General features: G+C 45.6%; 4 protein-coding genes, 2 long non-coding RNA genes and 7 other non-coding genes across 14 annotated transcripts; 5 read left to right on the top strand and 8 right to left on the bottom strand.

The window, feature by feature from the left end:
• Positions 1–8,755: 8,755 nt before the first annotated feature.
• Positions 8,756–17,116, bottom strand: LOC122483814. Its single transcript, XR_006297472.1, has 2 exons — positions 15,833–17,116; positions 8,756–9,389 (listed from the first exon to the last, which is right to left on the bottom strand). It is a non-coding gene; the product is annotated as an uncharacterized LOC122483814 (long non-coding RNA).
• Positions 17,117–17,433: 317 nt separating this feature from the next.
• LOC122483813 (oxysterol binding protein) lies at positions 17,434–53,455 on the top strand. The gene is made up of 14 exons (XM_043581216.1): positions 17,434–17,919; positions 22,539–22,747; positions 25,452–25,702; positions 30,717–30,915; positions 31,171–31,273; positions 31,596–31,650; positions 31,829–31,960; positions 37,728–37,973; positions 38,252–38,372; positions 46,948–47,051; positions 48,283–48,378; positions 49,139–49,320; positions 50,462–50,682; positions 50,781–53,455. Exons 1-14 carry the CDS (start codon positions 17,555–17,557, stop codon positions 50,921–50,923), a joined length of 2,427 nt encoding a protein of 808 aa, XP_043437151.1. The 5' UTR covers positions 17,434–17,554; the 3' UTR covers positions 50,924–53,455.
• Positions 53,456–56,603: 3,148 nt separating this feature from the next.
• TRNAF-GAA lies at positions 56,604–56,676 on the top strand. Its single transcript has one exon. It is a non-coding gene; the product is annotated as a tRNA-Phe (tRNA).
• A 3,276-nt stretch (positions 56,677–59,952) lies between these two features.
• Positions 59,953–60,025, top strand: TRNAK-UUU. Its single transcript has one exon. It is a non-coding gene; the product is annotated as a tRNA-Lys (tRNA).
• A 2,160-nt stretch (positions 60,026–62,185) lies between these two features.
• TRNAF-GAA lies at positions 62,186–62,258 on the top strand. The gene has a single exon. It is a non-coding gene; the product is annotated as a tRNA-Phe (tRNA).
• Positions 62,259–63,199: 941 nt separating this feature from the next.
• On the bottom strand, positions 63,200–63,272 carry TRNAK-UUU. Its single transcript has one exon. It is a non-coding gene; the product is annotated as a tRNA-Lys (tRNA).
• Positions 63,273–64,443: 1,171 nt separating this feature from the next.
• LOC122483812 lies at positions 64,444–67,543 on the bottom strand. Its single transcript, XR_006297471.1, has 2 exons — positions 66,588–67,543; positions 64,444–65,615 (listed from the first exon to the last, which is right to left on the bottom strand). It is a non-coding gene; the product is annotated as an uncharacterized LOC122483812 (long non-coding RNA).
• On the bottom strand, positions 66,375–66,457 carry TRNAL-UAA. The gene has a single exon. It is a non-coding gene; the product is annotated as a tRNA-Leu (tRNA).
• TRNAR-UCU lies at positions 66,804–66,889 on the bottom strand. Its single transcript is given in 2 exon segments — positions 66,804–66,839; positions 66,853–66,889. It is a non-coding gene; the product is annotated as a tRNA-Arg (tRNA).
• TRNAV-UAC lies at positions 67,171–67,243 on the top strand. Its single transcript has one exon. It is a non-coding gene; the product is annotated as a tRNA-Val (tRNA).
• Positions 67,544–77,159: 9,616 nt separating the features above from the next.
• Positions 77,160–78,095, bottom strand: LOC122482842 (olfactory receptor 4D9-like). Its single transcript, XM_043579136.1, has one exon. It carries the CDS (start codon positions 78,093–78,095, stop codon positions 77,160–77,162), a length of 936 nt encoding a protein of 311 aa, XP_043435071.1.
• Positions 78,096–91,409: 13,314 nt separating this feature from the next.
• On the bottom strand, positions 91,410–92,345 carry LOC122482841 (olfactory receptor 4D9). Its single transcript, XM_043579134.1, has one exon. It carries the CDS (start codon positions 92,343–92,345, stop codon positions 91,410–91,412), a length of 936 nt encoding a protein of 311 aa, XP_043435069.1.
• Positions 92,346–98,795: 6,450 nt separating this feature from the next.
• Positions 98,796–102,854, bottom strand: LOC122482840 (olfactory receptor 4D11). 2 transcript variants are annotated; one of them, XM_043579133.1, is made up of 2 exons: positions 101,955–102,854; positions 98,796–98,813 (listed from the first exon to the last, which is right to left on the bottom strand). In XM_043579133.1, the coding sequence occupies exons 1-2, from the start codon at positions 102,852–102,854 to the stop codon at positions 98,796–98,798; spliced, it is 918 nt and encodes a 305-aa protein (XP_043435068.1). The 2 variants fall into 2 exon arrangements, with proteins under 2 accessions (XP_043435068.1, XP_043435067.1); XM_043579132.1 differs by lacking the exon at positions 98,796–98,813 and having other exon boundaries at positions 101,919–102,854.
• Between the last annotated feature and the right edge of the window lie 1,566 nt (positions 102,855–104,420).

The following is a 104,420-nucleotide window of genomic DNA, read 5'->3' as shown; positions in this document are numbered from 1 at the left end:
TACCATGTGGATTTTTTTTAACTTTTTTTTTTAATATCTATTTATTCTTTGAGAGAGGGGGAGAAAGAGAGCACAAGCAGGGGAGAGGCAGAGAGAGGGAGACACAGAATTCTAAGCAGGCTCCAGGCTCTGAGCTGTCAGCACAGAGCCCGACATGGGGCTCGAACTCATGAACTGCAAGATCACAACCTGAGATGAAGTCAGACGCTTAACTGACTGAGCCACCCAGGCATCCCTACCATGTGGGTTTTTAAGAAGCAAGTTTTTAATCTGAGGAATCAGTATCTTAAAACCACCTTACAGCATTGTTTTGACATTTTTTCTTTGTCCAGCAGGAGGACAGCTGTGAATTGTCTGCTGGTCTTTTAACAGCCTCTGCTTTGCTTTTTATTTTTTTAATTGTTATTTAATTTATTTTTTAAATTTACATCAAGTTAGTTAGCATATAGTGCAACACTGATTTCAGGAGTAGATTCCTTAGTGCCCCTTACCCATTTAGCCCATCCTCCCTCCTACAACCCCTCCAGTAACCCTCAGTTTGTTCTCCATATTTATGAGTCTCTTCTGTTTTGTCCCCCTCCCTGTTTTTAAATTATTTTTATTTCCCTTCCCTTATGTTCATCTGTTTTGTCTCTTGAAGTCCTCATATGAGTGAAGTCATATGATATTTGTCTTCTTTGACTAATTTCACTTAACATAATACCCTCTATCTCGTTCCATCCACGTAGTCACAAATGGCAAGATTTCATTCTTTTTGATTGCTGGGTAATACTCCAGTGTGTGTGTGTGTGTGTGTGTGTGTGTGTGTGTGTGTATACCACATCTTCTTTACCCATTCATCCATCGATGGGCATTTGGGCTCTTTCCATACTTTGGCTATTGTTGATAGTGCTGCTATAAACATGGGGGTGCATGTGCCCCTTCGAAACAGCACACCTGTATCCCTTGGATAAATTCCTAGTAGTGCAATTGCTGGGTCGTAGGGTACTTCTTTTTTATTTTTTTGAGGAACCTCCATACTGTTTTCCAGAGTGGCTGCACCAGTTTGCATTCCCACCAGCAGTGCAAAAGAGATCCTCTTTCTCCACATCCTCAACAACATCTGTTGTTGCCTGGGATGTTAATTTTAGCCATTCTGACAGGTGTGAGGTGGTATTTCACTGTGGTTTTGATTTGTATTTCCCTGATGATGAGTGTTGTTGAGCATTTTTCATGTGTCGGTTGACCATCTGGATGTTTTCTGTGGAGAAGTGGCTATTCATGTCTTTTGCCCATTTCTTCACTGGATTCTTTGTTTTTTTGGGGGTGTTGAGTTTGATACGTTCTTTATAGATTTTGGATACTAACCCTTTACCTGATGTGTTGTTTGCAAATATCTTCTCCCATTCTGTCAGTTGCCTTTTAGTTTTGCTGATTGTTTCCTTCCCTGTGCGGAAGCTTTTTATTTTGATGAGGTCCCAATAGTTCACTTTTGCTTTTGTTTCCCTTGCCTCTGGAGACATGTTGAGTTAGAAGTTGCTGTGGCCAAGGTCAAAGAGGTTTTTGCCTGCTTTCTCCTCAAGGATTTTGATGGCTTCCTGTCTTACACTTAGGACTTTCATCCAATTAGAGTTTATTTTTGTGTCTGGTGTAAGAAAGTGGCCCAGGATCATTTTTCTGCATGTCACTCTCCAGGTTTCCCAGAACCCCTTGCTGAAGATACTGTCTTTATTCCATTGAATATTCTTTCCTGTTTTGTCAAAGATTAGCTGGCCACACGTTTGTAGGTCCATTTCTGGGTTCTCTATTCTGTTCCATTGATCTGAATGTCTGTTCTTGTGCCAGTACCATACTGTCTTGATGATTACAGCTTTGTAATACAGCTTGAAGTCTGTGCTTTGCTTTTTATTTTGCAAATGTTGCACATAAGGCTGTCCTGAGGAGCTTGTCGCCTGTTATTCAGTGTGACTCTGCAGGCTCCCAACTCAGCCAAATTCATTCTCCAAGGTGACGTTACCCTAGATCAGACCTGAGGGCTGGGAAACATCCAGAAGGGAGCGAGGTAGAATCAGTGATGTGTGTACTTGGCTGTGAATATACAATCTTAAATTGCTTAGATGTTAAACCAGTCTAAAGAAGCAGAGAAATCTACATGTAACTCATGCAGGGAAAGTATCTCGAATTCCACGCCCCAGAAAACATACTGCTAACAGTCTAGTGTATTGTCCTCCAAGTGATTTCTCTATCCATATGCTTACACAATTAGAATTATAACTATTTTTACCTTTTCCCCCCCATAATACATCGTGGACATCTTCCTGTCACTGTGTAAGAGCTACCCTGCCTTTTTAATGGTTGTGTATTGTTCCACTGTGTGCTATTGTACCATAATTTATTTAACTGCTCCCCTACTAATAGGATTCCATCTTTTTTTTTTAATTTTTTTAATGTTTATTTATTTTTGAGAGAGACAGAGCATGAGTGGAAGAGGGACGGAGAGAGAGGGAGACACAGAATCCGAAGCATGCTCCAGGCTCTGAGCTGTCAGCACAGAGCCCAATGCAGGGCTTAAACCCGCAAACTGCAAGATCGTGACCAGAGCTGAAGTCGGACACTTAACTGACTGAGCCACCCAGGCGCCCCTAATAGGATTCCATCTTAAGATACTTTATGTCAATCATTGTTCATCCAACAGTGAACAAAGATAAACCCCCAATATCACCTTATAGCTATTTTGTAGTGTACAAAGAACACTCACATTCATTTCCTAATCTGTCCTCTCTGTAACCTTTTGGAGCAGGATGGAGCACTTGGATGGTACAGCACCAAAACCGTATGTAGCCCAGAGGACTGTCGGCTGGTAAGGGCTAACCACACTGGGATTTAAACCTTAGGTTTTAGGGGCATCTAGGTAGCTCAGTCAGTTAAGCATCCGACTTCAGCTCAGGTCATGATCTCACAATTTGTGGGTTCTAGCCCCACGTTGGGCTCTGTGCTGACAGCTCAGAGCCTGGATCCTGGTTCTGATTCTCTCTCTCTCTCTCTCTCTCTCTTTCTCTGCCCCTCTCCCGCTCATACTCTGTCTCTCTCTCAAAAATAAATAAACATTAAACCTTAAGTTTTAAGCTGCACGTGCAGTGTTCTGGCCACAAGAATCCTCCTGCGCCAGGTCCTTGCTTTATGGGGGAGCAGCTGAAAAGCTACAAGCATTCGAGGACACTTCCACAAAGTCTCCCGATGGGATCTTAATGCATTCATTCTCAGTAGGCAAATCAAGCAGTTGCCTCTCAGTCATGTCAAAAAGGGGGTGATTCAGGTTGTAATTATCGGAACCGATTGCATTACGTAAAGATCAAGCATCTATATGGCCCCTTAGTGTAATAAATTCATCTGCCAGTGCAGGACCTGTTTCAAACTACATTGTCACTTGCTGTATCCCAACATCTCTTAGGCCAGGAGCAAGTTGACAACATAAAACAGGCAAGCACTTGTAACGCTGTGTTACTGCAGTGCTGACAGAGACGAACGAAGGCCCAGCTCTGGTGCAGCCTGTGGTCTCAGGAGGACACTTACAGGTATCAAGAATGATGGCAGGATTGGCCCTTCAGGCCGCGGTCCAGAAAGGCCTTGATGAGCAGGTACCCTGTGAGTAGGTGCATGAATAAGGAGAACAGCCCTGCAAAGAGCTCAGAAGAGCATCGCGAGGCAAAAGAAGATCCCCAAGCCCCTGAGAGGAGAATGAGGAGTTTGAGGAACCACGAAGGCTAATGTGTCTGGAACGAAGTGGGGGGTGGAGTGACCACCCAGGGCCTTGAAGGGATTTGCTCTCGTTGTAATGGGAAGCCTCTGAAGAATTTTTCAGGAAAAAGCACAAGACACGATCTGATTTATGCTTTGGAAAATCACTGCCGTGTTGAAATGGAAATAGGCAAGAGAAGGGGACCCTTAGGGGGAGGGCTCACAACACGCTTCCTGGTCTGCAGGAGAAGGCTGGGCCTTGAGGAGGCAAAGTGACTGAGGGACCCTTTTTTTTAACATTAGATTTAGGGCAGCGCTTACCTTTGGGAGTGTTTAGGGGAATGGGATTCAGATAAAGATACAAGAAATGGTTGTTTTGTGTTTATGCTGGGTGGTAGATTGGTGCGCATTAGTTTTACTGTCGTGCTTCATGGCTTTTACGTATCATGCATCTTGTGTCTGTTAGTGGCTGAATGTGTCCCTCAAAACTCACATGTTGGAATCCTAACAGAATGTGACTGTATTTGGAGAGGGGGTCTTTAAAAAGTTTAAGTGAAAATGAATTCATTAGGGTGAGCTCTAACCCAATATGACTGTCCTTTTAAGAGACTAGGAAAGAGCGGGATGCCTGGGTGGCTCAGTCGGTTAAGCATCCTAAGCATCTGACTTCAGCTCAGGTCATGATCTCATGGTTCATGGGTTGGAGCCCCGTGTCAGGCTCTATGGTGACAGCTCAGAGCCTGCAGTCTGCTTTGGATTCTGTCTTCCTCTCTGCCCCTACCCATCTCTCTCTCTCTCTCTCTCAAAAATAAACACTTAAAAATTTTTTAAAAATAAGAGATTAGGATAGGGCACCTGGGTGGCTCAGTTGGTTAAGCGTCTTTGATTTCGGCTCAGGTCATGATCTCAAGGTCATGCGATCGAGCCCCATATCAAGCTCAGATCCTCTGTCCCCTTCTCTTGCTGCCCTTCCCCCATGATCCCTCTCTCTCACCTCTCTCTCAAAAAACAAATAAATAAATAAACTTTAAAAAAAAAAGAATGACTACCTCCATTCTTTCCTCCTCTAACTCCTCCCCAGCCCCCAGATCTCTTTAGAGTTCATCCCTGTTTGAAATGGGTTACACCTGCTACTCTCTTTCATAGCACCTGGGTTGTCTTCCACATTACTGTATGTATGTACATAATTACATATTTTCTCTATGCGAATATGATATATATCCATTTCTGTGTTTCTTGTTTAATACTCATCCCAAGATCCTCTGTGTTCCATGAGGAACTAGAACCTATCTGTACAGTCACTGCTCTGTCCCCAGCACTTGGCTCAAGCCTGGAGATGCTGCTCCCGTAAATGCTCTATAAATATTTGTTACATGGGTGAATAGGCTAGGCTGTGTGAGGGAACCAAAGCTGAACCAGATACAGAGCTACAGATCACACGTTGGGGGAACGCATCCCTTGGTAGCTGTGATATGTCAGGAACATAAATGACTTAAGGAGAGACAACTAATGTCACAGGAAATTCTACGTCCTGAGGAAGGAGCATTCCGTCTAGACAGGAAAATTAGGAGACTCTGTAGGGGGATAATATTGTGCTGGGCAATGAAAGAAGGAAAAGCATATACGAAGCCACCAGTGTGGGAAAGTGCAGGGCAAATGTGGACGAAGACGTGTGGGCCAATTTAATTGGAGCATGGAATACATCAAGACAAAAGAGTAAGAGACTGGCTGGAAAAGAAAAGTGACACCAGATTGTCAAGGACCTGATTTGTGAGGCTAAGAAATCTGGGCTGTAGGAGCGCCTGGCTGGCTCAGTCGGTAGAGCATCTGACTCTCTTTTATTTATTTATTTTTTTATGTTTATTTTTGAGAGAGAGAGAGACAGACAGACAGAGAGACAGAGAGACAGACAGAGTGTGAGCCAGGGAGGGGCGAGAGAGACAGACACACAGAATCCAAAGCAGGCTCCAGGCTCCGAGCTGTCAGCACAGAGCCTGACGCAGAGCTCAAGCCCATGAACCGTGAGTTCATGACCTGAGCTGAAGTTGGACACTTAACCGCCTCAGCCACCCAGGCACCCCAGAGCATCTGACTTTTAATCTGAGGTTCTTGAGTTCAAGCCCCACGTTGGGCATGGAGCCTACTTAAAAAAAAAAAAAAAAAATCTGGGCTGTATTCTGGAGGCAGTGGTGGGAAACAACAATGACTCCGTTGAAAACATTAAAAAAAATTTTTCTTGGGGCGCCTGGGTGGCTCAGTCGGTTGGGCCTCCGACTTCGACTCAGGTCATGATCTCACAGTTTGTGAGTTTGAGCTCTGCATCAGGCTCTGTGCTGACAGCTCAGAACCTGGAGCCTGCTTTGAATTCTGTCTTCCTCTCTCTCTGCCTCTTCCCCACTCACACTCTGTCCCTCTCTGTCTGAAAAATAAATAAATGTTAAAAAAAAATTTCTTGGGGTGCCCAGGGTGGCTCAGTCAGTTCAGTGTTCATGTCATGATCTCTGGGTTTGTGAGTTCGAGCCCCGCATCTGAGCTGTACTGACAGCTCAGAGCCTGGAGCCCGCTTCGGATTCTGTGTCTCCCTCTCTCTCTGCCCCTCTCCTGCTCATGCTCTGTCTCTCTCTCTCAAAAATAAATAAACATTAAAAAAAATTTTTTTAAACTAAAAAAATTCTTTTCAGATATACAAGAAAAGTAGAAGTAATAGTATAAAAAACACCCATATACTTCTCACCAACATTCAACAATTAACATTTTGCCATATTGCTTTTATATATATACAGATACATAAATATATTTCAAAGTATGTATTACTTTTTCTTGGCTTGCTTGCTTTCTTTCCTTTTCTGGATCATTTCAAAGGAAATTATAGACATTAGAACTCTTCCTCCTAATCATTTCTCCAAATATTAAGTGTTTTCCTTCATAGCCATCATACCAGCATCACATTGAATAAATATAACTGCCTGACATCACCTAATACCAGCCATTTTCTAATTTCCCCAGTTACCCCAAAATGTCTAAAAAGCTGGGGTATTTTTTTTTTTCAGAACCAGAATCTGATCAAGCATGTGGTTGTGTCTTCTAAGTTTTTAAAAATTTAAAACAATCACCCCGGACCCTTTTTATTGACATCCATTTCCTTAATCTTTATGTCTTCTATAAAACCTGTTGTTTTGCAGAACGCCTCACATTCCTGATTGATCTGATGGTCTCCTTGGGGGTGTTGTTGAACTTGCTCCCTCAGCCTCTATAAATTGAAGGTTAGACGTAAGGGCTCGATTGCATTCAGGAGTTTTCAGCATGTATGGCAAGAAAACTTCATTAAGGGATGCTGGTCTGCTTCATGCCTCAGCACACCAGGAACCTCATAAAAACACATTTTGTCCCAGGATGAATGATGCTAAGTCAGAGAACTGGGTGAAGGTGGGAACAGCCAGATTTACAGAATGTAATTCTCCTTTGTGATTGGCAAGTAATTTGAGGGACGTGCCTGGCCACCCAGCTCACATTTTCGTAGCTGTTTAATTTAGCAAACAAGTTCAAGTGCATTTCATCACCACAGCATCCCGGTAAGGTTTTATCCCTGTTTAACAGAAGTAAAAACGGAGGCTGGGAGTGCTTACCGGACTTTTCCAAAGTCACAGAGCCAATAAGTAGCAGAGGCAGGACTCAACATAAAGGAGTTCACTTTAACCCAGTTTTTAAAAAAACCACAGCCTACATCTAATTGCAGACTGTTTCAAAGTGTATCCTTTCTCCAGAATTCAATAAATATTTCTCTCCTTTATGTATCACATTTTCTTCTTATTTTTTAATATTTAGTCTTGGGGAGAGACAAGTGGGAGAGGGGCGAGAGAGGGAGACACAGAGGGTTTGAAGGGGGCTGTGTGCTGACAGGCTGACAGCAGTGAGCCCGATGTGGGTCTCGAAGTCACAAACCACGAGATCATGACCTGAGCCAAAGCACGCTCAGTCAACCGATTGAGCTACCCAGGTGCCCCTATATCAACATTTTCTTTAAAAAAAAAAAAAGAAAGAAAGAAAAAGTACTTCTCTTTACTTTCTTGATACCAGAGAGGCTGTGCCAAGCAAAAGCAATTTGTTTTACACTGTCCTAACAACTGTTTCTATTGTGGGTTTAAAATTAGCAAAATGTGGGGCGCCTGGGTGGCTCAGGTCATGATCTCACCATCCGTGAGTTTGAGCCCCGCGTCGGGCTCTGTGTTGACAGCTCGGAGCCTGGAGCCTGTTTCGGATTCTGTGTCTCCCTCTCTCTGACCCTCCCCCCTTCATGCTCTGTCTCTCTCTGTCTCAAAAATAAATGTAAAAAAAAAAAATTTTTTTAATAAAATAAAATTAGCAAAATGTAACAGGTGCAGGATTCCCCAAAGCTTCCTTTGTAACAATAGTTCACAACATCCCATTTTTACATTTTTAAAAAATGTTTTTTATTTACTTTTGAGAGAGAGAGTGTGTGGGAGGTGCAGGGAAAGAGGGAGACACAGAATCCGAAGCAGGCTCCAGGCTGTGAGCTGTCAACACAGACCCCCAACCCGGGGCTCAAACTTGTGAACTGCGAGATCATGACTTGAGCTGAAGTCAGATGCTTCACTGACTGAGCCACGCAGGCACCCCTAATTTTTGTTTTTTTAAGTAGGCTCCACCTCCAACATGGGGCTTGAACGCATGACTCTGAGATCAAGTAAATCTGAGCTGAGATCAAGAGTCGGACGCTCAATTGACTGAGCCATCCAGGCAACCCCGAGACATCTAAATGTTACATGAGTTACTCGATCTGTGACTTTCAGAAATAGGGACACCCACCGGTAGGAGGAACACACACAGTCAGGTCCTCTCAAGTCTATTTGTCTCCCCACAACGTCAGCAACTCGTGGGACGGAAGTAGGAGTGTTGCCGGGTGAACTAGGGAGACCCTGGGCCCTGAGGCCTCTGCCCAGCCCATCCCAAGGATGTCCCTGGAGGCTCTTGGTCCCATTATAAGAAAAGAATACAAGGACGGACCAGACATAGTGGATGAGCAGTTGCAAGCAACAAAGTTTATCACAATGACACTATGCTCTGGGCTCCAGGGAGAGCTGCACACTGTGGGGTTTGGGTGTCTACCTTTTACTGACAGCTGTTAACTTAGGGGGTGGAATATTACTTGAGGTGGGGATTTCTTGGAAGCAGGATTTCATACCTTTTCTTCCTAATTTGGTGAGGGCTTTCCAGCCTTCTTTGTCAGCCGGCTTGGTTTGATCTGGTTTCTTGTGGCTTTGTTTTGGGCCAGGACCCACCTCTGACCTTCCTAGAACGGGCGCTGGCCACAACTTCCCCTTTTTTGGTCTCCAGGTATCCTGTTAGAAACTAACTAGCTGCCTACTCTAACATTCCCCTCCCCCACCATGGACTCTGGGCCCTTAAAATCTTTTCAGGGAAAACGGGCAATGGTACATCTTCTGTAAATACTTTATGCTGGTGTGGGATGTTGACCCTGCCTGAGGGCTTCAGAAGTCCTTGCTATCTGAATTTTAGGAAACCTGATGGGCTGTGGGGAGTAAAAGGAAGTCACAGGCTTGGTCCAGAGGGTGTTGGTAGGTTTCATCTTCAAGGCAGATAGATTGGAATCCCTGGTGCAACCATCACTTATGAATGAAGTTGTTGGGAGTCTGGAAAAGACAAATTAAAAAAAATTTTTTTTTTAAGTTTATTAACTTCTTTTGAGAGAGAGAGCAAGCAGGTGAAGGGCAGAGGAGAGGGAGAGAGAATCCCAAGCAGGCTCCTCAGTGTCAGCGCAGGGCCTGACACGGGGCTCAGACTCACGATGTGAGATCATGACCTGAGCCGAGATCAAGAGTCAGATGCCCAACAACTGAGCCACCCAGGCACCCCTGGGAGATAAATATTTGACAAGAAAATTAAACAAACAAGGTCCAAAAAGCAAAAGTAACAATATAGCCACTAGTGGCCCTAAAAAGGGCAAGAACCAGGTTACAGATGGAAGGGTCTCGTGTACAGCATCCCAAATATTATTAGCAGTATCAGCCCTTTTGCCCATTTGGTGTAGCCGTGTGGCTGGATCATAGAATTTTGGGATGTTTTCCTCCACGGGTCCAGTGGTGTTGATGTAGGTACAACATGCTCTGTTAATGACAGCACATACCCCACCTTAAAGCCAGCCATAACCACATTGGCCAAAGATGGAAAGGACTTTGGAGAGATTGGAGAAATACAATGAGGTGGGAAAGCTAGTTTATCCAATGCTCCCATCAGATTTCTCCAACATGCAAATTTGATATGCAAATCCCCCCCACCCCCACCCTTACCCCCACCCCCAAAGAGCTAATGCACCAATGGTATCTACTCTTCCAGCCAGTATAAATCCTATTGCCCTTCCAGTTCTGGTTGTGGGAGTGGGCAGAATTATATACATGGACTCCTGGGGGAGCCACATATCCTGGGGTACAACTGCCTGATGTTTGAGGTTATCAATGCATTGAAATCCTTGGGCCAATACAGGCTGGGTAAAGACTGGTCCCTGTAGGTTGGGAGAAGGACGTACACAGATAAGGAGACAGTTGGGAGGGGCACAAAAGTTTGTGGGGTAATTCACTATTCCTATCTCCTGGAGCTGTTGGGCCCACCTGGAAGAGTTACTGTGTGTGCAGCTGGGGAATAGAGATTTCCCCATGGCTCTGTATCCTAGGTAACTGGAAAGTAATGGTTGTGAAGGGAGAAATTAAACAGTAATGCTGAGTGGTGTCCAGCTAGGCCATGATCCAAAACATGGGTTTATTGGGTTTTTACTTGAAAGGGTGAGATTAGCACACCAACCCAGTGGGTGGCATTATAATCTGTGTCATTTAGATTTCCTAAGCAGGCATGCCGCATTCCATGCTTGGAGCCCTGAACTGAGACACTGGAAAACTGTCTGCTGGTCCAAGGGTCGTTGGCAAAGTTGTACAGACTGCCCCCAGAGGTGATGCTATTTGGCAGCTGACCCATCTTCTGGATCTGTTTTTATGGGTTGAATTATTGGGAGTTATCTGGAAGCATGGACTTGGAGTTTAGGAATAATTGGGGTCCAAATCCCTGAAATGGGTGGTGGGAGTGGATAGGTCAACACAGGTCCCATTAGGGCAGATGAAAATCCCTTCTTGGGAAGGGGAACGTGGTCCAGTGTAGTTTTTCTGATGGAGAATTGTATTAGGAGAATGAGTGGGATAAAATAGGGAGTAAGAAAGGTCCTTCTGAGAATATAAATGACAAATCTAGCAGTTGAAAAAGTTATTTCCCTGGGAGGTTATGTTGGAACCATTCTGTGGACCTGCATGGGTTAGAACAGTAATGAGAATGAGGGGGAAAAAAAAACAACAAAAACAAGACTTTTGGGGCCATATTGGAGGGTTAGACCCAACAGAAAGATGTCATTGTTTTGTTTTCTTTTGCTTTGTTTGAAGGGAGGTGGTTTAAAGGTAGCAAGAAAAGCAACTCAGAGGTCCAAGTAGACAAAGGTTTGCAAAGAGGAGAAGCAGTATAAGGAAAATCCAGTCAATAGCTAACATTGTAAAGCAAATATTCATAGTAAGATGTCAATCACTTATCTTCTTGGAGATGTAGCGTAGATCTTCCACTGGCTCACAGGAATAGGATGGAATGTCTTCAGTCGTCGATTGTGGGTAGTCTGGAGCCACTAGTTTTATTCTTGACAAATGAATCCACCTAGCTATATACCTTAGAGCTTAGCTGCTGTTGGGGTGCTGAGAAGAACCTGGAAGGGTCACTACCATTCAGGGTCTAATTGAGCTGAACGTAAATCCTCCTTCCAGGTCTTAACCATGTCCCCTGGCTTGATCTGGGTAGGGACAGGTTCTTTCTTGGGTTGGGCACAAGTAAAGATGATCTACTGGACCGGTCCTAACTGATTAAATGTCTTATAAATTCATGGGTTTCTGAATCAAGTAGCAGATCTGCTGTTAAGAAAGGAATTTCAAAGGGGCTGAGTTGGAGGTTCCTTTTTGGGGCCATTCTCAATCTCAAGAGGGCTACGGGCAGGAGTTTTGTCCAGGATTCTAAGGTTTCCTGGAAAGATTTTTGGCCAAGATTTTTTAAAGGGTTTGATTAGCCAAGGATTGGGGTCTCTAGGCAGCATGGAGGTGGTCATGAACTCCCAAGGCAGAAGATACTTGTTGAGTCACTCTTGCAGTAAAGAATGGGCTGTTATCACTCCGCAGAGACTTTAGGAGCCCAAAGCGTGGGGTGATTTCCTTTGGTAGAGCTTTCATTACCTCTTGAGCTTTTTCTGTTCTACCAGGATGAACGTCTACCCAACCAGTGAAGGTGTTCACAAAGACCAAGAGGTATTTATATCCCTGATGGGGGCATCTGAGTGTGGTCTATCTGCTAATCTTCTCCAGGGTATGTGCCTTGTCTTTGGTCTGGAGGAGTGGAGGTGGTCTAAGCCCTCCCCCAGAGGTGTTCTTGTGACCTAGGTTACAGGTCCTGGTGACTTCCTTCATCACCCTTGACAGGCTAATTCCTGAAAAGACTCGATTAACTAAGGAGGTTAATGTGTCTCTTCCCACATGAGAGGAGTCACGTAGTCCCTTGATGATTTTCCATTGGAATGCCTGGGGAAGCATCACCTTTTTGTCTTGTGTCCGCCATCCCTCCAGATGTAGTTGGTGGTCTTTCTGCTGAGCCCAGTTTATTTCCCTCTTTGTATATTGGGGCCTTTGTGGGAGGATTGGCCCATAAAGGAGTAAAGCTACCTCTACTGGGAGTTTGGGGCCCTAAAACCATCTTTTGGAGCTTGTTACACGTATTTGGGGCTGCCTGGCTTATAAAATGAATTCCCAGCACCAACTGTCCCTCTAGGGTATCCAGATCTACATGGGTGCTTCTGTGGCCCTTCTACCAGACGGGACTGAAAAAGAGCAGGATTTTCATCAGGTCCTTGGGTGATCTCCCTCACCTTATCATGGTTTACTAGCTTGATGATACATCTCTTCATGCCTTCCAGGAGGCACAGTACCATGTGGTCTCTGAAGGCTAGTCCCTGCTACCTGGGCTGATAATTCTGATAAGGGCCTATCTGAGGGACAGCTGTCATTCTAATGGGACATCTGTTAGGCTAGGTAGCCTAGATGAAGGACATCTGCCCAGATGTAGAATCGCTCCTCTGTACTGCAGCAATGAGAGAGAATGACCAGAAGGTCCTTCCAGGTTAGATCAAAAGACTAGAGTCAGGCTCCAGAATTCCTCAGTAAATTTGCTAGGATCCTCAGAAAACTGGCCTAAGCACTCATGGCACTGCCTGAGATCGGACATCAAAAAGGGAACATAGAAGGGCACCAGGGTAGCTCAGTCGGTTAAGCATCTGACTCTTGATACTGGCTCAGGTTGTGATCTCCCGGTCATGAGATCAAGCCCACATCAGGCTTCATGCTCAGTGGAGCCTGCTTGGGATTCTCTGTCTGCCCCTTCCTGGCTTGCTCGCATGCGTGCACTCTCTCTCTCTCTCTCTCTCTCTCTCTCTCTCTCTCTGTCTCAAAATAAATAAACAAACTTTAACAAAATAAAGGGGGTGGGGAGCACCTGGTGGCTCAGTTGGTTAAGCGTCGGACTTCTGCTCAAGCCATGATCTCAGGGTTTGTGAGTTCTAGCCCCACATTGGGCTCTCTGCTGTCAACACAGAGCCTGCCTTGGATCCTGTCTCCCTCTCTCTCTGCCCCTCTCCCACTCAAGCATGCACTCTCCCTCTCAAAAATAAACATTGAGGGGCGCCTGGGTGGCGCAGTCAGTTAAGCGTCCGACTTCAGCCAGGTCATGATCTCGCGGTCTGTGAGTTCGAGCCCCGCGTCAGGCTCTGGGCTGATGGCTCAGAGCCTGGAGCCTGTTTCTGATTCTGTGTCTCCCTCTCTCTCTGCCCCTCCCCCGTTCATGCTCTGTCTCTCTCTGTCCCAAAAATAAATAAACGTTGAAAAAAAAAAGTTTAAAAAACAAAAATAAACATTGAAACCAAATAAAAAGAGGAACATACACTCTTGTGGTCCCCTAAGGTCCACCTGCCATCTCCTGGAGGGGGCAAAGAAGCTCTTTCTTTTGGCCTGAGTCTGGTAATGGAGAGTAGATGGATTGATAGGGTGGGAGATTAGTTGCTTAGGCTGAGGAGCCAATGGCTGTTGGGGTGTTAATCTGGTCTTGGGTTGTTTCGAGGGGGAGTTACTGAGGGGAGCTACTGCAGGGAGAATTTCTTTCTTGGGGCCAAACATGTAAATGACCCCTTCCCACTGTGCATGTTTTACATTTCTCAGGGTCATCCCTGAGGGCCATAAAGGCCTGGATGTAAGGGATCCCTACCCACTCTTCTTGTCTCTTACTGGAGAGATCAAGTTGCAATATAGTTTTATAGTTAGGATTATCATTTTCTGACTAGATCTCTACCTTATATGGAGGCCAAGGAATGTTACAAAAGAAAACAAGCATTTTCCTACTTAGGCTGGCTTTCTTTCTTTCTTTCTTTCTAATGTTTATTTTTGAGAAAGAAGAGAGACAAGAGTGTGAGTCGGGGAGGGGCAGAGAGGAAGACACAGAATCCCAAGCAGGCTCCACACTGTGGCACAGAGCCCCATGCAGGGCTCAATCCAAGAATCTCAGCTGAAATTCAGAGCAGGATGCTGGACACTTAACTGCTGAGCCACCCAGGTGCACCTGTTTAGGCTTTCTAATGGGAACTGATCCCAGTGTCTCAAAATATGTCCCAGAAGAAAGTCTTAGGGTATGGAAGTGGAATCTCCCATTGTCTTCAGGGAGAGAATTGACTCCCGTTAACTGAAAAGGAACAACTAAACCAGGCCTCCCAATACTAGAAGCCTGGAGTACTATTTCCCTGAGGAGAGTTAGCTCTCTCTCTCTCTGGAACCTAATAGGATCTCAATTGGGAACTCTTCTAGAGAGTTCCAAAGGCGAGTGGACTGTGGGCATCCCCAGCCTGCTGTCCATTCACCCGGTCATCATGGCTGTGGCCAGCATGCCATGTGATGACCCAACAACAGCCCTGGTGTCCCAGGGCCCACGTCTCTTCCTGGCGTCTGCCATCCGGAGAGTGACAGCCTTCCGGACGACCCTAAATGAAATGATGCCTGATAATTAACCCTGATGTCCCGGGATGGATCCCTTGGAACCGAGATCATCATGATTTCAAGATCACTGAATATCCCACTCTCCTTCTGTTGATAGGCCTCTTAACAGTTGGTAGCAAACAACAGCCACCAGAGACAGGGGTCCCTTTGAGCGTCTAAATATTTCTTGCCTGACCTGTTGAAGTCTCCTACTTGGTGGTTAGCTCTGGGGAAACTAACCTCTATTTTCCAGTTCTCTTTGCATCCCTGAATTATTTGGGTGGAGCCACATTTAATTAAGTGGTGGATAAGGCCTACCCACAGATCCACAGGGAGAGCTTTCTATAAGTGGGGTCCCTTGCCAGGGAGCAAAAGGGTTATAGCTTATTTTACAGTGATCTTCGCAGTCTGAGTTGGCAATCACGCAGCACCTGTGCAATGGGTGACAGAATATCTCCCAGGTCCCTGTGCCCCGCCACCAAAAGAAAGTGCCTATGTAGGTATAAGAGGAAGCGGCTGAAGCCACACAAGGAGGGGTCAGAGTGTCCCTGACCAAGAAGCAGATTCCTGCAGAGACAGCCTGGGAATATCAGTCACCTAGGGACCGGTGCAGAGGATCGCTGGTGTCGCTTGCACGAGAGCCCATGAAGCACTCTCTTACATGTCTGGGAGCACTAAGGAACAGTCCTATGTGTGCATACCCAGAGGAGCCAAAGTTTTAATTACCAGTGAGATGGAAAGCCCTATGGGATTGCTGTGCGTCCTGAGAAATAATCTCGGACACTTCCATACAACTTTTAGTCACTTAAGAGTGCCTTTCGGCTGGAAGGAGCAAGTGTCCCTTTATTCTTCGGAGCTGAACATTAGTTTCTCATAAATGCTACCAGACCATCCGGTTCCCAGGTAGATCAGAAAGAGAGAGAGAGAACAACGGAATGGTGACTTGACTAAGCAACACTCCAGCCCGAGTGGAGGAAGTTGAGACTCACCGATGAAGAGGGTCCCTCAACACGCAGGTTACCTCCTTCTGACTGGTTCCCCAAAAAGATGTTGCCAGGTGGACTGGCGAGACCCGTCCGTCCGCTGAGGCCTCCACCCAGTGCATTCCAAGGATGTCCCTGGAGGCTCTGGGTCTCATCACAAGAAAGAATTCAAGGACGGACCAGACATAGTGGATGAACAGTTGCAAGCAGGAAAGTTTATTAAAGTGAAAGTATGCTCTGGAGAGGTGAGAGCGGGCCGGCTCCAGGGAGAACTGCACACTGGGGGTTTGGATGTCTACTTTCTATCGACAGCTGTTAACTAGGGGTGGGATATTTATTACCCGAGGCGGGGATGTGTTGAAAGCAGCGTTTCGCGCCTTTCCTTCCTTATTTGGTCAGGGGTTTCCAGCCTTCTTTGTCAGACACTTTGGGCCAGTCCAGTTTGATCCGGCTTCCTGTGGCTTTGCTGCCAGGACGGGCCTCTGACTTTCTTACAGCTGCGCTGTCCACGACTTCCCCTTTCCTGGCCTCCAGGTATCCTGTTAAAAGCTAACTAGCTTCCTACTCTAACCGGAGCACAGGACAACCTAGAATCACGAGATAAGGGGTGTGGTGCGATGATGAACAAACCAGGGAAGGGACTTAGGAGGATCTTGGATCCAGGAAGGAACTGGGGAAGCTATTACTGGACTTCCCAGGAATCCCGGTCTCCAGCTCAGATCCAGCTGCTAGCAGGAGGCCCTACAAGGTAGCTTTCTCGGGCAGTGGCTAACTGCTGAGAGTCACTCTGCCCAGCGGGAAACTACGATGGTCTTAACTCTGGAAGAGGGAATGCAACACTGCACCTAAGTGGAAAAAAAAAAACAACAACAACAAAAAAACGCGTTTGGGGAGGAGAACTCGCTCTTCGTCCACTCCGAAAAGCTAGAAGCAGACGAACACGCCTCCAAGCTCTTTCCCGGATTTTAGTGGTTGCCTCCAGCCAGCCCCTCTCTCAGTACGTCTCTGTTATTGGTCAGTATTGCCAAGCATCAGCAGTCACAGACAATATCCGGAACCAATCGTCTCCAATCCCCACCCCGTCTCTCCGCCAACCTGTGAGTGACATACACGCGAACCAATGAGAAATGAAAGTGGGGATAAGAAAACGAGACTCCTTCCCCTTTTCCTCAGCTTGTTCAGCAAATGGTAGAAAAGGCTGAGCAGCTGATACCAACCACCAATCCGTAAGGATGGAACGGGGACGAAGAGAAGAGTGATGGGAGGGGGTGACGTGGCAGTGACGGGGACATACACTGAAATGAGTGGCGGAAACCCCGGCCAATCGGTGGTCGAATTGGCCGGGCACGCTGCATTCTCGGGTCCTCCCCGAGCGCCGGAGACTTCGGGAAAGCACCAATGAGCTTGAACATGAGTCTGATTGGCCTTCATTCGAACCAATCATCGGCGTGCCTGGAGGACGCGTCCCACCCCGGGCTCTCACTGGGCGGTGTGGGATGACAGGCCCGAGAGAAATGCCAATGTCCTAGGGGTCCTCCGCAAGTGACGCTCGGCGGCACCAATCGACTGCCTCCTTCCCGGCGGCCGAGCCCTCCTCCCGCGGCGGGCCTGGCGGGGCGGGGACGCTGCGCGGCCGCGGCTGATGCGCTAGCCGTGTGGGGCGCTCCGGGCGGCGACGGCGGCTCTCGTAGGCGGTTCCGGTCCTGTATCTCGGGGCGGCGGCGGCTCATGGCGGCGACGGAGCTGAGAGGGGTGGTGGGGCCGGGCCCGGCGGCCATTGCAGCTCCGGGCGGCGGCGGCACCGGTCCCCCCGTGGTGGGAGGCGGCGGCGGCGGCCGCGGAGACTCGGGGCCGGGCTCCGGGGCCGCGCTGGGCACGGTGGCCGCGGCGGCGGCGGGCGGCCCGGGCTCCGGCGCCGGGGGAGTGGCGGCTGCGGGCCCGGCCCCTGCGCCGCCGGCGGGGGGCTCCGGCGGCTCGGGCGCCGGGGGTTCGGGCTCGGCTCGAGAGGGCTGGCTCTTCAAATGGACCAATTATATCAAAGGCTACCAGCGGCGGTGGTTCGTGCTGAGCAACGGGCTCCTGAGCTACTACAGGTAACTGCTTCCGGGGCGCCGTCCCCCACCGCAGCCCACAGTCCCCGCGCCGTCACCCTCTGGAGCCGGCCCCGCAGCCAAGGTCGCCCCAGGCCCCTTTTCGTCACCTGCGCGCACTGACAGCCCGCGACGCGAGCCCACCTGCGCGAAAGTGAACGCCCCGGGGCTTCCCTCTCCACCTGGGTTACCCGCTCTTGGTGCAATACCTTCCCCTCCGTCCCTGGCCTTTCCAGTTGTTCGGAGAGCATCTACTCTTCCATTGTGTTTGCACCAGCACGGCGGTGCAATGATGAATTCTGCGAGGAAGGCGCTGTCGTAGGTGCTAAGGGGCACATGTAGGAGAGCAAAGCCCCGGCATGGTTCGCAAGGAACTTACTGTGAAAGTCCCAGATCTTAGCTGTCTGTGCTGTCTTAGCTGTCTCCAGAATTCAAGGTTATTAGCTGCCTTTGATGTACCCGCCGTTGCTCTCTCCACGTTCAGGCACAAGGACACCAGGCACAGGGTGGCCTCCGTATCTCTCCCCTGTCTTTATGTCTCCCAGACTTGGCATATGCTTTCGCCTTCTGAACAGCCCATAACGGAGATGTGCCCTCCAGTGCTGCTTTTATTGACGCTGACCCCACCTCCCACCATGGGAATGATTCCAGTGGTCTCTCCGGTATTTCCGGGGTCTCTTTGGTTGGTTCGCTTTAAGTTTTATTAAAAGAAGAATCCATGTCTTTGGTACGATTACTTCTGTTCAACAGTGTTTGTTTTGGAATGTTTAATATATATATTCGTGGCAGCTCACAAGCTTGCCATAACTGTAGCATGCTTTTGGCTACTCCGGTTACGCCGGATAGAGGGGTTACGATGCTGGATGTGGAGACAGGACATAAACATTTCCTGAGTACTGGACAGTTTGGGTAGTTTCATTGACTCCCAACAATAACCCTGGAGATCAGGAGATGTTCCCATCTTACTGATGAGGAAACTGAGACTTAGTCTGGGCAACTATTCCAAGGTCTTGAGGAGTCAGGATTTGAAACCGGTTGTCTTCACACCATCATAACCTAAAACCCAAGTTAGTGTTACTTGAATCAATCAAATAACAGATAATTGCTTGCCTATAGCAAGTAAGTTTCTAGATTTCTGTTGCTATATACAAAATGTGTATAGTTTCTAGATCACAGTACTTTATACAAAATGTACAAAAGTTTCCACTGTTACTATATACGAAATGTATATAGTTTCTATATCACAGTACTTTATACAAAATGTATAAAAGTTTCCTTTAAGGGAGGGGCGCCTGGGTGGTTCAGTTGGTTGGGCGTCTGACCTGACTTTGGCTCATGATCAGGTCATGATCTCGCAGTTTGTGAGTTCGAGCCCCTCGTCGGGCTCCGTGCTGACAACTCGGGGCCTGGAGCCAGCTTCGGATTCTGTGTCTCCTTCTCTCTCTGCCCCTCCCCTGCTCATGCTCTGTCTCTTTCTCTCAAAAATAAACATTAAAAAAAAAAATTTGTTTTTAAAGTTTCCTTTAAGGGAGACTTTGCTTAATATAATGGCACTTCTAATTGAAATCTTTTTTGTAAAAAAGTCCTATTTGAGATCCAAAATGCTGTTAAGAGCAGCTCACTGTATTTCTTTTCCTCTGCGCGTAGTCACTCTGCTACCAGGAGAGGTAGGGTGAATGAATCTCTTCCTCAACCCCACCGTATCAGCACTTAGAGGATTTTGAGGGGAAATTGAAGGTGGGAGTTGGAGGTTGTTGAGGGTGAAAAATGCCTTAGCACATCCTCACTGTTCCTGCCACATTGTGAACAGTTGTGTGGGTCATTTGCATTATTATATTCAGAATTGATTTTAATTTTAACCCTCTCTCAGTACGCACCCAGGATGATCGGTTTAAGGTTCGATCACACATCTAAAGTTTTAGTGTGTGTTCCAAAGTTTTTCTCCTATTCAAGTTCCTGTTTTCCTGTTATACTGACCATCATCCTAAAGTTCGGTTGATTTGTATCCTAACTTGGCTTGTAAGTCACTATTAACACTGCTCATTTTCGTAAGTTGTGTATCAGCTGAGGACTTTACTGTGTGGTCTTTTTTCTCCAAATTCTTATCAGATCATCTTTCCAGGCCATTTGATTCTTTGATCAGTACCAGTCTTAATACTGATCTTGGTTGGACATTAATAACTTCTCTGTTGCTATCTCTTCAAGTACTTGTAACCACCTTTAACTTCTGTCTTACAAGAGTTAGGAGCACCTATCTGACTACAGATCAAACTGCTTCCAAAGCATACTGAATCACATATTGGGAAATATGCCATAGGCCTGTCTTTGCCAACTAAGATGGTCCCACCCACAAACCAACCAAGCAACAGGAACCAGGGTTATCAAATCTATGCACTACCTTCAAAATCACAGTGAAGTTCTTCCTCCCAACTATACTGGTGGTTTATTCTTCTTGACAGGGTTCTCTGTGTCCCCGTCTCCCTACAGTTATTTAGCTAAATTGTCATTTCTCCTGCTTTTCATGCCTCCAAAACCAGTCGTCTCCTCTATATGCCTTTTACAAAATACTGCTTTCTTTTTAACTGAGACCATATACTTCCTAGACCCATCCTGTGATGAACTGTCCTCATAGGCTTTGACGGGCCACTTCCCTCTTTTTACCCATCCTTGCATACACAGATACATGGATGTCCCATTACTTAAAGCCGTATGTAGAATCCCGGCTTTCCCAGACACATGGTGACAGGGCCATAGCATTAGTCTTCCTGAGTAGCTTCCAGAGATTGAGTTACTATTTCTGCTGGCCTTAAAGGGAACTTTCTGGTCAGAAGGCACCACCTAATTAATACTGTGGTGCCTAAATAACTTATCTTGCACTCTCAAAACCATGTCTTTCCAGCCTCTGCACTAATCATTTATAAACAGAGGTGTATCGGCCTGAACCCAAGAGCTCCTGAGTCAAGCCTGCCTTACTCCTAGGGTTCCTTGGTATTTCTGCAACTGCTACTTTAGTTTATGAAGATGACCCAGGCAGAAGAGATTCCTAGGAAGTGGCTTGTGAAAAGTTCCAGCACGTTGTGAGGAACGCAGTACAGGGTCCGAGCAGCACCTTTGGAGTAGAAAGCCAGGGTGAGCTGGCCTGTCAGCTGCGGGTCTGAAATTCAGCCTGCATTATTCATAATGTAACTGAAGCCAGGGGGCGGGGGAGGGGAGGTAAGGATAGAAAAAACAGGGATTCACATTACATCGTGGCAGGTGCAGGGGTGAAAAATGGCCCAGTCCAGTGAGACCCCCCCTGGCCATCCCCTACTGCTCATTTGTGCCTTTGAGGAAGAAAAACCAGTTTCATGTGACACACTGAACAATAGCAAATCTGTCTTCCTAAGCACAGTAAACAGACTTTCTCAAACATACCAAGTCTTCGTTTCTGGAGATGGGGTGTGTGTCATTTCTGGCACGCAGGAGCTCTGGACGTGCCAGGTGTGTTGGGCCGCTTGGCTCCAGTGCAAAGGAAATGGCTCTGCTCTGCCCTGTGGCAGTTGGCCAAGGACTTTGACCTCTTTATGTTCCAAGTTGGTCAGGGAAAACTGTGGTCTCACCATGCAGGTCTCTGGGCAGAAGCAGCGGGGTGGGCGGAGGGGAAATTCACTCGGTTTGCAAGGTATACTGAGTCGTGCCAGTAGCTTGGTATTTTACATGAAGTAGCTCGTAGCCTGTTGTCACCAAGCAGTGATGTAAAGTTCAAAAGTTAGTCTATTAATAGAGCCGTCAGTCAGAGATGGGGAAAATTTTTACACCCAGTCCTCCGAGAACAGATTTGCTGAATCTTTCTTAGCTATTAATAGGATGGCTTAGGAGTTCCCGCCAAGCGAGGCCAGCGGACCTTTGGCAAGAACATATTCCAGAGAGAGTATACTACCTGGTGATTCTTTTAGGATTATTCTTTACCCCCACAGAAAGCTAGTCCTTTCTCTTTCCTGTCATTTGAGCTGTGGTCGATATTTAATACCCTAAGCATCTCGGCATTCCTTACACTTACGCAATATAATTCTAAGCGTAGTGTGACAGTTCTCATTAGGGCTGAGTTACAGTTGGGGGGGGGGTGCAGTATATGTAAAATGGAGCTATTCTTTAAGGCGATGAGATTGTTACAAGAAATTTTGTTGCGTGAGTTTATAAACCACTCTTTTATAACTATACCCCGCTAAATAAAAAGGAATTCCTGCCTACAGAAGGGCACAAGGGAACTTGTTGGGGTGATGGACATGTTCTACAATTTGTGGAGGCGGCTACACAATTGTATACATTTGTCAAAACTCACTGCCTTACACACTTAGCATGGCCGGATTACCGTTGTATGTCGTGAATGCTCCCACGAAGGCTATTTCCAAAAGGCTGAGGGAGAGAGCTCAGAACTCCGAAACCACACTTACTGGCCGTGAAAGGAGAGCCCTACTGACGGTTTCTGGAATTTGAGGGAGCCATCTGAGGGAAAGAGTAGAACTTGCTGTTGCCTAGGACTACCGTATTTTTGAAAAGGGTCATGAGAAGACAAGGAACGTGGTGAAGGATACTCCATCCGTCAACTTTCTCCTTAGCTTGTCTTCATCTCATTATTGTAGGTCAAAGGCCGAAATGAGACACACCTGCCGTGGTACCATCAACCTCGCCACGGCCAACATCACCGTGGAGGACTCCTGTAACTTCATCATTTCCAACGGGGGTGCTCAGACCTACCACCTGAAGGCGAGCTCAGAAGTGGAGCGACAGCGCTGGGTGACAGCCCTGGAGCTGGCCAAGGCGAAGGCCGTGAAGATGCTGGCGGAGTCGGGTAGGGAGCGAGGCACGCCGCGTCGGGGACGCGTCCTGTTTGCCCCTGCTAGGCACGAATCTTACCTTCTCCCTCGCTGTCGTTCAGTTATCAACCGTCCCCTAGTGTGTCCGGCTTCTCTTCGTCACGCGGTGTCTCTCCCTGCAGCGGTGGCTTGCAACGGGGGGGCAGTGCTGCCCTGCAGGGGACACTAGGCAGTGTCTGGAGACATTTTTGTTGTCACAGCTGAGGCCTGGTGGTACTGCGGGCATCCAGTGAGTAGAGGCCAGGGATGCCGCTAAGCCTCCTGCAGTGCGCAGGACAGCGCTCACAACAGAGATGGATCCGGGCCCAGATGCCAGTAGTGCCGAGGTTGAGAAACTATCCTGGAGGCGTGACAGGTGTCTTTTGGCTTTTAATGCCATTTGACCACCTTAACATTTTGAGAAATAATTATTTTATGGCTAGGGCAGTGTGAAGATGATTACAACTCACAATTTGGTTCTGTCTTTACTTTTTTCTTTCTCCCCTGACAGTTTCTTACTTATTTTTTACCTTTTTTTTTTTTTTTTTTTTTTTTTTTTTTTTTTTAAGTAGGCTCCATGCCCAGTGTGGGGCTTGAACTCACAACCCTGAGATCAAGAGTCACATGCTCTACCGACTAAGCCAGCCAGGGGCCCCTTTCTTATTTTTTGTTTAAAAAAAATTTTTTTTAATGTTTATTCCTTTTTTGAGAGAGAGAGACACATAGATCATGAATGAGGAAGGGGCAGAGAGAGAGGGAGACACAAAATCTGAAGCAGGCTCCAAGCTCTGAGCTGTCAGCACACAGCCTGATGTGGGTTTGAAACTTACAAACTGTGAGATCATGACCTGAGCCAAAGTTGGACGCCCAACCGACTGAGCCACCCAGGCCCCTCTCTCATTTATTTCTTAATTGAGTTGAAACAAACCATCTTTATAGATTACCAAAATCATTACATGTGATACTTTTTTTTTTTTTTTTAATGTTTATTTACTTTGAGAGAGGGAGAGATCTCTGTGCAAATGGCAGAGAGAGAAAGGGATTGAGAGAAAGAATCCCCAGCAGGCTCTGCACTGCCAGGACGTGGGGCTCGATCTCACGAACTGTGAGATCATGACCTGAGCCGAAATCAAGAGTTGGACGCTCCACCGACTGAGCCAGCCAGGTGCCCGTACATGGGATACTTTCTGTGAAAAATCTTCATTTTGCTACCTTAGTTTCACTAAAAAGAGCAGTCTCAACATTTTTTCTTCAAGGAAAATGCTAGGATTTCCCCTGTCCCAGCTGTTGATAGTTTAATCACACTGAGCTTATTCACTCAGACCTTGACCAAGATGGTCACCTGCTGGCTGTTGTTCATCTCCTGTTTTTCTTATCCCTTGTCACCTCCCACACTGGATTTTATATCTGTTGGTCAGTGAAAGGAAAATTCTCTGCTTGTAAGTTTTCTTGTAACGGGTTATATTTTGACTTTGGTCCTGCCTCTCGGTCTAGCAGACAGGGCAGGCTTTCCTTATTTCTTTTGTTTTGATGTTAGTGCTGATGTTAGCTCCCCCAAAGAAAGTGACACTGCTGGAAAAGCGTTTTGCTGTTGCAGAGTGTTAGGTATAAAACTGCTAGCGAAGGGTACGACATAGCTCTCTGTTGGATGTTTTGTTGGAGGGTCATTTAACACAAGACCTTGCGTCGCTTTCAGTGCTATGATGGCTGTCGTGTCAAATGAGTTCATCACAAAGTTCCCGAGCTCTCCTTTGGAGAAGATAAATCAATGGGTCTTTTGGTGATGTGGACATTGTTTACCAAGAGCCAGACTGCAACTCTCAACCCATTTCATACAGGGTTCTCCCATCACCCAACATATGGTCGCTTAGACTGGGTTGGAACCCTCAAGCTTGAGTTCAGAGGCTCAACAATTCATTCCCAAGGCCAGGGGCCATTTAATTTCTCCCTCCTGTCCTCCGGGTCATCGGTTCTCAAAGTTCAGCGTGCATTGGAATGGCCTGGGCAACTTACTCAAAATGCAGGTCCTGGGCCTTGCCTCAGACCAGTGTAATCAGTTTCTGGGGGTGAGGCCAGAGCTTCCTTGGCACCTTTTAGAAGAATCCCAGGGGTGGAGGGATTGAATGTAGGGGTCAGAAGGTATAGACTTTAAGTTATAAAATAATTAAATACTGAGGAAGTAACATACCGCATGATGACTATAATTAGCACTGTGTAGTATATTTGATAATTGCTAAGAGAGTAGATCCTAAAAGTTCTCATCACAAGGCAAATAAACATTTTTTCCTTTTTTTTTTTTTTGTATCTATATGAGATGATGGATACTAACTAAATTTATTGTGGTAATCATTTGGAAATATATGTAAGTTGAATCAGTATGCCTATATAGTGCCATGTCAATTATAACCCAATAAAACTGGAAGAAAAAAGAAAAGCAAAATAAATGCTTGTTGTGTGGCCCAGGGCAGGGGGGGTGAAAGGAAGAACCACCCCAGGTGTCCGTGGCACCACACTGCAGTCAGATCGGTGGGGGGCTGTGAACCGCACTGTAGTCGAATCATCTGGTAAGGGCGAACACCTGGTGGGTCAGATCGCCCGGCGTGAGAGCCGGTTTAGTTGTAGACAGTTGGTAGGGTTCCGACCCTCAGCCCTAGCATCCCGTAACTGGAGTCCTCTAACTCACCCTCGGGCCCCCTGCAGATGAGTCGGGAGATGAAGAGTCTGTGTCACAAACCGACAAGACCGAGCTGCAGAACACCCTCCGGACGCTGTCCAGCAAGGTGGAGGACCTGAGCACGTGCAACGACCTGATCGCCAAGCACGGCACTGCGCTGCAGCGCTCCCTCAGCGAGCTGGAGTCCCTGCGGCTGCCCGCCGAGAGCAATGAGAAGATCAAGCAGGTCAATGAACGGGCCACACTCTTCAGGATAACGTCCAACGCCATGATCAACGTAAGTGCAGCTGGCACCTGTGTAGCTTTTTTTTTTTTTTAATGTTTTTAAATCATTTTTTTAAGGTTATTTATTTATTTTGAGAAGGAGAGAGAGAGAGAGAGCGAGCAAGTGCGCGTTAGCGGGGGTGGGGAAAGGAGAAGTGGGGAGAGGGAGAGAGAATTTCTGTCTCAAGCTGGCTCCGCACTGCCAGCGTAGAGCCTGGTGTGGGGCTCGAACTCCTGAACCGTGAGATCATGACCTGAACCAAGAGACCAAGAGTGGGACACACAACTAACCAAGCCACCCAGGCGTCCCCTGTGTTGCTTTTTGATTCTTCCGCTCTGGAAAAGTCATTCTCCCCAAGTGCCAGAAAATTGTAATTGATAAAGCACAGAACATTAGGTCCTGCTTCACTGCTCAGGGGACTTAAGTTACATTGTTTGTTGCATGAAATAGAACAGGCCGCACAGATGGAATGACTTTCATGCTCTGCTCCAGCCATGGGTCAGCCCACCGTCCCAGCGTGGGAATTAACTAGGAGTCCAGAGGTCCAGCCTTGCTTCTGCAGCTGGCAGGATATCTGCCGGTGATGTTAGTTGAGTCCCTTAACCTCTCCCGTTGTGGTTTTGTCTATTTGTTTTTAATCTAGCTTTATCTGTTGGATCTGAGAGGTCTCCATGGGTCCTTTTTACAGTTGTGTTTGAGCTTCAGGTCTTACCATACTTTGCTAGTGCATTCTGGCCTACAGTGTGGTAAGTGGGGGCTGGCCATGTGCTAGGGAGAGAGAGCTTTATAATATGAGTTAGTCCCATTTTTAGTCCTTGATTTCAGGGGTAACTCCAGGTGATAGAACAAAATACTCCAGTTTGGGTACTTTGCTTTCAAAAAGAAGGGACCAATCCTTCTGCCTCCTTACGGCTCCAGCCTCGGGTGGCTGTTGGTTTGTGGGCATTAGTGATGTATTTCAGATAGGAGGTGATAGTTCTGAAGTGAATACACGGTTTGAACAGTACTGTTTCTCTGCTGGTGACCGATTCTCACCTGGCTGCTTGTTTCACTTAGCTTGCACATGAGAACACCAGAGTATGTGTCCTAAGGCAAGTGAAAAGAGTATTCTGAGAAAGGGCTTATGCTGGCTTTTCCTCTAATTAAATGGGATGAAATTACTTCACTAGGGCCAGGTTTTCGCTTGTTCAGAGAGCGATACTAAGACGTCTGCTTAGAACTAGTTTAGTTCACATGGCTTCTAGAGATCAAAGGTCTTCTCCTGTGACCAAGGGAAAATTTAGTTTTTCTCACTTAAAACCCCTTTGTTACTTACTAGAAAGTTGTTCTAACCTATCATTTTCTGAAGTGTTGAACATTTTCTTCAGTGCTCTGATTCATACCGGGTAGAAGAGACTAATTATTTTTGTCCACTTAAGGACTTCAGGAAGATCACCTGTCTCCCAGGACCATTCTACCAATCAGCATGGATGCTTGTGTTTCTAATGTCTAGTCGTGTGCTCTTTTCCAAAATGTCCTACTTCTTAGTGACTGTATGCCTGTTTTTCAGGTCCTTTTATGATCAGGAAAATCTCAAATCATTCAGGTCAATTAACTTTGTTTATTTATTTGTTTATTTTGAGAGAAAGACCAGAGAGAGAGCAAAGAGAGAATCCCAAGCAGGCTCTGAGCTGACAATCTGGGGCTTGAACTCATGAACTGTGAAATCATGACCTGAGCTATAGTCAAGAGTCAGACGTTCAACTGACTGAGCTCCCCAATAAATACACTTTTAATTTATTTAAGTGTTTATTTTTGAGAGAAAGAGAGTACAAGCGGGGGAGGGGTAGGGAGAGAGAGAGGGAGACGCAGAATCTGAAGCAGGCTCCAGGCTCCAAGCTATCATCGCAAAGCCCCATTCAGGGCTCTGTCCCACGAATCGTGAGATCATGACCTGAGCCAAAGTTGGACACTTAACCGACTGAGCCACCCAGATGCCCCTAGATATATTTTTTAAATAGAATAGCTCAGGACACAACAGTCTCCTGACAGTGAGTATTGCCTTTTATCCATGTCATGTGAGCACCCTGCTCCAAGTTTTCTTCTTCTCTGATGTGAAAATTTTGCTAAATCAAACACCTCTTGATTAAAAGATTTCCCATAAAACTGAAACTTAGTTTGGATTTTTTTTTTTTTTTTTCAAAAATGCTTATCTTTGTTCCTTGGGGGCAATTCTTCCCAGGTTGTAAATGTTCAGAGTTTGTGTTGAAGGGAATGATCCCTTGAAAGCGAGAGGGAAGTTTTGTTTTGTCATTCTGTTCTCCCCAGTACCTCCTGTGCCCCCTTTACAGCTGGTTGTTGCTTGCGGTGCATTTTTTTTTTTTTTTTTTTTTATCATTGTGTTGCTTCCTTTGTATTTTTTAGGTGATGATGGCAAGGCCTTAAAATTAACATGCTAACTTCACATCTCAAAATAGGCCAGGTTTTATCAAAGGAAGAGTACATTGCACTCAATTTCTTGTTTGCTTAGGACATAGCTTTTCTTATTACCAAAGTGAATCTGACCAAGGAAGTAAATTTGACACTGTTAGCGTATCCATTTGCTTATTTGGCAAGCATTTACTGAGCACCCTCTGTGCTCTAGGCCCTGTGCTAGGGAATATAAAACAGTTGTGGATGTGGTGCCTGCTCTCCGGGAGATGATTCTCTAGTGAGGGGACAGAGAAGTAACCAGATCTTCATAGAGTGGTGCTAAGTGCTGTGATGGAAAGGAACACAGGCTGCTATGGTGTAGTACATTCAAGGTGTTTAGCTTAGAGTGGGAAGATTAGAGAAGGTAACTCCTCAACTAAATTCTGAAAGACCACAGAGAATCTTCCTGTGAAAAAAGACAGTTAAGAGCTTGGGGCCCTGAAGTCCCAACTGCCATGGTTAACCACCTCCATAATCTGCTTCCTCTGTGGACTCCTGTCCTTTTCTATAAAACGGTGACGATGCTAGTAGCCACTCAGAGGGTTGTTGAAAGGCGTTTAGTAGCTAATTGACAGAAAGTGTTCAGCAAAGTGCCTGATGTATAATTGTCTCACTAAATTTTAGTTATGATCAGTATGGAGGGAAGTGAGGAAGAAGAATAGATCTAGGCACAGCTCTGGCTGTGTGGATCCCTCCCTCTCTCCCAAAGTCTGGGAACTACTAATTGACTATTAGAACAAGGAAGTAGCTGAGATAAAGCTGGCCAGGGATTAAGTGTGGGGGAGGGGAGGGGTGCAGATCCTACTCAATGGGCTTGGTAGAGTGGATTAGAAGCGGATAAGACCGATTTTGATGGAGGCTTAACTATGATAGCTAACACCTTATTGAATGCTTACTGTGATCCCAAGATTTCTGAGTGCTTTACATGTGAGGCAACTACTCTTTGAGACAGTTGCTGTGGTTATCCTCTGTTTACAGATGAGGCACAAAAAGGTTAAATAACTTGCCCCAAATTCCATAGCTAGTTAGTAGGATGGAGCCGTGATTTGAACCCTGACTGTGGACCTCTACAGTAGGTACTCTGTACTGCCTCTGAGGGTGGAGGACGGAAAGAAATGTCCACAGCTCCCAGAAATAGTAAAGAAGAATCAATAGCACTTGATAATCGGAAATGGGAAGGGAAGAAAAATTAAGAATCAAGGATGCCTCCTGGTTTCCTGGCTTGGGCAGGGAGTACTGTTCTTGGTACGGAGAACAAACACCAAAGGGAGAGGCAAAGTCGGAAAGGGAATGTGGTGAGTTCACGCTGGGCCCCAGTGATTTTGAGATTACTTTGAGCCGTTGGATGGACAATTGGATATTCTGTGTCCATGAACACAGAGCTGGAATAGTCATTAGCCTATAAGCAGAGGTTGAAACCATGAAAGTAGATATTCTGTTTACCTTTTAGTTTCTCCATAACAGGGCATAGACTTTTAAGCTTACATTGCTTCCTTCCTTCATTATTCATGAAGCAAACTTTATCAGGCTCCTACTATATGCAAAGCCAACTAAGTTAGGAGCTGGAGATCTATATATAATTAAGGTATAAACGGTGTCTTCAAGTTGCTCATAATCCATCTGGAGGACAGAACATCAGTCACGATACCGCTGTGGATGGCATAAAACAGATGTGCAAAGTGCTATGAAATGCAGAGGAGAGATTGGCCGCTTAGGAGATCGTCACAGAAGAAGTAACATTTGCCATAGACCTCAGAGAATGAACAAGACTTGGCCAAACAGAGGAAGCGGGCAGGAAAGGGCATTCCTGGCAAAGCAAACAGCATGTGTGTGTGGTGGGCAGGCCTGAAAGAAACAAGTGTCCAAGAAATGGTGAGCAGTTCAGTGTGGCTCCACCCTTGGGAGGTGCCTGGGGAGGAGGATACAGGGCAGGTGGTGGCCACACCTGAAGGGTCATTTGCTTTCAAGCCAATAGTTGGGGGAGCCCATGAAGGGCCTAATATGATCAGATCTGTGTTTTGTCTCTAGATCCCTTCTTGGATGCCTCAGGTAGCTTCTAGTTGTTAAGGTTAGTTGTTTCTCTTAGCGACCAAAATAAAAATCAGTCACATTGCCCCATATTTGATCTAATTCAGGGCAGATTCCCTATTCTCAGCATCTGAATTCCTCAGCTTGAGGTGACCTGAGCTTGGTCCCAAATGTATTGAAAGCAGTTTTCCTCTGCTTGTCCTCATTTTTCTTTTAGTCAATAGATTTCTTCTTTTGGTTCAGTTCACGTAGCTGCCCTTTGTGATGTTGCCACAAATACTTCGTCTAGGTTTACTGCTCACTTGGCATTTGTGTAGGCCTCATGACCAGGAATATATAAAAGAACCGTGATGACCATGTTGAGCTTTTCTCCTGGGGCTGACCTTGATTGCTTCACGGTCCTGGCCGTGGAATGACAGGGATTCTTTGGCCATAATATGCTAAAGTTCCTAGAATAAAGTGACTTAATGGGCTTGCAGAGGCCTGCGGGGGGAATCTCTTGACTGGCTGAGTTGAGCTGACCCCTCTCCACTTTTTCCCCATACAGGCCTGCAGAGACTTCCTCATGTTAGCCCAGACCCACAGTAAAAAATGGCAGAAGTCCCTCCAGTATGAAAGAGACCAGCGTATCCGCCTGGAAGAGACCCTAGAGCAGCTGGCGAAGCAACATAATCACCTGGAGAGGGCCTTCCGGGGCGCCACCGTGCTGCCTGCCAACACTCCCGGCAGCACTGGTTCTGGAAAAGGTAAGACGCTTGGTCCTCGGGGTCGCCTGTTCACACGTGAGCCAGGGCCGTCTTCTGCCCTTGATAGAACAGCTGCAGACTCTCGAGAACCAGTGACTCCTGTGACAGGGAACTGGAGCCGTTTACTTCTCCTGGCTTTTCCACTGCTTTCTATCATGCGTGGCCATGTTTGTGGTTTGCGCAGTAAAGATCCTGCCATGCCTGGTTTGGGTAAAGCCGAGCCACGGTGAGCGACAGGGCTGCTTCTCCCTGCAGATCAGTGCTGCTCTGGCAAAGGAGACATGAGCGATGAGGATGATGAGAATGAGTTTTTTGATGCTCCTGAGATCATCACCATGCCTGAAAATTTGGGCCACAAGTAAGTTGTCCTTGCCTCCCCCGAAAAATGAGCACATCTGACCTTCGATGTTGAGAGATATTTAGGTGGGAGTATCGTAGTTGTCAGGGTTAACTAAGATCCGAACTCTTTTCCTTAAGCGAGTGGAACACCGTCAACTTTTTTACATGAGCAAGTTCTCCAGAGATGTTTAAATTCACGCACTTTGAATCTGAGTGTTGTCGCTCGGTCACCCGTTACGTTACCGAGTTGTGCTTAACATTCCGCTCTGCAAAGACGTGGTGAGGAGCGGAGTCTAGTTGTGATCTGTGTTCTGACTCTCGTGTGTCTCCCGCCTGTGTAGACGTACTGGCAGCAACATCAGTGGAGCCAGCAGTGACATCAGCCTGGATGAGCAGGTAACTCTCATCTGGGAGCCATCGGGTGAGGGACTCGGGTGTGATTCCCAAGGATTGGCGTGTAAAGGGCTAAGAAAAACAGAAAATGCTGATTCTTTAGTATGGGGGAAGGGGAGCTTATAAATACCGGGTTTTCTGTTCTTTGCGGGTAATTGAATGGCTTTGTTTTTGCCCTCAGTACAAGCATCAGCTGGAAGAGACCAAGAAGGAAAAGAGAACTAGGATACCATACAAGCCAAACTATAGCCTCAATTTATGGAGCATCATGAAGAACTGCATTGGGAAAGAACTCTCAAAGATCCCCATGCCGGTGAGGTTCTTACACACCCAGGCTTGCCCCGTGACTGCCCCACCCACTTGAGAGGCAGCTCGTGACATGGTCTTCGTTACCCTTATAGTCATAAACTGCCCCTTCAAATTAGCTGCCTTAGTGTAGTCTATGGATCTGGTGTGTTTCCAGAGCATTTAGAATCAGATGCATTGGTTTATAAGGTTTATGAGCAGATTCCTAAGCTAGATGTGCCTAGGGGCATGCACAGATAAATATGGCATAGTTTCTGTTTTTCAAAAAGCACATAGTTTAAAAGAGATGGACATGAAAACAGGTAGACAGTTTTACTCTCTGTGGTAGTGTTACGGGAAGCACTGTCCATACAGAGGCTTGGGGAGCACAGAAGCATCATTCCATCTGGGAAGATGAGGACCATCTCCATGGTGAAGTCGGTGTTTGGGCTAACCTCCCTGCCTCCTGTCCTGCCCTCCCCCAGTCTGTCCACACCGTTATGAAAATGGCTTTTCTTTAAAAAAATTTTTTGTTTAATGTTTATTTAGTTTTGAGAGACAGAGCGTGAGTAAGGAAGGGGCAGAGAGAGAGGGAGACACAGAATCCAAAGCCGACTCCAGGCTCCAAGCTGTCAGCACAGAGCCCGACACGGGGCTCAAACCCACGAACCGTGAGATCATGACCTGGGCCCAAGTCGGACGCCCAACCAACTAAGCCACCCAGGCACCCCTGAAAATGGCTTTTCTCAAATTACAAAAGTAGTCATGTCACTCCTTAGCCTAAAATCCTTAGCTGGATTCTTTTTGCTTTGAGCATAGTCCAGATTCCTCAGTGGGCTTGATACTTCCTCTCTTGGACCAGTTTCCACCCACACTGGCCGTCTAGTCACTCAGTTACCTTCAGACATGCAGAGGCATCTTGGTTTTTTCCCCCGCAGGGCATTTGCACAGACTGCTCTTTCTGCCGGGATTTACATCTGCTCTCCACCCACCCGTGCCGCTTTTCTTTTCCCAGGGCTAATACTCTTTTCTTCAGGATTCAGCTATGGCATCATCTTTTTTAGCAAGCTTTCACCGTGTGTCCGGTCAGGGTGGCAGGGCTGTCCTTTGTGTTCCAACAGGTTCCGTTGCTCGTTCATTACATAAGCATTTACTGAGTGCCTACGATCTGCCTGGTGTTGGGCCGGTGTGTCAGTTAGGTATAGGGTCAGTGTAAAGAAACATCTCAAATCTGTTTGCGTAAACCCCGGGGTCAGCCAACTGTGGGCCTCAAGGGCGAATCTGTCTGCGACCTGTGCAGCCTGCAAGCTAAGAGTAGTTTTTATATTTTTAAATATTTCCAAAGAATCAAAGGGAGGATAAGATTTCATGATGTGAAAATTGCGTAAAATTTCGATGTTCGTGACCCTCCAGCTTTATTGGAGCGCGGTGATGCTCATTCATGCGTCATGTGTTGTCTGTGGCTGCTTCCATCCTGCACCAGCCGTGTTGGGTCAGTGTAACAGGCCACATGGCAGTGTCATATGGGATAGTAAATATTTAGGCTTTGAGGGCCATGTAAATATTTACTATCTAGCCTTTCACAGAAAAAGCTGGCCAACCCCTGCCTTAAACAAATATTAGCTTAACTCATTCTCATGTTAAAGTCCAGAAGTAGGTGATCCAGGGCCCGTGCCATACTCCACACTCTCAGGACCAGGCTTCTTTCTGTCCTGTTGCCCTGCTAGGGCCTCAGTTCCTAGGTCTGAAGTGGCCGCTCCTGCTGGGACCCTCAGCGTCTCTCATTCCAGCCAGAAGGAAGAAGGAAAGAGAAGAGCATGTCCTGTCTTTTCAGGGTGCTTCCTGGAAATTACATAAACTATCTTCACTTTAGTCTCTTTGGCCAGAATTTAGTTCTATGGCCACAGCTAGCTGGAAAAGAGGCTGGAAGTGAAGACTCCTACCTTCAGTGGCAGGACCTCGTTAAAAATTGGGGGGTTCTATTTCTTGCAGAAGAAGGGCAGAATGGAGAGTGGGGAAAATGCAGAAAGTATTCCCTCCCCTCTTGGGTCCTATGGACCAGAGCGTGGTTTCTGCCTTTCCACAGACGGTGTTCCTCATGGTCTATAGAGACTGTGTCTTGTTGGTTTTCGTATCTTTGATGCTTAGCCGGTGCCTGGCACATACATACATACCATTCAGTAGATGTCGAAGTGACTCATTAACTGGTCTTAGAAGACAAAGATTTAGGGGCACCTCGGTGGCTCTGTCAGTTGAGTGTCCGACTCTTGATTTCAGCTGAGGTCATGATCCCAGGGTCGTGGGATCGAGCCCCACATCAGGCTCAGCACAGAGCATGGAGCCTGCTTGGGATTCTCTCTCTCTCTCTGCCCCTCTGCCCAGCTCATGCACTTTCTCTCTCTCTCTCTCTCTCTCTCTGACTCTCTCTCTCTCTCTCTCTCTCTAAAAAAAAAAAAAAAGAAAACAAATAGATTTATAGGTAGGTGTGTAAGAAAATGTCAATCTCCAGACAAGAAAAGGCCATGAGTTAGCATGTTAGAGACACATAAAACAATTGGTTCACTGGGGGCCTAAAAAGAACCCCACCTGCCCTGGAGCCTTGCAGAAAGTAGTGGGAAGGTGGGCTGGAAAGGCAGGCCATTGCAGCCTTAGAAATAAAGTTCCTGGGGTGCCTGGGTGGCTCAGTCAGTTGAGCATCTGACTTCGACCCAAGTCGTGATCTCACGTTTCATGAGTTCGAGCCTTTGGATTCGGTGTCTCCCTCTCTCTCTCTGCCCCTCCCCTCTCGCTCTCTCTCTCTCTTTCTCTCAAAATAAATAAACATTGAAAAAAAACCTTTTTTTAAAAGAAAGAAAGAAAGAAGTGCAGTTTCTGCTTAGAAATAACTTCTGAGTCTCGGTGACCTCTCTCTCCTTTACCAGTAGTTCCTTGTTGACATTGCCACTAGGGCTGCGCAGTCTTGGACCTGTTTGCCTGAAACTCTAGTCCTCACCCTTCCCTGCTTTATGCTGTGTCACAGGAGAGTCGATTCCTCCAGGCGGTTTCTCAGGCTTCTGTGCCTTGGCGTCCAGTTGGGCTCCACCAGTGCAAGGCACGAGCGCGAGTTTGGAGCGAGAGAGGCGGAGGGACCCCAGGGTACTGCCCCATCCCCCCCCCCCCAGGTTCAGCTTCTGCGGGTACCCCTGGCCTCTGAGCCCTGGTCCTCCCACCGCTTCCCTTTGTTCCTCCAGCCCAGAGCCCGTGGCTTCCTGCTGTTGGAATCTCTAGGGTTGTCTTTGTTGGCTGCCTGAGCCTCCATCAGCCTAGTACCAAATTCCCTCCTTCCTTCTGCTTTAAATCCGCAGGTTCGTTTGTTTCCCTGTTGGTCTTCTGGGTGATAAAGTGACCAATATGAAAAGTTTGGCGCTTTTAGAGAAACTCTGGTTCCTGGAACAGTTGCTGGGGGCCTGGGCTGTGCGAGTGAGAACGGCGAGGGCTTAAGGCTGCACCGATTCCAGCCCCAGGCTGTGTGCCGTGTGTCTTGTAGCCATCGGTGGAACACATTGCCCGTCTCGTTTTCCTCAACACGCACGGAAGTGTTACTTCGTGTGGCCTGAAATTCTGCCGATGAGAGATTTTGTTGGCCTAGTTTCTAAGGACCTTCTGTAAAAAAGGCTCTTGAGGATTTGAGCTGTGTTAGTCCATTACCCCCTCAGTGTCCGTTTTTCTTCCACTGGTTTTCTCGAAGTGTCTCTCAGTGTTGAGAAGATGGTTTTGGAGTGTGGCGCCCTTTTTAGTTGAGGCAGGGGTAGATCCTGCTTCCCAAAAGAGGAGCGTTTTGGGGCGCCTGGGTGGCTCACTCGGTTAAGCGTCCGACTTCAGCTCAGGTCACGATCTCGCGGTCCGTGAGTTCGAGCCCCGCGTCGGGCTCTGGGCTGATGACTCAGAGCCTGGAGCCTGTTTCCGATTCTGTGTCTCCCTCTCTCTCTGCCCCTCCCCCGTTCATGCTCTGTCTCTCTCTGTCTCAAAAATAAATAAATGTTAAAAAAAATTAAAAAAAAAAAAGAAAAGAGGAGCGTTTTTTTTTTTACTTTTTTTTTTTTTTTTGAGAGAGAGAGAGAGAGGGGCAACATGAGTGGGGGCGTGGGGGAGGGGCAGAGAGAGAAGGAGACATAGAATCTGAAGCAGGTTACAGGTTCTGAGCTGTCAGCACAGAGCCCAGTGCAGGGCTGAACCCATGAACGATGAGATCGTGACCTGAGCCGAAGTTGGACGCTTAACTGACTGAGCCACCCAAGTGCCCCAGGAGGAGTGTTCTAATGTTGGTCCAGTGGCTCTGCATTCGTGAGGAATTTTCCCAGATAAATGCTGGGTATATTTCTCAGAGAAAAAGTAGGCTCTAAGCTTGCTTGCTTATTTATTTATTTATTTATTTATTTATTTTTTAATGTATAGATACATAGAAACAAACATGATAATATTAATACTGGTTCTCTTTGAGTGACGATATCTCAGGTAAATGTTTTCCTTTATACTTTGTTTTTAAAGTTGGTTATAGTAAAAATATAAGACATTTCACAATTGAGAGGACAGTCAAATATTATCGTAGTATGTGGCTCAGGGGTTGGTGGGTAGAAGGTTGTACAAAAATACAGAATACAAAAAGAGAGAAAAAGAGCATAGGAAAGAGAAGTGTTTTTGTTTTAACTGAAATATTGCTCTAGGCCGGCTCCCAGTGAAAAGGGAGTTGCTTTCTTCCTTCCTGTCTTCTCTGGATTCAGAACTCAGGCTAATGTCACTTGTTCAGTGATATTGCTGTATTGTAAAGCTAAATCAGCTTTATGGGGTAGCCTGGGAACCTAACCTGTTTTTACAGTAATTTTTTAAGTAGTAAAGTCATCTTAAATTCCAAACGGTTAGTTTAGAAGTTAACTCCTGCGGGGATGGAGAGACAGTGTCTCTTTTGTTCACTTCTCTCCGTACCTAGTGGGTAGTACAGGGTCTGGAACACATGAGGGCCCAGTAAATATTTGTGGAATGCATAAGTGAATGAATGAATATCTTCCTCCTGACTGAAACGCGCGCGCACACGCACACACACACACACACACACACACACACACACACACTTGATCCTGTAGTTGAAAGTCCTAAGTTGGCTCTAAAACTTGAAAGGCAGAAACACTCAGTCCCCTGTCAGCCTCCATCATGAGCACTCCGGTCCACAACACGACTGTCCGGCCTCAGGGAAGAAATCAGAATCCTGGCCTGATGTAGAACTCAATCAATAATTCACAATCATCTCCTCTGGGGTGTAGAAGCTAACTTTTGTAATGTTTTCTTTTCACCAGTCAGGACGTGCCTGTACTTATAATTTATCAGCCTCTCTTTTCACCCTCAAGAATTTTAAATACCTCACTTCCTCTCTGGGTATACTTGTGCTAAAATACATTTCCTCTTTGATTCATTCCTTTTGTACCTATTTGATGACCGTTTCCCGTGGGTGAGGCATCGATAGCTTATGGCTATGCAATGATGAACAGAGAGGCACGGTTCCCATCTCAAAGAGCATACAGTTAGTGAAATAAATGAAAACAGTAATGTATCTTGCTCATTGACAGGGTCAGTCGACCAGGGAGAGAGGGTTGCTTGTAGGTTAGATCTCAGAGCTGGTCTCCTGAGCAAAGGCCTCTTCTCTTCCCAGTGATTTGCTTTATCATCTCGATATCTTGATATGTCTCTCCACCTGCAAAACAATGAAACGGTCTCTTATGGATGTGTGGGCAAAGTTTTTATATCTGTTCTTTTCCTGACAGGTGAACTTTAATGAGCCCTTATCCATGCTTCAGCGCCTTACTGAAGATCTGGAATACCACGAGCTGTTAGACCGAGCTGCAAAATGTGAGAACTCTCTAGAACAGCTCTGTTATGTTGCAGCTTTCACCGTGTCCTCCTACTCCACTACTGTCTTCCGTACCAGCAAGCCATTCAACCCACTCCTTGGGGAAACCTTCGAGCTGGACCGATTAGAGGAGAACGGGTACCGATCCCTCTGTGAGCAGGTAAAGGAGCCTCGGGACTGTGATGCGTTTACTTTTTGAAGAAAGGGGTGACTTTTCAGTTGATCCCCCTGGGTGTCCTATTTGCAGAAATTCGGTCCCTGTCATCCCAGACTGCCGTCTCTTTTCCTTCAGGGCTTCAACACTGGAGGCCCTGGTATTCACCTACTGTTGTGGGGATAAAAATGTCAAGTGTGAATTCGGGGTGTTTATCACCAGTTCGTAGGCAGCATCTTTTCCTTCTCCTTTCTTCTTTAATTTGAACCACTGATTTCTTCAAGGTGAGTCATCATCCCCCTGCTGCTGCACACCATGCCGAGTCCAAAAATGGCTGGACATTGCGTCAGGAAATCAAAATCACCAGCAAGTTCCGAGGCAAATACCTCTCCATTATGCCCCTCGGTAAGGCCGCCATCCTTGTAAGAATTAGTCCTCCAGGAGGGAGAGATTTTCTGGCATGATGGAAGTGGTCCCTGGCTTAGGAGTCAGGAGACTGAAAGTCTGATTTGGGCACTGAACCATCCTCTCTAGCTCTGGGCAGCTCGTTTGACTTCTCAGCTATCAAATGAGTGAGGAGCCAGGAGGCTCTTTAAGGATCCATCCAGGCATGAATTCTTTATCTTCTTAGCTATATTTAGTAAATCTTTAAGCACTGTTTTAGAATACATATTCTAGCGCATGCTTAACGCCTTTTCTATCAGCCAGTGTTGTTTCCTGTGTTACACTGGCAATGTACTTCATACCAGTCCATTTACTCAGTAAATCAGAAGTCTTGTGACTGCAAGGTTAGGTCTCTCAGACGGTCCCTCCCCTTTTCCTCTCCTTTCTCCCCTCTCTCTTCACCACCGGAAGGGTTAGGTATCATTGATGTACTGGCCGAACTCCAGGTAGGATGAAACTTTGTTTTAAAAGATCTTACTGGATTATAAGTTAATTTTGCACCGAGATCGGAAAGATCAGGCCTGGGAATAGGCATCCTGATTTGCAGTGTTGGAGAGTCTCTACACTTTAGAGGAAATGAGATTGTTCACAAAGCGTCCTAGAGATTCTCCGACGCTCACTTGAACCAGAGTAGCCACATTTGGCCGTGTGTGTCCAGAAGAGTGAGTGCCGAAAAAGAAACACGAGCGGAAAGAGAGAAACCAAGTAGTACCTCCCTAGAAACAGAGCTGCCAGGAACTGCCTGAGCTCCTGGTGGCCTTCCATTTCCTGGTTCTAGTCTTCCATGAGGCCTAGCCGTAGCACGTGGCTAGAGTTGTCTTCTTTAGTAAATTCCCCTTTCTCTCAGAAATACAAAATATAGCAGGTATAGAAATTTCCTAGAAACTAGAAAGTAGCCAGAGACCAAACCCAGAAACGTTGGGAATATATTAAAAGGAGAAAACAAAATGGAATGTTAGCTTTACCGCTTCATGGTTAATATGCAAAAAGATCTTAGGTGAAAAGGTGATGATGATTTTGTTCTTAATGTTTATTTACCAAGGCCCTGAAAACGGTTCCAATTGCTTAATTGTCTTTGATGCTAATAATTTCACAAGTATTAGGTTGAGGGTAGTAAATGCTTGGGATGTTCTTACCTAATTTGCACAACTAGGATATTAGTGGTCCTATTGCAGTATGACTCTCCCCCCATGGAGAAGAGTTTCAGAGGCCTGGTGAGGATCTCCAAAGGGACAGGTTATATTTAATTCTAAGGAGGGTTGTATTCATTTTGTAACGTAGCAATAAATCTAATAAATAGCAGTAAAATAGCAGTAAATCTACCAGTGATCTGCTATACATTTTGTCTATGAGTGGTCTACTCTGGAGTCCTTTGAGGGGTAAATATTTGAATATGATATATGTGGTGGATCTAATTTTTTAGAGTCAAAAATTACCTTTGAAAGGATTCCATTCCTATGGTTATTTAAGGATTCAGGTCACCAGGATGTGCTGTTGCCTTAAGTTCCTTCATCCATTAGATACTGAGTACCCACCATGGACCAGGAGGGAAGTATAAGTGAGCAAAACAAAGATCCCAGCCTTCATGGGGAGACTGAACAAAGAATTGACATAGTGACCGGAAACTGAAGTACAGAGAGTGGGATTTCCAGACATTGGCCTCGGGGATGGCTGTATTTAACATTTTTGGACCAGTGAATTGGAAGGAGAATCCTGCAGTGAAATTTTCGCATTTGCAGTGGCACTCGACTCCCCTAGGGTAAATTGTTAAGCCAGTAGCTGTCACTGAAGAACGATTTATGGGCAGAGTTGTGAGAGAGTAAGCAGACAGATGGTTTTTGAGGTGGTGGCAGAGAGTCTGAGTCTCCTTGTAAAGTAGGGTAGAAAAGTTAGAACTCCTGCAGTCTGGAAAGAAGAACGCTTCTGGAAAACATATCAGAAGTGTACAAAATGATGAAGATAGTGGCAGAGGATACATGTGAATCTGCTCATCAAGTGCCAGGGCACTGGAACCAGGTGGTAGCATTAATGTTGAGACACATTTATTTAAAGATTTTTATTTTTAAGTAATCTCTACACCCATCGTGAGGCTTGAACTCATGACCCCGAGATCATGACCACCGACTGAGCCAGGCAGGTGCCTCTAAAGAGACACATTTAAGTGGGTTTTATTTTGTAGTTTTGGAGCTCTCTAACCCAAGAAGAACCACAATTTGGGAATATGAATGAAACAACTCAACTCAGCCTGTTGATCTCTGCATCAGTGACACACTACTGGGCTCCATGGACCCTGAATTTGCTCCTGAATGACACATTAGTAAAAAAAAAAAAAAAAAAATTCCCCTGATATATTTTATCCATTCTTCCAATTTCTACTCTTTGATGAGAGTGATTACTTATAATTAATATAATTATTGATTAGGTAGGATTTACATCTGCTATTTTGGCTTTTTTTTTTTCTATATATCCTCTGTCTTTTTTGTTCCTCTCTTCCTTTTTAATTCCTTATTTTGTGTTAAATAGATATTTTTCAATTTACCATGTTAATTCTCGTGTTGTTTCTTTTACTATATATATATATATATATATATTTTCAACGTTTATTTATTTTTGGGACAGAGAGAAACAGAGCATGAACGGGGGAGGGGCAGAGAGAGAGGGAGACACAGAATCAGAGACAGGCTCCAGGCTCTGAGCCTTCAGCCCAGAGCCTGACGCAGGGCTCGAACTCACGGACCGCGAGATCGTGACCTGGCTGAAGTCGGACGCTTAACCGACTGCGCCACCCAGGCGCCCCTCTTTTACTATATTTTTAAAGGTATTTTTCTAGTGGTTATCCTGGGTAGTGCAGTTAACATCTAAGCATCTTGTTGAGATTGATACCAATTTAATTTCAATAGTGTACAAAAACTTTACAGCTATATGTCTTTCCTCCATTGTGCTTTTATTTTCATGTAAATTATGACTTTTATACATTATAATCCCATCATTATAGGTTTTTTGGTTTGTTTTTAGCAGCAGGCAAAAGTTTATTAGAGTATAAGATTAGCAAAGAAGAACAGTAGGAAAGCTCTCTTTACAGAGAAGGGACACTCGAAAGTGAATGCCCCCAGTGTAGTTTTATAACTGTTGCTTTATGCAGGTGTCTTTTAAATCATGCATTGGAAAAAAGAGTTGCCAGCAAAAAATACAGTCATACTCTTTTCTTCTTTAATAGTTTAATTATAGTTACCTTTACCAGTCTCTTCATAAAGTAGATTTAAGTTGCTGTCCAGTGCCCTTTCATCTCAGCCCGGAGGACTTCCTTTGGTGTATTTCTTTCATTCTTCTTCCTCTTTTTTTAAATGTTTATTTATTTTTATTATTATTGTTGTTTTAATTTTTCAATGTTTATTTTTGAGAGAGAGACAGAGAGAGAGAGATGGGAAAGGGGCAGAGAGAGAGAGGGAGACACAGAATCACAGAATCTGAAACAGGCTCCAGGCTCTTAGCCATCAGCACAGAGCCCAATGTGGGGCTTGAACCCACGATCCATGGATCATGACCCGAGCTGATGTTGGACGCCCAACTGACTGAGCCACCCAGGTGCCTGATGTTTATTTATTTTTGAGAAAGAAAGTGGGGGAGGGGCAGAGAGATTGGGAGACAGAGGATCCAAAGTGGGCTCTGTTCTGACAGCAGAGAGGCTGACACAGGGCCCAAACTCAAGAACTGTGAGATCATGACCTGAGCCGAAGTTGGATGCCCAACCAACTGAACCATCTGGGGGGGGGGGGGGGGGGGGGGGCTCCTTTGGTATATTTCTTGAAGGGAAGGTATGCCAGCTATGAATTTTTTCAGTTTTTGTTTGTCTGGAAATGTCTGAAGTTTTTCTTTGTTTATGAAGGATAGTTTTGCTGGATACAGAATTCTTGATTTGATAATTTTTTCTCCTTCAGCATTATTGGATATGTCATCCCACTGCCTTTGGCCTTTGAGGTTTCTGATAATCTTATTGAGGGTCATTTATATGTGATGTGTCACTTCTCTCTTACCACTTTGAAGATTTTCTCTTTGTCTTTCAGTAGTTTGATTGTGATGGGTTTTGGTGTGGTGCTCTTTGAGTTTATCCTGTTGGAGTTTGTTGTACCTCTTGGATATGTAGATTAATGTTTTTCATCAGATTTGGGATTTGGGTCCACTATTTATTAACTGCCCCAATTGTGAACACTGCCTGAGGCAGCCACTGTGTTAAACAATTGCCATTGGTTGTTTTGATCATCGCCACTAGGAAAAGGCTGTTTGAGGGGAGCAGGGGCTGAGTCAGGTCAGAGCCCTAGGAGTGGGAACTTAAGAGGAACCACCAGACAGATCAGATAGTGACAGTTTCTTGGAGATCAGGCTTTTGGGGAGCTTCATACCATCTGCTCCCTCCAGTGTTTGCTAGGCTGCTTCCTGGTTTTCACGTCTGCCGTGATTGTAAGGCTACTGGTTTTTAAGGCTACTGCCAAGCTGGGGAGAGGAGGATGGGAGGAGAGCAAGTTAAAATGCCACAAAGCTCATTTTTTTTACCAGAGTTCTGAAGAAGTTGATTCTGATAATTTTTTGCTAGTGTTCTTAAATCGATCTTACTGGAAAAAAACTGATTTTCCTGAGGCACAGGAAATATGGAAGTCCTTTACTTGACCATTCTGAAGTGGCAATATCTTCCTTTCCAAATATTTTAAGAACCTCCACTTTTAGATCTTTAATTTATTGCCAAGTCTCCAAGACACAAATATTATATAAAGGAAGGCACCCATGGGGCTTTCTTTGTTTTCCCACTATCCCTGGGAGCTGAAAGGGACACTGCAGAACAACAGGGTGGGGCACAAGGATATGGTACTAGGCAGTACAGATACTCTGATCTTATTTTGATCCACAGCTCTGGCGTTCACTAGCTGTGTGACCTTGGAAAAACTGTTTTCTCTCTCTGGGCTCAGAGTCTTCATTGGTAAAATGGGGGTATGATAGGCTGAATAAGGCTCCCTCCTCCCAGAATAATGTCCACATCCTCATGCCTGGAACCCGTGACTATACGACTGCTCATAGTGAAAGGAACGCTGCAGTGTGGTTAAATTAAAGATTTTGAGATGGGTAGATAATTCTGGAGATTTCCTATAGGCCCAATACAATCCCAGAGGTTTCTATGAGAGGGAGGCTGGAGAATCAGAGGCGGTGGCAACAGAGGCAAGAGGTGTGAGTGGTACTAGAGAGATACCACAGCCTGGAGGATGCGGGTGGCCTCAGGTAGCTGGAAAAGGCAAGAAAACGGATCTCTAATAGAGTCTTCAGAGGGAACGCAGCCCTTCCGACACCTTGATTTTAGACTTCCGACTTTCAGAACTGTAACAGTTTAACAACCCCGTGGTTTTAGGCCATAAAGTTTGTGGCAGTCCGTTCCAGCAGCAGTAGAAACAAAGGCAGGGGAGAACAGTGCCTACAGCTGAAGTGTCCACAGGTATCTGAATGCCCACGGTATGCCAGAAACAGTTCTAGGTGCTGTGGGCGTGATGTGGTGAGCAGAGCCACTCTGCCCTCACTTAGCTGGCATCCATTTCTTGAGCAGACAAAAAAAGTAACCAAAAACACCTCCGTAATAATTATTGTCCGTGAATATTTAATTTTTATCTAGTGGTGATTCCATGAAGAAATAGAGCAAGTGGAGACAGGGGTTAACGGTGGAGAAACAAGTGTGTTTGTGCTTTCTTGGACAAGGTCGTCAAGGAAATGGTCTCTGAAGAGACAATTGGAGCAGAGACCTAACTAATAAAAAGAAAGCAACCAGAAGAAGATCTGCAGGCAAGTGTCCCAGCAAGGGAACCCCTTAAAGAGAAAGGCCCTGAGAGGGGAGCAGACACAGCATGGTCGAGAAGCACCAAGGCCACCAGCAGCTTCCAAGTGCGATCTGAGGGACCGGCAGGGGCCGGCTCTTGTAGGGTTTTGTACACCAGGGAAAGGGGGTGAGTCCTGTTTTAATTGCAGAGGGCAGAAACGGAGAGATTTGACACAGCGTTGATGGGACATGTTTGACACGGATCATTTTGACCAGAGACTATCAGGTGACCGACGTGGAAGCTGGGACCAAAACAAAGTTGTTGGCTTCAGGCAAGAGATGACAGTGGCTTTAGACGGCAGGGGTGGTGGAAGAGGTATTGAGTGAGGGATTGAGGAGATGTGTGGGCAGCACAGGTACTTGAAAGGTGGCTGTTGAGATTAAATGGGATCATGTGTGAAGAGACCGGTAGCTCAGCCTACCGCCTGGGACACAGCAGGTGCTCTCAGCAGGGCTGCTACTGTTCTCGTTAGCGTCATTGTCATCATGGCTGCTGCAGCCAGCAGGGCTATTTTAGTCTCTTGTACGAGAAAGACACATAATTAGTCTTCTGTTCGTTAGTGGCTGCAGAGGGAGCTTAGAGTTCTCCGCTCCCATCAGTGACCGTATTCGCAGTACATACGTGAAGATCTACATATCTGTTGCGTATCTTTCCATTTTTTTTTTTTTTTTTATTGTTTTGAATCTGTAGTCACCTCTGTTCACCTCACTTTTGGGTTTGGTGTCTGAGATGAACTCATAAGAACAGGAGAAGACTGTATCTGCTGAGTGCCCATGATGTTTCAGGCATTTTATTGGGCAAATAAACAGACATTTGCTGCACAACAAGGTCTGTTTATCCCGTCTACAGATTATAAAGCAGAGGCCCGGGGAAATTACACAACCTATCCAGGACACAATACTCTCATGCAGTTCTGTTGCTGACCTCCCAGATTCATGCAGACCCCATAAGTTAAGGGCACAGTCTCCACCAAGACTGCCCTCACACCAGATGCCAGCCATGAATTTGGGGGTCCCCAGGCCATCTGTACTTCTGACCAACTGGCTTCAGTTTCGATAATTTGCCAAGATGACTCAGAACCCAGGGGAATGCTGTTCTTACCATTACAGTTTTATTACAAAGGGTACAAATCAGGACCAGCCAAATGAAGAGACATATAAGGCAAGGTCTGCAAGGGTCGTGAACATAAACTTCCATGCCTTCTCCTGTGGAATCAGGGCACGTAGCCCTCCTGGCACATTGATATGTTCACCAACGAGGAAGCTGCACCAAGCTTCGCTGTCCAGAGATTTTATTAGGGTTTCATTAGGTAGGCATGACTGAATCATCAGCCACATGAGTGAACTCAATATCTAGGCCTCCTTCCCTCCCTACAGAGAAGGGAATACCATTCCCAGGAGGTGGGGGGGGGGGGGGGTCTGGCTGATTTCAAGTGATTCAAAGCCCCAAGTCTCTTAATTACATGGTTGGCCTTTCTGGCCTGGCCTCCTCTTGAGCATAAGCTATCTAGGGGTCCACCACGTCAGCTCTTTGGCATAAACTATCAGGGCCCCCATGAATAACACAGACGTTACTATTACTTAGGAAATTCCAAAGGTTTAGAGGTTCCCTCCCAGGAACCATGGATGAAGACCAGACCAATTCTTTATCACACAACCCAGGATCACATATCCAATGAGTGGTGGAGCCAGGATTGAATCCAGTTCTTCCTGGCTCCAGAGCCCTTCTCCATCCCTACACCTTCTTTACTGCTAAGGCCTTTAGAAGAGTGGTTTGCTTATGGTCACACAGCTAGTGACTAACAAGAGGGCCTGGCCCCCAGTCCTGACGACCAGTGTGTGCTCCTTTCCACAATTCTATTTCATTTCTCATATTGGGGCACATTGGACCTGTTCCTGTCAATTTTGCAGATGGTCTGGGCAGGCAGAGTTGGTGAAAAGAATTGGAGCTTTTGCTTTCATTTTTATTTCTACAATTGCAGAATGTTGCTTCCTAGCTAAGCTCTGTCAGTTATCAGCGTTTGTCATCATTTAGGTGTATTTTATTCATAAATTTAAAAATCAGGTGAAAAAAAATCAATCAGTGCTTCCAGTATTTAAGACAGTTATAAATCCTAGGGCTCCTGGGTGGCTCAGTCAGTTAAGCATCCAACTCTTGATTTTGGCTCAGATCATGATCTCAGGGTCGTGAGATTGAGCCCTGTGTTGGGGCTTTGCACCGAGTGTGGAGCCTACTTGGGAATCTCTCTCTCCCTGTCTCTCTCTGCCCCTCCCCTGCTTGTGCTCTCTCTTTCTCAAAATAAATAAACTTAAAAAAAAGATTATAGCGGCACCTGGGTGGCTCAGTCAGTTAAGCATCTGACTTCAGCTCTGGTCATGATCTTGCGGTTTGTGAGTTCGAGCCCCACTTTGGGCTGACAGCTTAGAGCCTGGAGCCTGCTTCAGATTCTGTGTCTCCCTCTCTCTCTGCCTGCCCCCCCCCCCGCCCCCACCTCCACTCACACTCTGTCTCTCAATAATAAATAAACGTTTAAAAAAATTATAAATCCTTTTTGGTTTATTGTTTTCCTTTTCAAAGTGAGAAATATTAATAGAGGAAAGTTAATCCATTATTATTTGTACCTAAAGTGATGCTATTATCCTAACATTTGGCTTAATTTGTGTACCTCTCTCTGTTTCCAGGTAGCATCCACTGTATTTTCCATGCAACTGGGCACCACTACACTTGGAAAAAAGTTACCACAACGGTGCACAACATTATCGTGGGCAAGTTGTGGATAGATCAGGTAAGCAGAGGTGCCCAAACTGTACTGAAGTTCAGAAGAATACCTTCTTAGGTACCTCTTTGCAGTGTCCAGGGCATGTGAACTTGACCCTGATTTATCCACCTCTCTCAACGAACTGCTCTCAGCCAGTAGCCCCACCTCAACCTTCCCGAGTTTCTATACCACAAATTCTTACTTGTAAATTACCAATTTATAATATTCATTCAATGACTGCTCTATCAGGACTGTGTCGGCTACTATGAAAGTACAGGAAAATAATAAACACGGCTCCTACTCTTCATCCTTTCGTTATTCATCAGACATTTACTGCCAGGCAGAGTCTAGGTCTTGGGGATACAAAATCAGATAAGACATTGTCCTCAAAGAGTTACTGTATCACTGGAGACCCATGACAAATATGTAGAGATTGAGAAGTATTTAACAAAATACACAAGTGTAAGAACTGTACTAAAATAACATCTAATTACTTGTCAGTTTGCTGACAAGGGCCTGGTCTGGAAAAGGCAAACCGTTATGTGAATATCAGCATATGTGCTGAGGGGCATATCATAGGCCACCTAACGTGACACACAATTGAAGGAAAACCAGAAGGCATTTGGTCCTGATCCCAACCTGGAATACCAAGGTTCTGAATACCAAGGTTCCGTGGCTTCTCGGGTCAGCTGAGACCGGAAGCCATAAGCAAGGGAGTCCAAGAGTGTAAGATGGAAAAGTGAGGAATTATGAGGCATGGGGTCTAGCAGACATTCAGATCCCCTGGGACTGATAAAATCAAGCCATGGGCACCTGGGTGGCTCAGTCAGTTAAGTGCCTGGCTCTTGATTTCGGCTCAGGTCATGATCTTATGGTTTGTGAGATCAAGGCCTGTGTCAGGCTCTGTGCTGACTGCACGGAGCATGCTTGGGATCCCCTCTCGCTGCCCTTCCCCTGCTTGCACACTCTCTTTCCCTCAAAATAAATAAACATTAAAAATAAATAAGGGGCATCTGGGTGGCTCAGTCAGTTAAGTGACCTACTTTGGCTCAGGTCATGATCTCACGGTTCATGAGTTCAAGTCCTGCATCGGGCTGTCTGCTATCAGCACGCACAGAGCCCACTTTGGATCATCTCTGCCTCTCACTCTGCCTCTCCTCCGCTCACCCCCTCTCTCTGTCTCTCAAAAATAAGTAAACATTAAATAAACAAACAAATAAATAAACGAAATCAATCCATGATGCCTTTTGTTTTCTAGTCCGGTGAAATTGATATTGTGAATCACAAGACGGGCGACAAGTGCAATCTTAAATTTGTTCCTTATAGCTACTTCTCTCGTGATGTAGCAAGAAAGGTAAGAAAAGTTGAGTTTAAATGTTTTTCCTTAGCGTGTATCTCTTAGAAAGCCTGCTCCTTTGGGGTTCGTGTAGATAATGGATGGATAGACAGTCTGACATACATATATCTACATCTCCTAAATATGTATGTGGTGATTTGGCAGGGGTGGGGGGAGGGGGAGGGCGGCAGGGAAGGAGAGGTAAAGGAGAAAGTCAGCAAGAAGGGAGACTAGATTGCATTGCCAAACCAAATCCTTTCTTTTCTGGGAAAGACATTGAGTAAGAAAGGAAAAGTCAAGAGCAATGAGAGATTGGAAATGGGAAGCACAGAGGAAGGACCAATAAAAGGATTTCAGGAAGAAGGATGGGCAGTTTGACCTCTGTGAGGTCTGAGTGCGAGTCTTGCGTCACCACCACAGTGGAATTGTGCCATGAGTTTTGATGGACAGTGAAGAAGAGTCGGGGATTAAATCTGCTTGTGGCTGTCTGACTTCCAGGGAGAAGAAAATACCATAATTCCAAGTACCAGTCAGATCCTTTCCCTGCATATATCATTGCAACAAAAATCCCTATACCACAAAATGAGGAAACCCAGCTCATGGCCATTTATTTTACACAGCTCAGAAAAGTATACCGAAATAATCTGGGTGGCTCCACGGTGTTTGCCATAGCAGGATTTAACCAGTATTTACCCTAGGACTTTGGTTGCCAGAATAGTCAGGTAAGCTACATCACGCCGACTGCCGTACTCCAAAGCCCTGCTCCCCACCCTTGCAGGTGACCGGGGAAGTGACCGATCCATCAGGAAAAGTTCACTTTGCCCTTCTGGGGACATGGGATGAAAAAATGGATTGTTTCAAAGTACAACCAGTCATTGGGGAAAATGGGGGTGATGCTCGACAGAGAGGCCATGAGGCAGAGGAAAGCAGGGTCATGCTATGGAAAAGGAACCCTTTACCGTGAGTATCCATATCCCGGCTCTCCAGGTAACACTTTGACCTCAACCTTGGAGCAATGTTGATGGCATTTCTGCCTTCCTTCCCACTGAATTATGTGAGGGATCAGCCAGGGAAATCAGAACTTTTGGAGAGATAACCAGAAGGTGGTCATTGTATGATTTGAGTTGTAGTGTGCCTTGTCAGGAAAGCTGAAACAAAGCAAGTCACATCTGCCAAGAAATATTTGTAATTTAGAGCAAAACTATTCAAAAGCAGGTGGCTCAGTCGGTTGAGTGACTTCAGCTCGGATCATGATCTCACCATTCGTGAGTTTGAGCCTCACGTCAGGCTCTGTGCTGACAGTGCAGAGCCTGCTTGGGATTCTCTGTCCCCTTCTCCCTCTGCCCCTCCCACACTCACACTCTCTCTCTCAAAAATAGAACAAACAAACAAACCTCTTCAGAAGTGGCTGGAGGAGAAAGATGCCTACCACCTGTTAACAGTTTAGCCTGAGGGGCGCTTGGGTGGCTCATTCCGTTGAGTGTCCAGCTTCCGCTCGGGTCATGATCTCACAGTTTGTGAGTTTAAGCCCCGCATCCGGCTCTGTGCTGATGTCTTGGAGCCTGGAGCCTGCTTCAGAGTCTGTGTCTCCCTCTCTCTCTGCCCCTCCCCCGCTTGTGCTCTGACTCTCTCAAAAATGTTAAAAAAAACATTAAAAGAAAAAACAATTTAGCCTGAGACCCAGTGGCCATCTAAAGGTCTCTGAGATGATATACGGGAATTCGGAATGAAGACGGAGGCCATTTGTCTCCTGTCATCTCATTTACCCAGTGTATAATAACAGCAAGATTATCCCAGAACAGGTTAAAAAGAAAGCGAAGGAAATAGGAATAAGAAAGTTCATTTAGCAGAATGTTCCCTTCCATTCTTCTTAATCTCCGCTGAGCACAGCACAAGCCCAGCGGACTGCTGGCACAAGTGATGCTAGGGGAGGGGATGGGGGATGGTCCAGTCTGGGTCTCTTAACTAGGGGAGCCTGACCTGGTCCTAGAGTCTGTCCATCTGTAGAACAGCTTCGGGGAGGTCGTCTTTGGGTCGTTGCTCCTTAACGAGGCCCGGGGCTCTGGCATCACCGTTTCTCTTCCCCATCCTTTACTTGCAGGAAGAACGCAGAAAACATGTACTACTTCTCAGAGCTCGCTCTCACGCTCAATGCCTGGGAAAGTGGCACTGCCCCCACAGACAGCAGATTGCGGCCCGACCAGAGACTGATGGAAAACGGGCGCTGGGATGAAGCCAATGCTGAGAAGCAGCGCCTGGAGGAAAAACAAAGACTTTCCAGGAAGAAGAGAGAAGCAGAAGCTATGAAAGCCACCGAGGATGGTAACGAACCTGCCTTCTACTCTATTTCTTGATGCGTGGAGAATCACTTCGTGTGTTTCTGGCTCTCACTCCGCTTTCTCCCCCCGCTTTCCCTTTAGGCACACCGTACGATCCCTATAAAGCACTGTGGTTTGAGCGGAAGAAGGACCCTGTTACCAAGGAGTTAACCCATATTTATAGGGGAGGATACTGGGAATGTAAAGAAAAACAGGACTGGACCTCATGCCCGGACATTTTCTGAAATGGCAGCAACAAAAAGGAGGAGGATCCAAAGGAGAAGATGACAGAGGATGTGCGGGAAAGCTGGCATTTGTGACTCTTACCAAGCGCTTTCCTCCAGTTTGTCTGTCTTAACCAATCATTTTTTCCAAATCAATCACCAGAAGCAGACACCAGTGGTGGTGATTGGCTGGTTGCCTTAGCTGATTGAAACTGAAATCGACATACTAGATACCTATGTTTGTAAGGGGGAGGGTGAGTGGCTGAAAGTTAGCGTTACAGCCCTTCTGCAAAGTCAAGTACTCTCGACTCTTCCTTCTCCCTCTGCCCCCATTTTAAGATGACGTCATTCACCCTCCCCTGTAGTAACCTGCTCAGCCAAGGTCCGCATGAGATTATGATTCAGGGGCATTTTTGGTGCTGTTCAGAGCAAGAGCTGAATTTAGAAGTTCCTTCAAAGAGGAAGCACATAAGACTTACCAACGGAGGCATCGTGAATGACTGCAGTGGAGCTTAGGCGTGGCGTTATGAGGCGGGGTCACAGACGGGGTCAGTTTAATGGGGTGTCCACCCAGAGGTAACTGCGGTATCGGAACGCTGGCGAGGGGGCTTGTTCTGTAAGGTTGGAATATTCAGAGTGACATTCTTAGAAGTTTCTATCTTGCGTAAAATACCCTTCTGCCGTCCTCCCTCTTTGACAGCGACCGGAGGCTGCTTTGGTGGTTGGTAGGAGGGTCACGTTATCCTCACAAGGGAGTTTTCTGGACTTCGTCAGGCCGAGAACTTCTGAGAACACAAAGGATGGAAGAGACCGCTCGTCACTTTGCCGTCCCCATTCCTCCTCACCCCCATCCTTCATTGCCTTTCTTGCCCCCACCCCCATCTCCCTCTCTCTCAGCACGATACCAGTTTGGGTCTGGGCCCCCGTGCGGAGCAAAGCACTACCTGCCCTATTCTGACATCCTTCAGAATTTGAGAGAAGGACTTAATTTGGAACAAAAGTTTTCACCATCTCTCAAGCCCTACGGACTGGAGCCACCTCTAGAATAATGTGTTAAATACCTGTATATTATATATATGTAGAGAAAAATCTAATTTTTTTGTTTGATCTTCCTCCTTCCCATTAAGAATCTTGTTTTTTGGTATCATTTGTCTCCCTGGGACTCTCTCTTGGACACACTGATGTGGGCTGGGGCCTCCCCTGTCTTCCATCTTTTAGGGGCAGGCAGATCCAGAACCTGTGTAGGGTCACATCTGGCAGTTACTGAGCATGGACTCGATCCCTGGTCTGTGTCATGGAGTGCCTGCCCACTGCTGTCTAGATTCTGCTCTCCTGATTGCCTGACTCTTAAAAATGAAATCCTAACTCTTCCCGCCTTTTTTCCTTCTTCTGTTAGGAAGAGCGTGGGTAGAGAGGACGGTGATTTCCAGTTTAATTCCACCTCTGTCCAAATCGCAGCATACACAGCTGATTCCCAAAAGAAACTTCTTCCCAGGACGTGGGGCCGAAAGTGCCGTCATGTTGGGGTGGGTGAGAGAACCACGCCTGTCGGGCCTTGGCTTCCTTCATTTTGTATTCTGTATTTGTTTTAGCTGTCCTGTTCAGAGATCTACCCCTGTGCAGCCCACCCTTGGTTGAGGATCACAAATTGAGGTGCCTTCCTTGTATGCTTTTTGTTAGTGTTTTTTGTTTCTGTTCCTTAACTGCTGAGCCTCAGCCAGTGTGGGTCCTGGGGGAAATATCATTCCAGAGGAAGCCATCCCTGCACGGAAATGGGATTTACACTAGACAAATTAGTACTTCTGTTCCTTCCTCGCCATCCCTCCCTTCCTATCTGTGATGCACTTGAGAAAGGGGCAGCCGCCGGGAGTTTCCTCTAAGACCCCGATTCCCACTGTAAGCGCGGGGTTGCGCTGGGCCGTCTTGCAAGGAGGCCTGTAAAGGCTGTGACCTAATCAAGGGACTTCAGCCAGAGCGGGGATTCCTCAACCAAACTGAACAGCTCTGCTTTATCCCCCCCGACCCTCCCCTTCTTCCTTCACCATCTGCACTACATTTCCAGCCTGATCCCCAGTCAGATTCCTGCTAATGGAGAAGCTTTGAGTCCTTCAGGTGAAATGAAGTCACATTGAAACAAAACTATATATATTTTCGTTTTTTTTTTTTTTTGCCTTATTTTTTTTTCCAAGAAAACTACTAAATTAAATAATTTTTAAAAAGTCATATCGTTTGTCTGATTCACTTGTACTCCCACCAGGGAAGCAGTGGTGGAGGAGGGCCTGGAGGACTGACCCAGTGCTGGTTCGTTCTTGGGAAGCGGGCAGCTGATCTTTGCGAGAAATTGAAAGAAGAATGGGGCACGGGTTTCTAGGCGTTCCAAGCATTTGGCAACATTCTCAAGGGCCCGTGGACAGCGGAGTAGTTTCAACAGGCCCTTCCGATTCGATGGCATGTAACCGTCAGTGTCCCACCTTAGTTATAGGGGAATCGTGTCTAGTGCTTTTGATGTTGAGCCTGTTTCACCTCCAAAAATAAAAGTTTTCTTGAATGTAATTTCTCTTGCCCATTTAGATTCTCAGATTCTTAGCTGTTTCTTGTAGGGAATCAATTCTGTACTTTGAAACGTAAGCAATGGAGGATTGATTTAAAGGCCTTGGAGAGCATTAGGACTGTGAAAAGGCTTGGTTAGGTTTTCACTGTAAAGTTCAGGGCAGGGGGGAGGTGGGCAAAGGAATCAAAGGACCCAGATAGGCTGCACATCAGGGCAGGCTCGGGCCCTGCCCTGTGACTGGGCATCTGCTCCTGGGCCCAGCAGGCTGACTTAGAGATTCTGAACTTTGTCTGGCTCACACACAATTTTAAGAGGTAAATGTTAGAATCGTCGTGTTGAATATGAAGAAAGGCACTGGGAAAAGGCACAAAAAAAACCCCTAAATTCACCCAAGGTCACACAGCGCATGGTTGGGCACAGTCATTCAAATCCAAAGCTGGGTTGTCTGACCACCGAGTCTGTGACCCCCTACAACTTTGTGTCCTAAGAGAAAGTGGGTTGGAAGGCAGCTGGCAGTTAAGTCATTTCCTCCTGGATTAGGTCATATTATGCAGAGGGTTAGTGATGTGGAGAGTGCCACCTTGGAGGTCGATCTGCAGGAAAGAGCAGCCTTGAGGTTCAGCCTCCAGGCTCCTTGATTTCCCAAGGCTCTCAAGTCCACAAAAATGAGCTGTGTCTCCAGGGATTGTTCTAGCCTGGTTCTTGGGAAGGCCACTCATCTGTTCAAGTCATTTGCCTGATTCACACTGCTGGGCTTGACGGTAATTCAGCAACTTACCAGGTTTTTTTCTGGCAAGCTAAAAACATTGCAGTAGACCCTTGCACTTGTGAGACCTACATCCGGCAATCTTGAATAGCACTGTGCTACACAATTTCATCCAAAAGGGGCAAATGTAGCTGGAACATAGTAACAATCCTTTCTTTAGTCTTTTCATGGGCTACTGTGACCTGATTGGCTGGGATGTGGATCCCGAAGGGTCTACCATACTCATGCTTCAAAATGACCCAGCAGAAGTACAAATTAGTACACTTGTCAGGGACCTCTGAGGTCCCACACATTGCAAGGGCCTACTCTACTTTCAGCAAGATAAATGAAAACCAACCCTAAAAAGAGGTGTAGAAAAATCTTCTTTGGAATTTTTTCACTATAAGGTGTACACCCTGTGAAACTCTAAGATTGCTGTCAAAATTTAGAGCTTGCTTCTAAAAGTTTATAAAGCTTTTGCCCAGTGATCTGCCCTGCCCCGTGGGAAGCATTCCAAGCCGCTCATGGTTTTCCCTTCCAAGCTCATAAAGTAATGGGTAGTTCTATTCTCCTCAGGCCTTCCTCCCTACTACCTTTTCAGTTCACACTGATCCCTCAAGGGAAGGAGGCAGGGTGGCCAGATGAGGTCTCTTTCAAGGCAAGAACTAAAGAGCTCAGAATCTCCTATAAACAACCTTGCAGAGATCACATCTGAGTTTAACCAGGTGATTTTAAAAGTTAATAAAGAACCAGTGTGGGGGGGCCTGGGTGGCTCAGCCGGTTGAGCATCTGACTTCAGCTCAGGTCATGATCTAGTGGCTCGGGGTTCATGAACTCAAGCCCTGCCTTGGGCTCTCTGATGTCAGTACAGAGCCTGCTTTGGAAGCTTTGTTCCCGTCTCTCTGTCCCTCCCCCATCATGCTCTCTCTCTCTCAAAAATAAATAAAAACATTAAAAAAAAAATTGGCCTTGAGGCATGGCTTGCTTTCTTTCTCTCTCTCTTCTCTTCCCTATCTCTCTCTCCTCTCTCTCTTCCTTCTCTTTCAGCATCGACTCCAGTCTGCTATGTAACATACATTAAGGATACACGTGGCGAGAAAGAGCTCTGACAAACAGGCAATAAGAGCTGGTGAAAGCACTGGAGAAGGGCCACCAGCCTGCAGGGGTGGGGGGACGACGGAGACATGTCAGAGAGGAATTCTAGAAGGAGGAGAGTGTATCTGAGATGAGAGTCACAGGTTTAATAGGGAAGGGCAATGTATAGAACACTGCGTGGACGAAGATGAAGAGCAGTGTAGGAAAGCATCCTGAGCTTGGGTGGCTGCGTGGGTCGCTGGAGTTCAGAGTCAAGGAGAAAGTACTGATCTGGTGCTGGAGAGAGGAAGGGGCTTCTGGAAGGCTATATCCTATCTGAAGAAAGAAGTCTTCATCTTTGCTCTCAAGTAGGGAGCCTGTGCAGGATTTTTAAGCAGGGTGATGGGTTCCAGTGTGGAAAGTGAATTACAGGTGGGAAGATCAATGAAGAGGTTGGGGAAGATGTGAGGATGAAGAGAAGTGGAGGGAGTCCAGAACTACTGAACTTGAATGAACAGCACTTGGGTCTGATTATGGGTGGCGAGCAGAGAGGGAAGAAATTGTGTTTTTCTGCCTCGGGAAATGCAGACAGAAGGTGATAGGTAAGTTTAGAGGGAAAGACGGTTCATTTTTGGACATTCTGAGCTGGATGTCCCCATGAAGAGGTTGGGTAAGCGACTGAAAGTGTAGATCTCTTGGTAATAGTTTTTGTGAGACTGAGGGAGGCTGCACATTAAATTTCACCTGGTCAATTTACAAAGTACACAGTCCTGAGCCCCCTCTGCAGACAGCCTGACTCAGCGCTAGGGCTAGCTCAATTTTATATATGTGAATGTTAGGGATGCAAAGTTATGAAATAGGTGGAATAAAATTAACCTATTAGGAGATATTAAACCACAGCTTGCTTCTTAGAGTTTGAGAGAGTCTCAGCCAATCCCATGTTTTGACAGTGTCTGTATATTTGAGAGTTTAAAGATGTCCAGGTGGGGTTACAAAACCGGAGGCATATTTTCACGACTTAGGTTTGGCAAATCAATGCTTTTAACATACAGATGCCACGACTCTACGCATACCTCATCTGGAGGTGACACTGAAGAGTCACATTTTACACATGGCCGTCCTGTTCAGTTCCATACGTTTCTTGAGTCCAAACAACTGAGAAAAGTAAAATTATTTGTCATTTCTAGCTTATACATGGGGAGGCTTTGCTTTATCACCTCTATAATATTTGCTAGATGCTTACCTCCAGCTGAATCTATTCTGACCTCTTCTGTGACAACGGAACAAATACTATTTTATTATGGAAATACGGAAAACAGCTTTTACAAGCTGCTGAAATAGCTCAGCTGGGAGAGCGTTAGACTGAAGATCTAAAGGTCCCTGGTTCGATCCCGGGTTTCGGCAGTAGTTTTAGAGGTCACTGCCAGTGGCAACTCCTTTCCAGGGAGCAGTACACGTCTTCTAGTGAAAGAATCCCAGGCTGCCACCCTGGGGGGCATCCTCCACGCACACGAGCTTGGGGTGTAGGCGCGGAGGGACTGGCCTTTTTTTATGTCGTTGCTTTTAAACTGCTCAGTTTAAAGTCAGGGTCCCTTCCCTGACCTTGGATCTGGCTGAGACCACGCTCTCCGCACGTACTACACAACTCTCGCTTGCTTGATCAGTCTAGCCCTCTCTCTTCTTTCCTGTTTCCAACGACGTTCCGGGAGCTGCTGGAGGTAGAACCTTTCCCCGCGGGTGGGAGCCCCTGGCGCGCCCGGGCTCCGCAGGGGGCTTGACGGCCACGCAACTGCCACACGCGGGGGCGCGGAGCGCGGGGCGCGCGGGGCTCGATGGGGATGCCGACATCCCCGGCTCTCTCTCCGCCAAGGAAACCTTCGATTTCGGTTTGGTCCACCTGGTTTAACAGAAACAAGCACCTAGGTCAGTTTTGGGTGGTGGTGGTGGTGGTGGTGATGGTGACGGTGGTATGGGCAGCCCTCTCTGGTTCACGTCTACAGCAGGGTTACCAAATCAAATTCCAGGACACGCAATTGAATTTGAAATTCAAAGAAAGGACAAATATTTTTTAGTATAAGTATGTTCCAAATACTGCGTGGATCATGCGAAGTACACACTCGTGTCCCAGAAGCTTAAATGTAAGTAAATTTTTATTTGGTAAATCACAAACCGCTGTTGGACATCACATACACATACATACGCTCTGAACTCGATGCGCCCCCTGCCCCCCCGCGCCCCCCGCAATTATAGTGAGAAACTACTCAGGATGATCCGGATTTGCACAACAGACTGGTAGTTCCTTATTCTCAAAATCTCGAAATGCACAAAATGGGTTTGCGACCATCACCATCAGAGGAGGCCATAGCAGGGATTCCCAGGAAACACAGGGAATCAAACCGTCCAACCTGACCCAGGCTTCCAGAGTTGTTTACACTAGCCTGGGATGGGGGTGGAGGAGAGGGAGAATTTGGAGGTTCTGGGCTGGATGATGATGATGATAGTCATTATTATTAATATAACTTGTTAAGATGATGAGTCACTCAACTCAAGGTAGTGCAATGGAACAAAATACACTTAGGCATGCCTTCTTTTGGGCTGGGTGCCAGGCTGGGACATGGAGAGAGAGAGAATGGTGATTCAGTTCTCATATTCTAAAAACCCTAGATGTGATGAAAGGCAACATGGAGAAATACTGCTTTGGAACCTATTTATATGCCCTCCCCTTTCTGTTCATCTGTGTCAATATGCTAGCTGATGAGGGGCTTTGTCCCCCACATCTTTGGGTTCTTGGGTGGAAAGATGCATTTTGATGAGGGACTCTTGAAATCTAATGATGGTCAAAAAGAAGGAAAAGAAAATGATGTATTAATAAATTGGGTAGTTCAGAGTTTGCATGATGTACATTGGCATGTGTGACAGGGAATTTTATAGGTCACCTTGGCTAGACTGCGGTTGTTTAGCCAAACACCAGTCCTGATGTTGCTTGCTGTGAACGTGTTTAGGTGTGATTAACATGTAAATCAGTAGACTTCGAGTAAAGCAGATGATGCTCTGGAATGTGGCTGGGCCTCTGTTCAGTCATCTGAAGGTTTTAAGAATGGGGTTTCCTGATGAAGAAGGCACTGTCTGCAAGCTGGTAAATAGAAAACCTGCCTGGGCTTCCAGCTTGCTGCCTTCCTGAAGTTAAACTCAAGACTACAACATCAACTCTTACTGGAATTTCCAGTCTGTTGGCCTACCCACCTTGCACTTGCCAGCCCCCACAATTGTGGGCCAATTTCTTAAAATCTCTCTCTTTCACTGTGGACCTCCCCAGTTTCCAGCCTGAGGAGAGAAGGATCTCTGCGGGAAGTACTTGGGATCCAAGCAAGACGCTCAGAGAATACAGGGTGTCTGCCTGAATCACCATTCTTGCCCTGGTGGCATCCACCTACCCAGTTAATGTCTTTTTTTCCCTACCACGTTCTACTCTGCCCGCGTTCTGAATATTCCTCTATTAAAGCACTGGTTATGAGGCTCCCAAAGGTTTGGGGTGTAGTAGATCTGTTACGGAACCAGGCTGGATCGCTGACGGAAGAACCAAGCGGCACTCGGAGAGCTTGGAGGATCGGAGGTTGATTTACATCGATGGGCTCAGAGGAGACGGTCTCTCCAAAGATCCGAGCCACCAAAGTCTGCTACTTCCGCATTAGTGGCAATATGGTGCGAGGCAAGCGGGGCAGGAAGAAGACCCCAGGAGAGTCTTCAGGAGGGGCCTGGAATTCCCTATCAGTCCTGTGGGCCATCTTATGATTTTTCCCTCTGAAGGTCAGGGTTTGGTTTTTTTCACCATCAGATCCACAAGGGCAGGGAAGGAGAAGACTAGGGATGGTGCTGGTCGCCAGAAGGTGCTACCCAGGGAGGACGGTAGTTAAACTGACGGGCGAGGGGGAAGGAGTGAAAGGAAGGTAGCGTGCCAGTTGGAGGGAACGTGTGTAAAGACCCAGAGGACCGAAAGGTAGCAGGGGATCTGTCATGTGCAAATAGTAGCGTGTCCTGGTGAAGGGAGACGGGTTTGCCCCCGCAGGGCGGAGTGCGCGTGCGCAGAGGCCGAGCCTGAGGGGCGGGGCGGGGGCGCGCTCTCTGGGCCCAGGCCCAGGGTGGCTGCTAGCGCTTCTCCCCCGAGCCCTGGTCGCCTCTTTAAGCTCCTCCGCTTTGCGCTTCTTTTGAGGTGGGCACCTGAGGACAAGGGACTGCAAAGTGGTGCTTCTCGGAAGAAGGGACACCTGCCACCTTTAACACGGAACCGTGGTCTCCGAGCCTGTGCTCTTTGCTTTTAGGGCAAAGACAAGCGTGGGCCGGGGTGGAGGGACGGGTGTGTGCAGTGAAGCAATGGCTTCCCCTCTCTCTTCAGGCTTTTGCAGAACTGAAGATTCATGTTTGCCAAGGAGTCTCTAAATAAAAGGGGGCGCGTTTTATTTTGTTATATTTAAGAAATCTGCATTCAGCTGCCAAAGAACGACCTGACGCCGTCCCCGCATGCTCTCCTCTTTACCTCCCGTCCTCGCGGGGTCCGTGGGCCGGAATTGGATTAGTCACACGCAAAGGACGAATCCGGGAGCTCGTTCTGGGCGGTGCTGTTAGCTCGCAGCGCAAACGACAACAGGGTCTTCATGCACCGAAGGGAGAAACTTCCCGTGAGCCCGGATAGCTCAGTCGGTAGAGCATCAGACTTTTAATCTGAGGGTCCAGGGTTCAAGTCCCTGTTCGGGCGTAACAACAAAACTTTTTCCTAATAGTTTAAAAACAAGAACAAGCGTTCAGGATCAGCTTTCGTTATCCGGGTGCTTTCCGAGAAGGGAGTAAAATCCTGGAGCTTGTAGACTGCGAGGAAAAGCCGCGTCCCAGCGAAGACACACATTACAAACCCTTGTGCAAAGGCCCCTGGGAGGCTCGCAGTGCATTGTTCGAGGGAATTAAATACACTGCTTTATTCTGCAACCACCGGCGGGGCCGCAGAGGTCCCAATTACCGCGGTATTCACAGGAAGGGGGAACGAATGCTTCAGGACGTCCCTTGGACTCCCCCGGTCACCGTCCTGCTTCGCTGTCCTGCGGGCGGTCCCAGCTGACCCTCTCTCTGGGGTTCCCTCCCGCTAGGTGTCCGGGATTACTGCACGGTTCCTGCCCTTCTAGAGAATACTTTACTACCCTTCTAGAGAATATTTCTGCACGCTGAAAAGGAAGAGAAGGCCATTTAGAAACCGAAACACCAAATAGAGCGGTCTTCTCTCTAAATGAAGTCTTCTCTCTCCTCCCCAACCCCAAGTGTGACCCTGAACACAGGGGAGAAAGTGAGGCGGAGATGGCAGCATTGCCGTGGGAGGAAGAACGTGCGTGTTGGAAAGAGTGCCTTCAAGGGGCTGGGGTGGGACAAGTCCTGGTGTCACAAAGACAAAAAGAGTCAGCTCGCACTGACTACAGTCTAACAAGGGAAGCCTTCGGCTCCTGAGAAGTATTGAGGAAGTTGGGTTGTGGACAAAAGAGAAAGACTAAAACTAATTTCCCTGGTAGGTGGAGGGGAAGGTACGTCCTTGCTTCACTAGAGATTGAGCCTTTCTTGTCTCTGCCAGGCAACGGAAGAAAGTCCATCTTGATCTCCTTAGCAGGATGGGAGTGTAGGTTGATTGAGTCAGCTGCCCACCCCCAACCCCAGCTGATGGACTGTGCTCCCCAGGGAGTCCTGATTGGTGGAGCAGGACCCGGATGGAGGTAGCACTCAAGAGGGAGGGAGGGCCTTATGCTGTGCCTACACACACCCACAATTAGCTCCGTCTCCAAAGCGCAGCTTCATCAGAAGAAAGGGAATCAGAGCAATAGCATCTAACTTATGAACGTGTGATTAAATGAGTAACGAGGCATGCACAGTGCTTGGTAGAGTTTTGCCCCAAGGTAAGCATTCAATATTGTAGCTGTTACCATCATTATTTTTCTTTCCAAGAGTTTTCAATCTAGGGAGGAAAAACGGATACATATGGAAACACGTTAAGGAACCATTTCAAGGAAACATACTCCCAATATGCCCAAGATCATAAGCACATGTTCATGTGATTTGTGTTGGTTGATAGGTGCTGAAGGGACAGCAAGAGCGGAGTGGTTTGGTTGGGCCAGTCAGGCTATTTTCTTGAAGAAATTGAATCATGGGGCCAACCTGGCATCCCAGGGAGAGAAAGAAGGCGAGGAGCTGTGGCAGACACTCGAATTTATCCTCTTCTCTCCGAGGGAGTCCCTTGGAAAGTGATCAAGTGCACTTTTGGCAACCTTGAAAAGTGAAGTGTCTTTGCTCCAATTATTTCCTGACTGAACAAGAATAGAGCAGGCTGAGGCAAGGAGAGGACAGGGGTGGAGAGCATTGAGGACTCCTAGTTCTTATCTCCCTCCTCAATTCAAGTTCACTCCCTCTGCCTTTCCCCATAGGGGGGAAAGTGAGAAAAAAGAAAAAAAAAAAAAAAACCAAACAAAAAAACCCCAAACCCTAACATCTGTTTTGACCAAGACCTTTTGGGCTTTGGAGCTGGACAGCTCTGGTTCAATTCTGGATGATTTGAGGCGAATCAGTTATTTCATTTAGAAATCAACCTTACGGCAGGGGTAAGGCGGGTGGGGATCGAATAAGACCACGTAAGTCATGGGCTGGGAACACAGTAGGCACTTGTTAGTAAGTGGCCGTTTACTCTTTTTAGGGCTCTGGGGAGAGGTAGAGAAAGCATTAGGAAGAACGCGAAATCCTCCTCATATGACAGGGATGAATTTTCACTGTTCTCCAAACCTCAGAACGTAATTAGGAACTGGAAAGGCGGAGGAAATAAGAGAAAGCTCTTTTTTCTTTCTTTCTGTTAAATTTCCTTAACAGGGTAGCGAGGGCTCCTACCCCCGCCGAAATAGCTCAGTTGGGAGAGCGTTAGACTGAAGATCTAAAGGTCCCTGGTTCGATCCCGGGTTTCGGCAGGGTTTTTGCCGACTCCCAATGGGACTCGGGTGCTTTCCTTTCCGTAGAGCCCCGCCCAGGGCCCCCGCGCGCGCCTGCGCAGCACCGGTGCTGGTCTCAGAGCGCGGGCCAACCCTTGCGCGTGCGCAGCGGTTGTGTGTCTGTTGCGGGGAAGCGGGTCTCTTACGCGCATGCTCACCCTCGCGCTTGCGCAGCAGCCGTGCGGGTCTCAGCGCGCGCGCTTGGTGGAGGCTACGGTGTTACAGGGAAGGTTCGGAGGGTTAGTCCTCGTCGGGAAGCTCGGAGCCGTGGAATGCCCCGCACTACCGCACACTAGGCTCCGTAGTGTTTGTTCGCAGTTCCCAGTGTGGTCAGCGCGCCAAGCTCGCAAGTTTTTCTCCTGGGCAACAGACGTGCCTTCAAAAACCTTTGCAAAGCCAGACCCAAAAGCCAGGGACCCTCGTGGGCGCGTCAGAAATCCGGTAAAGGATGGTTCCCAGCCGGAAATGTGACTCAGAAGCACGTGTCTCTATCTGAAAGAATCTTTGGAACCTTTGCTTTCTCACCGCGCCTTTAAGAAACGGGGCGCCAACAAGTGCTCCTGGCCAAACGCTGCGCAATTACTGTCAAGAGCATTGCTGTCGGGAATGACGGGGGTGCAGTTTATTGGTTGTGGGTCTATAGACTTTTGTATATAAAAGTAATACACAGAAGTTTCAAGGAAAAAAGCAGACGAAGGCACCGTAACACTCCAAAGTTGGAAGAGAAAAGCCTGAGCGTGGAAGGCTCGTAATGAGGAACTGTGCACATGCGCGAAGTCCGAGGCCAGTCTGGCCCGCAGGGTGGTGCCCCTCCCGCCCAGCACGGAAGGGAGCCCAGTGGGTTTTGCATGATCCCTCACCTGTTCGCTAAGTGTCGTGTTAACAATCTCAAATTTGTTTCTGGAATTTAAAATAACCTCCGCCCGAACAGGGACTTGAACCCTGGACCCTCAGATTAAAAGTCTGATGCTCTACCGACTGAGCTATCCGGGCTCGCAAGGGAGGCCCTCTCCTAACCCTATCCGCAGTGAAATAGGCCATGTGGCTGCACTCTTTTCTCACTGAATTAATATCCTGAGTCCTTTTACTGATTTCCTGAAGGTGAAACTACAAAATCAAGATCCAGTGGGTGTTGGGCTGAATGGAATCGTTTTCTCTCCCATCAGAGATAGACTATAAAGAAAAAACCTGCCTGCCTCACCTGCCCCGCCCCCGGGCAGCTCCCCTCCCCCCCCCCCTCCCCCGCCAACGAAGTACTAGCATCCTAAAGGGAACATCCCCTAAAGAAGTCTCCAGATTTAGGAACTCTGGGCGTGCTTCTGGTTGAGCAGCGGGATTTTAATTCCAGTGTTGGTCTTTGGAGAGCCCCAGAGCGTCATGTGGGTGGCGCATTACGAATAATTGATTAGGTGTCTGATAATCTACTCGACAGACGTTCATCGAGTGCATGTTGCTCTCCAGCACTAAGCAAATTTAGGCTGCCAAGACCCAGTCCTGGTCCTCAGTGCAGCAGAAAGATACACTAACAGAGGCAGTCAAGCGCTTTGATGGTGGGAAACTGGCTTTCTTAGGCGCCCGGCCAATACCAGAAGGGGCAGCCAAGTCTTCCAGGGGGATAGAGAAGCCTGAACTGAGCTGTGAAAGGTAACTGGGCCCCTGTAGTCTTGGAAAGAGAATTCTGAGCAGAGGGAACAGCGAACAGGAAGTCGCCCAGGGAATCTGAACATTTTCCCAGAGCTTTCGCTGAAAGGTTTTGGCCAGGTGGGATTTTATATGTTGAGGAAGTCCTATGATCCTGGCAGCTGTGTCTCGCACTCAACTAATTTTTTCATTCATCCTGCTCCCTTGTTGCCATATGATTTCTTGGGGTATTGGACAAGATCCCTTGAAAGGAAGGGAATCCTATGATGGAGAACCTCACAACCATTTTAGCCCTGCTCGGGCTTCAGAGACACTCCCTTACGTTGGGGAACGTTGAGGCTTGCATTCTTTAGGAAATGTGTATGATCAGGAACGTATCAGGAATGAAATGTATCAGGAAGTAGGAGCAATGTTTAAGGTAACCTGTTATGGAAAGATATCCATGTTGTGTTAAACAAAAACACACGGTGCTATACAATATGTATGGGATAATATTTGTGGGGAAAAAAATAAAGGATCTGTATATGAATATACATTCTTTAATCACACATTTTGTATATTTGGGGTTTACCTATACATGAGATGTTTAAGGATAGAAGACAGTTCAATAAAAATGGCTACATTTTGTAAGAGGAGGCTCTCACCATTTCCTTTGGGTACATCTGTGTTATTGGAGTAAAAAAATGCATTCTTTTCATAATAAAATAAATGAAAAAAATGTAATCTGCTAAATTATTCCATCCTTCTGGGATCACACAGGGAGCCCTTCAAATCCAGGCATCCCTGATCCTGTGTTTTCTACAGATCCCAGCAGAGAAAGGGTAAAAGCACAAATTTTCTTCCCAGAATGGGGGGTGGGGAGGAGAGGATGAGAGGGAGTCCCTCCACGTCTCATGGTTTGGGAGGGGAATCGCTCTATTGAAAAACCACAAATGGATAAGGTAGCGTTCACAAATGAGGATGTGGATCCCTAAGAATCAGATGACAAATCTAGATTCTACCAAGAAAACCAAAACCAGCTTCTGCCCCCCCCCCCTTACCCCCCAGGAGAGGAGCTGCCTGTGCTAGGAAGTCAGTCCTGGGGGGCTTAGCCTTTGGCCTAACCTCAGCTTCTTACAACAGGGCTCTGTTCACAGGGCCCACTCAGTACAGTGCTGAGTGTGAGAGAGCGGGAAGATCTGCTTCCTGCTCTCCTGAGACAAGACTAGATCGACAGGTACCAAACACTGAGAACCAAAGTCTCAAACTGTATGTCCTCAAGCGTTAACAGTGTGAAACCGGACTACTCAGCATAGAGAGGGTTCACTGAAGCCGGAGCTGTTTACATGTCATTTAACAGCTGCAATGCTTTTTTCCACTCCCTTCCGTCCTCCCCAACCCCCCAGTCTTGAAATGCCATCCTCTCCCCACTTTCCAAGTTCCGTTGGTTTGGGAAGTTCCCTCTGAACTTTAAAGACAGGGATGAGGACTTGTCCAGAGATCCCTGCTTGATCCTCTCCAGATCGGGTTACGGGTGGGTTACCCGTGCTGGGGGCCTCTGAGGCTGTCACTCCTGCTGCACTCACCACAACCTACCTTCAACACCTGTCTAATTGGGTCAGTCTTCCCTCCTCCAATGTTTCAGCTGGGAGGCAGAGAGTTCCCATGTGTCCCTGGTGCCTGGTCAGTGGCTGGCACAGATCAAGCTCTCAAAACCTGTTGTGGAATGAATGAGAGTCATGGGTCACGGGAAGGTTTTAGTGAAGATTTGGAGAGCAGATTTTGGGAGTTCTTGGGAGTTTTTGATTGGTAGAGACAGGGGGAGAACCTTCCTGTCAAGGTGAATGATTTCCACAAATGGAGTAACTCTGCCCTGAGAAAGTTCTATGCCACTCTATTGGGCCTCCCTGTTTTATTTACTTGACAGCGCTTATTTCCATCTGAAATTCTGTTTATTTGCTTATTTATAAACCATCTCTTTCCTCTGTCACTCTGTGATGCAAGTGCCGCTGGACAGGGATCTTGTTGGTGAGGACCTTGTCTTTTTTGTTACCTTTCTTTTTACTTTTCCTTTTCCAAATTTTTTTGCATTCCCATAACCCCGGCGTTTAGAACAGCACTTGGCATACAGAAGGATCTTAAGAAATAACTGTCGACTAATTTCACAGGGTGAACGTTTTTACTCCCCCCATCCCAAAGTAGTACAGTTTTACACAGACCCTTTCTTTCAGTTTTCCAAACCATCAATTCTGAATTTGCTGCTACACTTTCCGTGTCTGGCAAAAACACCAACCCTCAGAATAAGAGGTCATTGCCATGTAACCATTCCGGCCGTCTTGGTTACTCTGATTCCATCATAGTCTCTCAGCCTAATAAGATTGAAAACACACAGATGGTCCTTACTGTTTGTTTACCATCTTGAAAGCCCTGGGGAAACTCGAAGAATGAGTTCGTTTGGAAAAGCAGAAGAGCTGTTACCAGAAGTGGGGTTCGAACCCACGAGGATATAAATCCATTGGATCTTAAGTCCAACGCCTTAACCACTCGGCCATTCTGGTACGCTATGAACTCCCGCTTACTTTTAGTCAACTTGAACAATATAGAGTTATGGAGGTATCCAAACAATTAAAAATTTGGATTGAGATGTAAAAGGACAACGTGGGGGCGAAAAAAATCTCCGAAACTTACCAGGTCGTGCCAATTTCTCCGCCTCCAGTCACCGGAAACCCTGGGGCCCCCTGAAGGCGACGGGGAAGACTCGGGTGACAGGTCTCCCAACAACTTCATACGAGAAGACACCACAGGGAGTTGGAATGAGTTTCCTTCCTTTTCATAGTACGCGAGTGAGATGGGGAATTTTAAAGGTGTTAAGGTGGGTTTTTTCTTCACTTGCCAAAACAAAAGCGACTCTGGTGGGACTCGAACCCACAACCTTTGAATGCCTCCATCTATCTAGAAGTCCAATGCGCTATCCATTGCGCCACAGAGCCAGGCAGTTGGACCTTTTCGCGCTGCTTACATCAAGGCAGGCGCAACGTCTGCCCCGGGACACCCGCCGCGGTCCGGCCGCGCCTTCCTTCTCGGAGAAGTGGCGGAGCCCGTGCAGCCGAGGAGAAGCGTGGGTGGGAGCTGCGCATGGCGGCCCGACATCCTTCTGATAGTTCCTCTCCGTAAGCGGTCGCTGGGCATCAACTCTCAGTCTCCTCCCACACTGGAAAGAGAAAGGTCTTTATGTGCACTTATTTCACCCTGGAGAGCCCTTGCAGCGCGCGGTTCCATAGTGTAGCGGTTAGCACATCTGCTTTACGCGCAGAAGGTCCTGGGTTCGAGCCCCAGTGGAACCATGTAGCTGTAATCATTCCTTTTAGCGATGTTTTCAGGTTTTGCTTTGTCAGCCAGATCTTGAGTTTTACTCCGGGAAGCGAGAGACGCCGCGGTTCCGCCGGGACTTGGCGTTGAGCCAGGCCGCTCGGGCTCCGGTCCGGTGGGCGCCTGCGCAGACCGGCCGCCGCGGCTGCCCCCGGGTGGCGCCTCTGGGGAGGTGCAGGCCGCAGGGCGGGGCTCCGGGCGCAGCGCGCCTCGGCGCCTGCGCCTTCCCGACCGCAGTCCTGCCTCCCGGTGGCTGGGCAGGAGTCCTGGGCCCACCTGCTTCTCCGCCACCTTTAAAGGTGGCGGCCACCGCTCCGTGGGGGGATACCCGGAGGGCCACCTCCTTCTTTTGTTGATCAACACCAATTCCACTGACCTCATTGTTTATTGAAATTAAAAATCTTTTTGAAAAATTACATGCACATGTTAACGATTTCAAAGAGCTCCACGTGTCTTACAGTGATGTGCCCCTCTCACAAAGCTTGTCTCCTTGACCAAACTCTAGCCCAGCTCCCCTGAGCCCTCCTGTCAGTGAGGCCTGTCAACCCCGGCCTAGGAAGACTTGAACAAACAACAACGCTGAGTTTCTAGCAGCATCCTAAGGTGACCCTAGGTCCACTTACAGTGCTGAGAAGACTGGCCAATTTACTGTTGGTTCCAGCCAACGCCTGACACAGGGCCCCTGTGTTTCAGCCTCTGTGGGAAGGTAGGAGCCTAACTTCCTTAGAGTTAAGAACCAGTTTAGCAAACCCACATGAGGTTTTCAGGGACCAACTCCACCTGCTTCCAGATTTTTGTAATTTTCGCTCCCTGGGTCTACTGAGCTGCCATCACTCGCCTCCCGGTCCCCTCATGTACAAATCGAAGGTGAGTGCAGTTGACGCTGGACACTTTTCCCTCTTGCCATAGTATATTACTGATTAGAATCTGTGCTGTTCCCTTTAACTCGTGTCCAGCTTTCTCTTGGATATCTCCTGCCTTTCAACTGCTGGGGGTTTCTTTTGTGACCCTTCCGAGCTATTCTTTGCACTCTCCAGTGTAGACGTGTATTTCCTTTATTAGCCACTTCGGATTTTTGTCCAAAAGATAGCATACGATTGGTACTGCTCCCCTCAACCCAACACTATTCTGGAAATCTTACTATGTCGTTCTTAAGTCTGCTTGATCTTTGACTTCCAGCGTTTGGATGTACCATAATTGTTTAGTCTGTGGTATTTGATGAACAATTAACCTGTGGTCCATCTTACAATGCTGTGGTGGATTTCCTTGTTGATTGGTTTTGGGGGTAGATCAACATAAAGAGTAATAATAGCAAAATCTTGACTAGGCGTTTCCTACCTGGTTAGGCAGGAAACTCAGTTGACTCAGGGGATACTCAGAATGATTGTGTTATGATCTAACCCATTTGGGAGACGAAGAAGAAGCATAGAGAGGGTGATTGCCCAGGGTCACACTGGCCAGGGACAGAACAGGGTACCAACCGAAGCAGGCAGAGTAGTGCCTTTTTGTTTTAGAAAAGGAATTGCCAGGCATATGTATGTTATATTTCTATGAATGCTTTCACCTCCAAAGAGCTTGGACAATATTATATTCCCACCAACGTGAGCGTGCTTTGCTTCATCTCAGTCTCTCTTAAATAAAAAGTATTAACGGGCTTTTGAGTCTCTCTGCCTTTTGAAAGGGGAAAATGTCTCAATTTACATGTCTTTTAACAGAGTAAGGTTGAATATTTTTTCATATGCTTAAAAACCCATTCTCTTTCCTCCCTATCTTCCTTTTTCCCTTCCTCCCTTCCTTCCATCCTGCAATCTGTTCAATCCTTTTGTACAGTTTTCTATTGTATTGTTAAGGTTTTCTTATTGATCTTTTGGTGCTTTTTATAACTATAGATTTAGATATGTTTTGCAAATGTATTTCCCAGACTTGCTGTTTGCCTCTTAATTTTATTTTTGCTACTTTGTGCTATGCAGCCATTTAAAACGGTTAATGTAGTCAAATTCATTATCCTCTTTTTTATTTATTTTTGAGGGGGGGGCTTTAAAATTTCTTGCCTGGAAAGTGCTTCCCCATTCTGAGAGTATATTCCAAAAGTGATGCTATATTTTCTCCAGATTATTATTTCCTTAAAATTTATCTGTTACATCGTTGGTCCTTTTGAAATCTCTATAACTAGTGCTGTGGTCTGAATGTTTGTGACGCCCCAAAGCTCATATGTTGAAAGCTAATCCTCAGGGTGAAGGCTGGGGGTGGGGGTGGGGGGGCTTTGGAAGGTCCTGAGTATAAAACCTTATGTGGGATTAGTGCCCTTTTAAGAGAGATGCCAGAAAGTTCCCTCACCCCCTCTGCCATGTGGGACGGCAAGAAGGCAGTGATCTATCAACGAGGGTGTGGCATTCTCACCAGACACCAAATCTGCTAGTTCTTTGACCTTGGTCTTCCCAGCCTCCAGAACTGTGAGATGGGTTTCTGCTGCTTCTAAGCCACCCAGTCTGTGATATTTTTGTTACAGTAGCCTGAACAGACTAAGACACTGGATAAACCATGAGACAGGGACATTAGACCCCTATAGAGGGATTTTATAAATCACTCTGGAGGATTGGGGTGTGTAAATCAGTCAACTTGGTAAAAATCACATAGTTTTCAAAAATCAGACTGGTTCTGCCTGTCTCTAGCTTCAGGTTCCTTAACATCCTGTCCTTAGAACTTTCCAGGAGTTCTGCTGATGTCGGCTTCCCTTCTGGTACTCATTGGGCTCATCAAGCCACCTTCCTTCCACTTTTCTGTGTTGCATCGGCTGGGCTCCTTCCCTTCTCACAAAGGGCAGAGCTTTGGGTGGCGTAGCGCAGACTATAGAAGCTCAGCCTGTGGACTCCAGAGCCAAACTGTGGCTTCAGTTCCCGGTTCTGTCGCTCTTGGTTGTGTGACCGTGGCACAGTACATAACCTGTCTGTGCTGTGTGACACTGGCTTGGTTGCTTAACTGCTCTGTGTCATAGTTTCCTCCTCTGTAAAATGCAGATAAAGCTCAGGTGAGATTCTCAAGAAGATTGAGTAAATTACTGTATGTGAAACATTTTATTTATTTATTTATTTATTTATTTATTTATTATTTTTAGAGACAGAGAGGCAAAGGGAGACAGAAAGAGAGAGAGAGCAAGAGAGAGAGAGAGAGAGAGAGAGAGAGAGAGAATCCCAAGCAGGCTCCACACTCAGTGCAGAGCCCAGCTCAGGGTTAGTGGGATCATGACCTGAGCTGAAATCAAGAGTCAGTGGCTCAACCGACTGAGCCCCCCAGATGCCCCTGTACATAAGTATTTCAAATGACATGCATGGGGTAAACACTTAGCAAATGTCATCTACCATCATCATCATCATCATTATGATTTGGCAGATAAGTCTGGTAAGTTTAGGTAGAGCAGTATGGTTTTCCCATAGGGACATTTTAATTTTTTAATTTTTTTTAAATGTTCATTTATTTTTGAGAGAGACAGCAAGCAGGGAAGGGGCAGAGAGAGGGGGAGACAGAATCCGAAGCAGGCTCCAGGCTCTGAGCTGACAGTAGAGAGCCCGATGTGGGGCTCAAACTCACGAACTGCGAGATCATGTCCTGAGCTGAAGTCCCCAACTGGGCCACCCAGGTGCCCCCCCCCCCCCCCAGGGTATTTTCAGAAAATGCTAAGTGCTCAGAGCGTGAGCTCTGCATTTACTGACCTCTCTTCTTGCCTTGTAGGGGCTCAGTCTTCTTCCTTTGTCTTTTCATATGGTCTGTCCTCTGCTTCCCCTTTTCATAAGAGCATCAGTAATACGGGACTAGGGCCCATCCTAATGGCCTCGTCGTAGTGCAATTACCTCTATAAAACTGTCTCCAAATAAGGTCACGTTCTTTCAGTGCCATGAGATTGTTCAGCAGGTGGTGCTGAAGACGAGAAGGCCCTCCCCTACCGAGCCCCCCAGCGCCCCCACACTTACCATTTTACCAGCAATCTTACTCGTAGGTATTTACCCAAGGGCCATGAAAGCACCCATTTACACAAAGTTGGATGTGTAAATGTTCATAGCAGCTTTAGTCATAATCCCCACACTGGAACCAAACCGAATAGACTTGACCGGCGAATAGGTAAGCAAATGGTGGCACAGCCATGCCACTGAAAAGCCCTTAGCGAGAAAATGGAATGAACTTCCGATGTACGCAACAACGTGGATACATTTCAAAAGCGTTTTGCTAAGTGAAAGAAGCCACATGGGAGGGGCGCCTGGGGGGCTCAGTCCTAAGCGTCCGACTCTCGATTTCGGCTCAGGTCATGGTCTCAAGGTTCGTGAGACGGAAACCGAGGTGGGTTCTGTGCTGATAGCGTGGAACCTGCTGGAGATTCTCTGTCTCCTTCTCTCTCTGCCCCTCTCTTTCTTAAAATAACTAACTAACTAACTAACTAAATAGAATGGTTTGGTGCAAATGTTCATGTCTTTAGCAAAGGTGCACGTTGCCTTTGACCTCAGTTCTTTCTCAAAGGCACGTGGTTTTATGATGTGATTTTTCAGTGCCATGACGTTGTGCAAGACGTGATGCTGGATGAAAACTTGAAGGCCCTCAGTCCTTTGGGAGCCCCACTGTCCCCTATTTTCTTGGACTTTCAGCCTGCTGGCATCTCCCAGGTTATTCAGATAGGCCCACTGACCTTCAGGATTTAGAATGTGGCTCCTTTTAGTGGCTGTCACCCGTCCCCGGCGTGCTGACACTGGACAGGGGTAGTGAAGGAAGCAGAGCGGAGCACAGGCACGCTGTTCCATATTAATGGGTCTGAGGGTTTGGTAACTGGACCTGATGGTCTTGGGGGCTTCATACGTGCCCAGTGGTTTTCAAGCTCTTTTCACTGGAGCACGTGCTAAGAAATACGTTTTATTTACATCACGACCACTATACTCAAGTAGAGTGAAATAAAGGTTTCAGGAATGAAATGGCCTGAAATACAGGTTTCAGGAAATGATGCTTTATTATTATTATTTGAAGAATTCTGTGCCTTTTATTCTACCCTAAACTATTCAATTTAATTAAAAAAAAAAAAGTGCACGCGCAGACCTATTAACGACTCACACCCCTTAGAGTTTCTGCAGTTTGAAAAACACTGACCTGGGGGGGCACCTGGGGGGCTCAGTCGGTTAAGCATTTGCCTCTTGGTTTCGGCTCAGGTCATGATCTCATGGTTCCTGGGATCAAGCCCCGGATCGGGTGCCGCACTGACAGTAGGGAGCCTGCTTGGAATTCTCTCTCTCCTTCTCTCTCTGCCCTTATCCTGCTCACACAGTGTCTCTCTTAAAAATAAATAAATAAACTTAAAAAAAATAAAGAAGACAATTAAAAAAAGACAAGACAAGAAAAACACTGACCTGGAGCAGTGCTGTCAAAGTGCGGTGAAACACAGGCCCCTCACACCAGGACTACCGGAAAAAGGATGTGGATTCCTGGTATCCAGGAAGACTATTGATCTCTTCACTGGTGCCTGGGACTTTACATTGTAAGTAAACGGCTAGATGATTCTGTGCCCGCTGAGGTTTGGGAACCACTGGCTCCGGAGCACATTGGCTGCCCTCACAGAGGCTTCCAACTGTGATCTGTGGATCCCTGAGGACTACAGTGGATGTATCTCAGGGAAACATCTACAGAGTGGCTTCTCTTGATCTGTGTGTGAGTTCATGTGCAAAGTCGTTTGTCTCAAAGAAAGATCTGAATTGGGGGAAAGAAAATGCATGCGATAAGATGCATTACTTCATCTCTGGAAGTAAAAAATTTCAGTTAAGTTCTGTCTGCCAAAGGCAGAATCATGGAAGGGGAATGGCTCCCTTTAGAGGTAAGGAAATTACAAAACATTTTGCTTTGTAGACCCTAGTCCTGATTGAAGAGGAGCTTTCTCAGAAATACTGCTTCCTAATGTGGGAGATATTGAACAATTTAGCAAAAACTTAAATATCTTGTATTAGAGGGGTGCCTGGGTGGCTCAGTTGGCTGAACACCCGACTTGAATTCAGCTCAAGTCATGATCCCAAAGTCAAGGGATTGAGCCCCACGTCTGGCTCCACGCTGAGCGTGGATGGAGCCTGCTTAAGATTTCCTGTCTCCGTCTCTCTCTCTCCCTCTCTCTCTACCTCCTCGCCCCTCTTCCCCGTTTGCACATGCACTCTCTCTGTAAAAAAAAAAAAAAAAAAAAAACAACTTGTATTAGAATCCATATGTTAAAAGATTGTTGTCCAACAAGACATTCTCATCACCTTAAAGGAGAAGAAACATATTTGCTTGGGAAATGGATTTTAATCGATACTACTTGTCTGTAAAGTACCACAGTGTTTTTGTAAAAAAAATTTTTAATGTTTATTTAGTTGAGAGAGAGAGAGAGAGAGAGAGCATGAGCAGGGGAGGGACAGAAAAGGAGGTAGACACAGGCTTCAGGCTCTGAGCTGTCAACACAAAGCCCAACACAGGGCTCAAACCCATGAACTGTGAGATCATGACCTGAGCTGAAGTCAGATACTTAACCAATTGAGCCACCCAGGCACTTCTAAAGTACCATAGTCTTTTGGGAATGCCATAATCAATTAATTTTCTCTTAAAAGTAAGCGTGTGTGTGTGTTTTAAAATTGACATGCTATATATATATATATATATATATATATATATATATATATTTTCCTGTTCTAAGCAGTCTATATGTAAGCATACATGTGTATATACAGGACACACACATATTTTTTTTTGTCTCGTGAATCCTCAATTCATTATTTACCTCTTAAAGACGAAATGCTAAAAGAGTGTATGAAGAAAGGAAGTTTAAGTTTTAAGAAAAGCATGATTTTTTTGTAAACAAAGTGATTTATAAGGGGGGGGTAGGAGGATGAACAAAGTAGATGAAGGGGATTAAGGGGTACAAACTTCCAGTTATAGAATAAGTAAGTCACGGAGATGAAAAGTACAGCATCGGGAATATAGCCAGTAATATTGTGATAACTTTGTATGGTGACAGGTGGTGACTACACTTACTGTGTTGAGCACTGCTGGTTAATGTACAGAGTTGTTGAAGCACTACGTGTGCACCTGAAACTAATAGAACATTGTATGTCAACCATACTTGAATAATAAAACTTTCTATTTTATTATTATTTTTTTAACGTTTATTTATTTATTTTGAGAGAGAAAGAGAGAGAGAGAGAGAGAGAAAACGGGGGAGGGGCAGAGAGAGAGAATCCCCAGCAGCTTCTGCACTGTCAGTGTGGAACCCGATGCTTGAACTCATGAACCGCAAAATCATGACTTGAAGTGAAATCAAGGGTCCGACGCTTAACCGCCTGAGCCACCTAGGTGCCCCAAGTAATACTAATGAAAAAAGAATTTAAAGTAATTTACACGGAAGAAAATATCTGCTACTGTTGATAAAAGAACACACTGGAGGGGCGCCTGGGTGGCGCAGTCGGTTAAGCGTCCGACTTCAGCCAGGTCACGATCTCGCGGTCCGTGAGTTCGAGCCCCGCGTCGGGCTCTGGGCTGATGGCTCGGAGCCTGGAGCCTGTTTCCGATGCTGTGTCTCCCTCTCTCTCTGCCCCTCTCCCGTTCATAAAAATAAATAAAAAACGTTGAAAAAAAAATTAAAAAAAAAAAAAGAACACACTGGTTACGGCAGAATGTGATTCTGTATTCTGGTTCAAAAGGAAGTTTGAATTGTTCTTGCTGTTTTTGTAACATGGGTAATTCGATACAAAAGTCAAGGCTGAGGTCAAAAGTGAGGCGAATGGTTTTAATTCTAGGCAGGAAGTAACAACCTCCCCAAAGAAGCAAATGTAGATCTTTTAAAAAAGATCTTCCAGCTTTGATGAAACAGCCATGAGTCCAGGATCTGGCATAAGCACGTGTGGATTTTGTTACCAGTGTTTGCCTTGCTTTGCTGTGCTGAAGTGTTCCACCCTTCTGCACCTGGGTCTCTTGGGCTACCTTTGGACTTGGAGTCACCCCCTCACGTCCACCCACTGCAGCTTTCCAGTTCTATATCTCCTCTACCCTCGGAGGACACCTGGCGCCTTTGACTAATCCAGCAAATCATCTGAAATGAATCCCCAGAGGCATACCCCTGAAAATAGACTCAGAGATGCCCCCTCCCCACCGTCAAGACCAGCAGATTGCTATGGCCATCCGGAGACGTATCTAACTCCGGAAGTGGTGGCATTTCTATCTAGCTTGTCCCCCATGGACTGTGTCTATCTTAGGAAATATTCTAAGAGCAGGGATTTCAAGCCAGCACCGAGGGAGGAATACTAGGCAGGGTTAGAGATGTTTGGGATGGGCTATATTTTGGCAGGCTTCCCTTACTTGTGTTTTTCTTGGAATCGGGCAGCGCAAATGGCTCTTTACTTCTTTTACTTCATGCATCCATCAGAGATTGCATGGGAGAGAAGCCTGGGATCCAAATGCAACCCAAATTCTAGTTGACCACCAACTTCATCTCTTTACTTGACAAACTTAATAGGTTTCCAGGAGACGAACTCAAACAAAATATTGTTTTCTATTCTCTTAAAAAGGAGGTCTGGATAATGAAAAATGAGTTTCTTCTTCTTCTTTTTTTTAATGTTTATTTATTTTTGGGAAAGACAGAGAGAGAGAGGGAGAGAGAGCAGGGGAGGGGCAGAGAGAGGGAGAAATCAACTGAAACAGGCTCCAGGCTCTGTTAGTACAGAGCCTGACACAGGGCTTAAACTCACAAACCGTGAGATAATGACCTCAGCCGAAATCGGGACACTTAACCAACTGAGCCATGCAAGTACCCCAAATTGAGTTTATTCTTTAAAAAAATTTTTTTTATGTTTATTTATTTTCTGAGAGACAGAGCACTAGCAGGGGAGGGGCAGAAAGAGAGGGAAACACAGAATTCAAAGCAGGCTCCAGTCTCCACGCTGTCAGCACAGAGCCTGACACAGGGTTCGAACTCACCAACCATGAGATCATGACCTGAGCTGAAGTCGGCTGCTTAACTGACTGAATTGCCCAGGTGCCCCTGAGTTTATTCTTAAGTCGTTGTTTCTTGTGGACTTGAGTCAGGCACATTCTAGCAATGCACACAGGATAGGATTCCTTTCTCTGGAGGGTTGGTTGGGAATGAATGGCTGGAAATGATGTTGAAATTCTTAAAGGGGCCCGAAGCCCTCAGGTATTTACTCCTTGGTCAGGTGAAGACAAGCAAACACCTTTCATAATACTACGCTAGAGGAGAGATTTTTGTGGATGGGCTTGTTTCAGACCCTATCAAATCCTGTATGAGGAGGCAGGAGTAGGGAACCATGCACTTAGCTGAGGGTCAGATAACTCAGATCCAGCCTTGCCTCCACCATTGGTTAGCTAGGAAACCTTTGGCGACACACAAAACTTACCTCAGCTTCTGCAAGGGAAACCCAGAGGCTTCCATAGAAAGATGTACCCTGGGTCCTCCAAGGTTGGCAGTGGAAGATGATTTCCACAAAGGGAGGGATGGCTGGGCTTTCTGGCCTTGACTCCTGGTCCCTGGAGATCATTTTGCTAATTACTGGTTGGGCAACAACAGCCAGAGCTCCACAACTGAGAAGTCACTTTCTTTCAGACCTCATTTCCTCACCTGTAAAATGAGGTGTTTGGGTGATGCAAGCTTTGGAGTTTCTTGAAGAGAGACCAATTTGTGGATTGAAGACTCTAAGTTGTTGACAATTTCACCAAGAAAAAACGTTTCAGAGAAGGCCATTTCAAGACACCCTTATTAGAGGATGCTGTTATAAGACACAGGGGAAACTTTGGCCTCAAGATGGTCTTATTGATTGGGGTCTGCTATTGTGTTGTGAGAGAATACTTTTCAGTTCTGACTCTCAATCTGGACTTCATAGCCATCTATTCTTTTTCTGAAGGTCCAAGTCTTTTCCTCAGTCTCTTCATGGCTGACTTCATTTCCTGGTTCCTGAGGGTGTAGATCATGGGGTTCAGGACCGGGATGATGACCGTGAAGGTGATGGAGACAGCTCTGTCCATGGGAAGGGCAGTGAAGGGCCGGGCGTAGACATAGATGCAGGGCACAAAGTGCAGGGTCACCACAGTGATGTGGGCGGTGCAGGTGGAGATGGCTTTCTTTCTTCCCTCCCCGGCGTGAGACCTCAGCATCGTCAAGATGACTGTGTAGGACACAAGGAGGAAGACAAACCATAGTGTAGAGATTAAGCCATTGTTGGAAATCATTAAGACCTCAAGAGCAAAGGTGCTGGTGCAGGCGAGTTTGAGGACCTGGGGGACGTCACAGTAGAAGCCATCAACAACACTGGGTCCACAGAAGGGGAGGGGCAGCAACAGGGAAATCTGCACGATGGAGTGGACAAAGCCCCCCACCCAGGAGGCCACGATGAGGGCAGTGCATCGCCCCCTGCTCATGATGGTCACGTAGTGCAGGGGCTTGGAGATGGCCATGTAGCGATCGAAGGCCATGACAGAGAGAGAAAAAATGTCTGCCCCCCCGAGGAGGTGGAAGAAGAAGATCTGAGTGATGCAACCATTGAAAGAGATGGTCTTCGTCCTTGACAGGAGGTCTACGAGGACCTTGGGAGCGGTGATGGAGGAGAAGCAGATGTCCAAGATGGAGAGATTGCGGAGCAGGAAGTACATGGGCGTGTGAAGGCGGGACTCGCAGGTCACAGTGACCATGATGAGGAGGTTTCCCAGAAGAGTTGATGTGTACACCAGAAATAACATAAGAAATAAGGCCAAGCTTAACTCTCGGGACTGGGTCAGTCCTTGAAAAATAAATTCTTTCACCCTGGTGTAATTTCCCTGCTCCATTGTGTTATGTTTCTTCGTCTTCAACTACCTAGGGAGAAAATGGAAAATACGAGGTGTATCGTTAAAAACAAAGGGAATGTGAGTTGTAGGACTGGAGTGTCTCAAGGGTTATTTTTGCAGTTATTTTCCTTGTAGGCAGGGATGCCTACAATTCAGGAAGATATCCCCAGTAGATGGTGTGTTTAGAGTTCCTTCAGAGTAAATGAAAAAGTGAGTTTCCAATGGATGTGATTAATCAAAGCACCAAAATCAGCATGCTATTAAATTCTTTTGACCTTTTTTTATGGTTGCATAATTTTACATATCCTGTACCCCTCTTGAAAAGTCCCTAGATGGCCTGAGAAGCAAAGAGGACTCATTTTGTTTTTCAGTGAGAACTCATGTATCTCATTGTTAGGACGTGGGAAACATGCCGGGGAAAAGTATAAAACAGGGCCTGAGACGGTACTGGAAGCTTAGAGTGTCTTGTCTCACCATCTTCCACAGTAGATGATCTGCTTGGCATAGTCTGTGCAAATTGTCACGATGCTTGATGATCAGCACTAAGGCAAGAAAAACCATTTCCAGTTTGCCTTCTCCCCTGAGGATAAAGAGGTTTGTAGCAGCTCATGCAATCTGAGCACAAGCTGCTTTTGTTTTCAGTTTTTCTTCTTTTTGGCGGCTTGTTCTCTTTGGTCCACATGGGACTTGGCAAGTGCTAGCCACAGCCCCTGCTCCTCATAACGCTCTTGGCAAAGGCTTTCTCACCGAGGCCACTGCACAAATGGCTGTCTTTTCTCGGACTCCCTCCCTTCTTAACACCTACCTTTGGATGGCACTTCGTCTCACCTCACTATTTGTAGAGGCTTCGGTTTTGTGCAAAAAAGCACGGATTTTAGAACCAGTAGACCTGGATTTGAATACAGACTCTGTCTTAACTGAGTAGGTGGCTCAATTAGTAGGTGACTCTGAGCTTCTGTGTATCATCAGTACAAGTGGGCAGAATCATACTTGTGTCATAGGGTCGTGAAGTTCGAATGGACTTGTTTAATTCTTTTTTTTTTTTAATTTTTTTTAACGTTTATTTATTTTTGAGACAGAGAGAGACAGAGCATGAACAGGGGAGGGTCAGAGAGAGAGGGAGACACAGAATCCGAAACAGGCTCCAGGCTCTGAGCTGTCAGCACAGAGCCTGACGCGGGGCTCAAACTCACAGACCGCGAGATCATGACCTGAGCCGAAGTCAGATGCTTAACCGACAGAGCCACCCAGGCGCCCCTGACTTGTTTAATTCTTTAACCTGAGTTCCCACAGACCACATGTCCCCTCATGCTGCACCAGTTAACATTTTGCTGGGCCAGTCTTCTCGCAACATTATTTGGGAGATGCTGGTACACTTCTCCTATAAAAGATGGTGTTTTGAAATAATTGCAATGAAGATCAACTATAGTATTTTTATTAAATGTTATTTATTACTTATTTATTAAATGTTTTTTTTTTTTTGAGAGAAAGAGAGAGAGTGAGCAGGAGAGGGGCAGAGAATGGGGGGACAGAGGATCCAAAGTGTGCTCTGTGCTGACAGCAGCAAGCCTGATGCAGGGTTCGAACTCATGAACCAGGAGATCATGACCTGAGCTGAAATCAGATATTCAACCAACTGAGCCACCCGGGCGCCCCTCAAATATAGCATTTAAAAAGCAGATACATTCCACACAATGGAATATTGTTTAGTTATAAAAAGAAATGAGCTACTGAGGCACGAGAAAACAAGGAGGAAGCTTAAATGCACAATTCCTAAGCAAAGGAAGATAATCTGAAAATATATATACTGTATGATTCCAATTATATGACATTCTGGAAAAGGCAAAACTGTAGTAGAAAAGTTAACGGTTGCCAAGGGCTGGGATGTGCAGGTGGGGAGGGATGGATAGGTGAGGCACAGGGGACTTTTAGGGATTTTTATTTTTAATCATGGATACATTGTTATGCTCAGAATTCGTGATCCCCAAAGACCACCAGGGAGCCGAGTCCGATGCAAAAGCAAAGAGCCTTTAGTCGAGCTAGCTCGAGCTCAATCCCCTACCTGCACCGAGGCAGCGGTGAGATACCGGAGAAAGCGGGTCTCAAAAGCACAAAGGTTTTATAGGGATCATGGCCTTAGCCGATTGGCTGGGGAAGGGTCGTGGCCTCAGCTGATTGGCTGGGGAAGGATAGACCAATGGCTGCCAAGGTGTGGTCCCAGATCAGCAATTATCAGCATCACCTGGAACTTGTTAAAAATGCAAATGTTGGGCCTGGTGGTCACAGACCCACTGAATCAGAAACTCTGGGGGTGGGGCTCAGCAATCTGTGTTTGAACAAGTCTTCCAGGAGATTCTGATGCACCTGAAGTTTAAGAACCACTGTGTCTGAGGTTGTTTAACATGTTTGGCCTCAGTGTATACAGAACGTTTCTCACTGGTCACCTATTAACCATTGGCTGTCAGCCTTGCTGTGCTAGATAAATACCTACCAGCAAACATCATCCCCAGAGACTGATTAATTGGTTTGGGGAGAGGTCAGTTATTAAAATGCTCCCAGGTCATTCTAAGCCTGGACAGGGTTGAGGGCTCCTGCCTCTGGCCCCTACCTGAGAGAAGCCCTCCCTCTTCTGCTCACACTTTCCACGCCTCTCACACTCCCCTTCCTCCTACCTTAGACTTCGGAAGAATGCATCAATCGGTAGCCTGCTTTCTTAGAAAACATAAGTTACTCAAGGAGTTACTCAAGGGAGGGAGGCGTGGTCTGAGGTTTGAGCAGGAACTTCTTTCTGTGGCCATGTCGGGGACATAGTCACTAGTTGGCCAGCCTGGGTCTGCTCTTTCTTTTTTTTTTTTTAAATTTTTTTTTTCAACGTTTTTTATTTATTTTGGGGACAGAGAGAGACAGAGCATGAACGGGGGAGGGGCAGAGAGAGAGGGAGACACAGAATCGGAAACAGGCTCCAGGCTCCGAGCCATCAGCCCAGAGCCTGACGCGGGGCTCGAACTCCCGGACCGCGAGATCGTGACCTGGCTGAAGTCGGACGCTTAACCGACTGCGCCACCCAGGCGCCCGGGGTCTGCTCTTTCAACATGGCATCACACATTTGTCAGATCCAGAGAATGTACAACACTAAGAATGAGCCCTAACGCAAACTAAGGACTTTAGTTAATAAATGTATCAATCCTGGTTCCTCCGTTGTTAACGAACACAGCGCACACCCATGCAAGATATTGATAGTGGGGAAACTGGGGCAGGGCAGGGGAGGAGAAGGAGTGTGGGGCTCTCTGTACCTTCTGTTTAATTTCCCTGTAAACCTAAGCTACTCTAAGAACTAAAATCTATTAATTTTTTAAAAAAGCAGATATACCAAAGGATAAAACGATTCAGAACATTTACATTTGGTAAAGAAACACATTAAAAAAAAAAAACCTTTTAAGGGTGCCTGGGTGGCTCAGTCGGTTAAGTGTCTGACTTCGGCTCAGGTCATGATCTCGTGGTTCATGAGTTCAAGCCCCGTGTGGGGCACCGTGCTGATGGCACGGAACCTTCTTGGGATTCTCTCCCTCTGCCCTTCCCCTGCTCTCACACACTCTTGCTCTCTCTTTCAAAATAAGTGAATAAACTTTAGTAAGTAAATAAATAAAAACTTTTATTTCCAAGCATCACTTTTTTTTTTAACGTTTATTTCTTCTTGAGGGAGAGACAGAGTGTGAGTGGGAGAGAGGCAGAGAGAGAGAGAAAGAGAGGGGAGACACAGAATCAGAAGCAGGCTCCAGGCTCTGAGCTGTGAGCATAGAGTCCGACGTGGGGCTCAAACCCATGAGCTGTGAGATCATGACCTGAGCTGAAGTCTGATGCTTAACCGAAGCCTGACGCTTAACTGACTGAGCCACCCAGGCACCCCACCAAGTGTCACTTTCTATAAATCCTAATTCAGTGCTTTCCCCCTGCTTCTCATCCTGTTACAAAGAGAAGAACATTTGCAATAAGTCCTGCTTTGGGTGTCGACAGGCATCCGGCTTTGTGGTTTTGTTACCTGCTTACAATAAAATCTCCCTTTTCAGATCTCTCTTAAAAAAGCTCCATCCACCCCCAAAAGTTTCCCTGTGCTCCGGAGAACTGCCGAGTTCTTGACCCAAATGATTCTGTCCAAACCTCTGCACCCAGACAGGCCCCAAGTTTATCAGGGCCTCGGGCAGCAGAAGTCTGTGTCCTTAGGATGACACCAGCCCCCCCCCCCGCCGCCCCATTCCCCCATTCAAACGCCTCCCCGAAAAAGCTCATCAGTGCCAGGAAAATTTTCTGTGTGAGAGAGACCCCTGACCTCCCTTTCTCAGAGCATTTACTAAAAAGGGCTTGCAATGGTGAACATGCAGTTTTTCTACAAGGACCGGAGAGCTGTTCTTTTGGTTGTAATCATCAGGAAGGATGGGCCTCTGTCTCCCTGTCTCTGTACGAGGTCAGAATGCTGACTTCCGTAACTGCCCGCCGGCAGACAGAGCAGAGGCCTAGTCTCAGGGACATGGGCCCGCTTCTTGCCATCTGTCCCTTCTCTGACACTTGCTTCTCCCTCATTCCCCATCCAGAATGCCCGCCCAGTCACATCTGTGCAGATCGGGATGGAACTCACGTCCCCCACTGCCAATACTTAATATGGTCCTTACCACTACTCTAATGTCTGGCAGGGCTCGGCTCTGATGCTGCTTTGTATTCCTTCCTTCCGTATTCTGTCCACACCGAAGTCAGCAGGGGCCTGTCGTGAACTACAGGGTCCTCTGATCTCACTGAACTGTCTCTTGCAATTTCTCATCAGAACAGAACTTCTCCTTCGCTCACTTTCCTCCCGTTCTCTTTCCCTTGGAGCCCAAGCCACACACAGCTACCTTTCTAGGCTTTCCGCCAATGATCTACTGACCCATCAATAATTCTCAGGGAATGTCACTGTCTTCAAACATTTTTAGTTTTTAAAAGGGCCAGACATTTTCTCATTAAAAAAAATTTTTTTTAATGTTTATTTATTTTTGAGAGAGAGAGACAGAGCACGAGCAGAGGAGGGGCAGAGAAAGGGAGACACAGATTCTGAAACAGGCTCCAGGCTCCAAGCTGTCAGCACAGAGCCTGAAGTGGGGCTCCTACCGAGGAACTGTGAGATCATGACCTGAGCCGAAGTCTGGCATTAACAGACCGAGCCACCCAGGCACCCCCAGAGTAATATTTAAAAAAAAAATTTTTTTTAATGTTTTTATTTATTTTTGAGACAGAGAGAGACAGAGCATGAGCAGGGGAGTGACAGAGAGAGGGAGACCCAGAATCCAAAGCAGGCTGCAGGCTCTAAGCGGTCAGCACAGAGCCTGACATGGGGCTCAAACTCACAGACCCGGAGATCATGACCTGAGCTGAAGTCGGACGCTTAACCGACTGAGCCACCTAGGCACCCCCCAGAGTAATAGTTTTTAAAAAAAAGATTAAAAAAAAAATAAACTCAGAACACACGTAGTGTTTTAGGGAACACACAGAGGGTTTTGCTTTGTTTTTATTTTGAGCTGTGGCGGAAGTAATATGGCGCGGAGGGAAGACACCAGCTTGGGGGACAGGAGCTTCGGTGGGTTCACAGCGATGGGGGAATCTCTAAAGGCAGCAAACTCCGGGAGGCTCAGTCTTTTCATCAGTGAAAGGGGAACACTTGCTGCCGTCAGTCCTTCTGAAAGTAGGCCAGGAATGCCTGGGGGTGGGGGGGTGGGGGTGGGGCTCAGTCAGTAAAACATCAGACTCTTGATTTGGCTCAGGTCACCATCTCATGGTTTGTGAGTTTGAGTCCCACATCAGGCTCTGTGCTGACAGTGCGGAGCCTGCATGGGATTCTTTCCCTCTTTCCCTCCCTCTCTGCCATTCATTCCCCTGCTTGTTCTCTCTCTCTCCCTCCCTCAAAATAAATGAATAAACTTAAAAAAAAAAAGAAAGTAGGTGACATCTGCACAGCACAGTACAATATTAAATGGACCCATTGATTTCTAGGCCTTTGGAGCTTTAATGCTGAATTGTTTTATTTATTTATATTTATTTATTTATTTAAAAAAATTAAAAAAAAATTTTTTTTTCAACGTTTATTTATTTTTGGGACAGAGAGAGACAGAGCATGAACGGGGGAGGGGCAGAGAGAGAGGGAGACACAGAATCGGAAACAGGCTCCAGGCTCTGAGCCATCAGCCCAGAGCCTGACTCGGGGCTCGAACTCCCAGACCGCGAGATCATGACCTGGCTGAAGTCGGACGCTTAACCGACTGTGCCACCCAGGCGCCCCTATTAAAAAAAATTTTTAAATGTGTATATATTTTTGAAGGAGAGGGAAACAGGGTGTGAGCAGGAGAGGGGCAGAGAGAAAGGGAGACACAAAATCTGAAGCAGGCCCCAGGCTCCAAGCTGTCAGCACAGAGCCCAACGCCAGGCTCAAACTCACAAGCTGTGAGATCATGACCTGAGTCAAAGTCGGACGCTTAACTGACTGAACCACCCAGGTGCCCCTGAATTGTTTTAAATCCTATTGCCTCAACTACCTCATGCCTAGTCAAGGGCCGTTCTGCCCACTGCCTACGAATGGTTAAATCTCCATTAACCACAAACTTCAATTATTTCTTGATATTTAACTGTAAGCCCACTGGTGACGTCAAGTCAAACTGTTGACATCAAGGATTTCTGGGGGTGGCTTATCGTAGTGGTTGAGAGAATGGGCTTTGAAACCCAGATGTGTGAGGTTCTGTGCAGAAATTAGTCTTGGATGTGACCAAGTCACCAAAATCACCAAGAAATGCCAAAAATGGTGCTCTGCTGTGCACAAAATGTATGTGCAACTAGGAAACGAAAAGGTGGAGAATGTATGGGTCTGTTTGGAACAAAAAAGAGGAAAGAAAACAGACAAGCATCGTTTATAAATTTGCTTTTGTTTTTGTTTTTGGCAAGAACAAACTCAAGATCCCAAGTGCTTCCTCAGAAGCATGCCCAGGTCGACCCGTCTTCATAAAACAGGTGTATTGGGGTACCTAGGTGACTCATTGAGTTGAGCGTCTGACTTCGGCTCAGGTCATGGTCTCACAGTTCATGAGTTCGAGCCCCACATCCGGTTCACTGTTGTCAGAGCAGAGACTGCTTGAGATCCTCTGTCCCCCACCCCCCTGCCCCTTCTCTGCTCATGCTTTCTCTCAAAAATAAATAAACATAAAAAGAAATAAACTGGGCTTATTGATTTTCACAGAATCCCCGGCCTGAGAGAGGCCACTCATCCCTTTACCAGCTGATATCCTTGTAGGCTATTCAAGCCACCTTCCTCATCTTGAAGGACAAATTCCTCTTCTTGGCTTCACTACAGTTTCTAGCTTTAATCTACATAATATAATGTACAGGAGCATCGTTAATGTTCAAACCCCTTTTGTGATTCACCATAACATTTCAAAATGGGCTGTGCATGGGCACACACACACAGACACACATGCACCCACTAAAGTGCCCTCATAACAAAGTGACCTCATTAAAGGTCCCAAACTTGAATCCCTTACCTGAGAAGCAGAGCCTGCCATTTGGTTGCACATACTGACCTTAGGAGACGCTAACCGTCAAAGAATATTCTCCTGTAGGGCAGACGTGCATCTGAGTGTTGGTTGGGTCAACGTCTTATTTCCTACTGTCAGAGGCAGACGACAGCTCCAAGAATCACCTCTGCACGGTCCTCCCACAGTCCCACCACACTGCTCTGTGGTGCCTCTGACATGAGCACCAGTCTCCCAGGCCCGGACCCGATATTTCACCGCAGGGAATAGTTTTGGATGTGACTGCTAACTCGAACAGCTAGACTCTCCTTCTGGGATGAAGCTCCCTTGAGTGTTATTAAGAAGTCATGTACTGGAAGATGTGTGTAGATGCCTTGATTTCAACCCAGTGAGACCTTTGTCAAACTTCTAAGCTACAGAACTGTGAGATAATTAATGTATGTGGTTCGAAGCCACTTAGTTTGTGGCAATTAGTTTACAGTAGTGATAATAAACTAATACACTCAGATTCCTCAGATCAAACTATGTAGAGGCCACATTTTACATGTACTTACGTGTAAAGCTTACATGTAAAGCTCCTTCATGAGGTCACATGGAGGTCTATGGTATATGAACTAAGATTGGTTGCAAAATAAGACATAAGGAAAAACAAAGGGGATGTGTGTATGTTTGAACTTAAAGAAGAAGGTAAGATGATCTGATATTGAATAAAGATCTTCTTTAAGTAAACCTTTTCCCATAATTTTCATAAATTGAATCACTTCTTTTAGGAAGAAAGAATAATTATCCTTAATCAAATGTATTCATTTGGATTAAAAATAACCTTGGGCTTAGAGCCCACATAGCTTTGCCTGAAGGGGGGCTCATAGGGGGAGCCTGCCTCCTTAAGAGGCAGGAATCTGCTTCCGTAAGTGGTAGAACCTCAGGGAAAATGAACAGAACCCCCAGTAGGCTGTATTTCAGCCCATTCCAAGCTTTTTTCTTCCTAGGCAGATGCTTTGCTTGATGTCCTATTGATACGTGTAATCAGAAGCATCATAAAGATTGGGAAATGCATCTTCTCCCTGGAGAAGTGGGGGTAGGAGCAGATAAAAGATGTGTTCGTACTGTTCATCCGTCGAATATCTAATGGCAAAATGTTTACCGAGCATCCACCATGTTCCAGGCCCTATGATTCCGGAAGTCCTAAAAGCAGAGAGTTGCATGTTGCTTCCCATCTCATTCCTTAATATCATTTTTGAAACCTTGTCTCTCACCATAGACCATAGATGGATGGTCTCACTTGGATATCGCATATCATAGATATTGCATATGTATAGACATTTGAAATGTCTATAGCAGGGGTGTCTGGTTCAGTCGGTGGAGCATGTGACTCTCGATCTTGGGGTTGTGAGTTCAAGCTCCATGTTGGGTGCAGAGATTACTTAAAAATGAAATCTTTTTAAAAAGTTGATCTGGTCTAATCATTTGATCTGATCATTGTTATTTTTTTTATTAGATTTTAAAAAATATTTATTTTTGAGAGAGAGAGAGGCAGAGTGTGAGTAGAAGAAACACACACAGAGAGAGAGAGAGGGAGACACAGAAGCTAAAGCAGGCTCCAGGCTCTGAGCTGTCAGCACAGAGCCTGACACAGGGCTCAAACTCATGAACTGTGAGATCATGACTTGAGCCAAAGTCAGACGCTTAACCAACTGAGCCACCCAGGCGCTTCTGATCATTGTTATTAATACAATTGATCTGATCATTGTTATTAATAACTAAATACTTCTCTAGCTGTGGCTGATACTATCATTCTATCATTCTGCTTGTCAATAAGGGCTCAGTACCTCTGAATCATCTCTGACATTCCCCACGACCCTTTTTTTTTGTCTTTTGTAACCTTTTCTGAATAAATTAATTTCAGGTTTCTTTAATAATTTGCAATAATTTTTCATAATTTACTTCTAGAACTTTGTTGGTCCTGGACCTGATGTTCGTGCTCTTGTGCAATCCCCTCGTCTTGTGTGTGGACTGAATTTAGTGATTTGCTTCTGGTGAACAGAGGTACAGCCAAAGTGATAGGATGTCACTTGTAAGAGTAAGCTATAAAAGACCGACTTCTATCTTGCTGCACACTCTTTTGCCTTGATTGTTCAGTCTGATGAAGTAAGCTGCCATATTGGAGAGAGGCTGGAAGATCGTCTCCAGCCAACATTCAATAAAGAACTGAAGCCCTTAGTCCCGCAGCTCAATGTTCGGGCCAACAATCATGTCAGTGAGCTTGGAAGCAGATTTTTCCCCAGTCGAACCTTGAGATGAGACAACTCCCAGCTGACATTTGACTGTTGCTTTGTGAGAGACCCGGAAGCAGAAGATTTAGCTAAGCCATGCCTAGTTCCCAACACACATAAACTGTGCTTTTTGATTTTTTAAAAACCTGCTTCCTTTAAAAAAATGTTTTTATTTATTTATTTTAAGAAAGAGAGAGAGGAAGAGAGAGAGAGAGAGACAGAGAGAGAGAGAAAGAGAGAATCCCAAGCAGACTCCACGCTGCCAGTGCAGAACCCAACACAGGATTCAAACCCACAAATTGCAAGATCATGACCTGAGCCGAAACCAAGAGGCAGACACTTAACTGACTGAGCCACACAGGCACCCCAAAAACTGTTGTTTTAAGCCACTAAGTTTTGGGGTAATACAATATAATAGTAATAGATTACTAACACAGCACTGAACTAATAGTCTTCTTTATTGAGTAAGAGCTATATTGACAACATTCTCTTTCAGACTTGAAAGACTTTGAATTTCTCAAAGAAGTCCAGAATGGCAGGATCACTCCTAAACCAGCTGATTTGTGCATATAGATATGTTGATTTGCTTATGAAAAATACAGTGTAAATGTAAAATCAAGACTTCTTCATATAGAAAAAAAAATCATAGGTGATAGGACCAAGCATATGTGACCTGTGTAAAATAAGCTAGAATCAGTTTATATGTATTAGTTAACTAAGGAAATGTCTCTACCTGGAGAAAAATATAAATACAAATAATTATTTGATGTCATGTTGAAAGAGAAGTAAATTTATACATTTTTAATGTTTATTTTTTGAGAGAGAGAGAGAGAGAGACAGAGCTTGAACAGGGAAGGGGCAGAGAGAGAGGGAGACACAGAATCTGAAACAGGCTCCAGGCTCCAAGCTATCAGCACAGAGCCCAATGTGGGGATCGAACCCACAAACCACGAGATCATGACCCAAGACGAAGTTGGACATTCAACTGACTGAGCCAGCCAGGTACTCCAAAAGAGAAGTAAATTTAATGTTTTCATGAATTCAATTGCTATCCCTCACTGCGTTTGATCAGGTTATTTTGCATGTGTAAACAATCTAAGACAGCTTCCTGGGTGCCTTTTGCTGGATTGCTGTCATTTGTAGGGTCCTACACTTGGGAACATAAACTCTGATTGTACACATCTTTGGTTAGTTAAAATTCCACCCAGTCACAAAGGTTTTGTTCAAGGTAAAGTCAGCAGAGGGACAGAAAAGAAAAAGGCATCGTTGTGAAAAGTACATAGGATCTGGAGAACAATGATACCAGAGCAAAGATGGAGCCAGGTGGTAAATGATCATTTGTTCCGCAGATGAATCTAACTGAAGACAAAACTTGGTCTTTATTGGAATTTTAATGCTTGGGGAAGTACGTCTGATATTGGAAAATAATTCAGAACATTTTTGAGTGGTGGCAATGGAATAGAACACAGGAAAGGACAATCAACAAACAGAAAGACACTCATCTCTGTAGAAGCTTCTGCATTAATAAATGTTTGTTTACAATTAGCCTATGGCAACTATGGGGAGAAATGAGGGTTGTCTTCCATAAGGGTGTCTTCCAGACCTATCTTCTTTGGGCACTTTACTCCAGTGTTTTTTCTTTGCGGACTTGGTCTTCCAGTTTATTGTCATTCTAATTCCCAGGATTACCTTGATCCCCTTCCCCTTCTTTTAAATTAAATTTTCTTTCTCCCAATTTTCTTCATTTCAGTTTAGTTCTTTGTGCATTCCAAGGGTCTAGCAGTATTTCCAGCACATCTATATATTAGGAGAATCCTTTTAGAGACAAAGTCTTAGTCTCTGTAATCTTATCCAATCGTGATTTCTTAGCAATGAATCATAAATGTGGAAGAGATCATTAGAGTTCACCATTTTTCACGTTCTCCTTTTCTTTCTGGGAATAGGGCTAGATTACATTCTCCAGATTCCTTTGCAGGGACCTGGGACCATATGATCAAGGGCTGGCTGATGAAATGTGATCAGAAGTGGTACATATCACTCTCAGGACTGGCCAATAATGATCCCTCCCCTCTCCCTATAATTCTTAATCCTCTCTCCCTTTCTCCATTTGTTAGATGAATGGAGAGATTCTAAGGATGTAGAGAGAGGTAGAGCCCAAAGTGGAAGAAGCTTATCTTTGTAAATGACTGCATGGAACAGCTCTTTCTAAGGACCAGCATCAGTTTGTGCCATGAGCAGGAAATAAATTTCTACTCACTGCAAAACATCTTTTGAAGCTCTCAGGTAAAGTGCCTACAACATTTCTTTTAAAGCTCTCTGGTTATTAAGTACTTTGATTTTGTCATAGCATTTGATCTACTCTGATTGACACATGAATGCCAGCTTCTGTGGCTTGAGCGTAATCATGAAGAGAGACATCGTCTAGCAAAGTCAATAGGTCCCAGCAAAATATCAGCTGGACTGTTAGGTAAAACTTTTGCTAATGCTATTCTCATTCCTCTCATTACAGACACTAGAAAATTCCCAGATTCAACAATTAAACATTCATGCTTTTCATGACTCTTTCTTTACCTTCTAATGGATTGAGTGGAAAATATTAAGGAGTTTTGGGGTCCCTATGTGCAGAAACAGTGAGGAATTTGGGCCTGGCTCACCTGTGATTGGGATAATCTTGCTATACAGTGAGGAGACAGTTTTTTCTCCAGGGGGAGTGCTTAGCATCTCTATTTGCTTAAGCCTTGCACAAATCCAGGTGAGTTGTCCATAGCCTTTACCCATCATTGTTATTTCTTGATGAATACTCCCGCTCACAGTATTATCTTCTGTCTAGGAGGAAACCATAGCTTTGGAGTGATTTGAGGATCCTCTCTCCCAATAGAAATCACAGATTTACATTGCTTAAGGGACAACAAATGGAGTTCTCTCCTAACTTTCCTTGTAAATGTCAACTAGTGGTACTCACTCCATGAGTGTACTACTTCATGGCTATGTTTAGCTCACTGTTGCACAAATGTGGCATACTCTTACACCGTTCTTTCCATCTGTAATACTGATTTATTTTCTTGTTGTTTTTCTCTGTCTGTTCCCCTTGACAAGGTCTACTCACTGTAAAACATCTTTTGAAGCTCTCAGGTAAAGTGCCTACATTTCTTCATTAGAGCATCTTGGGGTATGGCTCTCGGAAAGTGACTATGTTTAATCTTTCTGCAGCAATCTGAATCCTAGTACTGTCAGGCATACGGTGCATGTTCTGTGAGATATTTGCAGAATGAATAATTGAAAGTGAGCAATGGAAGTCATGAGTGAACCTCAGCTTAAAGCAGTGTCACCTATAAGTCCTCAGCACACACTATACTATAGGACCATCCTCTTTGAGGACTCCATGATATCCATAGATGCCCTTTTGTTTTTGGCATTAAAGTGATCTCTTCCCATTTTGAGAAAGTGAAATTTAATGTCTACTTTTACATTTCGGTGCTATCTCATTCTCATAGAATTTAAATCCTTTCTGAATGCCCTAGTCGTTTTTTTAGTCTCCCCATGGCTGACTTCATTTCCTGATTCCTCAGTGTGTAGATCATAGGATTGAGCAAAGGGGAGATGACGGTGAAGGTGACAGAGATGGCAGTATCTGTGGGGAGGGCAGTGAAGGGCCGGGCGTAGACATAGATGCAGGGCACAAAGTGCAGGGTTACCACGGTGATGTGGGAGGTGCAGGTGGAGATGGCTTTCCTCCTTCCCTCCCCTGCGTGAGACCTCAGCATCATTAGGATGACCGTGTAAGATATGAGGAGAAAGAAGAAAATCAACCAACTGACCAGTCCGTTATTGGAAATCATCAGGAGCTCTAGAGTGAAGGTGTCGGTGCAGGCGAGTTTGAGGACCTGGGGAACATCGCAGTAGAACGTGTCAAGAACATTGGGTCCACAGAAGGGGAGGGGCAGCAACAGAGAAATCTGCACGATGGAGTGGACAAAGCCCCCCACCCAGGAGGCCAGCACCAGGCTAGTACATCGTCCCTTACTCATGATAGTCATATAGTGAAGGGGTCTTGAGATGGCTACATAGCGATCAAAGGCCATCACAGAGAGAGAAAAAACATCTGCTCCTCCAAGAAGATGGAAGAAGAACATTTGGGTGACACAGCCATTGAAGGAAATGGTTTTTCTCTCTGATAGAAGATCAACTAGGACCTTGGGAGCAGTGATGGAGGAGAAGCAGATGTCAAGCACAGAGAGATTGCGGAGCAGGAAGTACATGGGGGTGTGAAGGTGAGACTCACAGGTCACAGTGACCATGATGAGGAGGTTTCCCAGCAGAGTTGTCATGTACACCAAAAACAAGAAGCCAAACAAGACCCAGCTCAGCTCTTGAGACTGAGTAATTCCCAGGAAAATAAATTCTTTCACTCTGGTGTAGTTTCCCTGATCCATTGGGTCACAGATCCTTTTTTCAAGTATATCTTTGGAAGAAATAACAGAGCAGTTAAAGAGTGTGTTATATAATCTCCTGTTTTCTTTTCTGGCACTTGAGTTTTGGTGTTTGTCTTAGGAGGAAGCTCTTGCAATGCATGAGCTGTGCCTGCAATTCAGCATGCCACCAGTAGGTGGAGGATTACCTGTGTTTTTGACTCCATCATCCAAGCAGATAGGTTTTATCACTGTGGTCACTGAAATACAGGTGACAGGTCTGTGAACTTATTCAATTGTACTTTTACCATATAATCTGAAACTGAAAATAATAATAAGCATAAATTCGACTCTGTGAAGAATTTTGCTCACAAAAGATATTACAAGAATTAAAAGATAACCCACAAATGGGACCAGATGTTTACAATATATATATCTGAAAAAATATTCATGTGTAGAATATATTTAAAAACTTCTACAAATCAGTCAAAGAAAAAGATGATGACTGAATCAGAAAATGGCAAAAGACACCAACCAAAACTGTACAAAATAGAACATCCAAATGCCAGTTCAATGTCATTAGTTATCAGGGAAATGTAAATTAAAATTACAGGAAGAAACTACTGCATACACACAAACATGGCTAAATTGAAGACGATGAGAAATACCACATGATGGTGAAGATGTATATCAACTGGAATGTACATACATACACTGCTGAAGGGTGTATGAAACTTGTGCAGTCAAATTGCTGTTGGGTTATAGCGGCTAATGCTGTGCATGTATCAGTTAGGATGGAAATATATGCATAAGAACATTTAGTCCACTCCTAGGAAATATAACATATGCTCATAGCGCTGTGTGTAATTGCTTCAAACTGGAGAATGACAAAAAATACCCATCATGAGTAGAAAAGATACACTGGGTCAAATCCACACAGTATTGTTCATCAGTGGGGATGAGCTACACTATGTGTATTGGTATAAATGAACCTCATTATGTTTATAACGTTGAGCCAAATAACCCAGGCACAAAGGAACGTACACTCTCTTAGTTCGTCCATATAAAGGACAAAAATATACAAAGTTAAAGGAAACATGAGGGAGATTTCCGAGGTGCTGAAGATGTTCTGTTTCTCGATCAGGGTGATTGTTATAAAGGCGTTTTCAGCACGTGTGAAAATTCATTGAACCGTGCATTCACGGACATTTTTCTGTATGTATGTACGTTATACTTCCGTAAAATGTAAAAAATAATGAGCATATAGCGATTGTAACATTTTAATCTCATGTCTAAAGAATGAATTTCATTTCAAGTGAGAGTTGATGGATTACTCACTTTCATAATGGCTACTTTTATAGTTAAAAGGCAACCTGAGAGTTGCCTTCTTATTTTCCTCTCACTTAGGGACTTATTTTATTTTTGGTAGAGAGAACACATGAGCAGGGGAGGGGGCAGAGAAAGAGGGAGACAAGAGCTGTCAGCGCAGAGCCTGATGCAGGGCTTGAACTCCCAAACCATGAGATCATGACTTGGGTTGAAGTTGGATGCTTAACCGACTGAGCCACCCAGGTACCCAACACTCAGGGACTTCAGATCATCCCAAATCCTTGTGTTATGCAGGATGCCCGCTTGTTCTTTCTCTGACTCTGGTTTTTAATTTTTGGATTTCTTCTTTTGTTTTGCTCTTCTAATCGTAGGAAAAAAAAATCCTTAAGTGACCACTGCCCCTCATGGTAATATACTTTTTGCTCACACAAAAAAATAAGATAAAGAGATCCCTCCTCATTCCAATATCATTTGTTCAGATTCATCTCAGTCTCCCTGTGTTGGAGGTTTATGTAACGACATGGGGTGACAAGAATAGATGTTTAGAATAATGACTGTGGTAGATTTCAGGACTCCAGGATCCCAGAATTAAGAATCCCCTGCACTATTACGTACCATGGCTAGAAGGTGGAGAAATCATTCCAAAAGGAGTCTGATCAACCTGGAATGTAGAAAGGATGACAGCCACCCACTCCAGAATCTTGCTTTTGAATCCTCAAATAAGTTAACAGGTTGCAGATCTTCTGCTCAGGAAACCACTGTGACAATGTATGTATGATGCACATGTATGTGCTTACATATATTTACGTAAAAGGGGAATTATTATGAAAAATTGGCTTGCACTATTATGGAGGCTGAGAAGTCCCACAATCTGCTGTGTGTAAGCTACACATGCAGGAAAGCTGTTTGTGTAATTCAGTCCTAGTCTGATGCCCTGAGAACCAGGGAACCAGTGGTATAAATGATGAGATGAGATGACATGCTCCAACTCAAGCAATGAGGCAGTAGAGAGGGGGCAAGTTTCTCCTTTCTCTAACTTCTGTTAAACCGTTCAGGCCACCAAAGGATTGAATGACATCTGCCTTAGTTGGGAAGGGCAATTCATCTGCTCTACTGAGTCCATCAATTCAAAACTTAACCTCATCAGGGGCACCTGAGTGGCTCAGTTGGTTAAGCATCCGACTTTGGCTCAAGTCATGATCTCATGGTTCAATGGTTCAAGCCCCACATTGGGCTCTGTGCTGACAGCTTGGAGTCTGGAGCCTGCTTCAGATTCTGTGTCTCCCTCTCCCTCTCTGTCCCTCCCCCGTTCATGCTCTGTGTGTCTCTCAAAAATAAATAAAACGTTAAAAAAATTAAAAAAAATTAACCTCATCTGGAAACACTCTCACAGACATACCCAGAAATAATGTTTAATCTGGCCACCCTGTGGCCTGTCAAGTTGATACATAAAATTAACCATTATGATGATGTTGAGATGATCTTTTAGAGGGGAAGGTAACTCAAAAATCTGTCCTTCCTTCCTTTTTTTTCTTTTAATGCTTATTTACTTATTTTGAGAGAGAGAGAGAGAGAGAGAGAGAGAGAGAGAAAGAGTGCAAGTGGGAGAGGGGCAGAGAGAGGGAGAGAGAGAATCCCAAGCAGGTTCTGTGCTGTCAGCACACAGCCCGATGCAGGGCTCCATTCCATGAGCTGAACTGTGAGATCATGACCTGAGCCGAAATCAAGAGTCGAAAGCTTATCCATGGAGCCACCCAGGTGCCCCTATTGGTCCTTTCTTTAAGAAGTTTATGGGGCACCTGGGTGCCTCATTTGGTTAAGTGTCCGACTCTTGATTTTGGTTCAGGTCACAATCTCACGGTTTATGAGATCGAGCCCCAAGTTGGGCTCTGTGCTGACAGCTCGGAGCCTGCTTGGGATTCTCTCTCTCCCTCTCTTTTGTCCCCCCCCCCCCCCCATGCCCTCGCTCTCAAAATAAGTAAATAAACATTACAAAAAGAAGTTTAGCGTTAGAACAGTAAGAGTGTTGTAGCTTGTGGAATCAGTGGAAAGAAAAGTGGGGGGGGGGTGTACAAAATCATGGGGGACATACACAAAAACCATTTCCATTTAGGTACATAATGTTTGTAAACCCTGTCTGGGACTTCTGCTGGACAGTATCATCCCACACTCGCATTTGGGATACACGTGAGAGGATCATCTGGAACACTTACACAATTTGGGTTTTATCACTTCCTAGCTGGTGTGACCTTTGGCAAGTTACTAATAGTACCAAACTCATGAGATTCACAGGGCATGGCTTAGATGTAGTTTTCGGCCTACACCATTATAATTTATCTGTACCATGATGATAAATGAGACCTACCTCATACACAGGATCCTTCTAAGGAGGAGGTGAGGTTGTATGTCTGTCTTGGAAACTGAAAGGTACTGAGGAAGCTGATTCTGCCAGTGATGACTCAGTGTTGCCAGCCTCAGGTGAGTGCTTCTGCCTTATACCTGCCGGGTCCATCTGTGGGGGCTTGTCTGAGAGTGGCTCATCTTGCTATTTTTTTTTAAGTTTATTTATTTTTGACACAGAGAGAGAGCAAGCGTGAGCTAGGGAGGGGCAGAGAGAGAGGGAGACACAGAATCTGAAGCAGGCTCCAGGCTGTCAGCACAGAGCTTGACGTGGGGCTTGAACTCACGAACCATGAGATCATGACCTGGGCTGAAGTCGGATGCTTAACCCACTGAGCCACCCAGGGGCACGGCTAATCTTGCTATTGACCCCTGTGGTTCAAAGCTCTCTTCCCAACACTTTGGGGTAAATGAAAAATGCAATCTCTCCTTTAGCAATAGTTTTCTTTTCTGCTTAGGGATTTGAGCTAAGCATATGTCCAAAAAAAAATTCAGAGTATTGTATCACATATCTGCTTATAAACACCAATAAATTTATTTTTGTATGCAGTCATAAATATAGGTATAGTCATAAAAAGTCTTTAGATAGAAAATGAACTATAGGGGTGCCTGGGTGGCTTAGTCGGTTGAGCATTCGACTCTTGATTTTGGCTCAGGTCATGATCCCAGGGTCTTGAGATCCAGGTCTGTGTTGGGCTCTGTGCTGAGCATGGAGCCTTTTTGGGATTCTCTCTCTCCCTCTGCCCCTCTCCCCCACTCGCGTGCTCTCTCTCTCTCTCCCAAATTAAAAAAGAAAGAAAGAAAATGAACTATAATCCTCAGTTCGAAAGGCAGTCATCAGGCTATCAGGCCCGGCAGGCAGGGGAGGGTGGTAGTGGTGGTGGAGAGGGTCCATGCAACTTTCAAAGTCTCAGCCTTATGCAAATATGGGCAGGATAATGGAGCTCTGCTCTGCTTATTTTTTTCCTGCTTTTAGTGAACATTTATGGAGTGTTTCTTATTTGCTATACCAACTGTTTCACTTTATCTCTTCCAAAACCTGTAATATCCAGATGAAATAGTTATTATTTTGATTTTGTTGATGAGGACACTGAGGCGCAGAAAGATTAAGTAACTTGCTCAAGGTCTCACAGCTGGCAGAGCCTTGTCTCAAACTAAGATTTGTCTTATTGCAAAGACAGATGCTCTTAACTACTGCACCTGTACTTCTTCCCAGTGTTGATCAGCCCGTCCCAGAAAACGTCGCAGAGAAAAAAATAATCTTTTCCTATCAAGGGAAAGTAGTATGCGAGTGTTAGGAGATTGCACATCCTCTCCTGTGAGAGGATGTCAGAGTGACTGAACAAAAAAAGAAAAGCAGAGTTCGAAAGAGCAGGCTTTGCAGTCTTCAGAGGTACCTTCATCAAGGTACCACATGCAGTGCTCCAGTGCAGGGCGCAGAAATGAGATCTGAGTAGCATTACTTTAAATATAAACTCCTCCTGGATATGATGGATCTGCTGGGTTCCTATGGATGCTATCTTTTTACAAAGAGTGGGAAAGCTACTTTGAAAGTATATTGTGCATATTGCATCAAAACACATGCATAATAGTGAGTGTGAGGGGGAAATGGACAAAGAAATACAATCTTATGTGTCTTTGCAAGGTCAAAATACAGATCATAAGAATTTCTTAAAAATCACTCCCAAGGTGGGGCACCTGGGTGGCTCTGCTGGTGAAGCATCTGACTTCGGCTCAGATCATGATCTCATAGTTCGTGAGTTCGAGCCCTGCATTGGGCTCTGTGCTAACAGCTTGGATCCTGCAGCCTGCTTCAGATTCTGTGTCTCCATCTCTCTCTCTGCCCCTCTCCCACTCATGCTCTTCCTCTCTCTCAAAAATAAATAAACATTAAAAAGAAATCACCCCAAGGAGACCTCATCCTTTGGAAACAAGGTTGTCAAGCTTGGACAGAGCTACAGCCTGAGGGCTACCCTCACATCCCAGCTTCCCACTGAGCAAATGCTGCACATTCTCTACATGGAATGGAATTTCTCATGTCACAGTTTTCTCTTTCCCAATATTGAAAGGCCTCTATCCTTAATTGAATCCCTAAAAATTTTAGGAGCATGATTCATGCTCATCAGCACATAAGGGCACAGATAAACAAGCTAACCATTAAAACACCTTACTCAAAGCCCCCATACTTCCATTCCCAGCCAAGAAACATATACTAAATTCAGGAATTGTTGTCTTGGTCTATTTTTCCAAGGCAGTCACCCTCCTGAGAGCTGGGATATTAGCACCATCTCACTTTCAAAACACTTTGAATCTCGACATCTCACCAAGTAGAATATATTACATCCCTGAAGCCAACTGACCTTCTTGTATTCTGTAATCCTTACTTCCCCTTTTGTGAAAAACCACCACTTTTATTTGCTTGATTTGAGTTATGGTTTCAATAGAAGCATTCTATACACTTGTGGCCTTTCTGAAAAATCAACACTAACAGCTTTCCAGTTTCAGAAGATTCACACATACCAATACTATCCAACTTCAGTCTCCAAATGGGAAATTGATCTTCTTATGAAGCTCCAGTTGCATCTGACAGGAAGTACATCCTGGGGAAATACTGTGTTTAATGGAAAGCCAACCTCAAGGTTAGTGATTTTGTTACTTTCTTTCTGTAGGTGGGAAAAGGAAGCTTCAGGGAATCACATCCAACTGACTCCTCCACTTTGCCCTATAGTGCCTCGGCCATCTCAATTAGTCCCTCAGCCACAAGCCAAATATAGGAATGAGCAAAGGGAATACTGTTGGGTATATGCAGGGAAGCTGAGTGGCCAATTCAGCGGAGTTCCTATGGGACTCCCTCATCTCCTCTCTGCCCCATCTCACACATAATGCAGAGGTCCCAATGCACATTCAGGACACAAGCTTTTCTCTGGAGGAAGTATATGAGACAGTGCATTATCCCCCTTGGCTCAAGAAGAAAAGTTGTGTTCAACGACACCATCCCCATATGGAACTGTGCAGTCTTCCTCCTGACCAAAATCGATTTGCTTGCAATCAGCTGGGAAATGAAACTTAAGTAAAAGAGTACCAATGGAAAAAATTAAAGCTCTGTGGCTACTGATAGGGCAGATCTCAGAGACTGGACAGTGTAGATTTATCTGTGCAATTTCTGTTTAATGCAATAGGTACATTGTCCCTCTGCAATTACCGTAATCTACTACATCTCTGAAATCCACAGTTCACTTAGGACCTAGGAGCGTAGCACAGTGACAGTTCTTGATATTCATCAATTTAATTATTTTGGAGTTATTTTATGTTATTGGGTTCACAGGTACCCAGAGATGTTTATCATTAAAACGTTTGATTCAGAGAGTAATGCAGGAAAGGGTAATTCGAAAGCTCTACGTATACCCAGAGTCGTTAAATTTCCTATGGCTGTTAACAGCAGAACTGCAAAAATAATAAAATCTTATTTAAATGGAAAAAATGCAGCCCATCCATGTTGTGATTTTATGTCATCCATATAAATGATGTATGTTTGTGTAATCAGATGTATTGCTTTTCCCTTCCCCTGAATTATTGATCAGGTTATGTTGTATGTTTATTTAGAGATGGTTGAGGAAGTGTCGGGAGCCATGGTGTGGAAGAGGTTTCTGGGTTCTCGACCTTTGGGATTATGCTCCAGTGATACAATGATTCACACCCCATATATCTTCGGTGCCATCCAGTTCTGACATAGCAGTAAAAATATGAGATACGAAGGAAAGGATAGGACATATTTGCATGAAATGGACCATAAAGTGGCTTGTGGTGTGCATTTTTTATAGGCAATTTCATAAAGAAAAGCCTAAGGACTCGAGACCAAAGCTATACAAGTAATGTAGCAGGACTCTATGAATGGTGACTTAAGTGTGAATTATTCTTAGAATTTTCATGCTAGAGGAAGTAGGTTAATACTGTAAAAAGTTGGAATTGATTGATCAAGTGACAGGAATGGCAAATGATTGAGCCAGTCAGTTGATGAATGATTACGAGGCCAGCCCAGATCCAATGACAGATATAACTGAAGTTCATCCCCAATACTCACTACCTTTTGGCTAACTTTACTTGGGCTCTCTTCTAGCCTACTGAGTCTGTCTGACCCCTTATATCACCTTCACAGCTAGGGTTTATCTTTGATTCATTATTCTTTTGGTATGAAACTCTCCTGTGCTGTATCTCATCAGCTATAGGATGTCTCTTTGATGTGAATGAATAGCAAGCAAATCTATTGTCATGTTTTAATGACAGAACACTAGAAATTTTAAGATGATAGATGCTTTGAATTCAGTGTACATTACTTTGCTTTTTATCCCATCAGGTTTTTTTCCTTGATAATGAGGAATACGGGCCATATTGGAGAAGAGTGCAATAGGCTCATGGGGGACCGAATGTGTGTTAGGCAGAGCAGTAAGGATGATATTGAAAATGACATTTTTCTTGCACTGAACATTTACTATCTGCTGGGCATTGTGTGTTTCACGTATACCATTTCCTTTTAACTATATCAATGACTCCATGAAATGGACATTATAAATATCTTTGCATAAATGAACTATGACCTGAAGAGAGATAAAATAACTTGCTCAAGGTCACACAGCTGGTAGATGGCAGAGATAGGATCTGGATCCAGGTCACAAGGCTTTACTTTTTTACTTTATGTCTTTCCCATGCTCTCCCAGATAAAAAACTAGCCTATACCACATTTCCCCAAACATCAACAGATTGAAAAACAGACTGATTAGAATTTTACTTTCTTGAACACCTCCTCTCTTCCTCTTTGGTGGGAAGAATGTAAATCCTTAATAGTGAAGCCAATGAGACTGGAATTGGTTCTTAAATAATGAGAATGGATTGCTCTTCGTATAGGATTCCTGAGGTTCTGCGTTTGTCTAAACTTATCATGAGAATGTGCATCTGGCTTCTCTGGCTCTGCATGTGATAAATCCTTTTAGGCCCAAGTTTCTTCATTCCTGATAGGAATCCAGTAGGACAACCATTACGTACTACTTGAGGTTCTCAGTGGTCACGTCCCCATATGGAGTTTAAGGTGAGAAAATTCCCTAATCTGTGATAGGACATATGCACCCATATATGTGTACTACAGGGGCACGGATCATAAGATCTTTCTTAGAACAGGATTGCAGTTTGGTGTAGACAGTTCTGGTAATGTAACACATTGCCTTCTTATGGCAGAAGGACAATAGATTAGGTATCTGAAGACTTTTCTCTGCAATTCACTTGATATAAGATTTTGAGCAAATCACTCATACCTAGACTTCTATTAACTTGCCTGTTGAAAAAGGTGTTAGATTCAATCTATGTCTTTACCTGCCATATAGTTGTCCTTGAATAGAAACACATCAATCAGCTCAGTCCTATAATACTAGTTATCTGCATGCTCACCAGAAACTTAAGTTATCAGTAACCTATTAAATAGGAAAATAAATTGCTATCTAGTAAGTTTAGTTGGTTTATTGACAATGTATTTGGTTATATAAGTATGACTTTATGGAAAAAATAATGAAAGGAGTCCTTGGTGATGAAGAGGTTGGAGATACTTATACTATTCCATTACAAAAGGCATGAGTCTTCTCCTCAGTCTCCTCATGGTTGTATTGCAAAAACAACATGTACCTCTCTGGCTAACAATTTGATTTCTTTTGTAACATGAAACCCAGATTTTGTCATTATTATTGCATGCTGAGCAGAATCTTTGAAAGTCCTCTGGGTCTTAGAAGAAATCTAAAAGTTAATCAGAAATCCTTGAATAAATAGCAGTTTATTTCATGGACAAATGTTTTCAAGGGTGCTGAGAAGGAGTGAGCTACCTGTCTATTCCCTGTCAGAAGGCATGAGTCTTCTCTTCAGTCTCCTCATGGCTGACTTCATCTCCTGGTTCCTCAGCGTGTAGATCAAGGGGTTCAGCAGCGGGGAGATGACAGTGAAGGTGACAGAGATGGCTTTATCTGTGGGGAGGGCAGTGAAGGGCCGGGCATAGACGTAGATGCAGGGCACAAAGTGCAGGGTCACCACAGTGATGTGGGAGGTGCAGGTGGAGATGGCTTTCCTCCTTCCCTCCCCTCCCTGAGACCTTAGCATTGTCAATATGACTGTGTAGGATGCAAGCAGGAAAATAAACCACAGGGTAGTGACTAAGCCATTGTTGGAAATCATCAGGAGTTCAAGTACAAAGGTGTCTGTACAGGCAAGTTTGAGGACCTGGGGGACGTCGCAGTAGAAGCCATCAACAACATTGGGTGCACAGAAGGGGAGGGGCAGCAACAGGGAAATCTGCACGATGGAGTGGACAAAGCCCCCCACCCAGGAGGCCACGATGAGGGCAGTGCATCGCCCCCTGCTCATGATGGTCACGTAGTGCAGGGGCTTGGAGATGGCCGTATAGCGGTCGAAGGCCATGACAGAGAGAGAAAAAATGTCTGCCCCCCCGAGGAGGTGGAAGAAGAAGATCTGAGTGATGCAACCATTGAAGGAGATGGTCTTCGTCCTTGACAGGAGGTCTACGAGGACCTTGGGAGCAGTGATGGAGGAGAAGCAGATGTCCAAGACGGAGAGATTGCGGAGCAGGAAGTACATGGGCGTGTGAAGGCGGGACTCGCAGGTCACAGTGACCATGATGAGGAGGTTTCCCAGAAGAGTTGTCATGTATACCAAGCACAAAGAAAGAAATAGGACCAAACTCAGGTTTTGGGACTGAGTAAGTCCCATAAATATAAATTCTTTTACCCTTGTGCTATTTCCCAACTCCATTGAATCATGTTTCTTCTTCTTTGTGCAGCTTGGGAAAAATGAAAAGTATTATCACAGAAAGTGTTCACTCTCCCTTAACACATCAGGTTTAAAGAGTTAGGTATTAGGACTGAAAACTAGGGAGCTGCTGTTAACACATGAAGGGCTGTTCTGAAATTACTGCTAGTGTGTGGGAAATTACATCTGATTAATACAAGCAGGCATATAATTATTCTTCTGTAAATTATAAATATTTTAGATGTGACATAAAAATAAGTATAGAAGTTCTACATGTTCAAGATAAACAGGTAGATGTGAAATATTCAGGAAGGGACTCTTGGAGCATGAGGGATAAAAAAATGGAGTCAATTTGGTGTGTGGGAAAGGCAATGTGTTTAGTTTCTTTTCCAGATTGCATGCTCCACGTAAACGTTTAAAAAAATTTTTTTTTAATTTGAGAGAGAGAGAGAGAGAGAACACATGAGCAGGGGAGAGGGGCAGAGGGAGAGAGAGAGAGGGAGAGAATTCCCAAGCAGGCTCCATGCTCAGCACAGAACCCAACATGGGGCTCCATCCCATGACTCTGGGATCATGACCTGAGCCAAAATCAAGAGTTGGAGGCTCAACCGACTGTCCCTGCATGTTCCATTTAAATGATTTAAGAACCACTATCTGCAAAATGGTTCTCTTTGGACTGAACTCCACAGAAACACTCCTCCCTTATTTATTTATTTATTTATTTATTTATTTATTTATTTATTATCTTATTTTTTATTTTATTTTTTATTTTTTTAATGCTTTTATTTATTTTTGAGACAGAGAGAGACAGAGCATGAGCAGGGAAGGGGCAGAGAGAGAGGGAGACACAGAATCTGAAGCAGGCTCCAGGCTCTGAGCTGTCAGCACAGAGCCTGATGCAGGGCTTGAACTCACAGACTTGCTCGAACTCACAAACTGTGAGATCATGACCTGAGCTAAAGTCAGAGGCTTAACCGACTGAGCCACCCAGGCGCCACTCTCCCTTTTTTTAAATCAAATTTAGGTGCGCCTGGGTGGCTCAGTCGGTTGATCACTGACTCTTGATTTTGGCTCAGTCATGATCTCACGGTTCATGGGTTCAAGCTCCAAGTTGGGCTCTGCACTGACAGCATGGAGCCTGATTGGGATTCTCTCTCTCCCTTTCTCTTTGCCCCTCCCATGCTCACTTTCTCTCTCTCACCCTCTGTCTCAAAATAAATAAACTTAAAAAAATAAATTGCAAATGTAATTATATGAAAAATAAAAAAAAATTAAGGTCATGAAGTTCTTCTCAGTGGTCTATTCTCACTTAACAAGACTTCTTTACTTCTACCTTTATTTTACACTACTTTAGGTACCAAAATCCGTGTGTGATGAATAGCTCCTCAGCTATGGAAATGAAGGTGTAACTCACAGTTTCTCTTCTGACCATTGTTCTACTTTGTTTCTTAAAAATTATTATTATTTTTTTATAGAGCTATCATTGGTATACAATAGGCTCATGTATTTGAAGTGTATACTTTGATGTTTGGACATAACCATATACCCAAGGAAATCACTATATTTAAG

This window comes from Prionailurus bengalensis, chromosome D1 (assembly GCF_016509475.1).
Source record: "Prionailurus bengalensis isolate Pbe53 chromosome D1, Fcat_Pben_1.1_paternal_pri, whole genome shotgun sequence".
In the NCBI taxonomy this organism is placed as follows: domain Eukaryota; kingdom Metazoa; phylum Chordata; class Mammalia; order Carnivora; family Felidae; genus Prionailurus; species Prionailurus bengalensis.
Note: the sequence above shows the minus strand (reverse complement) of the source record. Positions and strands in the feature narration are given on the sequence as shown.

Excerpts from the sequence above, each read along its gene's own strand:
- LOC122483813 (XM_043581216.1), top strand. The coding sequence starts at position 17,555 with ATGGCGGCGACGGAGCTGAGAGGGGTGGTGGGGCCGGGCCCGGCGGCC. Across the intron at positions 31,651-31,828 it reads ACATCAGCCTGGATGAGCAG|TACAAGCATCAGCTGGAAGA; the intron begins GTAACTCTCATC and ends TTTTGCCCTCAG. Across the intron at positions 48,379-49,138 it reads CTCGTGATGTAGCAAGAAAG|GTGACCGGGGAAGTGACCGA; the intron begins GTAAGAAAAGTT and ends CCACCCTTGCAG.
- LOC122482842 (XM_043579136.1), bottom strand. The coding sequence starts at position 78,095 with ATGGAGCAGGGAAATTACACCAGGGTGAAAGAATTTATTTTTCAAGGA.
- LOC122482841 (XM_043579134.1), bottom strand. The coding sequence starts at position 92,345 with ATGGATCAGGGAAACTACACCAGAGTGAAAGAATTTATTTTCCTGGGA.
- LOC122482840 (XM_043579132.1), bottom strand. The coding sequence starts at position 102,854 with ATGGAGTTGGGAAATAGCACAAGGGTAAAAGAATTTATATTTATGGGA.